Raw genomic sequence first — 144,179 nt, forward strand, 5'->3', positions numbered from 1 at the left:
GTAGGTAATACTGAGGGGGGGTGGGGTGGGGTTGGGGGCAGGGGATCATTGCTTTTTTTCTTCTGGGTGGATGAACTAAAATGGCTCCATTCAACTGAATGTATCGTGTCTTGTGTGATGAGTAAATTTTATAACATTGCAAGAAGTGCTCTCCTCTGTGTTATGTGGGAACAGTGTTAGCACCAAGGAACCCACAAGACACACATCTGGAACTCAATAAGTCCCTGCTTTCTTTTCTGTATTTCACTACCTTCTACTTTCTACGTTAAGCTAGTTTTCAATCCTGCTCGCTAATTTGCCATACAATAATTGCAGTGTTTGTCAAGATAGTTTGTGTTTGAATCAGAATTATACTAGATCAGCATTTGTATAATGTCCTGGAAAAATTGTTGAATAGCAAATTTTTGCACCAGTGCTCATTGTTTAGCAGTTGAGTCCAAATGAAAATTTCAGAAAAGTTTTGGCTTTTGCTTACACAGAATGATTTATTATTTTTGATGTGTTGCTATCTGAGGGTGAATTTTGGCAGGAATCATACCATAAGTAATTTGCTTGATATTAGAACACAGTTAATTGGAGACTATTTTGTGTTCGGATCAAGAGTCTGTACTGCAGTGTTTTGTTTGGATCAGGGACCTTGTAGAATGAGAGAGAGTGTAGGAAGAGTTTTGCTGTTGTGGAATTTGGTGCTTGGTTCAAGAATGTGCCTATCTAGGATCGACTGTACAAATCGCACAATGCTTGCTTAAATTTGGCTCAGAGAATTACTAAAAATTGTCAGACACACTTGGAAACCATCAAGTTCCTCGCAATAACCTTCCAAAAAAATGTCTTCCATGCACTTTAACAATGGTACAGTAACCATCTTACTAAGTGCAGACGCAAAGTTGAATTCCATGTGATTTTCAAAGTCACCTTTAAAGAGAAAGAAAAAGATGTTGGATCCTGGTCACCAGTTTGTTGGGACTTACGGATCCGGGTTGCATGCTTGTTGTGGGGTGGCCGAGTTGGTACAATAGACAGAGTAGGTCAGTAGACACTTCTTAGGTGGAACACATTCTATTTATTTACAAAGGTAATCAGCAGCTACGCTTGTGGGCACTATTAAGCTCAATCTCGTCTTGGAACGGCGTTTCATCAATAATTCCACAGGTGTGACACCTGTCCTTGTGTGAGGGGTGGTCCTATAATGGAAAAGAAAGCGTGCTAGGTTGCTATGGAATCTCCAGTTAATTTCTTCATTCCTGCCTTGAATGTTTGAACCACCCTTTTGGCCAATCCATTTGAGGAAGGGTGGTAAGGTGAAGTTTTTACATGAGTGATACTGTTGAGGCTGATAAAACGTTGAAAGTCAGCACTCGTAAGTGCTGTGCCGTTATCAGATACGACCACTTCTGGTCCGTGAATGGTAAAACTTTGATGTAGCTTCTCAATTGTAGCAGAAGACGTTGCTGACTTCACCTCATATATGTCCATCCATTTTGAGTGGGCATCAACAATAAGCAGAAACATTGTTCCCATGAAAGACCCCATGTAGTCAATACGTAATCATACCCATGGCCTTCCTGGCCATTCCCAAGGGTGTATTGGAGCTGTTGAAGGTAACTTCTGCTCTTGCTGACACTGCATACAATTCTTCACAAAGCTCTCTATTTCTCCATCCATCCCAGGCCACCATAGATAGCTATGTGCTATGGTCTTAATTCAACAAGTTCCTGGATGTGCACTATGTAGTTCAATTAACAATTCTTCCTTTTGGAGGAACAATCACTCATGCTCCCCACAATAGATAGTCATAAATAACCTGGCTGGTTATTTCATGTCTTCTGTTAAAATACGGTTTCGTTTTATCAGATACCATGAAGAACTCGTTCTCGTACTTTGGATAAGGCTAGGTCTCGACTTGTCCAGTCTCTGATGTGTCTAGCACATACTGGTGATGAATCTAAGGAGTTCAACAATAAAACAAATTCTTGAGGAACTGGGACGTCCTCATCTTTTTCTTGTAAGGGTAAACGACTCAGTGCATCAGCGCTTGCAATTTGACTTCCAGGCCTGTGGATGAAAGTCATACCCTGCCAGGATCAATGGTATTATTTGTGTTTCTGTGACTTTTTTCGATGGGCATTCTTCTTTCTGACACTGACTTTATTTTCGGCCTTCTTTTCAGCTTCCATATTGGCCAGACTACTCTTCGATGCAAGCTCACCTTGAGTGAGCTCAGTGGTTGAGTTTCCCAGAATTTCATCATTTGTCTGTTTCTTGGAAAATTCTGCAACTTTTGTCCCCAAAGCCTCTTTAGCTTCATGCAGCTGTTTCTTCAACTCTCCATCAATTTTTTGCATTGGTGTACTGCCTCCTGGAAAAGTAAGCATTGTAGTGTCTTCTCTGCCAACTCATCCTTCATTTTACTCAGAGAAGTGCAGAACTCTTCCTGTTTCTTCTCATACTTTTCCAAAGGTACATACTTAGACAGGATGAGAACTGGTTGTGTGTGAAGGACTTTTGACAGGTTTTCACTTTTCTTTTGGGGGTTGTTCATCATGATTCAGATATTTGAAGGTGTGTTCACCAATCATTGTAGTGGAAGCTCCTGTGTCCACTTCTATTCTAATAGGTCTGTCATTTACCTTCACTGTTACATAGATTGGTTCTGTTCTGCCAACTTTCAAGTTATACAATGAATAAATATCTGAATCTGTTACTTCAGGCTCTTCTACATTGTAGATCTCATGGGGTTTTTTCTTTTGTTTGAAAGTCTGCCTGATTCTTTCCTTGCACTGTCTCATCAGGTGTCCATTTCGATGACAATAAAAACATTCAATTTTTTTAAACTGCCAATCATTGTACGGTTGTTTCCATCTCTGTTGCCATTATTCCATGTTTTCACTGCTAAGTAACTTATTTTTATTTTTCTGTTAGCGGTGGCTGTTTCCCACTTCTCTGCAGAGCTTGGCATTTTTGCCTCCTTTTTGGCTGGGGCTTCCCACCCAACATGGAAGATGGCGCCATTTTGCGCTCCCTATATGGCTTCCGAATCCCTTACTGCACTTTCCACGGCCAGTGCTATCTAAAGGTGCACCAAATTCACAACGTCCGGTTAACTGTTTCAATCTTGCCACATAACAAGCAACTGTCTCCCCCAGGGCTCTATTTTTTCAGTTAAATTTGAACCGTTGCATTGTTACTGAGGGTTTTGCTGATAATGACCTTTTACAAGATCCACCAGTTCATCAAAACTTTTTGAATCTGAGGCACTGGATGCCATCAGACTTTGAATCAATCCATAGGTTTTACTCACACATGTGGGTTAGAGGATCGCTCGCCTCTTCTCTTTCCCCGCAATGTCGTTCACTTGGAAAAAGAATGTGAGTCATTCAATGTAACGAGACCAATTGTCTGGGGCTGGATTGAGAGGATTAATTCTTCTGAAATACGGCATTTTCTGAGGGGATTGCTTCAACGATTAGGATGGGTATTCTACTTACAATTACCATGCGAGGTACATCCCGATTTCATTTCTCTTGATTTCTTTTGTTAGCTTGTTTTATTCTTGAAGGCAGTTTATTGTATCTTTGCTGTTTCCTCACTTTTTTCTTGCTTATTTTTCTTGCTTTTACCTCCTCGTCGATTTGTTGGATCCTGGTCACCAGTTTGTTGGGACTTATGGATTCGGGTTGCACGCTTGTTGTGGGGTGGCCGAGTTGGCACAATAGACAGAGTAGGTCAGTAGACACTTCTTAGGTGGAACGCATTCAGTTTATTCAGCAGCTACACTTGTGTGCTTTCAACTCAAACCCTGTCTCTACACTACTGACTCTAACTATAGACTGCTAACTACTGAGGTAGCCTGCGCTACTCCTCTATTGGATACTAAGATCATGCGATCTTCTTCCATTATAACATTGTTCTTAAAGGTATATTACACATCAGATTACCACACTTGACAGAGCTGGGCACTTGTTTCATCACAATTCAATGATATTTCTTTCTAACTTGTGGTGTGGTAACATCATTGTGACCTAAATTACATCATTGCATCTTATGATTGCAAACCAACTTTCAATCCAGTACAACTTGATAAGGAGCCATATTCCAGATTAAGAACTTCAAGAACCATTGCCTGAGAATAAGGGAATGTGATGCACGTTCTGTAGGTATGAATTACTATAATTTTCATTCTATTGTAGGAATCTATTTGCTGACCCAGGGATAGAATTTGACATGGGATGCCAAATCAGCAACAAATGGGTGAGTGCATTTGGGCTGCCCACTCCATAAAATGTCTAAAAGTCCTGATCCATTATTTGGGATTAGAGCAGGGAAGTTTAAGTGAGACTGAATTGAGGTGTTCAAATTTACAAAGGGTTTTCAATAGGTAGATAGGGAGAAACTGTTTCTACTCACAGGGAGGTCAGTAACCAGAGGACACAGGTTTAATATAATTGGCAAAAAACTAGAGGGAAGATGAAGAGGAATAATTTTATGCAGCGAGTTATGATCTGGAATGAATTGCCTGAAAGGATGGCAGAAGCAGATTCAGCAGTGACTTTCAAAAGGAAATTAGACAAATACTTGACAGGGAAAAAAATTGTAGGCCTTAAGGGGAAAGAACAGAACAGTGGGAATAACCAAATTTTAATTAGCCATGACAGGAAAGCTGCTCTCGAGTTTGTGAGCATTAACAGACAGATCGCTGATGAGAGTTGGGAGGACTTCCAGTGGACAGAGTGTTAATAAAAAGAGAAACCATATCTCTTAAAGCAAGCTGCAACCTCTTAAAGTGAGGACATCCTTATAATTGATTGCAGGTTGGGAGGAGAAAGTGAAGTGTTGCTTTGGCACAGACAAGGCGCAAATATTTTCTGACGCTGCTTGGAGATTTTATTGGAGCAAGCACAGAGATATCATCTTCCACTCCAGAACCAACTAGGTTGCAGGTGAAACACTATAGCAGAGTTGGAGGCTGATATCCAAAAAAGTGAATGCAGTCAGCCTCACCCAAGGACATAGTTGCAATGATTTAAGCTATTTAATAAGATGGCATAATAGAGATCTGAGAGGCTTGAAGCAAAAGCAAAACTGTTTTAATGGGAGACTTTCATTTCCATTGAGATTGGGAAGAATGGAGTAGCTGAAATCAGAAAGGTAATGAATTTATAGAGTCCATTCAGGATAGTTTATTGGTGTAATGTGTTCTGGAACCAGCAAGAGGACAAGCCATACTAGATTTAATATTGAGCAATGAGTCAAACTTAGTTAATAATCTGTAGTAAGGGAATATTTATCTAACAATGATCATAACCTGATCAAATTCAATGTTAGCTTTGAAAATGAGAAGTTAAGTTTGGTTCTAGATTTTAGTGCAAACATTAAAAGGATGAGGCAGAGGGGGGTAAATTCCCTTGTTTGAAATGCAGGTAGAAAGCCAACTTCATGCTGCATGCTCATTAGAATGAATGCTCTATGCACCTACTACTAACTGTGCTGTTCATTGGCTGTGAGAATCAGCAGCCAGCCCACAGTCAAAACCTCCTAGTATTTCTTAAAGCTAACCTGCACCTTTCAAATGGGAGCTGCATTTTGGCTGGAGAGGTGCTGGGAGTAGACAGGGAGTAGATCTAACCTGGGAGACAGTGAAGAATGGCACAGCTTGGGAGAGAAAATGCTCCAAAGTTTACCAATGCTGCAGTAGAAGCCTTGATGGGAGGAGGTGGTCATTAGGAGTGATGTCCTGTATCTGAAGTGATTGGGAGGCCCTCCAGACACACAGTCAAAAGGCAATGGGAGCAGAAGGTCATGGAGGTCAAAGCCAGGTGTCAATCTCCGAGAGCCTGGATACAGTGCCGCAAAAAGGTTAATGACCTCACATGTTTGGCCAAAGTCAATGAATTCATCTCCAAATGCCATATTCACTACACCCCCTATCACTCACCTACCAACAATCTTTAACAATCAGGAATCAGACCTGATATTCATGTACTCCACCTTATCCTCACATCCAAAGCACTACAGCAAGCCTCACACCCACATCTCACAGCTTGCACACACTGCCAGATATTCCACCATGACAGCCACATCAGTCAAACAGATTGCATGTACTCACTGGTGTGCTTCACTCTCTCTAGCCAGAGAAGATGATGGGCAACCAGAGACAGGAATTAACTGCAGGGGTTGCAGGTGTGCCTGCATGTCCTAACTCTCATGGAGGAGATGGTGTTAGCCATTATTGCAAAAGCCATTGCTGAAGCCATTGCCAGCGGCTGGGCTGAACATTGAAGATGATGGTATCCTTGTACTTAAACCCCATTCTCACATCCCACCTGTCCCTCATCCCACACTCTCTTTTGAATCACAAGCTGCAGTGGTGTAACGGTTCTCTTACATTCTCCCCCTTCCTCTTGCCACAAGCTTACCCTTGTGTCTTTTACCTTACAGAAACAGAACCCAAGAATTGCAGCCACACCAGGCAGTGGAGGATCAGCATTGTTACTTGATTTCACACTCGCAGCCATCAATTCTGCACATATCTTAGAGGATAGATTAGAGGGGAATCTGCACTTGCTGAGACACTAGGCATGAGCAGCCAGGACAAGGTACCAGGACGGTTGGCTGCTCACTAAAGCTGGCCAGAAAGCCTGACCAGGTGCAGGGAAGAGTCTGGCCCCAACTTGTCACAGAGTTTTGTGCAGAGCTTGGAGTCCATCCTTTGCAGCATGGAAGTGGTGGCCAACTCTTTTAGAACACTTGTGGACTTAACCATGATGCAGGGTCTGGTGGCCAATGTCTCGGCTTCCATTGCAGCACAAGGAGCTTTCACTGGAAGTCTGAGTGCTGCAGTGGACATCATGGCTGATGTCATGTAGGCTCAGGCTGCTGACATCATGGCTATGGGTACCAATTATCAGAGGGGCTTGCAGGATGTCACAAGAGTCCAGCAATCTGTCCTTCAATAGATTGTGAGGATTGATGAGGCACCAACTGGGAAAGTGGCAGTGTCTTCTTGGAGCACAAAACCGCTATTCACACTCAGGGTGACTGTATTCGCTTTCTCACTGCTGGCATTTGGCCAGTACCCTTGCTGTTGCCTCTCAGTCAGGCAACCTGGACTGCTGCTAACCGTGCCAAGATGGTGCAGTCCGCAGCCAGCCTCTTAGGCCCAGAGTTGCTTGAGGTCACCTACAAACCCATCTATAGTCGCCTTCACTGGAAGTCAGCAGCCTTCCATCAGCCATGTTGCAGACACTGGACAGTATTTCATGGGAGTTTCATGGGTTAGAGAAAGGCACACAGGTGACAGGCACTAAGGGGATGCATGAGAGTGATTATTTTAATTTGCATGGAATATGACAATTTGATTTATAATTTTTGCTTACAAGGTTTATTTTGTGATGAGTTTAATTTTTATATTGTGGCCAAGCAGACACTATGATGGTCATTGATAGAGGAAAGTTAAGGAATGTGGGAATATTGGTACATGAGAAATTGGGGTTAACCTTTTGGGCAGAATTATCTCTTCGGTGTGCTGGGCCTGCCCCCACACACCGAACTGTTAAAGGTCTGTTAATTAAGTCAATCAATTAAATTAAATTAATTCTCAATGCTGCCCGTCCAACCTTGAGGTTGGCGGGCAGGCAGAGAGCCCAAGCAGCCTTCGCGTTTTGCATGAAACCTCATCCACGGGCGGGATGAGGTTTCATGAAGGTTTTATTAAATTAATAAATATTTTTCATACAATTCATAAACTTGACACTGTCACATGAGGGGACATGTCTAAATAATTTTATTCTTTCTTTATTTGAAACTTTCAATTTGAACTTAATCTCTGTGCCTCAGGGAGATTTCTGCGCTCTTTCGCGCACATGCACAAAAGAGTGCAAGCCCCGATTGTCCTTCCTCCCCTGCCCGCACAGGTAGCGCTGAGCGTTACCGGGCGCACGTCATGCTGGGCAGGCCTTAATTGGCCCGCCCACGTAAAATGGCGGTGCACAGCCGATCACGGGCAGCGATGGGCTCCCTGCTCACCTGCGCCTGCTCCCGACCAGCCTGCCCGACAGGGAGAAAATTCTCCCCTATGGTATTGCACTTGAGTTAGTTCTTAATAGACAATCCAGGCAAAAAAAGGGCTGCCTATTTTGATTCCTCCCTTCTCCTTCCCTCTCCTCCTCCTGCTTCTCCTCCTCAGCTGCTTGCCATGATTGGCAAGGGCTGACCCCTCATGGGACAGGATTCTTAGGTTAGTGTGTGGGCACGATCAGTGGGCCCGGGAGCAGCTGGGGAATGGACTGCCGCCCGTGATCGGCCCCTGACCGCCATTTCACGCTGGCTGGCCAATTAACGATCTCCGGGGATGGCCATTTCCTGGTTCATTCTCCATGGCAATGCTTTGACCAATCAGAGTTAACCTGCCTGGTTTGAATTTGAACAAAAATTTGGCAGTTAACTGTTCCCTGCTGAATTCTCCATGACAATGCCTCTACCAACCAGAGTCCACTTGCCAACCAATCAGCACTCTCTTCTCATGCAGTATAATTTGTTGTTCCCTTTACTGTTGGTATTTCTTGTGAGCTGTCCTGATGAGTGCAAGATGAAAAGCTTCAATAGCATGTTGCCTTTTCCTGCAATACTCGAGTTCTGTACGACCAAATTACTATTTGTATTCAAATTTACAAATTTCTTTGGTGGGATTTGAACTCATTTCTCTGCATTGTTAGCCCTGGCCTCTGAATTATTGATCCATCAACATATCCAAAATACTAACGTATTCAGCAAAAACGCTTGCAAAATCCCAGGTCTGCTTGTTAACCTTCAATTTCTATATATATAATATATAATCACCAAAAGCAATGCCATCTGAGAGCCATTGTCTGTTATTGTTTATAAAGAGTTTTCGAGTTTAAGTTTTGGGATTTGGAAACATGTGATTGTGTTAGCTTTGAAGTATCATTAAATAGTCGGATTATCTTCAGCTTTTTCTTTTAAACTTTTAGTGCACCCGAAGCTTTTCTTTTAAAATCCATCTTACTCCAATGTTGTCATTCACATTGCCCAGAGAAATTCAGCAATCAAACTTAATAACTAGTTCACAAAAGGAAAGAAGTTTGGAAACAATTTTCTCATCCAAGTATGCTTGGATATAGAAATGACAGAAGCTGTGAGGAGTTTCCACAAGAAAATGACATAAAATTTAAAAAATAGAAAAACAAATTTTGTGGCATTTTAATGCACAGGTTTCTGTAAACTCCATTCTCCTAGGACGTAACTTGCAATTCCCAATTCAACGGGCTCACATGTTTTGAATATCGTGGTCACCAGACACAGAGTAACCAAAAGACAATTTAGTAATAGAAGGAAATATGGATGTCACTGCTGTTGGACAAATAGACACCGAAGAAATGTATACCCTATTCAAAGTCTGCTGGTCTTGCATAATATACATTGATTTTTTCATTCTGGCTAACTATTGCATACCTTTCAATGAGGAATTCTGTCTAGCCAGAATACAGTAGACTTTAATCATCAAGTCGTGTGTTCATTTTGAGAATTCTAGAGGCCAACTAATCAAGTGGTGATTATTATTTGTCTGATGTCATGCTTCGTACTGTTTCAGTTCTGTCAATTTATTTTAATCTTTTCCTTTTATGTGTTACAATAGAAATATAAAAAATAAAATTGAGATTGAAAGATTAAAGGAGTCAAACATTTACTCCCAAGCCCATTGACAGGTAATATCTATACAAGTAATAGTTGTGCTTGTTTAGAATTAAAACCAAAATATAACAGCAGAGAGGCTGTTGAACTCGCTGCCAAATGTCTCAATTGTACTGATTCTCTCTCCAAATTCCTTAAAAATCATAAAAATTATATTGAAAGCATTATTATATTATATTGATTTATATTATATTGATGGCCTAATCATCAGGAGAAACTTATGCCATTGGTTTCTGTAGTATTATTCTGGAACATTTAGGTTATGTAAGGAAACTGGGAGCAAAGTGAGTTATTCACCTGGAAATTTGAGTTAGCATGGGATGAAATTGTGTTTGAACATATAGATCTAAAGACCACATAATATTGGTTTCGTATTCATTGAGCCAGTGAATTGTCGACATCAAATGAGCCTCCCCTGGCAGCTGGTCACAGAAGAGGACACAAAGATTTGTGGTGTTGTAGATAAGACAAGACATTAACAGAGAGGGAGGAGCGGGCCAATTGGGAAGGAGGAAATGGGAAAGGGAGGCGGAAGGAGTGATAGAGAATTGGGGGTGTGCAATAGGGAAGTGGGGCAATTGGGAAGGGGTGCAATTGGGAAAGACGCTTAGGAAGAGTGTGATTGGGAGTAAAGGTATGGATACGTGGGAATGGAAGGGTAGAGGCTGTCATAATGAGGTGGAAAGCCTGTGTTTCAAAAGCTTGTGTTTCAATTTTAATCATTCTTTAAGCTCGATGAGCTAAAAATTGGTTTGCTCCCAATTTCAGGCATGAGTCTCAATTCAAGAAACTTGGTGCTGGCTCCTCACTTAACTGGAACCCAGCAGCATGTGTGACTAACATGCATTCCAACTAGCCTGCACTTCTTAAAGGCAGTCAGCACCTCTTAAAGAAGTGCTGCACACATTGTAAGGAAGGTGTTGCTGACTATCTCTGCAGGAATTGGCTGTAAAGAGAAGCATCCCAAATGGGGCAACAGGGAAAAGAGAGGGATCCCATGTTCTCAGATGCAGTGTTGGTGGCCTTAGTCAAGGAGGCTGACAGGATGAGAAAGGCCATGTTTCTGTGTGGGTCCAGGAGGCTCTCATTGCCAACCCTCAGGATAAAATGGGTTCAGGTGGCTAGGAAAGTCAATTTCTGGAGTCTTATACTGTGGAACTGGTAGCTGTGCCACAAAAGTGCAATCTCACAAGGGTAGTCAAGGTCAGTGAACACACCTTCACATGACATCTCCTACCTGCCACTCCAGCAGCTTCTCCCACTGCTCAATGCACCATACACCATCATTTACCCAGCACTGATCTCTCGTAGTCAGGATGCAACCTAACATTTAGATACTCCATCTCACCATTACACACCAACCAATGATACCAGCCTCACACCCACCTCTCACTGCTTCTACATACCTCCATCTATTCAGCTGTGGCAGGCATATCTTTGAAACATAGCACAATACATTCACTGACATTCCTGCATCTCTTTTGCAGGAAAAGGTGGCCCATAACTACAGGGAGCAGAGCAGAACTGGAAGAGGACAGACACACCTGCATTGCCTAAGCTTGCAGGGTGAGATGGTTCTCTGCATCATGGGCTGGCTGTTACAGAGGCCTTTGCATCCTTTTAGGACAATAGTTTGTTCCTGCCTTACTTTCATTACTTTGTAATACCTCAGCTTTCACCTTCTCTTCATCCTGCTGCCTGCCATGAAGTGAAAGCTGTAGATCATGTGACCTTTGCTTTCCACCCAACTCCTTTCCCTGACCCCAACACTCCCTTTTGATTTTCTCCTTTCAGAGACCCAATAACTGCTATTTTGCCAGCCACAGCATTCTCATGAGGAAAGACAAAAGCTGTTAAAGACCTCTGAGGAAGAAGCCCTGTCACTGGATCTGACACTCGCATCCAGTTACTGGCACAGTGTGTATTTTAGAGCAGTGCTTCCCAATTGTTTTCCAATACGAACGCATTTTAAGATTTGACATCAACAAAAAAGCAACGAAACAGCATAGTAACAGATAGTATACAATTGTTTAAGTTTTCATATTATAGATCAACATATAATACATCATATAAATATGAAAATCTGTGTTTTTAAAGTTCTTCGTAAAAATATTATTTTAAGCACTCACCAATCCATTACTTAATCTGAGCCACTCCAATTCAAGGCCAGCAAGCAGCAGAGGTGCAGACCTTGAGATGGTTGAATGTGGAGCCCAGGCTGTTCTGTAGCACCAGGGTAACAAAGTTAGGCTCAGACAGGTCACTGCTTAGCAGCAGAGGCATCACTGATAGGTTCTTGGTCAGGCTGGGCTTTGAGACTCAGTGAAGCGGCCATGGGCTGTGTGAAGTTTTTGGAAAGAAACATTAAGATTTAGCAAGATGCATTCAGGATCACAACTGCATGTGCTGTTAAAACATGAATACCTTTATTTCCTTTCTAGATTCCCTCTGTTGGTATATGTGTACGGTAGCTTTAAGTGAACAAAGTGCACAATACAATTCTCAATACAGGAACCCATGGCCTGGGGAGAGAGACTGAGAGACAAGCAGGGCAAGGGCATGGCTGAATGCTGCCTGGGCTTCAGTGCTGGAGCAGGGAGGGGGAGTCCAGCCTGGGCTTCACATCCACGCTGTTCAATCACTTTGAGGCAAAGTAGCATCACGCTCGGCTTCAGGGTTTTATCTTTTATCTTTTTGTAAAATGCGCTCTCACTTTGAATTCTTGCTTAATCCATGGCAAATTGTGCACCTTCTGCGTGAATGGCAATGTATTCACTCATGTTGTAAGAATTTTCTTCATTTGACTGCAGGCGTAACCAGAAAAATACTGGTCTCCAACAAGAGCTGCTACAGGAGACTCAGATGAAGACTTTGACTGGGCAGCCTACAGGAGAATACTAATACTTAGTGCATGACCAGTCCGCCAGGCAGCCACTTCTCACTATCTAGGAGGATGGAGGAGTCTGGTTCCAATTTGGCACAGAGCATCACAGGGAGCATCAACAGCTTGGACCCCATACTTTCTGGTGTACAAGTGGTGATCAACTCAATTTGCAGACCCAGCCGTGGTCCAGCATCTGGTGGCCACTGCTTCAGCTTCCACTGCAGCGATCCATACTTGATGCCATACAAGCTCTAACTGCTTCTATCAAGGCTGGGATCTGAATACTCAAGGGGTATGCAGGCTCTCACAGCAGTGCAGTAATCTGAGCTCCAGCAGATTGTTAGGAATTCTGAGATGCTGTCTGGGGGAGGAGGGTTCCTCTCTTAAGATGACAGTATTTGTGCTCGCAACATTGCCATTCCGCTCGTACCCTTGATGTTGCCTCTCAGACAGCCCAGACTGCTGCCACCCATGCCGAGCTGGTGCAGCCCAAAGCTGGGCCATCAAGGCCCACAGCTGCTCAAGGTCATCCTGCAAGGCCATCTGCATCACCTCAGTAAAAGCCTGCAGCCTTCCTCAGCTATGCTACAGCCACTGGGGTAGCACTGCATTGGAGCACTAGTACAGGCAAAGGCACCCACAATACAGGTGGAGCAGAGCCATCAGCCATGAGAACAGGGCACATGCCTTACCCCCAGGCAGCCAGCCTCTGGTTCATCAGGTTGCCCAAAGACGGCAGGAGTGGCTGACTGCCTCAGGATGAAAGTTTCATTGTAGCTGCAAGGGTAGTGAGCATTCACTGACACGACGTTCTGGGCATGGTCACATAGCAAATGCACTTTCAAGGAGTGGAATCCTTTGTGGTTCATACACCTCTCCTCACATGGGATCCGCAGAGTTATGTGCGTGCAGTCAATGGCTCCATGCACCACTGGGAATCTCACTACCTTAGCAAAGCCACATGCCAACTCATCCTGCTCCTCTCCTGTTAGAGAACAAATGATGAATATAGAGTTCAGTGTCTGTTACATCCGGGGTGCTGTGATGAACTGTGACCATGGGCAATGTCACCCACTGCCGCCTGAAAGGATGTGGTCGTAAAGAAGTGGAGAACCACAGTGACCTTGATGGGCACTTGCAGTGCCACCCTCACCCTGTTGAAGCTGCAGGTCCTGTTGAAGGAGCGGGCACGGCACTGTGACCATCTCTTTGGTGAATCTCAGGCATTCATCCTGGCTAGGTGGGAGAAGGAGAAATGCTGTCTGAAAACCCACATGATAGGTCAGGCCTTCTGTAGAGAGCCTTCCTCTTCTTCCTACTTCACAGAGCACCCCCGGTCTGCAGCCTCAGCTCCGTTTCCCTATCATTTAGTGGACGCTGGAACACTATAACCGCAGCCCCATACCTATTGCAGCTTTTCTGTGGTCAGATCACCAAACTCCTCTCCCCTCCCTATCAGGAAGCAGCAACCCTCCCTTCCAAATCCAGCATGTCACCAGAACTGCTCCAAACTGAACACCTAAATGTTTCCACAAACTTTGGCAGAGCAACAGTAAGTTTAAAGCACCTCATCCACAAATTGGCCTTATAAATAACTCTCGTTATGGGGTCTTCCAGGCAGCTGAATGTATGGTCAACTGGGAGTGGTGAGCACTGGGAGTTCACTGGACCTGCAAGCTCCTGACGTCATGACCAGCCCAAAATCAAAGTTTCTGACGTATGCATGGCGTGCTCACTCTCGCACCTTATGGTTCGGGATTCACAGGTTACCCGAAAAGGGGCAGTTAAACTTATAATTAATTTTAGAGTAGTTATTAAGTCGATTATTAAGAAGCAACAGTTTAAATATGATACATAAGCTACATAGGCAGGAAAAGCATACGACACGTGACAGGTGAGAGTGGTTTAGGTGGTTCTTTCTTGTCTTCTGTTTATAGCCTCCTTTTCCTTTGTTCTCTGTCCTTTCGAGCAGACTGTGGGTGATCGGGGTTTGGGGGAGGGGGAGGAGCAGTTAGGAAATTATTTTCCAGATTGCTTCTGCCGACAAGACTACAGCCAGCATGGATCATTTTAAAAAAAAACTCTTTCCTGTCTAAAGTGATTTTTTTTTCTCTCATGAGAGCCTGTTTTAACATTTTCTTCAGACAATTGGTTTACATTTTGGTCATGAGATCCAACATTATTCAGGAATATCTGTACTAGAGACATGTCCTTGGCAGAGAAAACAGGTTTGTCCTTTGTCTTTCAGACTATGGAAGTTTTCTTCATAAGATTTCTGAAATATTCAGTTCATTTCTTAGGTTCTTATAAGGTTGTTGGACAACAATTTCTTTCATTGCATGAGCCTTTTGCTGGAAGCGGCTAGAAGCTCTGAGCAACATCTTGAGGACCTCCAGCTTCAGTAGCACAGAGCCAAATTTTGTGACCAGTATTTCTCCACCTGATTTAATTAATTATACAGTAAAATGGATAAGTTGCATCTTAATTGGGTGTTCAATTGTATTCAGAAAATGGGCATTAACCGCTGATTCATCTGTGTTTGTCTATGCAGGAGCAAAATGAAACTGTGGTTCTTAAATTGGAGGGGCATGATACATATCTCATGTATCTGTAAATAAAACCTCATATGTGAGTAAAGTCTAGGCTCCAGTTCTAACCTTTGCTGTCTGGCTATCTGAGTTGTCCTTGCTCTCAAGATTCATTTTGTTATCAGTACCATTAAGGGTTAAAGACAGTGTGATGACTCTATGGAGCAGACTGGTTTAATCAAGAAACAGTTAAACTTTATTACAGAGACATTTTCAGTGCTTGCACGCTCGACCGGATCTCGCATCAGAAAAGCCCCGCCCCGCAGATTGCCCGTGCTAAGAGCTCATTGGTCAGAACCCCCACAGTACATCACACGACCCGTGATTGGCAGGAGGGAGTGACCATACATCCAGTTACCACGGATAGGCTTTTTGAGAAAACGATTAAAATCAATTCTGTCCACATGACTGTTTTATCTTCATTAGGAACAAAAGTAATGTAAAAACAATTTGATATTCTTACAGTTTGAATGCCTATTATTCTGTGAAGATGAAATGCAACTTCCATAGGGAAGTAATGGTAGGCATAGATTGGTTTCAATGGAAAGGCAAATCGGACAGGATGTCCAACAAGTATCGATCTGGTGCCACCTCCTTACACAGAACACAAAAACTCAGAAATATTACAGCGCAGAAGGAGGCCATTCAGCCCATCGAGTCTGCACCGGCTCTCCGAATGAGCGTTTCACTTAATACCATTTTCTCATCGCGTGCCCATTAAAGTTGAATTTGACTCTGCCTGTTCTTGTTTGAGTAGCTAACTGCATTTCATAAATTAGTGCAGGTGGTCCCCAGGAATGTGACAGCATTTGCAAGGGTCCCCCAGCAGTTTACCGATTCGCAAGTGGTCCATCAAACCGACAGGTTTGAAAGTGATCATTTGAAAGCCAAGCCAGCCACACTGGAGCAAAAATATTTGCTAGATTTTGTCACTAGATGTCAGCCCACTCACGGACCTTGCTGTTCAATAGCAGCATCTAACATTACTCCAGCATCTCTCAGAATATCAAAAGAAGACTAATAATTTCAAATAATTATTATTAATAAATAAATATTAGGAATGTTAGCCTAAATTCATCTTACAACAGAAGCTGGCTCCTTGTCACTTCTTGTGGGAATAGTTACTAATCCCTTTCTCAAAGATTTACACTGCAGAAGAACTATTAAAAAACTTAAAGCGTGAAAAAATTGTCTAATTGTTGGATCCTAGTCACCAGTTTGTTGGATCCTGTTCGCACGCTTGTTGTAAGGGGTGGCCAATTTGGTATTAATGGTAGAGTTGAGCAGCAGATGCTCCATAGGTAGAAACTCTGTGCTTATTTACTCAACAGCAACTAAACAGGTGTTAACACTTCAAACTCTATCTCTACACTACTCCGCTACTAACTACTGACTAGACTACTAACTACAGAGGTAGCCCGCGCTACTCTGCTATTGGATACTAAGATCATGTGATCTTCCATTATAATATTCCTCTTAAAGGTATATTACACAACAGATGACCACACTAATATTTATAAATTAAAGCTAAAGTCCTAACATGGCAAACAGGACTTATTTCTTACTTCTTGCCGGAAGTTCACTGCCCACCATATTGCTGAAGGCAGATGCCCAGGAGTCAGGAGTGTACATTCGGATTATTTAAATGGTACAATATTTAATTTATCTTCCAGACCCTGTTGTCAGATTTTGAATGTTCCAGCATTCCACTCTCCATGTGGTGAACTTACATAGCAACCGGCACTAATGGGCAGGAAGGAACAATCACCAGGAGCCCGTAGTACCTGGTTATTGGTTACTCATTTTCAACTGCTGACTTGGTTCTGACCTTTTTTTTGATGTGTTTTGTCACTCTGGACAGTTCAGTTGATGAAGCAGAGCAAGAATTTGTGAGTGTTGCGCTTGTTATGGCTGTCTCACAGTTAGTTTGGCTGTGGCCATGGGTGCTCTGGTGGGGCTGCCTTAGAGGCTGGAAGACAAGCTGGGACAGCAAGGAAGACACCTCAGAGCAGAGGGAAGAGGAAGACAGAACTGCACAAGAAGCTATATCCACACAGGTTATTCAAGAAGCATTTCTCAGATATTAACTATAGTCAGGAGCAATGTCTGAGGCACCATCATTTCACACAAGGAGCTTGTCACCGAGCTATGTTACCTGCAACAGCTACAGCTTGAGCATCACACCAGGGTATGGGCAGCACTGCCTGTGGCCATCAAGATCATTGTGGCTCTTAATTTTTATGCCGCAGGGTCCTTGCAGACTGTAACAGTTGGCATTGGTGATATCTCCCCCTGAGTTGCCACTCAGCATGACCATGGCTCTCCCTCCCCCCATGATGTCCAGTACGCAAGGGACCAATGGGAAGTAAGTGTACAGGTGAGCTCGGCCTCCTCTAGTGCCAGCCTCCTGGCACAGGTTGTGCACTACCTTCTCCTGCAGCAAAGAATTGTACCTAATAATGACAGTGTTGTGATGTGTTTAGAGAATGTGGCTTTCATGGCAGAATTGTTGGCGTGTAGTATGTAAGATGTGAAGCGTGTGGAGACGAGGGTTGCAGTAGTGGTGAGTGTGTGAGGGTGAGGATTAGGAGGTGTGGAGAGCAGTATTTTTCCTGTGTCAACTCTGGTGAGGCCACTGAACTTATTTTGGCATGCACTAATCTCCTCTGTGAACTCTTCACATTGGTGGTGGAGGTGTTTCCAGGAAGGCTTTCTGCCACCTGGGTGAAACAAGGAGCAGAATGTTATGGGGGAGCTTCCCCCCACCTCCCCACCCACCCCCCAACCTCCCCCTGAAAGAAAAGTCCACAGCCATATAGTGCTGCAGGTGGGCTAAACAGGGCCAGTGTGGGACTTTCACCCCTCACTGGGGATTAAGTCCCGCCCTTCAGCTGGATACCCACCCTATCTTACCACCCTGCTGAAAATATGTCTGAAGGGGGCCTGTAAAATGCAGCCCCAGGATTTTATTTGTCCTGTCCACTGTCTGAACCAAGGCCTCCAACACAGCATCAGGAAACCTGAGTGCCTGGCCTGGAAATTTTGTAGTTATTCTAGCCTGGGGAACAATGGGCTCGATTTCATAGATTAGGGAGACTCTGCGGAGGGGTGGAAATGGCGGCTGGGACCCAATTCCACGATTCCTTACCTTCCTTATAGGGGGTGAGTGGGGGGCATGCCTTGGCATAGGGGGGCAGGAGGGGCACGGATAGGACATGGGGAGTGAGGGGTTGTGAAGGGTGAGGTCTAGAGGGCCTTACATTTTTCACTATAATTGGGACAAAGTCCCACAGCAGCTAGACTGGCCTTTTAAACAGGCCGCCTCAGCACCTGGCAGCCCCTGTGGCTGCCTCTGAACTCTTCCTGGGTCAGCTGGCCTGTTGCAGCCTGCACCCCTCTAACAATGAAAATCCCAGCTTGCCTGGTACTTTTCCCCAACTGGGCACACCGCGCCGTGAATTTTTCCAACACTCACTACCCACCTCAAGGATGAAGATACAGCCCATTGTTTCCTCCTGTCTGCCTGGGTGCACCTCCCCTTTAAGAGGTGCTAGTTGCCTTTAATTGGTGCCAAAGACACCTGGTTTCACCCCTCCCTGCCACCACTCCACCACTCCATGACCACTACCTCACACAGGCACACAGCCGATGAGCAGTGCAGGTGTGGTTGCTACACACATTTAATAAGGAGCCAGCACGTTAAATCTGCCTGAGATTACATACGCAGCCACATATTGCAAAGCCCCACTCTATGAGGGGAATCGGTAGTGGGCAGGAGAAAAGGCATTTTACCCGCCAGCTGCAATGGTGGGTTTTCGTGTGGTAATGTCCCATTCCCGGCACCTCCTGCCTCATTAATAATGCATTCACGGTGAACACTCCAGATCGCTGGCGGGCTCAGATTTGCCCGTCACGCCATGACCAAAGTACTTCCTTGCTCCGGGCGCCATATTTAAAGCGCACCAGAGCGCATGCCTACGTCACGTCTTCAGACCAGGACTGCTCCAGGCGCAGATGGCCCCGAAAGCAAAGGTGACGGCAGCCCCCAAATTTAGATGCATCTCTGGGGTGCCTACTGGACACATTGGAAGGCCGCTGCGATGTCCTCTACCCCCCCCCATTTCTGCCTGGAGGAGGTCCACCAGAGTCACCAATCTGGCCTGGGAGGCAGTGACGGCAGTGGTCAGCACCACCGGAGCACAGAGGAGGTCAGCCATCCGCTGTAGGAAGAGGATGAATGTTCTTATCTGTTCTGCCAGGGTAAGTCACTCTTCTCATCACTCTCAACTCACGCACTCACAAACCCATCACACATCCACATTGATCTCACACCTCAAGGGACAACACCACTAACTCTCACACACACCCTCACATCACCATCAGGCTCATATCCTCTGGAGCTGATGTCCTCATCCTGTCCATGGCTTCGCTCATCACACAATCATTCCACGCAGTGTCATGCATCCTGCTCACACTCTCTCCATCTGTTTTCATACAGGAGAAGCTGGCTCACAACAGCAGGGAGAGACCGGGGGTGGAGTGGCCCACATTAGTCCCCTCACCCACTTTGAGGAGTGTGCCATTGTGCTGACTGGTCAGGACGTGGATTGTGCCTGCAGCGACAATGAGGTCGGCAGTGAACACTCACATGAGGATCCTGCACCACATCATCCCTCTCTCAACATAGCGGTGAGCGCTCTCTCTCCTGCTTTTGACTCTGCTGCCATGCTCTAATCAACTCTACTTTGGTTCACAGGGAGCTCTGCCAGGCGATTGACACTCTCAGTCAGCCAGTCCCTCAGCCCCATCCAGGTCCTCAATCTCCAGCCAAGAGGATGCCTCCTCCTTTGAAGAGCTGGAAATAAGCAGCCTGGAAGACCCATCACAGCGCTTACCCCCACCCTCCACCAGCACAGAGACACATGCCTCATTGGGACCTAGGAACGTTTGAGGACTCTGGGTCTATACTCGATGGAGTTTAGAAGGATGAGGGGGGATCTGATTGAAACTTACAGAATACTGAAAGGCCTGGATAGAGTGGACGTGGGGAAGATGTTTCCATTAGTAGGAGAGATTAGGACCCGAGGGCACAGCCTCAGAGTAAAGGGAAGACCTTTTAGAACAGAGATGAGGAGAAACTTCTTTAGCCAGAGAGTGGTGATTCTATGGAATTCATTGCCACAGAAGGCTGTGGAGGCCAAGTCATTGAGTGTATTTAAGACCGAGATAGATAGGTTCTTGATTGGTAAGGGGATCAAAGGTTACGGGGAGAAGGCAGGAGAATGAGGTTGAGAAACTTATCAGCCATGATTGAATGGCAGAGCAGACTCGATGGGCCGCATGGCCTAATTTCTGCTCCTATGTCTTATGGTCTTATAGATCTGGAGCAGGCTCGGGTTCACAATCTGGTGGTCACCGCATGGACACATGTCCACAGCAGGAGGTGGCAGGTTCAGACGAGCTCCCCGGCACTCGGAGGCCTGCTGGGGAAGAGGCATCTGTGAGGTGGGAGTCAGATGACAAGCCTCTGGATTCAGCCTTCCAACTCATCGTGGAGGGTCAGCAGAAGGTGGGGAACATCATGCAGAGCCTCAACAGAGTGGCACGCGGTTTGGGGGAATGTGTCCGCCTGCTCTCTGATGAAGTGGCGCCCACATGTGTGTGTATGGAGGTCTCTATGAGAAGGATGGCAGACGCCATGGAGACCCTGGTCCAGCAGAACACGGAGATGCACACAGACCTGCACTCCATCGCAGTAGCCATGAGCGAGTTCCTGCAGTGGCAATGCAAGAGGGAAACGAGGCACCTCGATGTCCCTCCAGGTGCTCCTTCCCCTCCAGGAGTAAGGCCAAGGCTGCTGGGCACCTGTAGGGAGGAGAAGCAGCAGCTGGACACCCCTGGGTCATCCACCCAGGAAACTCAGAGGCTGTCTGGTCCTTCCAAGTCTCCTTTGCCTGTGACCCCCTCAACCTCATCCTCAGTCACCGCAGAGGGAGCAGCTGGCCCACAGGAGGACAGCCAAAGCAAGATGGGGCTCTCAAGGCCCTGGCTCTCCAGAGGACACACGCCGAAGGTATCAGAGGCAACAGGGCCAACCGCTGCACAGACTGTCTCCACCCCTGCTGCAGATTTCAGGGCAACACCTAGAAGAAGTGGTAGACCTAGAAAAGTGAAGAAATTCTGATCACAAGTGGTTGCATGGGTGAACATATTTTGCCACTATATAATCTGAAAATATAATCACTTGCACTGAGTGTAATGGTGTCTTTCAGCTTCATTGACAAGCTTTGCGAATCCTTCCACTGCATCCCTCCCACTAGCAGTTCAGCTGCACACAGCCAGACCTGGAGGGAGAAGTGTGTGTGAGGTGGGGCCTTTCGGAGCCTCATGCAAACTCTCTCCCACATACACAGAGCCTTCATCCATCACATTCATCTCACTGTCCTGAGCATTTTCAATGCTGCCTGCTGGGGTTCTCTTTCAGGTGTCCATCTGAGCTGACCTGCATCTCCATCCACCCACTGATCGCACTCCCATGCAGCGCCTGTGCCTGTCTAACACAAGGCTCCGCTCACTTTCGATTTCAACAACAATGATCGTAATCAAGTTTTAGATCAGGTCCCCTATCTTTCCCCTCCCCCATGACCTTTCCCCATCACTGTTGACCCCCCAGCATCACCTTCCACTTCCCCACTGTTACCTACCAACCCAAACCCTTTTCTTTCCAGGATGTCCAGGTGAATGTGCACATTCACCACCTTCCTGTGAATCTCACCCCCATCCACATTGACCTCCCTGACCTCCTCCTTCCCACCCCCAGGGTCCATGCCTGCATCCAAGACCCCACTAACCACCCTCACCATCCCTTCCACTGCTACCAATGCACCACCCTCACCCTCCCACCCTTCTGGCTCCCTCTGCCCCCTCTCATACTCACCATTCCCTCCTACCATGCCCACCCTCAGTTCACTCCCCAGGAAGTAGTCATTGACTCCACAGACCCCCTCCCTTGCACATTCACCTGGACAACGCCCACCCCCTAACTGTCTCCTCCACCTTTACTCCATCCTCGTCCAAACTCCTTTGCCCCTCTGAACTCTCTCCTCCTCTCAGACACCTTCCTCCCTTTGGACTCCTTCCCCACCCCACCCCCCTCCGAACACCCTCCCTTACACCTTCCTCCCCCTTACACCTACTTCCCCACTTGCCGCATTCTCCCCGTTACACCCTCCTCCCCATACTCCCTCCTCCCCTCTCCCAGACATAGCGGAAATCACCCACCTTCTGTGAGCTACTTCGTGGCAGAGCCATGGTCATGAGAATCCACCCACATTGCGATGCACGTGTTCCTCCAGGGTCCGGTAGCTGTAGGCCTCCAGTACCTTCCACTCCTCAAATGTCCACGATCTGAGCAAGGCCCTAACAGTAAGTCCCGATTTCTGCATGTCACACTTTTTCAGACATGTCCTTGGCCGGCGTGTTCTCTCACCAGGGTAACAGTAAATCTGCCGTGGGGGAGACGATTCCGGTCGGGCCTTACTTTGCATCACACTAGCGGGATGCAAATCGGGTTCACGCGGCCTCCAACGGAATTGGCGTTTCACCATGGCGGACACCTTCGGATGATCCCGCTGTGCTTTTTGACCTTCTCCCCATATTGTCCTCCCTGCCCGCCATGATGCCCGACGCCAATGGAGCCAGAAAATTCCGGTCTGTGTATCCTGTTTTTCAGGCATTATCAAATTTCCATGCTGCCATTTTTTGGATGAGACATGAAAAATCTGGCCTGTCAAGTAGGCTAAAAATCCCATGGCAATATTTCGACGATCAGCAGGGGAGTTCATCTGGTGTCCTGGCCAATATTTATTCCTCAACCAATATCACTAACACTTTTACAAACATGAAGTTTATAAGGTTGTTATGTTTTGCAGCTGTCTTTAATTTAGGGTGAAACGAAGGAGGTTATGTGACCTGTTCTTAAGTCTGCCTGACCACAGGCCATGGCTGTTAAAGATTAAAGGGAGGTCCAGGTTGTTTTGCTGGAAAGATATAAGGTGTTCACACCTGGAGACAATAACAGAAGCCTCTGTGTTTACAGTGTTTAGTCTCCAAAGTCCCAGGAAGATGTTGACAACATTGGTTTTTAAACAGTTATACTTAAACTGTCCGTTTATTTACAAGATATTGTTGTGATCTAAAGAACAGCTAATCAGCATTTCTACCTTGATACAAGACCCATGTGATTCATGTTTCCATGGAGATGGGCTTTGAGAGGCAATTGAAGGATCGGGTTGCAGTCTTTCCCAAAATATCACTGAAACTCATAGACAAGAATCTGCCAGGATCCGGGAGAGAGAGAGAGAGAGTTAGAGGCTGAAAGTCTCTATAGTTCACCATGCAGAGTATGGATGGGAGCTGAAAAGACGATGGGATTGAAAAGACAAAATTCAGGAGAATTTGAACCAAGGCTGGAAGATTTGCCTAGCTTGAGCCAGAGGGAGAAATTGCAGGCAAAACCCTCACCGTGAAAGATAGTTCTGGGATTAAAAGTTACCAGACCGGGAAAGGAAATGAATGGAAGCAAATCCTTGGGAGCTAAGAATCACTTTGGACAGGTCCCAGGAGAATTGAATGTCTGCCTAATGAACAGCATAAAGTATAATTATGAAGTGGTATTGTCAATTGCATAAGTTGCTTACACAAATAGTGTTTAGTGAATGTTGCTCCTAATTTACTTGTTACAGTAGAAGTCTTAAAATGTGAAATCTTGTCACATCATTGGTTCAGCTATTAACTGTAAGCTTAAATTGCTTTTTTAGAAGTTACTGGTCTCTAAGGGGATCATAACAACACTAAAAATTATCTGGTTATTTATCTCATTACTATTTGTAGGCCACTGATCAGTGAAATTGGCTGTTTTTCCTTACATTACAACAGCAATTCATTGACTGGGACCGCCTGATGGATGACACTATATAAATGCAAGCTCCTTCTTTCTGATTTCATTTGTCACCTTTTCCAGCTATTTACATGGATTAACTTGTCTCACATGCTTGGTGGCTGGGGTTTGAATCTATGAATCTAGAAATAGTGAGTTAGCCTTTGACACATTTCTAACTGAAGACTTGCTGTGTAGCATACTAAGTGAACAGTTAACCTTGCAAATAGACATCACTGATTACATAGTGCTATTTATTCAATGCCTCTGCATTTAAGTACATTGTATGGCAGTCAAGCATGAGTATCTATTTGGTCAATTGCTATAAAATGAACTTTTGTATGCAATTATGATGCAAAATGAACTTTGTCACTATCATTAAGTAAAATGACAAGTTATATAAATACATGAGTATCATAAGTATCTGAATTTTTAAAATATATATACTGTATATATTCATAAAATTTGATCCCGTGTAAAAGTTGACCTGTGATCTTTGGCCTAAAAATACATCGTTTTTCATTTACCTCATGTAAAAGTCAACCCTAGTTTTTCAGGGGACAAAGACCAAAAATTTCAGAAATAAAGTATAACTCTGGTGATGTTCATGATTCAACCTAATTGTAAATGTTTAATACTAATTTACTTCAGTACTGGTAAATAAATGCTTAAAATTTATACATTTAAGTTTTGTTTTTATTAATTAAAATTATTAATGCATGGCAAATTAAGTTGTAATTATTAATTACTTACTGGCAATTAATGTGTATAGTTAATAATGTTATATGTAATTTTTTTTGGATTTCACTTGGGTCTAAATCAAGCACGCATATCAACCTCTTGAAAACATTACCTGTGCAATCACTGCCACAACTTTTGGCCTAAAAATTGGTCTCAAAAGTTTGGCTTTTACACTAGTATATACAATAGCTAAATCTAATGCAGCAGACTATAATAGTTATGAATTCAGACTTAAATAGGATTAAGTTGTCTTGGTTCCAGCAGATCTCCCACAATAAAAGAGGATTTATTTAATTGCTGTCACCATTCTGCAGGTTACAACACAGTGGGAATTTAAAAATACCATCATATTATATACGTTCCCTTGTTCAAACTCTTGGACTAGCACTTCACATATTTAGAAACATATACATGTATTTATGACAAATATCAGAAACATTCAAACAATACAGTTCTTAACAAAATGCTAGAATATGCCCTAACAATTATAAATGTTCTTAAATAGTACAATACAATAGAGGTATATTTGATTTACAAAATAAGATTCAGATAGATGTATAGTTTTTTCCATAGTTTGTCAATTTATTCACATTTGGAAATATAATTTTGACTGAAAGGTCTTCGTTTTTATCTTGGAGAAGATGCTTTTTCTGTTTCCAGAGGAGATGCCTATATTTAGCATTTGCCAGCCATATTTCACACTTGGAGAAGAAGATAATCCCTGTAGTGCCCAGGATCACAAGGCATGTCAATAATCCAAGCACAGTAAAGCAGATCACTTGACTACTATTGAGCAGTGTGTTGGATTTGTGGATAGTTTCTTTGACTGTGATCTTGAGCATCCCATTACCTTGTTGATGTGTTGATCTAGGAGAGGCATGCAATGGTGGATGGAAAGACTTGTCATGCCTGACCCAACCTGTTCTTGCATGCACATTTTGCTTTGCACCATGATTAACACTCTCAAATGTTTGGTGTTGGCAGGTTTCTCCTCCATATTCAGGCAAGCACGCACAATCAAAGCCTCCCCTAGGATGATCATGGCAAGTGCCTCCATTTCGACATGGATGGCTAAGGCAAGATGTGATTGAATAATCACAGGACTTGCCAGTGAATCCAACAGGGCAAAAACAGCTGAATCCAGAAACCAGATCTGTGCATGTTCCACTGTTTGCACAAGGGTTTGGGTTGCAGTTATTGATGCTTATTTCACAGAAGTCCCCCGTAAAACCGGGCATGCATAAGCAGTAATCCTTGACTGCAAACCCATTATCATCCAAGCAACTTCCTCCATTCTGACAAAGTGACCTGCAATCAAACAGATAAATAACAGATACTGAATTGATCTATCCACATCCTTGAAAGCGTGACATCAGCCTATTTGGAATATATGGTTATGTCTGATATCCTTACTTACTTTAAAAATGGGCATTGTTATTGTAAAAAAAAAATGGCAGTGATTTTTCTGTTCCTAACCCTGAGAATTTGATCATCTGAGCATACTCAATGCAGGAAAGTTGTGCGGGGAAGAGTGCATGCCATCAACTGTGCCACTCATTTTTGTGTCCATTAATTTAAGTAAGTTTTGAAAAAGATCACTCTGGCTCTCTTATGGTCATGCATTTCTCTATGTCTTGTTTCCCATTATTAAGGGCATCAAAGTAATCCAATTGCTCCCGCTCAGAAATAAAAATCTGCTCTAAAATGACAAAAGCGTCTGCTATTCTTGCTTTCTCCAGAGGTGATGCTGCAACCTCTTTCCTCCTGTTACAACAAACTCAACTCAAATTCATCCCATTCTTTTCCAATTAACTGTGGGCTTCAATAAACTGCAAAACTCACTGATACCACATACAGTAGAGCACTGTTGCCACAAATAATTCTCACTGTGCACTCCTCACTGCAGCTCATTCATGGTAAATAACAAACTTGCACAAAGTAATTATTCCAAAAATATATACACATAATTTGCAACCTGCAAAAGAAATTCCATAAAGCCAGTTGAAAAGGGGGCTGTTTAATGGCAGCAGTTGCATATCATTTGCAATTGTGAGGCAGACCTGCAAAACACAATAACTTTATATATATGGGACTAGAAATTGGGGAGCACATCAAAATGTGCATGGTTATTGCGCAGATTACCTGAGCTTTTTGAGAGTACTTCAGGCAGCATGTAAAATCTGTGCTGCCAGCTGATTATAGTTACTTACATATGCAGCCAGCACTTCCAGTCCTGTTCATTGGCTGCATGCTGAGGGACCAGTATCAGGAGGCCATAGTGCTACATAAAAGCAGCCGTCAACTCTTAAAGGAGGAATAGATTCTGGCTGCAACACTTCTTGTGTTACATTGCCAAAATGTTTTACTTCAAATGACTTTTGAGGCACAGACTGTAACACCATTTAAGTGGGGATTAGATAGAATTTGAAAGAATGCGGAGAAAGAAAAATGGAATTGGATTAGATGACTACAGTTGAGCTAGCCCCAACGCAAGTGCAATGGGCTGAAAGGCCTCTTTCTTTGTTCCAATTTGTCACATTATTGAATACTGTTCAATGTACAGACCTGACAAAGTGATTGTCAAACCATTTGGTGTCCAGTTAAACATAGACCTTTTGCAGCTTTGGATTTATTCTTAATATGACTTTTTCAGAAGTGCAATAAAACATTTAAATTAATTCTAGTACAGCATAATGTACTTCACCTGCCACTGTCATAGGTATGAATGCTGGAATAACTAAATTGAGTATTTTGGGCTTTGGCTCTCTCTCTTAGGCATGTGAACAAGATGGAAATCAAAATGAACAAGTTGAAGTGGTCACATTTTTAAATTAGTGAAAGACAAATTTAGGATTGCTATCAGGCAATTCTCCTTCATACACAGAATGATCAAACAGAATAGGGTGAGATGGGAGCAAAAATGCTGGAATTATTTATGAATCATTCAAATGCTACAGTGGAAGACCTTAGGGTCATTCTGGGTGGATGAAGTCAGATGAGCCAAATATAGTTCACTTCTAATATCTATTATTGAATCTGTTGCATACTGCTTGAAAGCCTGTCGATTTTAACAGCATGCAGGTATTATTTACCCATTGATGTAGCAGGACCCTTTCCTGAGTTGACAATGGCTTCCTATAAACTCCTGTCCACAGATACATATGTAACCACCATCTTCACTCTCTACGCATGTAGAATTATTAGCACAGGGCTGTGCAGGTGAGCAACTGTGGGAAGCTGTAATAAAAAAGATGCAGTTAATTAAAACATAGAAAACATTCATGAATATAAATACATAAAGATAGGCGGTGTTCAGTTTTTAATGGTTATTAATTCAAATTATTTTACATGAAGGATAACTCAAAATTTACTAATGCACCTTGTTAAAGGCACCTGAACAAATACATATCAATCATTCAATATGCATGAGATTATACGCAGGTACAGTTGAGGACAGCAGAGTTTTAAAACTGTGGCTTGCCTATACTTCCCTCAGAATGCCCTTAAAAATCATAGCTCATCATAGCGCTGAAGGGAATTTCATCTTTTTAGAAAGAATACATGATATTTTAAATCAGTCTGTTATTAACATCTAACTTGAAATCTCAAAAATAATCAACCTAATAGCAAGAACTGACCATGACAGAAATTGCAGATTTTTTGGAGCTAGTTTGAATTCTTATCCTGTTGGGGGGGTTGGCAGAGGAGTGGGAATACCACCCACACATATGAATTATCCATCACTAAACCCTGGCAGTTTCCTTCCAGGGACATTTGCCATACAATGTCACTCCTGATCGACCATTGGCATCAGGGAAATACAGGATACAGCCAGACATCACTTCTTGATCAGCAGCAGCAATTTTGAGTTGAGGGGGTGAGGAACGATCGGCAGCTGGAAGAGCTCCCTGTTTCTCAGGTACATCACTGGAGGTGTAGGAAGCATAAGTGAGGCCAGAAGAGGCACACTGTTGAGAGAGAGGCAATAATCTCCGTAAGTAAGTAGTGCAGATAACTAGTGAGGGAAGTGGCAGATGGAGTAAGTCCCAAGAACTGCCACACAGAGCAGGAAGCAGCTCAATGACCACAGAAGAGTGGTCAAGGCAAGTCAAAGCCCTATTGGCAATATAATCCTCTACCACTCATAAGGGGTGATTTTGACTCCCTTTGCCTGACGTTAATGGGCTGTAATGGTCTCAAAATGGGGTCAGTGGCCAGCACCATTTTAATGGTATGTGTATGTAGCTGTTACATCACCACCCTGATTCAGGCAATAGATCCCTTTTAATATGGAACGTGGAGTCCTATGATGTAAATAGAACCACGGCACTCAGTATCCATTGCAGAGCTCTGAGTTCATTTCTGTGCGTAGTTTCTTTTCGTTGGGGTTTAGATGATTATACCACATATGCAGACTTATGTCTTATGAAGGAATTTGACAGAAGTCTTTGACAGTGATGGACTTTGTAAGGGTGTGGGAACAAAAACAGACAGTATGGAATGACTTTTTTTTGGCGAGTGAACATTTAGCAATTGAAAGTTCTGGGCAATCAGGTATGGCCTCCTTTCTCTGGCTTCCAGCTATCTGGTTACATATTCTGTTTTTCTTCAAATCTTCCTGGAAGCAGCAAGACTCTTTCCATCAATCTCAATAAGAATGAAAATTGAGATCTATGCATAATGAGTGCCTGATACGATATCGGTGTTGTACAAAATTAGTCAGTGTTAAAATTACCCCTAGCATTTTAGTTCTTCCCTCGCACCAGGGAAACCCTCCCAACATCAGCTGTCATTTGTAATGATGCACAAAAGAGTGGTGGCATGGGGATGCTGTCACTCAGGGGACATTAAATCAAGGAAAAGTCATTACTGACTGAGTGCTGTTGTGTACCAGCCTGCTCTGTCTGAATTCTGTCTGCATGTCAAACAAGGTTAATAGTATGGTACTCAGAATGGGCAGAAACCAAGTTTCAAAATTTTCATAGACTGAAAATTAGGAGTTAAATTAGGAATATGTCCTTCACAGTAGGATAATGATTAAATTGAAAATATTATACAATCACATATATTTAAGTAATAATATTAAAATTGAAAATGCTGGAAACACTCCAGGAAGTTAGGGTTAACATTTCAGGTCAATGGTCTTTCACCAGATGCATTAAGCCTATGGCCTGAATTTTTCCCATATTGGGTGGGCTTGATGGGAGCGGGTGGGGGCGATCGTGGAGCCAATCGCTGCCCGCGATGGGCTCCGCACTGCCGTTTTACGTGGGTGGGCTAATTAAGGCCCGCCTAGCGTAATGCGTGAGCGGTAGCGCTCAGTGCTACCTGTGTGGGCGGGGGAGGAGGGAGAGTCGAGTCCATCGGGAGATTGAAGCACTTTTGAAAAAAATTAATAAATGCAATAAAAATTTAATGCAACATCCCCTCATGTGTCTATGTCACATGAGATGGGGCGTGTTTTTATTTTTCAGAAAAAGTTTTTATTTAATTCGTAAAAGCTTTAGGAAACCTCATCCCGCTCATGGATGAGGTTTCCTAAAAAACGTAATGGCCGCTTGGCCTTTTCGCCTGCCTGCCAACCGTAAGGTTTGACGGGCAGCGTAAACTTGAAAATAACTACTTCATCAATGGCCTTAATAGGCGTTTCAATTATCGGCGGGCGGCAAGCCGACTCCGGCGCGTGCCCGTCGAATGAAATATCGCGAGACAGCGTGATGACGTCGGGACACGTGCCCAATGTCACTGCGTGTCATTTTACGTGCTGGCGTGTCGGGCCCGCCCCCGCACACCAACTGTAAAATCCTGGCCTATGTTTCTCTCTACACAAATGCTGCCTAACCTGCTGAGTCTCTCCAGCATTTTCTGTTTTAATTTTAGATTTCCAATGTCTGCAATCGTTTGCTTCAAATAATCATGTGAATGTTTAGGGATGTGCCTATGTTTTGAGCTACTATTTGAATACCTTCATTATGTTGATTCGCAGCTGTAAATCACACACTAAAAATGCTGATATCCTCAGGACTCCTGTAACCATGCCAACGTAAACAGCTAATACAAAAACCAAATACTGCAGATGTTTGAAATCTGAAATAAGGTTGGAGAATGCTGGGAATACTCAGCAGTTCAGGCAGCATCCCTGGGGAGAGGTTATAAGCAAATACAAGATGCCACAACTGTAACTTTTTCCACTTCTGAAAAAAGGTCATCGGCCTGAAATATTGGCCCGGATGTTCACTGAGTCAGGCTCATTAAGGAAGCTTTTAAAAATGCCAGGCAGGACCCAGTTCCAGGATTCCTGCCCCCATTCCCATTTCCAGCAATTTTCACTGGCATGGGATAACGGTGTGGGTAGCAAGCCTACACTATGGGATTAGGCAGGTGTTTCTCACGTGTTGGTGCAGACTCAATGGGCCGAAGGGCCTCTTATACACTGTGTGATTCTGTGATTCTGTGATACACACTGCAATCCTGCCCTGGCTGGCTCCATCGAGGGGGTGGGCAGCTCAACTTGCACCCCCACTTACCCACACCCCACACAATTTTGGTGGAGTTAGGCTCCTTCTACATGGTTCACTGTCTTTCAGAGGAGTCGGGGGAAGACTAGACCTGCAGGGGAAGACTAGACCTGCAGGGGAAGACTGGACCTGTGTCATCAGCCAAAAAAATCATCAATTCAACATTCTCATTGAAATACATTGGCCCCTCTACCTTCTTCAAAAGCTGTCAACTAATCACACCTATTCATAGTATCAATGTCGGAAGTTGCTTTCTACTTCACACCTTGTAATCTTGTGTAAATAATCACATAAACCACATCAAAGAAAACGTAACTTATTAGAAGGTGCTGAAAATGTCTATCAAACAAAGCTCTCACTCCCCTGCAAGCTGTATAAATATTGGCTGCTGAGCTGAGCTGAGTGCATTAGTCATTATTGGAGCTCAGCCAAGCATTCATAATGAGACTGTCTAGAAAAACAGACATATAAATCTATTGATACAGTTGCCAGGTGACCTTATCATGAATCCTTGGCCAGGCTCCAAGAATGACTAGTGCACTTAGCTCACAATGTGTATACAGCTTGCAGGGGAGTGTGAGCCTTGTTTGACATCTATAAACCCTTGTAATAAGTTAGTTATTCTTTGAACTCGATCTCAATTTTCCAAGCTCCAATAACCCAATGTCCACAGTCATTTGGTAGAGAGTTCCAGATTTATACTACTTTTTGTACGAAAAGGTGCATTCTGATTTTGTACCTGAATGGCCTGACTCTAATTTTAAGGTCATGACCCCTTGTTCCTGATTCCCCATCACAGTCATTAGTTTCTCACTATCTACCTTATCAAATCATTTTAACATTTTAAACACTTTGATCAAATCATTCCTCAATCTTCCACAACTAAAGGAAATATAAGATAAGCATACACAGCCTGTCCTCACAAATTAACCCTTTTATCCCTGGTATTATTTTGAATCTGCAATAACATCTCTCCTAGGAAAATATACCCTTCCTGAGGTGCGAGGCCTAAAACTGAATGCAGTACTCCAGATGGGGCCTGACCAAGGCATTGTACAATTGAAGTATAAAGCCCCTTTTTTTAATCTCATGGAAGCTGGAACACAGAAATTAATGAAACAAAACAATTGTTCCAAAGTCTGCCTAGAGGATTTTAGATCACGTAACTTCTACGACATTGTTGAATTGTATACAATAACATTTAATCATTTTCTAGTATGCTGTCTAAGAGTCTCCTTGTCCATGTACTATGCAAAAGTCAGAACAAATTTTCTCCCTATTAATAAAAAACATTTACATATACTGGTATTACAGTGGGGTTTGGGGGCATTAAATAATGAAAGAAGGCTGTAGCTTCATTTATGGGACCAAATAGAAATGTTTCAGGTTATTAGAAGCTAAATCATTGAATGGAACTAAAAATAGAAAGGTCATTTGATCCAGCTGGCATGAATCCCAGAATCTGAGGGAGCTTGGGGAGGACACAGTGGAAGCACAAGCCAAAAGGTTCTAAAATCTTTTAAAACAGGATTTGTCCCAAAGGACAGGAGGATGGAAAATATTACACCTCTATTAGTGAAAGAAAAGGAGTGACACAGAAAATTATTGTCCTTGGTGTAGTTAAACTTCTTCAGCCAAAAGATTCACAGGCTATTTTAAGGAGGCAGAAGGTCGTGTATGGCAGTATTTCCATCCACCATGCTGATAGGGCCTTGACTCAGTCCCAAATCGCATGAATAGGGGTCATTAACATAAAGAAGGTGGGTGACTTAAGCATGTAGAGGTACTAAAGAGGCACCTGTCCAAAAAGGAGACAGCGAGAGGGTGCAATTTGAAGGAGCAGCAAGGCTTTATTAGTCTGAAGATTAATATCCGAAACACAGTTTTATTATCCTCAGGAAATATCTGGACAATAAGCTTTAAGCAATCAATCACTTTTTCAGTGAATTGGAGATGGCTAAAGGGTGAGAAGTTTTTAAAATAAGAATAGTCTTGAGGATAAATAATTGAAAGATTGCTTCAACTGATTGATAAATTGGTGAATGGTGTATAAATTCAGCATTATAATCAGAATAATTAAAGAAGGTAGATTTTTTCACACAGAGCTATTAGAATAATTTACCAAAAGTATCTATTGGGGTAGAAGCTCAAATATATTCAAAGAAGAAAAATATAACAAAGTTAAAGGATGGAGAAATTGTATTAAAGAAGATACAGCTCCAGTTAAGGATGCACAGGGACTTCTGTCTCTAACTTCTAAAATGCTATAAAATATTAACAATATGGAACAAAATACTAGAAATGGAAAACAAAGCTCATATTAACACACTTTTGTTAAAAGGTCATGTGAATATTTCTAGGGAAGTTTCAGTCTTCAAACTTAAAAATTCCCTCAAAAATAAATTTACTGATAAGTTTTGAGAGCCCAAATCAAATTGTTGATTCTGGATATACAATTCTGGATATTTTCCGGTTGTTTTTAATTTTATGGTTTTTCTTTTACATTTGCATGACGCAGCAAGAATCAACAGACCTGTGTCGCAGAGGCTGCCTGCCCAGCCCTCCTCACATATACATTCCCAAGATTTGGTGCAGGTCCCATGTAAACAGCCAGGAAACGGAATGCACTTATCACACAGCTCTCCCTGCCAACCAGACTTACACCTGCGACAGAGAAACAGCCATTAGATTCCAGGCAAAGTGCAGCAAATGGTGCTCGGCTATGAACCAGGTTTGCAAACTTCTTCTTTTGGTACAGTTTGTTGATACAAGCAACGATTATTAGATGGCACTGAATTGAACTCATGACTTTTGGTAACTCTTGAGAAATATTGCTACAGCACTTGCCTTTTTTATTGCATTTTCTATTGCTATTTGCATTTTTGCTCTGTTCACAAGTTTCCTTCGCTTCTGTTCTCTTCTCGTATTTCTTTTCTGCTTAAAACATGCTGAATGAGTATGCCTAAAGATAGCACAACCATATTTCACTGAAATAAATGTTTTTGGCAAGCTATCTAGAAATGATGAAATTTTCAAAGTAATCGAAGCCTGGCTAGTGAAAATGGATTTAAAAAATGAATTAAGTGTTAATGCCAAAGACTTCAAACTTAGCATATTCTTTGATATGGTAATTGAAGGAAGATATTTTCTTCTCCACTTCCAACAAACCCCAAATCTTGACTGACAAGGCGGGTAGGCAAATTTCTCCCAGGTCTCTGCCAATGTTTGCCCAGTCACTATCAGTTAGTCACATAAATGATGTCCCTTTAATCCTTGCTCCTTCACAATGGCAAAGGGGCTTGGATTTCTTCTCATGATAGCATGGGAAGAAATATAGTCACTGTATAAATATAGATAGCTGAGCGTTTTATGTATAGGATACTGGCGGTCCAGTATAATACACCACTCCACCACCTTCTCACGTTCCATTTTGAAAAAGAAATATTCCATTTCGTTTTGACACTTAAGTCAACTAAAAAATTATTTTATATTATCTGTGCCTAGCCACACAATCATTCCTGTAGGTGTGGCCACCTGATATGCTTTTTAAAGCAAACTGAAGCAAAAAATAAAATGGAAGGTATTTATTGTAATTAAATTAAATGAGGCTAGTTAACAACTAACTGGAAAACTGGAAATCAAAATGAATATAATGACTCAAAGCATTAGTCAGAAATGGACAAGTATTATAAATAAACCTACAGCAGCATGATCATTAAATTATTCTCACAATCATGAAGCGCTCTGTAATTTTATGCATGGTTGTATGAATCTGCAGCAAAGGAGAAAGCATGATGTTTTAACATCCACATTTGGAAAGTAAAAAATAAAAATAGATAATTGAAACATAAGAATAGATAATATTAAAATAGAAAAAAAAAATTAGAAAAGGAATCAAAAGCTAAACATAAATTACTGAAAACATAAGAATGCAAAAGCGGGATGTTTCTACCCTACTCCAGTTGAATAATACTGGTAAAATGGGAATAGTTCAGAGGAATTTCCTGGCCATCAGCCAAAATTATTCATGGGATACTAACACATGAAAGCTTCAAAAATTTGCCTAAAACTCTATTACTTTAATTGAGGCATTATCTGTTTGAAAAATATGCTCGTACCCTCACTAAAATATTAAGAGAGCAGTATTTAAGTTAAATAATTTAAGTATTTGCACATTAAAAGCCACTGGAAATCTATGGATGCCATTACAACTTTATAAATGTAGATGAAGAAATTTAATTTAATTGGTCAATAGTTTAAAATTAGCAAGTGACAAGGGGCAGAATTTTCCCAAATTTGCAGTAAGTGCCAGCTGACGGTGATGGCGAGTTTTCACTCCATATTGTCCCAAGCCCGTCTCATTATTTATGCACTTCCGGGAAACACGCGGTCTCCATGGCAGGCGGGCTCCTCATTCGCCCACCTGTGATCACCCCGCCATTGCACCGTGCCGGGCACCCTCTTTATAGGCCAGCCACAAGCACAGCGCTCATCGCTTCCAGCTCACCACTGCTGCCCCGGAGGCATGGCCCTCAAAGGCAAGGAGACTGCAGCCCCCCGGTTTAATGATGGGTCCCTTGAATGACTGCTGGATGCCATGGAGGCCCGCCAGGATGTCCTGTACCCCCGCTCTGGCCGCAGGATGGGCAGCAATGTGACCAATCTGGCTTGGGAGGCGGTGCAAGCAGTAGTCAGCGCCAATGCCCTTCAGAAGAGGACAGCCGCCCAGTGCCGCAAGAGGATGAATGATCTCCTCCGTTCCACCAGGGTAAGTCACTCTTTTCATTACTCTCAACTCACATACTCACAAACCCAGCACACATCCATAGGACACTGACTCACTGACAGTTCAAAGGACATCACCATTCACTCTCTCACACACGCCTTCATTGTCCTCATCCCATCCATGGGACCACTCACCAGCCACACAGGTCAGGCACATCTATCATCTGGCCTGGCAGGCGTCTTGCTTACGCTTTCTCCAACTTTATCCATGCAGGACAAGCTGGAACATCACAAGAAAGAGAGAGGGCATAGACCGGTGGTGAAATGCCCGAAATCAAGGTCCTCATGGACTTTGCAAACAGAGCCATCCACCTGGCTGACGGTGAGGTCAGCAGTGCTCTACCAAGTGAGGATCCAGTAGCGCAACATCCATCAGATAACCATGCCATGAGTGATGTGTCCACTTTCACAGGCCACTGCCATGCACTAATCATCTCTCCTTGCTTTCACAGGCACATCTGCCAAACAGCTGACAGAGCCCATGACCCAGGGCTTCCAATCAAGCCTCGAAGAAACCTCTGAAGAGGAATCTGGAGGCACCCTCCCTGAAGTCCTGTCACAACGCTCACACACACCCTCCACCAGTGCAGAGACACACACCTCGGTGGGACCTAGCTTTAGAATAGCCTTGGGATCACAATCTGGTGAGCACATCGCACTGTCTGATCCACAGCAGATGGCAACAGGGACTTCCCAGTGTCCGGCACTCGGAATACTACTGGAGGCCAAAAATTTGCTGAGGTTGAGTCAGACGATGAGCCTCTGGATTCTGTCATGTCTCAGTTACTGGAACAGCAAAGGCAAGCTCAGGAACATCAGGAAGGGATGTCCACTGCATTCCTCAGATTGCAAGGCATGATGGAGGAGCCCGTCCACCTTCAGGCTGAGGTGATAGCGCCGGGATGCCAACACACCGAGGTCAACACTGGTAGGATGGCAGCCACCGTGGAGACCTTGGCCCAGGACCTCGCTCCTGCATTGCTGCGTGGGCTCAACTCCATTGCTGATGCCATAGTTGGGCTCCAAAAGTGTGTACACAAGAGGGGTGCCGAGCAGCTTGATCTCACTCCAGCTCCCTCTTCTCCTCAAGGAGTAAGCCTGGGGTTCCCGGGCACCCATAGGGAGGAGGATCAGCAAGTACAAACTCCAGGCCCATCCACCCAGGTGACCCTGAGAGCGTCCGGCCCATCCAACTCCCCTCTTCTTGTGACCTCAGCAGCTCCAGCTCTACAGGCCAAGGAGGGTGCCAATGCCACACAGCAGGACCCCGAAAGCAGGCCGGGGCCTTCCAAGTGTCGGCCGTCCAGAGGACGCCTGCTAAAGTCATCACAGACAGGGTGTCGCAGTCAGCAGGCTGCCTCCACTTCCTCTGTGGATGTCCGGGGAGCACCAAGATGTAGCGGCAGGGTTAGGACAGTTAAGGAGAATTAGTTGCACAGCCTGTCACAATCACTTGTACATTCTGTTCACTATTGTCAATAAACTCCCAAGAATGTCTCCCTGCTATGGCTCCTTGTTCTGATGAACAGTGTTCATATCAATCAGATGTAAAACCTTTCTGCACAAGATAAAGGCAGGTGTCTCAGTCCAGGGCCTCTTCCCTGTGCTATGTGCAGCCTTCAGACCACAGTGATGGTCCAGCCTCACACTCCCTGGAAACATCACTGACGCCTGCAACTCAGCGATGCTGGTCATTGCTGCCAGAATGTAGTGGGCAGGTGCCACAGAGTTCTCTCATTCTCTCAATGTGCTCTCAGCACCTATAAGGAGGGGCTGGCCCCCATCTCTTCAGCGTCTGTGACCACTGATGCTGTGCTCCGGCTCCTGAAAGGCTCAGGTGCTGAAGGCGGACAAAGCATCAGCTGCATCTCTATGATATGACCCTGATCACGGAGCACAAGTGAGCTGCCCTCGGCCAGACAGGAGTCAGACATTCTCAGAGGCTGTGTGAAGATCTATGGAGAGTCCTCACTGCATGTCGTCATCATCCTCCTGGAATCGAGTGACTATTAGGGCCTCCATCACCTCTCTATGACAGGAGCATTCTCACAGAGGGTATTCGCACTGCCATAAGCCAGACTGGAGTCAAACATTCACAAATGCGATGTGAGGAACTATGGTGTCTCCTCACTGCATGTTGTCATCATCCTTCACAAATCTAGCAGCTGTGAGGGCCTCCCAAGCGTGCCTGCCTTGTCTAGCCAGTGCGAGGGCTTCATCCCCGTCATTGTTGTCTCCGAGGACCTCCTTACCCTCATCCCCGTCAGTGTCCTCCTCATCAGAGGAGACGTGCAGCTCCTCCATCTCCTCCTTAGCCAGCTCGTCTTCCCGTTGGAGCACCAGGTTGTAAACGGCGCAGCAAACGACGATGATGCATGATCTGTGGACCATATTGCAGGGCTCCTCCAGACCAGTCCAGGCACCGGAACCTCATCTTCAGCATCCCGATGGTTTGTTCCACCAAGTTGTGAGTTGCAGCATGAGCCTCATTATACCGTCGCTCTGCTGCAGTTCGAGGCCGCCGCACCGGTGTCATCAGCTACGTCCTCTGTGGGTAGCCCTTGTCCCCGAGGAGCCAACCCTGTAGCTACTGTGGGCCATGGACAACTCCAGGGATCAGTGACCGACTGAGGATGTAGGAGTCGAGCACACTCCCCGGAAACCGTGCGCACGCCTGCAGGATGTCATTCTGGTGATCGCACACCAGCTGCACATTCAGTGAATGGAAGCCCTTATGGTTGATGTAGTCCACCGTGCGTTGCGATGGAGATCTGAGCACCACATGAGTGCAGTCGATCGCGCCCTGCACCTGTGGGAAACCCGAGACCTGGGCAAATTCAATTGCTCTTGCATCCTGGCTGTCCTGGTCCCAGGTGAAATGCACAAAGTTGTGTGCCCTCCCAAAGATGGCATCTGTGATGTTATGGAGGCATTTGTGGGTGGAGGCCCGAGAGATCCCACAGAGGTCACTTGTGGAGCCCTGAAAGGAGCCACTGGCATAGAAATTGAGTGCTACAGTCACTTTCACAGCCACTGGCAGTGGATGCCCTCATGTCCCCTTGGCGCCAGGTCCTGCAGTAACTGGCAGATGTGAGTGACTAGTTCCCTAGACATGCGCAGTCTTCGGCGATACTGGTTCTTGGTCATCTGCAGGAATGAACGGCGGCGTCTATAGACCCTGGGTGTCGCTAGGCGCCGACCAGCGATGGCTTGCTGTGGCTCTTGGGCGGCATGTGCAGGAGTCCCAGCCCCCCTTCTTCCTGAGGTTGCTGCTCCTGCACAGCCAGGAGCCTCAGTCACTCTCTTATCCGTCGTCTTCGCTCTCTGTAGGCCATCAGGCATACAGCTAGTTCACCAGGCCCCATGATCCTGATGTACTCCTCCTGCAGGATGAAAGAGAGACATGTGGTTAGCATGGATGTACTAAGAACCTGTTCTGGTTAAGTGTGATGGCCCCTTAACACTAAGAGTGCTGGCCAACACTTGGATGGCTAGAGATTAGTGCACTGCATGGCCGCACTGTTAGCTTGAACCATGGGGTAGACTGCTCCTAACCGGGATGCTGACATTGCAAGGGGGCTGTGAGCTCCTCCAGCAGTGACTGATCCATGGCCAGCTTTAGCGAGGAGATTGTACTACGTGTGCAGCCCAACTGCTCTGCAGTCCACTAAAGTGCTCACGAATTTGCAGTCTGTGCCAGGGTGGGAGGGCTGGGGGGTGGGGGGGGCGGGGTGGTGGTGATGGTGGTGGGGGGGCGGAGGGGGGGTGGGGGAGGCGGCGGGGGTGTTAGCTCTGGAGCACTTGGTGACACTTTGATGCCTCTGTGTTGCTTGAGTGGGCAGATAAGCTAGAAGCCCGACCCCAGTCATATTAACGTGGCTGTGTCTGAATTGTCTCAGTTGCAGAGGAATGGTCACTTTATACGGGTTTCCCGGACGCGTGGCCCACTTCGCTCGGCTACCCCACCCCGAATGCTTGCACATTATATTCAACAGCAAGGCTGCCCTTGTCCCCAACCCCCACCACCAAACCGATTGCGCCAGATTGTCCGCTCACGCCACCTATCATGCCCGCCCATCAGCAGGCACGGAAAACTCTGTCCGGGGGCTCTGGTTTTGAAGTTAAAATTGAAATGTTCATTTATTTGCTGTTCACTCGATGGGATAATGTGCATCATTGAAAGACAAAAGTATGTGAGGAGTGCTTTTAAATATAAAGTATTCCCCTCATCTAAAAAATGTAAACATCTCTTATTTCAGAAAAATTTTGAGTTTGCACGGTCTTCCTCCCTCTCGAACCCTGCCATTTTCAAGTTCAGCCCAGTCGTTGCCACGAGTGGTGACATGGGCACCCAAACTGTCAGCTTTCCAAAGGAAAGGGGGAAGAGACAGACTGAAATGGCAAGTCATGTATAAGGTAAGAGCTTGTATAAACGGTTATCCACCATGGCTGTTGAATGTTGTACCTCTCCAGAAAAGGGGGGCCAATACTAAAGAATGGAGTTTGAACTCACTGCAGCCTCCTACCCCATTTTTGTAATAAGTGAAAGTGTCAGCACGAATTCAAGCATAGCACAACCAGACTAAAGATAACATTCCTATTTATCAATCGGTACTGTTCACCTCAAAGTCATTTGACTCAACATTTTATTACGTTATTCTTATTGTGCATAATTACAGGTAAGGCCATTTCTAATCTTTGCCATCCTATCTTCAAGACAGCATTGATGCACAAGTGACAGTTCAGAAATGAGTGACAGCAGGAATTCTGGGACTCAAGCTTATGAGGAGGGAGCTTACATTCTAAACTTATTGTAGACAAAAGACTGAAAGAAGACAAATTTATGTCCTACATACATTCCAGGCATAGTTGACAGAATTTAAGCAGGCTATTTGGCTTAGACAGGGAATGTGGAAGAACAGGGATTAAAAATCCTCAAGCACAATCCCTCTGCCTCCCACAGAGTAGTGGATATTTTCAGCAAAAAGTAGTTGAGGCTTGCTGGTTAACTCCTTCTGGATGGGAAAGAATAGGTCTGAAGTGAAATGAATACTGAATACTGTTCTACTGAAGCTGGGGAAAGTTGGAATGCGATCAATGTGGGCAGCAGCCAGATTTGAAAAGTATAAATATGGAATGGGTATGTATTCTGGGATTTGCTTGCTTACCTTTGGAGATCTGGGTGGGTGCATTTATGCATAACTTTTGTTCAGGAGACTAAAGAGATTCAGCAGAGTTCATGATGAAGTAGATTGTACTGACTTGCTTTCCAAGTGATCTGGATCCAGACATAGTTCGACTCAGCTACAGTATTTGTTGTCAGGCAATATAAAATTAACAAGTTGACCACGACACAATGCAGAGAGGTTACACTGGGAGTCCCAGCACGGTAGAGTCAATTTGTTTACCTGCCATGGACTTGTTGGCCTTATCATCATAGTGAAGAATGGTAGGATTTTTGAATAGAGTGCCACTATGAGTATAAAACTCCCAATCTTACCAACACACGAGGGTAACATTGGTGGTGAATAGCAGACACTTAGGCCGGAATTTTCCGTCTCCGTTGGCGTCAGGCATCATGGAGGACGTGAGCAGACAATATGGTGGGAAGGCCAAAAATCGGTTTCACGATGTCATAAAACCAATTTGCAATCGTCCGCTCAGCCCATCAACGGCAGGCCACGTTTCCTGCTGCTGGACGTTAGGAGCTTCATTTTAAAACATCTGCATATCATTATAAGCCCTGCTCACTGGAATCATCCCCCCCACGTGGGATCATCCTGGCATGTGTTTCACAACTGTACATAAGTGAAGTGTACCTGGTGAGCTGCACTTCGCTTGGGGCTATGAGGTTTGTTTGCCTACCTTGCTTCGGGCAGCACTTGTAGTCATCAGCGCCAGGCTTCACAGGCAGCACCACATCACTTTTAGGGGGCTCATGGGCAGATCTCTACCATCACACCAGCCATAAAGCGGGGCTGGCTTTTCAATGTCTGCAGGGCTAAGGCTTGCTTGGGGAAGGGGGAGAAGTGGCCTCAGGCAAGGGAAGAGACTGCAGATGTCCGGAGGATGGGGGGGATGGGGAGGGGGGTGTCCAGAAGTCGGGGAGTAAGGGGGTCCGGAGGTCAGGGGGTGGGGGGGGTCCGAGGTCAGGGGTAGGGATCTGATGTCAGGCAGCAGATACATGGGAACACCACCACCTGGAAGTTCCCCTCCAAGCCACTCACCATCCTGACTTGGAAATATATCGCTGTTCCTTCTGTGTCGCTGGGTCAAAATTCTGGAACTCCCTCCCTAACAGCACTGTGGGTGTACCTACACCACCTGGACTGCAGTGGTTCAAGAAAGCAGCTCACCACCACCTTCTCAAGGGCAATTCGGGGTGGGCAATAAATGCTGGCCTAGCCAGCGAAGCCCAAATCCCTTAAATGAATAAAAAACAGTGTTCACCCGGGTAACCACTTGTGATCAGAATTTCTTAACTTTTCTAGGCCTACCACTTCTTCTAGGTGCTGCCTTGACCCCTGCAGCAGGGGTGGAGATAGCCTGGCCCTGTTGCCTCCGCTTACTTTGGCGTGCATTCTCTGGAGAGCCAAGGACTTGAGGGCCCCGGCTTGCTTTGGCTGTCCTCCAGTGGGCCAGCTGCTCCCTCTGCAGTGACAGAGGATCAGGTTGAGGGGGTCGCAGGCAAAGGGGACTCAGAGAGAGCGGACAGCCTCTGAGATTCCTGAGTGGATGACCCAAGGGTGTCCAGCTGGCGTTCCTCCTCCCTTCGTGTGCCCAAGAGCCCCGGCCTGGCTCCTTGATGGAAAGGAGCAGCTGGAAGGATGTTGAGGTGCCCCATTTCCCTCTCACATTGTCACTGCAAGAACTTGCCCATGGCTACCATGATGAAGTGCAGGTCTGCGCGCATCTCTGCGTTCTTCTAGGCCAGGGTCTCCATGGCATCTGCCATCCTTCCCATGCAGACCTCCATTTGTGCACTTGTAGGCTTCACGTCATCAGAGAGCAGGCAGATGCGCTTCACCAACTCGTGTGCCACTCTGTTGAGGGCTTCCAACAGCTCAGCCTGATATTGCCCCACCTTCTGCTGACTCTTCACAATGATTTGGAAAGCCAAATCCAGAGGCTCGTCATCTGACATGGCCTAACAGATGCCTCTTCCCCAGCAGCCCTCTGAGTGCCCGGGAGCTTGGCTGAACCTGCCTCCTCTCGCTGTTGACACATGTCTGTGCGGTGACCACCAAATTGTGAACCCAAGCCTGCTCTAGATCTAGGTCCCACTGAACTGTGCGTCTCTGCGCTGGTGGAGGGTTTGGGTAAGCGTTGTGACAGGGTTTCCAGGCTGCTTATTTCCAGCTCTTCAATTGAGGAGGTGTCCTCTTGGCTGGCGATGAGGACCTGGATGGGGCTGAGGGACTGGCTGGCTGAGGGCATCGGTTGCTTGGCAGAGCTCCCTGTGAACCAAAGTAGCGATAATTAGTGCATGGCCGCAGGGTCAAAAACACGAGAGACAGCACTCACAGTTGTGTTGAGAGATAGATGAAGTGATTCAGGATCCTCACGAGGGTGTTCGCCATCGACCTCACCGTCGCCACGGGCACGGTCCACGTCATCACCAGTCAGCGCGATGGCACACTCCTCAAAGTAAGTGAGGGGTCTAATGTGGGCCACTCCACCCCCAGTATGGGACCTCTCCTTGCTGTTGTGAGCCAGCTTCTCCTGCATGAAAACAGATGGGGAGAGTGTGAGCAGGACACGTGGCTCTGTGTGGAACGTGTGTGTGGTGAGTGGAGCCACGGACAGGATGTGGGACATTCGCGCCAGAGGGTATGGGCCTGATGGAGATGTGAGGGTGTGCGTTAGAGTTAGTGGGGTTGTCCCTGGAGGTGCAAGATCCCTGTGTGATGGGTTTGTGAGTGTGTGAGTTGAGAGAGATGAGGTGGTTGACTTACCCTGGTGGAATGGATGAGATCATTCATCCTCTTCCTGCACTGGATGGCTGGCCACATCTGTGCTCTGGTGGTCCTGACCACCGCCGCCACTGCCCCCCCAGGCCGGACTGGTGACTCTGGTGGACCTCCTGTGGCTAGAGTGGGGGTAGAGGACATCGCAGTGACCTTCCGCTGCATCCAGCAGGCTCCCCAGAGAGGCATGACTATATTTGGGGGCTGCCGCCTTCTTTGCTTTTGGGGCCATCAGTCGCCTGGAGCAGTCCCGGTCAGTAGGCATGAAGTAGGCAGGTGCTCTGGTGCACTTTAAATGTGGTGTCCGTAGTGAGGAAGAGCTGGTGTCATGGCTGGGCGGGCAAATCCAAGTCCACCTGCTAGCGATCCGGCATATTTTCCGCAAATAAATTATTAATGCGATAGGACACACCAGGAATGGGACAATATGGCACGACACCCCGCCATTGCGGCCAGCAGCTAGAATATCTTTTCTCCCGCCCACTACCACAATTTGTACAAATCTGGGTCAACTCCACCCTATGAGGTCCCCACATCACAGATGCCTGTCTTCAGCCAATTCAATTCACTCCACATGATACCAAGAAATGGCTGAAGGCACTGGACACTGCAAAGGCTATGGGCCCTGACAATACTCTGTCGACAGTACTGAAGACTTGTGTTCCAGAACTAGCCACACCTCTAGCCAAGCTGTTCCAGTACAGCTACAATGCTGGCATCTACCCAGCAATGTGGAAAATTGCCCAGGTGTGTCCTGTACACAAATAGCAGGACAAATCCAAACCAGCCAATTACTGCAACATCTGTGTACTCTCGATCATCAGCAAGGTGTCGTCAACAGTGCTATCGAGTGGCACAGGAATAACCTACTCAATGATGCTCAGTTTGGGTTCCGTCAGGGCCACTCAGCTCCTGACCTCATTACAGCCTTGGTTCAAACATGGATAAAAGAGCTGAACTTCAGAAGTGACGTGAGAGTGACTACCCTTAACATCAAGACAGCATGTGACTGAGCGTGGCATCAAGGAGGTCTAGTAAAACTGGAGTCAATGGGAATCAGGGAAAAATGGAGTCATACTTAGCACAAAGGAAGATGGTTGTGGTTGTTAGAGGTCAGTCATCTCAGTCCCAGGACCTCAGGGTAGTGTCCTAGGCCCAACCATCTTCAGCTGCTTCATCAATGGCCTTCCCTCCATCATAAGGTCAGAAGTGGGGATGTTTGCTGACGATTGCACAATGTTCACATCATTAGCGACTCCACAAATACTGAAGCAGTCTGTGTCCATATGCAGCAAGACCTGGACAACATTCAGGCTTGGAATGATAAGTGGGAAGTAACATTCACATCACACAAGTGCCAGATAATGACCATCTCCAACAAGAGTGAATTTAACCATTGCCTCTTGACGTTCAATAGCACTGCCATCACTGAATCCCACACTATCAATATTTTAGGGGTTACCATTGACAAGAAAATGAACTGGACCAGACTTATAAATACTGTGGCTACAAAAGTTGGGAATTCTGTAGTGAGTAACTCACCTCCTGATTCTCTCTAGCCTATCCGCCAAGTCAAGAGTGTGATGGCATACTCTCCACTTGCTTGGATGAGCTCAACTCCAACAACACTCAAGAACCTAACACCATCCAGGACAAAGCAGCCCACTTTATTGGCACCACATTCACTACCTTTAATGTTCTTTTCCTCCTCCACTGACGAACAGTGGCAGCAATTTGTACTATCTACAAGATGCACTCCAGCAACTCACCAAGGCAACTTCAACAGCACCTTCCAAACCTGTGATTTCTACCCCCTAGAAGGACAAGGGCAGCAGATACATGGAAACACCACCAGGATTCCCCTTCAAGCCACACACCATCCTGATTTGGAATCACAGTTCCTTCATTGGCGCTGGATCAAAATCCTGGAACTCACTTCCTAACAGCACTCTGTATGTACCTATACCATATGGATTGCAGCAGTTCAGGAAAGCAGCTCACCATCACCTTCTCAAGGGCAACTAGGGATGGGCAATAAATGCTGGCCTAGCCAGTGACGCCCACATCCTGTGAACGAATAAATAAAAAAACTTCCTTTGCCTAGAGTACAAAAATCTATCAATCGCAGCCTTGGATATAGTGAACAACTGAGCACCACAGCCCTTTAGGGTAGAGAGTTCCAAAGATTCACATCCCCCAGTGAAGAAATTACTCATCTCATCTGAAATGACCAACCCTGAGACTCTGTGCCCTCCTAGTTCAAGTCTCTCCAGCCAAGGGAAACAGTGGGCTGTATTTTACCCTGGGGATGGTGGTTCCACCCTCTCCTGTAAAAGTCAGGCGCAGGTTTGCCTCTGCTTGGCCAGCTTGCTCCGCAGCCACTAAACAGCTGCCGACCCTTCAGTTGGGTTCACCTCTCACCAGGAGGAAGCCCCACTTCAGAGAACTCCCAGCCAAGCAGGGGGCCGGCAGCTCTCATGTCCCAGCTGCTCTTTCGGGAACAGTGCCACTGCTGGGCTGCAGTGAGGTTGATGGGAAGGCATCCAGCATTGAAGCCTGGATGTAGGGTGAGTCTGGGGTCTCACTGGTGGCATACTGGCAGGTGCCAGTGAGGGGGTGGGGGGCATGATTGCAAAGGGGGGGAAGGGAGTTTCATACCTTGGGAAGGATCTTTGATGGGCATGGGTAAAATTCCTACAGTGGCAGGAGAAGGCCCTTAAGTGTCCATTGTTGGCCACAAAGGTCTCAATTGGCCCATGGGCAGATGGGTAACAGGCATGGCATCACTGGCCTGACATCCAATTTTACATACCCCTCCACCCAACATCTATATCATCTGATATCTGAGGCATAAAATTCAGCCCAGCCTCTCTGCAGCTACCATGTCAAGCTCCCTCAGAATCCTATATGTTTCAGTGAGACCACCTTTCATTCTTCTAAACTCCAGACAAAACAGGTCCAAGTTACTCAGCCTTTCATCATAGGACATTCTCTCATCCCACGGACCAATCTAGTGATCAGTCATTGTACCTCCTCCAAAGCTGGTATGTCCTTCCTTGGATAAGAAGAAGAAACCTATGCAAAGGGCTCCAAGTGTAATCGCACCAAAGCCTTGGGCAATTGTAGCAAGGCTTTCCTATTCTGGTACTCCAACCCCATTGCAATAAAGGCCAACATTCTAGTTACCTCCTTAGCTGCTTGATGTACCTGCATGCTAACTCTGTGTTTCTTCTACAAGGAAATATATCCTCATTCCTTCACTGTCACTGGGTCAAAATCCTGGAACTCTGTCCCTAACAGCATCGTGGGCACACTTTCACAACATGGACTGCAGTGGTTCAAGAAGGCAACTCACCACCACTTTCTTAAGGGCAATTAGGAATGGGCAATAAACGTTGGCCTTGCCAGCGATGCCCACATCCCATGAACACCTGAAAGTACTGATAAACATCAATCACTTCAAGATTACAATAGTTAGGTCGTAAATGCTTCTATTGTTGACAGATCTATTCCCCAAAAAGCAAGATAATCCTTTAATTGTTGAATTCCACCTTCTCTACAGTTGGGATATTATCAGAATTACTTTTGAAAGATGATCGCAGCAGGGGTTCTGAATCATTTTGCTTTTGAAGCCCCCTCCCATGTTATAAAAATTCCATGGATCCCCTGTAACACAACGTGTTTTTTCTGCATAAACATTAGTTAAACTGTTTAACAAAGAGCCATGAAAGACACGTTAGGCACATTGTCCTTCTGTACTCTATGAAAGTTGATCCACCACTTTTATACAGTTTGAGTACAAATGGTATCATCTTTCAAACTGTTCTCCTGGAAGAATGACTCCATCAGGGCTTCATTTAAAAATATCATGAACCCATTTAAAAAGAGCAAATATAAATGCAGAGATTCCACCTCAGGCCAGAAGCTCTCTCAATAACATAGAAATATGTGACCAAAAACACGACCAGAATATTGACATTATTTACTGACAGTTCTGGAATATTCCCCAAACCAGGCACTAATATTTCCAGCAGTGTGAGATCTAAACAACTGACTGTGTTTATATCAAAATAATATATAACTTATGTAAAGATTTGATGAATTCTGGCATGTTAAGGTCAGGATGTGCACATTGTAGAGGGTTAACTGATCTGCTGCACCATCATATAATCAAATTGATCACCTGTACGATTTCAAATTCCTAAAACTCACAACTGTATTAGAAGCAAAAGGGTGAGTTAACATGCTTGACAGGAGCCTTACTGGTTTACTTACTGAAAACATGGCTAGCAAGCAGTTTATTTCATAAATTCATTCATTTTTGTAAACTTGACTGTGCCAGTGTTATTAAGGTAAATCAGGGATCTGAGAACTAGATGGGACAATGCAAAAGTAGGACTGATATTTGAGGAGGCGGTTTGATTCTTTAAAGCAGCAAAATTATACTTTAATGTTTTCAACCTGTCACTTATTAATCCAGGAATCAATGTTCATAATACCAAAAAATGTTATCCATTATTTCAGATGAAATATATTTTTAAATCACTTGAACCTCAAGGTTTTTTTTATTTATTCATGGATGTGGGCTTTGCTGGTTGGGCCAGCATTTGTTGTCCATCCCTAGTTGCCCTTAAGAAGGTGGTGGTGAGCTGCCTTCTTCAACCTCTGCAGTCCATGTGATGTAGGTACACCCACAGTGCAGTTATGGGGGGAGTTCCAGGATTTTGACCCAGCGAAAATGAAGGAACAGCAATATATTTCCAAGTCAGGATGGTGAGTGACTTGGAGGGGAACTTCGAGGTGGTGGTGTTCCCATCTATCTGCTGCCCTTGACCTTCGAAATGGTAGTGGTCGTGGGTTTGGAAGGTGCTGTCTAAGGAGCCTTGGCGAATTCCTGCAGTGCATCTTGTAGGTGGTACACACTGCTGCTACTGTGCGTAGGTGGTGTAGGGAGTGAATGTTTAAGGATGTGGTGCCAATCAAGCGGGCTGCAAGTCCTGGATGGTGTCAAGCTTCTTGAGAGTTGTGGGAGCTGCACTCATCCAGGCAAGTGGGAAGTATTCCATCACACTCCTGAATTGTGCCTTGTAGATGGTGGACAGGCTTTGGGGAGTCAGGAGGTGAGTTACTCATCGCAGGATTCCTAGCCTCTGACCTGCTCTTGTAGCCACAGTATTTATATGGCTAGTTCATTTCAGGTTCTAGTCAATGGTAACCCCAGGATGTTGATAATGGGAGCTTCAGTGATGGTAATGCCACTGAAAGTCAAGGGGAGATGGTTGGATTCTCTCCTGTTGGTCATTGCCTGGCACTTGTGTGGTGCAAGTGTTACTTGCCACTTGTCAGCCCAAGCCTGATTATTATCCAGGTCTTGCTACATTTGGACATGGACTGCTTCAATATCTGAGTAGTCGCAAATGTTGGTGAACATTGTGCAATCATCAACGAACATCTGACTTATGATGAAAGGAAGGTTATTGATTAAGCAGGTGAGGACACTATACTGAGGAACTCTTGCAGTGATGTCCTGGAGCTGAGATGACTGACCTCCAACAACCACAACCATCTTCTTTTGTGCTAGGTGTGGCCCCAACCATCGGAGAGTTTCCCCATGATTATCATTGACTCCAGTTTTGCTGGGGCTCCTTGGTGCCACACTCAGTCAAATGCAGCCTTGGTGTCAAGGGAAGTCACTCTCACCTCACCTCAGGAGATCAGCTCTTTTGTCCATGTTTGAACCAAGGCTGTAATGAGGTTAGGAGCTGAGTGGCCCTGGCGGAACCCAAACTGGGCATCAGTAAGCAGGTAATTGCTAAGCAAGTGACGCTTGATACCACATTTGATGACTCCTTCCATCAGTTTTCTGATGATCAACTGCAGACCGATGGGGCAGTAACTGGCCGGGTTGGATTTGATCTGCTTTTTGTGTACAGGACATATCCGGGCAATTTTCCACACAGCCGGGTAGATGTCAGTGTTGTAGCTGTACTGGAACAGTATGGTGGTGATGGAACCAACAAGAGAGATGCAGCAAGATTTGGAGCACAAGTCTTCAGTACTATTGCCAGAATTTTGTCAGGGCCCATAGCCTTTGCACTATCCGGTGCCTTCGGCTGTTTCTTGATGTCACGTGGAGTGAATCAAATTGGCTAGAGACTGGCATGTGTGATGCTGGGGACCTCTGGAGGAGGCCGAGATGGATCACCCACTCAGCACTGCTGGCTGAAGATTGTAGCAAATGCTTCAGCTTTATCTTTTGCACTGATGTGCTGGGCTCCCCCATTATTAAGGATGGGGATATTTATGGAGCCTCCTCCTCCAGTGAGTTGTTTAATTGTCTACCATTCACGACTGGATGTGTCAGGACTGCAGAGTTTAGATCTGATCCGCTGGTTGTGGGGTCACTTAGCTATGTTGATCACTTGCCGCTTATGCTGTTTGGAATGCATGTAGTCCTTTGTTATACCTTCTCCAGGTTGACACCTCGTTTTTAGGTATGCCTGGTGCTGCTCCTGGTATGCCCTCCTGGACTCTTCATTGAACCAGGGTTTATCGCCTGGCTTGATGGTAATGGTAGAGTGGGGGATATGCCGGGCCATGAGAATACAGATTGTATTCGAGTACAGTTCTCCTGCTGCTGATAGTCCACAGAGCCTCGTGGATGCCCAGTCTTGAGTTGCTAGGTCTGTTCAATATCTATCTCATTTAGTACGGCGGTAGTGCCACACAACAAGATGGAGGGTATCCTCAATGTGAAGGCGGGATTTCGTCTCCAAAACGACTGTACGGTGGTCACTCCTACCGATACTGTCATGGACAGATGCATTTGTGGCTGGCAGTTTGGTGAGGATGCGGTCAAGTATATTTTTCCCTCTTGTTGGTTCCATCACCACCTGCCACAGACCCAGTCTGGCAGCTATGTCATTTAGGACTCAGCCAGCTTGGTCAGTAGTGGTGCTACCGAGCCACTCTTGGTGCTGGATATTGAAGTCCCCCACCCAGAGTACATTCTGTACCCTTGCCACCCTCAGTGCTTCCTCCAAGTGATGTTCAACATGGAGGAGTACTGATTTATCAGCTGAGGGAGGGCAGTACGTTGTAATCAGCAGGAGTTTTCCTCGCCCATACTTGACCTAATGCCATGAGACTTCATGGGGGCTGGAGTTGATACTGAGGACTCCCAGGGCAACTCCCTCCCAGCTGTATACCACTGTGCTGCCACCTCTGCTGAGTCTGTCCTGCTGGTGGGACAGGACATACCCAGGGATGGTGATGGTGGTGTCTGGGACATGATCTGTAAGATATGATTCCATGAGGATGACTATGTCAAGCTGTTGCTTGGCTAGTTTGTGTGACAGCTCTTCCAATTTTGGTACTAGCCCCCAGATGTTAGTAAGGAGGACTTTGCAGTGTCGACAGGGCTGAGTTTGCAGTTGTCGTTTGCGGTGCCTAGGTTGATGCCGGGTGGTCCGTCCTGTTTCATTGCTTTTTTGAGACTTTGTAGTGGTTTGATACAACTGAGTGGCTTGCTAGGCCATTTCAGAGGGCATTTAAGAGTCAACCACATTGCTGTGGGTCTGGAGTCACATGTAGGCCAGACCAGGTAAGATGGCAGATTTCCTTCCCTAGAGGAGCCAGATGGGATTTTACAACAATCGACAATGGTTTCATGGTCATCATTAGACTTTTAATTCTAGATTTTTACCGAACTCACGTCCCCAGAGCATTTCCCGGGTTCTCTGGATTACTAGTCCAGCGACAATACTACTATGCCACTGCCTCCCCGCAGGTACAGGTCAAATAGATCAAATTACAATGTCTGGCAACCTGTCCTCACAAAAATCAATATTATTGGCGATGCAATCCTATTTAAAGCCAGGTAGCCCACTAGTGATCTACACGTGCTGATTGGTAAACTATGCCTTGGGCATTAGGCTAATGTGTAGAATTAAAATTAAATGTGTTGCAAAAATACACACAAAAATCATTATGGCATATGTCAGAGTTGGATGCTCAGTGATTTCTTTGAATAGCTCTAACACATTCAGGAATTAATCATTTTATTTAATAAGCTGGTTACAAGAGCATCAGTCATTGCTCCCGAAAATCGGTCTCATAGCATCATGAAGTACTGAAAGGCAAAGTCATGATTAGAGCAGCAACGTTGGATCCTTCGCCCACCCAAACAGCAGGCTGCCTCTGCACAAGTGGACATCTTCGTCTCCTCAACATACACACACTAAAATATGTCTGAGACCTTCATTCGTGACAAGCGAGGTACGGGAGGTGGGGTTGGCAATCTTTTAAATCCTACAAAAAGCTAATCAGTTCTAGGGAATTGAGTGATCAATAGTGATACCAGCAGTGATCGTTGAATATAAAGCAATAGGAAATCAAATCATTTTAGAAACCATCTAAAGATTTTGTAGACTCTTTGAAAGATTCTTATGAACCATTAGGAGGCTGCAAATCCCAGTTGAGAAGCCCCTGAGCTAGAACATTGAAAAAGTAAGAGCAGTCCTTTTATGTCTGCAGAACTGTCCACAAATGTATCAGGGTACATATCAAATGTGATGTTGCGTTTGTAAAGAAACTAAGACTGGATACAGGAATGATCTGATGGTATTATTATTCCATGCCATCCATGGGTGCTTCTTTAAATCCAATTCAGCACATATTCATGCTGGGAAAACCAGCGGTGAAATAAACAACTGAGACTAAACTCTGTCTGAGAGATGGAACATTAGGGGAATTGAACTGATGTGTGAATCGCCTACAGCTACAGAGTGGGATATTGTTTGGTGAAGTTTCTTGAAATTGGCCCTGGGCAAGTATTTAAGAGTCTTCTGAAAGAAAAAAACGAGTTTCATTTTAACACAGATCAAAAAGAGGAATGGCGTGGTGGGGGGAGACAAATTTCTGCAGGGGTTCTTCCACTCGCATGGTGTACTTTAGTCTGGGAACTCCAGAAAAATAATGAGTGGTAGAAAGCCACATGAAATTTTTCCTCTGGGCCTTCTTAAATAATTTAAAATTGGAAAGTAATTGGCTTCTATCCTAAGGAATTATAAGTAATGTTCAACTCCAAACTGGTTACATAAACTGGAATTATTCTCAATACTCTTGCAGCAAAGAACCTAAATCCGTGGTATCAATCTCAGTATGATTGAACTTAAATCCCACCAGAACATTGCACTGTTTGATACATGTTAGAATATCACAAAGGGAAAACAAGTGACCAGATGTACATTATTTTACAGGATTATATTTTGTTACTGATTAATAACCACTGCCCTATGTCTACCCTGGTTCAACCATATGCTGCTGACTATGAAGTCATTGTCATTGATGTAATTGTCCATTTTCTTTTATTCATTCATGGCATGTGGGCATCGCTGGCTAGGCCAGCATTTATTGCCCATCCCTAATTGCCCTTGAGAAGGTGGTGGTAAGCTGCCTTCGTGAACTGCTGCAGTCCATCGTGGTGGAGGTACACCCACAATGCTGTTAGGAAGGGAGTTCCAGGATTTTGACCCAGCGACAGCGAAGGAACGGCGATATATTTCCAAGTCAGGATGGTGAATGACTTGGAGGGGAACTTCCAGCCAGTGGTGTTCCCATCTATCTGCTGCCCTTGTCCTTCTAGATGGTAATGGTCGTGGGTTTGGAAGGTGCTGTCTAAGGAGCCTTGGTGAATTCCTGCTGTGCATCTTGTAGATGGTACACGCTGCTGCTACTGTGCGTCGGTGGTAGAGGGAGTGAATGTTTGTGGATGTGGTGCCAATCAGCGGACCACTTTGTCCTGGACAGTGTCAAGTTTCTTGAGTGGGAACTGCACTCATCCAGGCAAGTGGGGAGTATTCCATCACACTCCTGAATTGTGCCTTTTAGATGGTGGACAGGCTTTAGGGAGTTAGGAGGTGAGTTACTCATCACACGATTCCTAGCCTCTGACTTGGTTTTGTAGCCATAGTATTTATATGGCTAGTTCAGTTCAGTTTCTGGTCAAAAGCAAGCCCCCAGGATGCTGATAATGGGGGAATTCAGTGATGGTAATGCCATTGAACATAAAGGGGCGATGGTTGGATTCTCTCTTGTTGAAGGTGGTCATTGCCTGACACTTGTGTGGCACGAATGTTACTTGTCACTTGCCAGCACAAGCCTGGATATTGTCCAGGCCTCGCTGCACTTGGACATGGACTGCCTCAGCTTCTGAGGTGTCGTGAATGGTGCTTAACATCGTGCAACCATCAGCGAACATCTGACCTTATGATGGAAGGAAGGTCGTTGATGAGGCAGGTGAAGATGGTTGGGCCGAGGACATTACCCTGAGGAACTCCTGCATTGATGTCCTGGAGCTGAGATGACTAACCTCCAACAACCACAACCATTTTCTTTTGTGCTAGGTATGACTCCAACCAACGGAGAGTTCTTCCCCTGATTCCCATTGACTCCAGTTTTGCTATGGCTCCTTGATGCCACACTCAGTCAAATGTGGCCAATATGTCAAGGGCAGTCACTCTCACCTCACCTCAGGAGTTCAGCTCTTTTGTCCATGTTTGAACCAAGGCTGTAATGAGGTCAGGAGCTCAGTGGCCCTGACGGAACCCAAACTGGGCGTCAGTGAGCAGGTTATTGGTAATAGGTACCGCTTGATAGCACTGTTGATGACCCCTTCCATTACTTTACTGATGATCGAGAGTAGACTGATGGGGTGGTAATTGGTCAGGTTGAATTTGTCCTGCTTTTTGTGTACAGGACGTGTCCGGGCAATTTTCCACACAGCTGGGTAGATGTACTGGAACAGCTTGGCTAGGAGCACGGCAAGCTCTGGAGCACAAGTCTTCAGTACTATTGCCGGAATATTGTCAGGGCCTATAGCCTTTTCAGTAACCAGTGCCTTCAGCCGTTTCTTGATATCACGTGGAGCAAATCGAATTGGCTGAAGACTGGCATCTGTGCTGCTGGGGACCCCTGGAGGAAGCCAAGATGGATCATCCACTTCTGGCTGAAGATTGTTGCGAATGCTTCAGCCTTATCTTTTGCACTGATGTGCTGGGCTCCTCCATCATTGAGGATGGGGATATTTGTGAAGCTTCCTCCTCCAGTGAGTTGTTTAATTGTCCACCACCATTCTCAACTGGATGTGGCAGAACTGCAGAGCTTAGATCTGATCCGTTGGTTGTGGGATTGCTTAGGTCTGTCGATCACTTGCTGCTTATGCTGCTTGGAATGCATGTAGTCCTGTGTTATAGCTTCACCAAGTTGACATCTCATTTTTAGGTATGCCTGGTGCTGCTCCTGGCATGCCCTCCTGCACTCTTCATTGAACCAGTGTTCATCCCCTGGCTTGATGGTAATGGTAGAGTGGGGAATATGATGGGCCATGAGGTTACAGATTGTATTCAAGTACAATTCTGCTGCTGCTGGTGGCCCACAGTGCCTCATGGATGCCCAGTCTTGAGTTGCTAGATCTGTTCAAAATCTATCCCATTTAGTATGGTGGTAGTGCCACATAACACAATGGAGATGCAGCAAGATTTGGAGCACAAGTCTTCAGTACTATTGCCAGGATTTTGTCAGGGCCCATAGCCTTTGCACTATTTAGTGCCTTCGGCTGTTTCTTGATGTCACGTGGAGTGAATCAAATTGGCTAGAGACTGGCATGTGTGATGCTGGGGACCTCTGGAGGAGGCCGAGATGGATTACCCACTCAGCACTGCTGGCTGAAGATTGTAGCAAATGCTTCAGCCTTATCTTTTGCACTGATGTGCTGGGCTCCCCCATTATTGAGGATGGGGATATTTATGGAGCCTCCTCCTCCAGTGAGTTGTTTAATTGTCTACCACCATTCACGACTGGATGTGGCAGGACTGCAGAGTTTAGATCTGATCCGCTGGTTGTGGGGTCACTTAGCTATGTTGATCACTTGCCGCTTATGCTGTTTGGAATGCATGTAGTCCTTTGTTATACCTTCTCCAGGTTGACACCTCGTTTTTAGGTATGCCGGCTGCTGCTCCTGGCATGCCCTCCTGCACTCTTCATTGAACCAGTGTTCCTCCCCTGGCTTGATGGTAATGGTAGAGTGGGGAATATGATGGGCCATGAGGTTACAGATTGTATTCAAGTACAATTCTGCTGCTGCTGGTGGCCCACAGTGCCTCATGGATGCCCAGTCTTGAGTTGCTAGATCTGTTCAAAATCTATCCCATTTAGTATGGTGGTAGTGCCACATAACACAATGGAGATGCAGCAAGATTTGGAGCACAAGTCTTCAGTACTATTGCCAGGATTTTGTCAGGGCCCATAGCCTTTGCACTATTTAGTGCCTTCGGCTGTTTCTTGATGTCACGTGGAGTGAATCAAATTGGCTAGAGACTGGCATGTGTGATGCTGGGGACCTCTGGAGGAGGCCGAGATGGATTACCCACTCAGCACTGCTGGCTGAAGATTGTAGCAAATGCTTCAGCCTTATCTTTTGCACTGATGTGCTGGGCTCCCCCATTATTGAGGATGGGGATATTTATGGAGCCTCCTCCTCCAGTGAGTTGTTTAATTGTCTACCACCATTCACGACTGGATGTGGCAGGACTGCAGAGTTTAGATCTGATCCGCTGGTTGTGGGGTCACTTAGCTATGTTGATCACTTGCCGCTTATGCTGTTTGGAATGCATGTAGTCCTTTGTTATACCTTCTCCAGGTTGACACCTCGTTTTTAGGTATGCCGGCTGCTGCTCCTGGCATGCCCTCCTGCACTCTTCATTGAACCAGTGTTCCTCCCCTGGCTTGATGGTAATGGTAGAGTGGGGAATATGATGGGCCATGAGGTTACAGATTGTATTCAAGTACAATTCTGCTGCTGCTGGTGGCCCACAGTGCCTCATGGATGCCCAGTCTTGAGTTGCTAGATCTGTTCAAAATCTATCCCATTTAGTATGGTGGTAGTGCCACATAACACAATGGAGATGCAGCAAGATTTGGAGCACAAGTCTTCAGTACTATTGCCAGGATTTTGTCAGGGCCCATAGCCTTTGCACTATTTAGTGCCTTCGGCTGTTTCTTGATGTCACGTGGAGTGAATCAAATTGGCTAGAGACTGGCATGTGTGATGCTGGGGACCTCTGGAGGAGGCCGAGATGGATTACCCACTCAGCACTGCTGGCTGAAGATTGTAGCAAATGCTTCAGCCTTATCTTTTGCACTGATGTGCTGGGCTCCCCCATTATTGAGGATGGGGATATTTATGGAGCCTCCTCCTCCAGTGAGTTGTTTAATTGTCTACCACCATTCACGACTGGATGTGGCAGGACTGCAGAGTTTAGATCTGATCCGCTGGTTGTGGGGTCACTTAGCTATGTTGATCACTTGCCGCTTATGCTGTTTGGAATGCATGTAGTCCTTTGTTATACCTTCTCCAGGTTGACACCTCGTTTTTAGGTATGCCGGCTGCTGCTCCTGGCATGCCCTCCTGCACTCTTCATTGAACCAGTGTTCCTCCCCTGGCTTGATGGTAATGGTAGAGTGGGGAATATGCCAGGCCATGAGGTTACCGATTGTATTCAAGTACAATTCTGCTGCTGCTGATGGCCCACAGTGCGTCATGGATGCCCAGTCTTGAGTTGCTAGATCTGTTCAAAATCTATCCCATTTAGTATGGTGGTAGTGCCACATAACACAATGGAGGGTATCCTCAATGTGAAGGTGGGATTTCGTCTCCACAACGACTGTACGGTGGTCACTCCTACCGATACTGTCATGGACAGATGCATCTGTGGCTGGCAGGTTGGTGAGGATGCAGTCAAGTTTGTTTTTCCCTCTTGTTGGTTCCATCACCACCTGCCACAAACCCAGTCTGGCAGCTATGTCATTTAGGACTCAGCCAGTTCGGTCAGTAGTGGTGCTACTGAGCCACTCTTGGTGCTGGACATTGAAGTCCCCCACCCAGAGTACATTCTGCACCCTTGCCACCCTCAGTACTTTCTCCAAGTGGTGTTCAACATGGAGGAGCGCTGATTCATCAGCTGAGGGTGGGCGGTATTTGGTAATCAGCAGGAGGTTTCCTTGCCCATGTTTGACCTGATGCCATGAGACTTCATGGGGGCCGGAGTTGATACTGAGGACTCCCAGGGCAACTCCCTCCCGACTGTGCTGCCACCTCTGCTGGGTCTGTCCTGGCGGTGGGACAGGACATACACAGGGATGGTGATGGTGGTGTCTGGGACATTATCTGTAAGATATGATTCCGTGAGGATGACTACGTCAGGCTGTTGCTTGACTAGTCTGTGAGACAGCTCTCCCAATTTTCGCACTAGCCCCCAGATGTTAGTAAGGAGGACTTTGCAGGGTCGACAGGGTTGTGATTGCCATTGTCGTTTCCAATGCCTAGGTCGATGCCGTCCGGTTTTATTCCTTTTTTGTGACTTTGTAGCGGTTTAATACAACTGAGTGGCTTGCTAGGTCATTTCAGAGGGCATATAAGAGTCAACCACATTGCTGCGGGTCTGGAGTCACATGTAGGCCAGACCAGGTTAAGGACGACAGGTTTCCAGATAAGAAAAGGGAAAACAAATTTCATCATTGTTGACCCTACGGTACATGCTAACACTTCAGGTGGAAAACAGCTGTTTCAAAAGAAGAGCCGTGTCACAGTTATCTTTTTCAAGTAATTAAAATCAACATCTGTTATCCTGACTCAGATCTATTCCTTGAAAAATAACATTCAGCAGATGCACAAGGTATTTCTTGTACATTTAATTAGCTTTAAAAACAACACTGATGTAAAATTATTTAGCATAACTTTAATTTCGATGAGACAATAATGACATTATGACATAATGAAATGTCCTAAGGTGCATCACAGGAATATTATAAAACATAATAGAACACCAAGCCACAAAGGGGAGGTATTAGGGCAGATGACCAAAAGCTTAGTCAAATACGTAAGTTTAAAGGAGTGTCTTAAAGAGGAAAGTGAGGTAGAGGGGCAGAGAGGCTCACACAGTCTCAGAACTAGGCAGCTGAAGGCAAGACCACCAATGGTGGAGTGATTAAAATCAGGACTGCTCAAGAGGCCAGAATACAACAAATACAAAATTGACCGAGTACTGCTATCTTGGAGGGCTGTAGGGGATGAAAGAGATAGGGAGGGGCCAGGCCACGGAGGGATTTGAAAAACAAGGATGAGTATTTTGAAATCAAGGCGTTGTTTAACTGAGAGCCAGTATAGTTCAGCGAGCACAAGGGTGATGTGTGAACAGCATTTGGTGCAAGTTAGAACACAGCTACCAGAGTTTCGATAGCCTGAAGATTAGGGAGAGTAGAATGTGGGAGGCCGGCCAACAGTGCGTTACAATAGTCAAATCTAGAGATAACAAAGGTGTGAATAAGCAGCAGAAGAAGAGCTGGGGCAGGGAGAGATGGGCAATAGTACAGAGGTGAAAATAGGCTGTCTTAATTATAGGCAGACATATGGTTAAAAGCTCATCTCAGGGTCAAGTATGACATCAAAGTTGCTCTTGCAGAGTGCTGATATGGTCTCAACAGGCCAAATAGTCTCCTTCTGTGCTATGACCATTCTATGATTCTATGATAAAATGTCATTAGCCCAATGCTGGACAGTTGAGTCAAGCAATGGTACCTTGTAATTATACATTAAAAAAATTCTTCACAAATCTGGAACTTAGGTAATATTTCCCTAACTGAATGTTTAATTGAGCTTGTACCTGCATTCACCAGTGGTCTCACAGAATCCATTTAATGAGTGACAGCCAAGTTTGCATTCAGTCCCTACAGGTACAGAAGAAAAATGTAAATTAGTAAATGAGTGTCCAAGTAATGAGCAGAGTTACCATCCCTAGAAAACATTTATAAATATCACTCTGCAATTTCCAATGGACTATTTGACTCCATTATGTTTTTATTACTATCTACAATGGGCATTTAATATTATGGATAGTAAAGATTTAATTATTCCTAGTATGCTATTTGTATCTCAGAGGTATGGTTTAATTGCTTACCCAATGATCTACTTTTTGTTTTAATTTCAGGTCAATTTCATATTTAAATCCGTAGAGCTTAATTCAAAGAATGGACTGAATTAATAATGGGATTGTCAGGCACTTGAGGACTGATGTTCTTCTGCTGGTGAATGTTAAAGGAAAGTAAATATGAATAAAAAGTTGTGGAATGTCAGTTAATCATCTGTGTTTAGTTCTCTGCTGAGCATTCATATTCTTCAAGAACAGAAGTAAAAACATTGATGAAAAGTTTTACAAAGTCAATTTAACTTATTGAAAGTTGTTCATGAGGAACTCTAAGAAAATTCTATTTGTGCAAGTACATCAAAAGCTGAGTATTTAACTCCAGCTTAAACGTGGCATTAGTGAGAGTAACAAAGGTGAGGGTGTGGAAAGGAGGAGAGCTGTCAGTACTGTAGGAATTTTATGAGCTGGGGCATGAATGAAGTACAATGAATGACTACACATGTTATGTTACAGGAGAATAAAGAGATCCAGGAGTGCAAGGAGTATTGAACGTTTATTTGTAGGTACCATCCCTGTCAGCCTGTCTTCTGCAATAGAGTCAACTACCTGTGAACAGTGGAGCAATGCTTCAGATTGCTCGTGCTCACCTGAGAGGTGGCAGGTGAAATATGCCACTTGGTCCATGAAACCTGTAAGAATAGTCAACTATCTGCACCAAATTAAATGTGATATTGAAAATCACCACTGTCAGCAACACTCATGCCGTAGAAGCCCAACATAGCTGGTGTGACATTATTAATGTGCCAATTTGGCTACTACATTATTATTACATACACTACTGTGTCCTTGGTAATGTTTATTAATATGCTTGTGCAATATTGTGTATGTCATAGAATAATGATAAATATGGTATTTCCCACTAGTTCTGTTTCCCCTTCTAACTGCACAATCCAATCCCTTCTAAACTCTAACCGAATAAAAGAAAGTTGTTTGCTTAGATGACATGAGTACCTTCAACTCCTTGGTTACCCCAGCTGTTGTGTGATGAAGCTTTTATTACATGTGATTTTTGCCTTGAAACTTATGGCGAGTCTGTTATTATTGTTGTGGGTCTCAGATGTGGTAGTCATGGGTCTGGACTCATAGACAATGCTGGAGGCAAAGCTGTTGATAAACTCTGCCTTCTATTGAATATATTAACTGTGTACAAGACAGACTCAGCATGAGGCTCTACACAGAACTCTCTCCATGCTCTGGTGTCATGTGATCTTATGTCACTGATGATGTTGATTATATATTTACATATTTAACATTAACCCTTTATAATAATCTCCCCCCAATCTCTGACTTCAATAAATACGACTTATATTATCCTGCATCTTCCCTGAAGTCTCTGTCTTCATCTCATCCCAAGACATTCCATGGTCTCGATGGAAATCAGGATACCCTCAGTGGTTCTTTTTGTTCTTGGCAATGGTTGTAGTTTCTGGTCTGATTTGCATGATACTCATTCTTTTTGTTCTCCAGGTTGCATTGGAGTTCAAGAATTTCATTGCCTTTCTCATGACGAAGTTGCAACAGTTCATCAGTCTTGGTTTTTAATTCGGCATTCAGCTAACTGTTCTGAGTTGACAGCAATTCCTTTTCCTGTTCAAGGCATTTTTCATGATATTTAGAGACTTCTGATACACAAAGTTCATCAAGTTTTAATTGAAGATCTGTCTTCGTTGAATTTGCTTCTACAAGTTTATCATTCAGACATTTTCAAGTCCTCATTCAAAAAATGTTCTGCTTCTTGTGGCTGACAGTCCAGCATTCTCACCAGTTCTTGTTTTTCATTAGCAAACTCATCTTTCATGCGTAAAAGTTAGTTCCCTTCACTGATCAGTTTTTCCTTAGCAAAGCCTAATTCCTCACACAGCCTTTGACATTTGTGCATTTCTGTACTAACTTTTCTTGGTTCTGGGCTAGTTGCTTTCCTTGCTCAAGTTTGTCCAGTTCCTTCATCTGCTGTTCCTGGGAAATGTTCTGTGTGGTCTTCTCAAGGTTTTTCAATTCGTCAACTTTGTAGCTGAGTTGTAGACCTGTGCAAGCTTTTCGACTTAACACCGAACGTACTTGATGGTGGATCACATACAAAGTTTCTGTGACTTCTCTTCCTTTGCACTGAAGTTTTACGGTCAACTGTCCCTTGACTTTCAGCTGAAAGCCTCCTGGACTGTGGAGTGTTATTGTCAATAGCTGGAGGGAGTCTGGTTTTAACCACTGTTCTGTGTTGAAAGAATTGAAGCTCCTGCTATAGTATCTAGTTTGATGTTTTATGTCGTTAACCATAATGCCTGCATTCCAATAGTTCCCATTTGATCCTGTAATTTCTCCCAAGAATGATACTTCTGGTTCTTTTTCTTTTTCAACTTCTTGAATGCCTTCAATTTATTGAATGGTCCTTGATCTTGGCTGTTTCTCCATCAATGGTTTTGTTAAGAGCTGTTTGCTGTGGAAAACTGATTTAAAATGGCCTCTCTTCTTGCAGGAATGGTACTCTGCATTCTTGGGGCGGGAGGGCATCCTTCACGCTGATGCAGCCTTTTCCTGCCACAATGAGAACACTGAATAATGGCGGCTAGCATGTCCTCTTCCCTTTTTCTCTGTCTGGGATTAGGTGTCCTGCAATTTCTATGTGCTATGAACTGGACTGTATCAGCCTGTTTATCTCCATGAGATTTCTTTTTCACCTTGAATAAAAATGTAGCTTTGCTTTCACTTTTCTGCCTGTCTCGTTATCTGTACGGCCTTTAATAGGGTCAAATCCTTCCTTGACTGCAGAAAATCCAATACTGTCTCTTCTATGACTCCCAACACATTGCGATCCTGAATTAATTCATCTTTCAGGACTCCATATTCACAATTTTCAGCTAATCGATATAACTGATTAATAAAGGAATTTATGCTCTCTCCCAGTCTTTGGGTGTGCCTATTGAGTTTTGCATGCTCTATAATGGTGTTTTCTGAATACTGAAATAAGTATCAAAGGCTTTGATAACTTCTTCATATGTCGCCATATCTTCATTTATGTCCATGTCTGACCATTACATCCTCTGCACTACTCCCAAGGCATAGGGTAAATACTGACCTGCTCCTTGCTAGTCGTTTCTGCTAGCCCCAGTGTTCTTCTGTACCTGGTAAACCTGTGAAGCCAATTCTGCCACTTCTCAGCCTGATCCAGGCTTCCAAAGTGGTTGAAGCACTCTGGTAAAGATAGGATTTTTTTTTCCAGGTCTTTGTTTTACTGTTAGCTTCTTTGGAGCTCAGTTGACAATTTTTCTGTCCCTGTCCTGCAGTCGTTTCTCTTGCTGCTTCATCCAGTCACTGGGCTCTTCACTTGTTGCTCCTTATTTATGTTTTTCGGCTGTCACCATCTGTTATTATTGTTGTGTAGTCATGGGTCTGGACTCACAGACAATACTGCAGGCAAGGCTGTTGGTAAACTCTACCTCTTATTGAACATTGTATTAGCTATGTACAAAACAGACTCAGCATGAGGTTCTACATAGAACTCTCTCTCCATGTTTTAGTATCATGTGATCTTATGTCACTGATAACATAGACTATATATTTATGTATTTTAGAGTAACCCTTGATACTTCAGTAGGGATTGAGACATGACAATTTGGCCTGGGAAATTCCTTCTTGCTGTGAATTCACTGTCCCACCATAGCATATATAATGTAATTTGGATAACGCTATTTATTTTTAATGTTTTACTTCATTATGGTTAATATTTGTTGCATCAGCAAGGCCTTTTGTTCTAAATATCTTTGATAAGCACAATTTATGTTATGTGCAGATTGCATCCTCTGCTCTGCCTTTGCGTTAATTTTCATTCTTCATTGTGTTTCTCTAATCCTGCAATTCCCCCATTCCCTCCTTATCACCTGTCAGGAAGGCATCTTTAATGCCTACTTTCACTTCCAACCATTTTTTTCAGCCATATTACTATGCTGATTCCTTTCCAATCTCCCAGTTACTCTGCCAAATTTGTTCTGATGATGCACCTTTCCATACCAGTGCTTCCAATAGTCCCTCTTTTTCTGAAGTGAGGATTCTCCTCCACTATGGTCCTCGACTGTATCTGTTCCATTTCCAGCACTTCTACTCTCACCCCTTCTCCTCCCTCCCAAAATCATGATAGGGGTCCTGTCGTCCTCAGCTTCCACCAGCTTCCATATTCAATTGATCATCCTCCACCATTTCTGCCACTTATAGCATGATGCCACCACCAAATACATCATCCAATCCCCTACCCTTTCAGCATGCCATCAGGACTATTGCCTCCAAGACATCCCAGTCCTCTCCTCAATCACCGCAAACATTCTCTCCCCTTCTCATGGCATTTTCCCATGTAAGTGCAGGAAATACAACACCTGCCCTTTTACCTCTCCTTTTCTCATCACCCAGGGCTCCAAACACTCCTTCAAGGTGAAACAACGATTTACTCTCACTTGTTTCAGCTGCTCATGTTGTGGTCTCCTCTACACTGGGGAAACCAGGGCCGCTTTCAGGAACACTCTTGATCAGCCCACAAGAGTGACTCCGAGCTACAGTCACCTATCATTTTAATTCACCACCCCACTCCCACTGTTATCTCTCTTTTCCTGGTCTCCTATAGTGAAGCTCAGCATAAGTTTGAGCAACAGCACCTCATCTTTCAGTTAAGCACTTTACAGAGTTCTTGTCTCAACATTGAGTTCAACAATTTCAGACCATAACCTCTGCTCCCATTTTCTCCAACTGCAGCTGTTGGTAGTCATTCTGCTCTTCCCATTTACACCTCCTCTAGACCCAGATTTTCTTTCTTTGCTCATTCTATTACCATCTCCTTTTGCATTGCACTATCATTGTTTTCGATCTATAATCTCTCCTGCCTTCCACCCTATTACAGAACTATAATTTTGTCCTTCAAAGACTCTGCTTCCATTGCCTTTTGAGGAACAGAGTTCCAAAGACTCACGATCCACAGAGAGAAAAAAATTCTCCTCATCTCAGTCTTAAATGGATCACCCCTTATTTTTAAACCGTGACCCCTAGTTCTAGATTCTCCCAAAAGAGAGAAACATCCTCTCCACAACCACTCTGTCAAGACCCGTCAGGATCTCAAAGGTTTCAATCAAGTTGCCTTTTACTCTTCTAAACTCCAGTGGATAGGAGCCTAAACTGTCCAACCTTTCCTCATAAGACAACCCGCCCATTCCTGGTATTAGTCTAGTAAACCTTCTCTGAACTGCTTCGAATGCATTTACATCCTTCCTTAAATAAGGAGACCAATACTGCACACAGTACTCCAGATGTGGTCTCACCAGTGCCCTGTATAACTGAAGCATAACCTCCCTCCTTTTGTAATCAATTCCCCTCACAATAAATCCCTCATGGTGAGATTGTCGTGCATAGCCTGTCAGTTCAGTCAGTGGGACAACGCGTCGAGAGGAAGCACCGGGTTAGCTCAGTCAGGAAAGGTGAATGACCAGGGTGTGGACTGGAGTGATAGTGAGCGAGGAAGAGACAAACAAAAAAAAAAAGCAAAACCATCCTAAAAATTGGGCCAGAGAAGATTGTAATTATAGCCAGTGGCTTTTGGAGTTGCTAACTTGAATAAAACAAAGAGGAAAGTTAAAGGGATTTTGTCAAAATATCCACAAAATTCCCCAATTTGAATTGGGATGCAGCTGACCTACTATCCGAATTCAAAATGTTTAAAAAGCGTACAAAGCTATGGTTTCTTGATTCAGTTGTGTCTGCACCACACAAGCAAGCCATAAAAATTTTCATAGCAATTGGGAATCAAAGTCTACACAGGCTGAACATGTCAGGATTAACTGCAGAAAAGCTAAAGGATCCCCAAAAGACCTGGACAACATTGGAAGACTGGTTCAGAATCAGGTTAAACTTCTATATTCATCCCCCTTCCCTGTCTTTGTTGCTTCAAACTGGGCATATTTCTAACCTCCTCCAGTTCAGACCAAAGGTCATTGACCTGAAAGGTTGACTCTGTTTCTCGCTCCAAGAGCCTGATATGACAGCATTCTCTTGTTTTTATTTCAGACTTCCAGTATCTTGAGCTTTTGTGTTAGCATGGTGGGTGCCTGCTGCTACTTCCATGGTAGTGTGCTCACAGAGCTGTATACAATCACATATAGAGTCTGGCTATGAAAAAAACACAGCTTTTGTATATTGATACTGACCTATTTCCCTTTAGATAGCACACCTGGATTCTAGGACGTTGATGTTGATGTAGCTCCTTTCAGAAGTCGTGAAAAGATCATTATTGTGATGAGCAATATTATCCCAGAACTACATATCTTTAAAATGGATGAGAAACATGCTTTATCCGGGTTTAGTTTTGTTACAGCAATGAATGTCGACCGTTACGTTACTGCCCTCAAACTGCTTCAGAGATGACCATAAGCAGATGGAAAAGGTACAAAGCTAAGCGAGCGGGTGAACATTTGAAAAGTCTTAATGCTAGCAATGGAATGACACAAAATATACAAAATTTACATCGTGGGGTTGGTGTAACTGCAGCAAGGCGTCTCCACATTCACTTGCAAGGACACAAGGGGGCAGGTTATTGTGTCTCCACAATGGGGCTGAGCAACATCTCACCATCTTAAAGTTCAATACACTGTCCATCTTCTTAACTATTTTATATTAAAAAAAAGATTGCTAATAAACCACCGCGTATTAACATTATCCTCACATTTCGTACAACAAAGTTATGTTCCTGTCTTTTTTTCTATAGGGGGCGGGATGATCAGTGGATGTGTATTCCGCAAGATCTGAGGGACAGGGGGGTGGGTTAGTGAAAGCTCGTTGTGTCGGTCTTCCTCTGTTTAAAACTCCACACACAATACTGAGTGCAATTTGGATTATAATTCTTAAAGTAATGCTAGTTTGACTGGATTTGCCTCCACTAGGAATGAATTTATACAGGTAAGATTAACTGTATGCATTTGCTTTAATAACGGGTTGTTCGAATACTAGATCTCACCAATGATAAAATCCTTGGAAGTGTCACCTCTTTCAATCTTGATGTGCTCGGCATCCTAATATGTAGGTCTGAACGATCTGGTCTAAGAAGGTCCATTCGAATGTTAGTCCCGTTTTACTGTGCTTTATAACCAACCTTTTCTCAGAGAAACGTCTATGATCGATTGGTTCTGTCAGAGATCTAAACACGTCCAGGCACAAAATAAGGTCTGATTCCATCGTGGCAACAATAATTTGAAACTAAGTCTGATGAACTCTGCATCCAGTGTTTGATATTAACCTGATCGAGTTTCTACATTCTGACTTCAGTTTGTTTCGGACCTGTGTGAATCAATCCCATTTCTAAAAGTTGCTCAGTAAACTGATCCCAGTGATTTCCATACGCAGAAATCTAGTCTCATGATTACGGTGAGACCGTCTCGCCGTCGCGGTCACCGTGAATATCTTTATCACAAACATAAAGCAAATCAGTCCGGATAGGGTCAACAGCGGGGCTAATGAAACTGTCCTTGTGGCTGTCTATCTACCGACCAGAATTTGAGCCTGGCCCCCCCCACATTTCCACGGGACATGGGTAAAATAAATCTCAATTTACCTTGAGCAAAACCACCAGCAGCGAGGGTCAGAATGCAGCAGGCTAACACCGAGGGAGCCGAGCGATGATCCATGGCTGCTTCCCCAGCCGAGAGCTCTCACTCTCCTAACAGCCTAAAGAGTGGTTAAGAAAGATTTACAATTCAGATCGAAATGAATTAGCGACAATTCACCCATCCCAGCATCCTGACATCTCGCACTGGCTTCCCGGGACTAGTTTCATTGGAAGGGCAAAGTTAGAGGGATTAGAGGGAGCAGCGAGTTGCCATCACATATTCCCGGCACAATTCACGCTTGAAGCCAGGTTGAGGTCCGCAGACACAATGATGCTCGACTGCCAATGAGATGGAAAAGTGAGACTCTTTGTTCTCAGGTGCGGTAGACCCAACGGGACAGCTACCCCCATTCAATACGCTCCGTTGTTCGCTAAATTTGGGGCTGGAGGAGGAGGAGGAGGAGATGCATCACTTTTGACATTAACTTTGGTGGAAAGGGCGCTTTACCTGAGGCTCTCCAGCCTTGGCCGGCAGCAGCTGTTGCTCTTGACTTTCAGTTAAGCTTTTGTGATCCGACCTCGAGTAGCTGTGGTCGGAGATGCGCTTGAGTTTGCTGCGCTAGATTGATGGTGTTTTACGTCCCAAGCCCCATACCAGACCCGAGAGCACGAACACGGATCAAATGTTGAGGAGATCGCTGTCCAGCCCGAAGTGAGCGAGCTGAAGGACGCATGCGTCCAATTCAACACAAACTCTGCAGAGAAGCGCAATTCTTAAAGGGCTTTGTGGATGAAATCGCTTCTCCTTACCACAAAAATAATAATCCTTCCAAGATGATTGGTTTATATACCACGGAGAATCTTACAGCAAAGAAGGAGGCCATTCGGCCCCTCGTCTTTTCCAGCTGTCCCACTGGACTGCTTTTTCCTCACAGCTCTACAGATGTTTCTTTTCCAAGTATAGGCCCTTCTGAAAGTTACTATTGACTCTGCTTCCACCTCTCTCTCTCAGGCAGTACATTCCAGGTCATTGCAAGACCCCGAGCATAGGCCTTTTTTCCCCTCATCTCCCTTCTGGTCTCTTTACCAATCATCTGAAACCCATGACCTGAATTTGAGCCTGCCCCCCACATTTCCACGGGACATGGGTAAAATAAATCTCAATTTACCTTGAGCAAAACCGCCAGCAGCGAGGGTCAGAATGCAGCAGGCTAACACCGAGGGAGCCGAGCGATGATCCATGGCTGCTTCCCCAGCCGAGAGCCTTCACTCTCCTAACAGCCTAAAGAGTGGTTAAGAAAGATTTACAATTCAGATCGAAATGAATTAGCAACAATACACCCATCCCAGCATCCTGACATCTCGCACGGTGTTCTCTACTTATTGACCTAAATAATGGACTTCAACAAATAACTACATAAGGAAATGCCGATGTGCTCAAACTTCTCATCATTCAGCGACATTTTAGATATGTCCAATGTTGTTAGCTCTATTCCCCTTTTGGCAGATTGAGTAAATAGGTTCTTCCAGCTATCACATTTAAATTTCCTTTCTGTTTACTTAATCTAGATTAATTTTCCTCAGCTGATGGGTTTACTTTTTATCATTTTCTATATCTTAACTTCTCTACATCCCCCCAAGCATCTTTCTGGATTAGAACATTTGACCTTTTCTAATTCTCCCTTTGCCCTTCCCCGCTTTGGATTATTATTTTCCTCTTCTATGCATCTTTTCGTGGCATGGTGCCCAAAACTGACACAAATGTGGTCAAATAATGCCTTTTAAAACTTTACCATAGCCCTCTGTAGACTTACACTTCATTATCTTGACTATATATCCCATTATTCTGTTATCCTAGTTGCTTTGCAACATTGTCTAAGCATTGGAGGGTGAGGACTCTGCTGCCGATCTGAGCTCCGTTTTCCTGACCGCCCTGTGCTAATTCAGTTCCATTCATTGCATGATAACTAGGGCATTTTTTTCAGCCAACGTGCACTACTTTACAGTCCTTATTGTTAAGTTGGATTTTCCACTTGACTGCTTAGTTTCACAGCTGATCTAAATCCTGCAGCAAGTATTTAGCTGCATCCCCTATCTCTACTGCTCGCTTTTGAGTCATCAGCAAATTTCATAAAGTAAGATTTGCTTTTAGAATTCAGGCCTTTTTTTTGCAGATTATGAGGCAGAGGGGTGCAAGCACTGAGCTCTGCAGATTTCCACTTAGTCTATCATTCCATGTGGTGCGAATTAAAAAAAAAAACTACTTATGTAGTGTCTAGCCTGGAGTTTAGTTTAATTAGAAGTTTTTTTTTCATTTGAAACGCCACCTAAAGCTTTTTAAGCATTAAACTGTCCTACTTTCTTCTTGATGTCCTCAATCAAGAAAGTTTGACTGGTAGGACCTTAGCCTTCTAGTTCTGTGTTTAAGTTATTGCTGTATGTGTATAGGTATTCCTCCAACCCATGCTTTTAAACAGTTTCCCATGTTTACCTGTTAAATGTCCTGTATTTGCATTGCTCACATTTGTCATTTTTTTAAAACACAGAGACTGCTTTTGTTTGCTCTCCAAACCACAGTGTTTCCTTCACTCGTGTCAGCCATGGCTCAATTGGTAGAACTCTTACTTGCTGAAGGTTATGGTTTCAAGTCACACACCAGATACTTGAGCACAGCATTTTAAGTTGATACTCCAATGCAGTATTACGGGAGTGTTGCAATGTTGCAGATACTGTATTTCGATGGGGACATTAAATCAATAACCCATCTGCACTCTCAGATGGACATAAAAGGACTTACTTCAAAAAAGATCAGCAGAGTTATCCTTTTCAATAATTATTCATAAAATATAATTACTAAAAAATATTGTTTGTTTGGTCATTGTGGGAGCTTGTCTGGTGCAAATTGGCCTCTGCATTTCCTACGTTACATCAGTGACGGTATTTCAATGGGTGTAAAGTGCGTTGGGACATCTGCGGTCATGAAAGGTGCCGTGTAAATGGAAGACTTTCTTTCTTAATGCAATATCCAGTATTTCACAAATGACACCCCTAATCTCTTTCGGTATCCGAGGTAATATGCTGTCTGGCCGAGCAGATTTGTTGATCTTGAGTCTCTCGAACGTCTTTTTTTTATCACACTGACTTCAAAATCCTTTCAGATACCTTACATATGACAAAACGGACAAGTTAATATTATTCTTACTAGCGAATGCTTGTGAAAAACAGGCTTTAATATTATAAAACAAAAACAGAATTACCTGGAAAAACTCAGCAGGTCTGGCAGCATCGGCGGAGAAGAAAAAAGTTGACGTTTCGAGTCCTCATGACCCTTCAACAGAACTGAGTAAAATTAGGAGAGGGGAGAAATATAAGCTGGTTTAAGGGGGGGGGGGGGGGGGTGGTTGTAGGGACAAGCAAGCAGTGATAGGAGCAGATAATCAAAAGATGTCACAGACAAAAGGAACAAAGAGGTGTTGAAGGTGGTGATATTATCCAAGAGAATGTGCTAATTAAGAATGGATGGCAGGACACTCAAGGTACAGCTCTAGTGGGGATGGGGTGGAAAGACTGACAGGGCATTACAGGTATAGATTTAAAAATAATGGAAATAGGTGGAAAAGAAAAATCTATATAAATTATTGGAAAAAAAAAGGAAGGGGGAAGAAACGGAAAGGGGGTGGGGATGGAGGAGGGAGTTCAAGATCTAAAGTTGTTGAATTCAATATTTAGTCCAGAAGGCTGTAAAGTGCCTAGTTGGAAGATGAGGTGCTGTTCCTCCAGTTTGCGTTGAGCTTCACTGGAACAATGCAGCAAGCCAAGGACAGACATGTGGGCAAGACAGCAGGGTGGAGTGTTAAAATGGCAAGTGACAGGGAGATTTGGGTCATTCTTCCGGACAGACCGCAGGTGTTCTGCAAAGCGGTCGCCCAGTTTGCGTTTGGTCTCTCCAATGTAGAGGAGACCACATTGGGAGCAACGAATGCAGTAGACTAAGTTGGGGGAAATGCAAGTAAAATGCTGCTTCACTTGAAAAGAGTGTTTGGGCCCTTGGACGGTGAGGAGAGAGGAAGTGAAGGGGCAGGTGTTGCATCTTTTGCGTATGCATGGGGAGGTGCCGTAGGTGGGGGTTGAGGAGTAGGGGGTGATGGAGGTGTGGACCAGGGTGTCCCAGAGGGAACGATCCCTATGGAATGCCACCGGGGGGGGGTGAAGGGAAGATGTGTTTGGTGGTGGCATCATGCTGGAGTTGGCGGAAATGGCGGAGGATGATCTTTGAATGCGGAGGCTGGTGGGGTGATAAGTAAGGACAAGGGGGACCCTATCATGTTTCTGGGAGGGAGGAGAAGGCGTGAGGGCGGATGCACGGGAGATGGGCCGGACACGGTTGAGGGCCCTGTCAACCACCGTGGGTGGAAAACCTCGGTTAAGGAAGAAGGAGGACATCTCAGAGGAACTGTTTTTGAAGGTAGCATCATCAGAACAGATGCGACGGAGGCGAAGGAACTGAGAGAATGGGATGGAGTCCTTACAGGAAGCAGGGTGTGAGGAGCTGTAGTCGAGGTAGCTGTGGGAGTCGGTAGGCTTGTAATGGATATTGGTGGACAGTCTATCACCAGAAATTGAGACAGAGAGGTCAAGGAAGGGAAGGGAAGTGTCAGAGATGGACCATGTGAAAATGATGGAGGGGTGGAGATTGGAAGCAAAATTAATAAATTTTTCCAGGTCCCGACGAGAGCATGAAGCAGCACCAAAGTAATCATCGATGTACCGGAGAAAGAGTTGTGGGAGGGGGCTGGAGTAGGACTGGAACAAGGAATGTTCCACATACCCCATAAAGAGACAGGCATAGCTGGGGCCCATGCGGGTACCCACAGCCACACCTTTTATTTGGAGGAAGTGAGAGGAGTTAAAGGAGAAATTGTTCAGTGTGAGAACAAGTTCAGCCAGACGGAGGAGAGTAGTGGTGGATGGGGATTGTTTGGGCCTCTGTTCGAGGAAGAAGCTAAGGGCCCTCAGACCATCCTGGTGGGGGATGGAGGTGTAGAGGGATTGGACGTCCATGGTGAAGAGGAAGCGGTTGGGGCCAGGGAACTGGAAATTGTTGATGTAACGTAAGGTGTCAGAGGAATCACAGATGTAGGTGGGAAGGGACTTGACAAGGGGAGAGAGAAGGGAGTCAAGATAACGAGAAATGAGTTCCGTGGGGCAGGAACAGGCTGACACGATCGGTCTGCCGGGACAGTCCTGTTTGTGGATTTTGGGTAGGAGGTAGAAGCGGGCCATCCGAGCTTGGGCGACTATCAGGTTGGAAGCTGTGGGAGGAAGATCTCCAGAGGAGATGAGGTCAGTGACAGTCCTGGAAACAATGGCTTGATGTTCAGTGGTGGAGTCATGGTCCAGGGAGAGGTAGGAGGAAGTGTCTGCGAGTTGACGCTCAGCCTCCGCGAGGTAGAGGTCAGTGTGCCAGACAACAACAGCACCACCCTTGTCAGCGGGTTTGATGACAATGTTAGGGTTGGACCTGAGAGAACGGTCTAATATTGAGTTCAACTTTAATATCGAGTTCCGAAGAGCCATTTTGGACTCGAAAGTTAACTGTTTCTCTCTCAGCAGATACTGCCAGACCTGCTGGGTTTTTCCAGCACTTTCTGTTTTTATTTCAGATTTCCAGCATTTTGATTTTATTTTAATATTCCAACTACTTTTTCTTCTTTTGTAGTTCCAACTTCCTAACTATTCTGTTATTTATATGATACGGGAAACCTCAGCATTTACATTCCAAATGCTTCATGTACTCAGGTTACGACATTTCATTGCAATCTTAATTTTAATGGTGACTGCAGAGGGTCGCCGCGAGAACGTCCTGTCATCATTTAAGTTTGAGCACATGAAGTATGTTTACAGGGTGTTCGGGCCCTTCACTTATACACAACGTACTCAAGATTTTATTTCATGCCCGCGTGATAACACATACACCGCCCTCCTTCTTGTATTTCATGGTGCCCATCCGACTAGTTAACCACATAATTGCTGCCTTAAAATCAATTGTTCCTCTTTTTTAAAGTGATATTTTCCAGAAGGATGGATCACAACAAGCCCGAAGTACACAGGGAGTAAACGATTCTGATGTAACCAAGTTTCTCTCAGTTCAACACTGGAAAATAAATTAAAAATATTAATTGCACTGTAAATCCACAGCAGCGAATTATTTCTTTGAAATGATTCACAGCCTTTCCAGGGGATTGCAAAGGCGCATTGCTTTCTCAAATGATAAATGTCTTGCAGATTTTTAATACACTAATATTTTTAAGGTTTGGACGTTTTGATTTAAATATGATATTCAATACATCAGAAATGACAAAGACTCTGCAGCGGCAGCAGCATTTAGAAACTGCGTGTTCCATCATCCTGTTTATACAAACAGCAGCAAAAACCACATATAGAACGGACGCGACTATCCTCGTTTTCCTTTGGATACAGCATTAAGGTGGGGTGTCAAAATTCAGCTCTCACCTTGTTTAATCAGACCACTGGGTAGGCAGACATCAATTATCTTCCTTTTATTTGCCTCTTTTTGCTTCTTATCCATTAAGTTGATTAAATCTTTAATCTGACAATAGCCAGGGGCGCCTCTGTAACTCAATGAATCTCGCTGTAGCGAGAGCTAGTCTGTTCTCCTCAGGGTCAATTTATATCTGATAACGTTCCTGTGAGGCGCTTTTGGGGTTTTTTTCCCCCAAGGTTAAAGGCACTATATAAATGCAGATTGCTGACGGGAATTTGTCTGATTGTTTCTTGAAATTCATTAAGGTTTTCAATTTCACCACCAGTGTGGGAAATCTGTTTCAAGTATTTGGTAGAATAGTTCCTCCTGCATTTTCTGTGTTCTTTTGCTTTCCCGTTTGCGAATATGATCCCTTAAGCCTGAATAGCAGAAAAGTTTACTTGGATCCAATTTTTCCAAACCTTTCATCATATTAAATATGTATATAATATCTCCTCTCAATCTCTTTTGAAGAGAAAAATTACCCATGATAGTCAATCTTTCCTCATATGTCATTTCATTATATTCTGGGACCAACTAGGTCCCCTTCTCTTGTGGTCTCACTAAGGCCAAACGTGTACTCAAAATTATCCCTCTGGATGTATGCGCTCTATCCATCCATATTATTAGAACATTCTGTTTGCTTTAACAGCCTAAGTATGTTATTGTCTTTAATGACCTATTTACAGAAACTGCAAGTTCTCTCTCCTGCTCCAATACCTCAAACGCATCCCCATTTAGCATATGATTCACATCAACGTTCTCTCTGCCAAATCTTATAACCATCCATTTCCCTGTATCAAGCTGCATCTGTCATTACCCTTGTCAAGATCTTTCCTATTTCTGCACATTGTGATTTATGCTGTGCAGGGTTGGTATGGAGCTACGATGGATTTTAAGTGCCAATGTTTACCTCTTGCACAGCTGTTTTGCATAGCCTGACTTGGTTGAAAACCATGACTGAAACCCTAGCAACATCTGTTACCTTCTCAAAGAAGCCATGAAGTTTGCCAGTTATGCTAACTGATCTGTAATTATCCAGATGAGCTCAGGCTCCCTTGTTGAAAATGGGTGCAGTTCCCATCACTTATAGTGGTGTGTCTGTGTGAACACAATTTTCCTGGCTGATATAACACATACACAGTCTGTGGAGGATGTTAGTGATCACACCACACCACACTGCAGCCTCAAGTTCATTGTTTTTATCAAACATACAACAACTGGTTAACATGACCCCACTTCCCTCTTCACTCACCTGCAGCATATCCACAGCTCTACCTGTGCCATTCAATTACAGAGGGCTGAATATTCCTGGCAAAATGTGTTGAAATATGCTTTTAAGGGGTAATCCATCACTGTGTCATGTGATCCAGTCTTAGTTTCACTTTGGCCTGTGAGCAGAACATAGCACACACAGCTCTGCTGCTGATGTCTTCAAGCTTTCTATCCATCTATGCATGTTTTTTTGTGCCTAGTCTAAATAAGTGAACCCATAACGTGTTTATCTAATTCTTTATGAGTTATTGGTGCATTTCTATTATTATAAGATAACAACATGATGTTCAGCAGTGATCAAACAGCGTGGCAGCAAGATTAAGTACAGGTACAAGATGGTGAACAGGCTTAGGTCATGCTACTTGGCATGAGACGATCCTTGACATTTTGGTCAGACCACAACAAGCTCACAGCTTTGGAGAGTGCTGAAACTGCAGCTAACTGCAAAGAAAGTTTTGACAACACAAGGCCAAAATAGTGCTCAAATAAAGAGCTGGTAAGCAGACTGATCATACAAACATACATATGAACATATAAATTAGGAGCAGGAGTAGGCCACTTGGCCCCTCAAGCCTGCTCTGCCATTCAACAAGATCATGGCTGATCTGATTGTTACCTCCACTCCACATTCCTGCCTACCTCCAATAACCTTTCACCCCCTTGTTTATCAATAATCTATCTAGCTCTGCCTTAAAAATATTCAAAGACTCTGCTTCCACTGCCATTTGAGGAACAGAGTTCTAAAGACTCACGATCCACAGAGAGAAAAAAATTCTCCTCATCTCAGTCTCAAATGGATCACCCCTTATTTTTAAACCGTGACCCCTAGTTCTAGATTCTCCCAAAAGAGAGAAACATCCTCTCCACAACCACTCTGTCAAGACCCCTCAGGATCTCAAAGGTTTCAATCAAGTTGCCTTTTACTCTTCTAAACTCCAGTGGATAGGAGCCTAAACTGTCCAACCTTTCCTCATAAGACAACCCGCCCATTCCTGGTATTAGTCTAGTAAACCTTCTCTAAACTGCTTCGAATGCATTTACATCCTTCCTTAAATAAGGAGACCAATACTGCACGCAGTACTCCAGATGTGGTCTCACCAGTGCCCTGTATAACTGAAGCATAAACTCCCTCCTTTTGTAATCAATTCCCCTCACAATAAATCCCTCATGGTGAGATTGTCGTGCATAGCCTGTCAGTTCAGTCAGTGGGACAGCGCGTCGAGAGGAAGCACCGGGTTAGCTCAGTCAGGAAAGGTGAATGACCAGGGTGTGGACTGGAGTGATAGTGAGCGAGGAAGAGACAAACAAAAAAAAAGCAAAACCGTCCTAAAAATTGGGCCAGAGAAGATTGTAATTATAGCCAGTGGCTTTTGGAGTTGCTAACTTGAATAAAACAAAGAGGAAAGTTAAAGGGATTTTGTCAAAATATCCACAAAATTCCCCAACTTGAATTGGGATGCAGCTGACCTACTATCTGAATTCAAAATGTTTAAGAAGCGTACAAAGCTATGGTTTCTTGATTCAGGTGTGTCTGGGCCACACAAGCAAGCCATAAAAATTTTCATAGCAATTGGGAATTAAAGTCTACACAAGCTGAACATGTCAGGATTAACTGCAGAAAAGCTAAAGGATCCCCAAAAGACCTGGACAACATTGGAAGACTGGTTCAGAATCAGATTAAACTTCTATATTCATCAACTAGAATTCACATCATTTCAACAACAGGCTACAGACCCAAAGACCACTTCTTCAGCAGATGCAGAGAAAAGGTACGTACGTACTCTGATTTTCAACCAGGTAGCTAGCAGATAGAATGGTAGAATTGGTGATCACATCCACTGCCATGGAAGAATTCCAGAAAGGTCTGCTAGACAAGTCCAAAACATATTGCATCGAAGAATTACTCAGGAATGGACGAAAGGATGAAGCGCCCTCACAGGTTGTCGAAGTTTACAGGTACGACCAAGTACGATCCTAATTATTGACGTACTCACGAGAACACTCAAACCTAGCAAGACATGTGGAGGGTGTGGCCTTCTGCATGCACTAAGGAAATGCCCAGTTTTCCACCAATTCTGTAAGGAATGTGGTAGAAAGGGCCATTGGCTGCGGCAGTGCACTAGAGCAAAGGCTAATGCAGCTACAGTGAGCCGTGCACTGATCCAAACAGTCTGTACACAACCGGTACCTTCAAGCAGTAAGAATGACCATCTGGTATCCTGTCAGAAACATACATATGAGGCGACTGACAAACTAGAAAATGATGATGATGTGCAAAAGGAGACAAAGAGTGATGAATAGAGGTTTCACACCATCAACCTTGTGGAAAATATAGGGGTAATTTTCCAATACCCCCTGCGGCGGGTTTAATGGTGGGCAGGGGGTGACAATGCAACGGGAGCTGAAAAGTTTCCCGCTGGTGTTTAATGACGGCCTTTGCTCCAGTGCACTGCCCCTGCCAATGGCCCTTTCTACCACATTCCTTACAGAATTGATGGAAAGCTGGGCACATTCCTGCCTGTCATGGCAGGTCGCCATTCCCGAAAGGGGCCAGCGTCATTTTGCATCCCGTTAATGGGATACAGATGAAGGCCCGACCAGAATCGTTGCCTCCCTGCCCAATCATCCATGTTTTTCAGACTGATCCAGAACACGTCTGGACCAACGCGACATGCAAATGTCAGCAATTAACCTGAAGAAGACCTGGGGTAACCTACGGAGATCAGGATGGAGGCCTTCAGCTACAGTGGACCCTGGAACACCGCGTGCAGTGGAGCTTCAACCATGCGGATTCTCTAGCTGCAGCTTCTCCCAGGAGGTGGATCTTCAAGCAGTAGGTGGATGGCTGCAGGAGGTACTGTTGGGCAGTGATGGTCTGTGCTGGGTGGGGAGATTAGACAGGGAGGAGATGAATGAAGAGGCGGGACGGGTGCAGAAGCTGAGAGGGCAGAGGGGAAGGTTAGGGTTGTTAGGAGAAAGAGGGAAAAGCTGTGTGGGTGGTGGAATGGGTGAGTTGGTATGGAGCGGAGGGTGGGAAGGAAAGTGCTGGAGTGCGGGGGGGGCGGGTGGAGGGGGGGATGTTGTGCAAATGTGACCAGGCATGAGGCGGTATGCAGGTGTGAATGGGCATGGGGGGGGGGGGGGGGGAATGGTGTTCAGATAGGGGGGGGTCTATACTGTCAATTGATGAGTCCTAGGGGGGCATACTCAGGGAATCAATGATAGGAAGGGATGCTGATGGTCATAGGGGGCAGTGGGAGCCAGTAGGTTTGGAGGGTAAGGGTTCAGCAATGGCAGGTGAAGGGGTGCTGAGGGTTGTTGGAGGGGATGTGGAAGGAGAGGCGGATTCTAGGAGTTGAGAGGAGGAGGGGAAGGCAGATCAATGGTCATGAGGGTGGGCTTCTCGAAAAGGTAGGGGACATGGACATTCACCTGCATTGGACAGAGGGTAATGGGGGTGGGTTGAAGGATAACTGTATTAAGGTTTAATGTTGCACCAGGGAGGGGCTCTACGGTTATAAGGGAGGATGCAGATGATGATGGGAGGGGTAAAGGTATTGGATAAAAGCAAAATACAGCGGATGATGGAAATCTGAAACAAAAACAGAAAATGCTGGAAAAACTCGGCAGGTCTAACAGCATCTGTGGAGAGAAAGACAGAGTTAATGTTTCAAGTCCTTATGACTCTTCTTCAGAGCTCTGAAGAGTCATAAGGACTCGAAACATTAACTCTGTTTTTTTTCTCCACAGATGCTGTTAGACCTGCTGAGTTTTTCCAGCATTTTCTGTTTTGGTAAAGGTATTGGAATTGACTATGAAGGACATGAGAACCATGGCTGCTCCAAACTGTGCAGAGCCTCATGGTGGAGATCTCGAGATGCAGCTTGGGAGTTGGGTCATTGGGGGGGAACGGAGATGAGGGTCAGCTCAGCTGGACAACTGAAGGGAAACCCGAGCATGTCGCATTTCCAATGCTAGGGCATCGGACAGATGAGCTTGTGAAGGGCACAGGAAAATTCTTGCGCATGAGCTTGTGAGGGGCACGCAAAGGCTTATGGACTAGATCGCCAATAAATCGCATCAGACCTCATTAAAGTACAAGTGGACTATATTTACAAAAGTGTCATAAGATTCATAATCATAGTGCACCCATGCAACCACATGTGAAATCAAAACTTCTGAATCTTGCATTCCCTACCACTTCTTCTAGGTGCACCCCTGACATCCATAGAACCATAAAAAAGTTACAGCACAGAAGGAGGCCATTCGGCCCATCTTGTCCATGCCAGCCCGAGGACACCCAGGTGCCCTTTCTAATCCCACCTTCCTGCACCCGGCCCAAAGCCCTGCAGCTTACAGCACTTTTGGTGCAGATCCAGGTACTTGTTAAGAGTTTAAAGTTTCTGCCTCTACCACCAACTTGGGCAGCGAATTCCAGACATCCACTACCCTCTGCGTAAAAAAAGTTCTTCCTCATGTCCCCCCTACACCTTCTGCCACTTATCTTGAATCTATGTCCCCTGGTTCTAGAATTATCCATCAAGGGAAACAATTTTATCCTGTCCACTCTATCTATTCCCCTCATAATTTTCTACACCTCAATCAAGTCACCTCTCAGCCTTCTTTGTTCTAAGGAAAATAACCCCAACCTATCCAATCTCTCCTCTTAGCCACACTTTTCTAACCCTGGCAACATTCTTGTAAACCTCCTCTGCACACTCTCCAGAGCTATTACGTCCTTCCTGTAATGTGGTGACCAGAACTGCACACAATACTCCAGTTGTGGCCTCACCAGTGTTTTATACAATTCCAACATTATATCCTTACTTTTATATTCTATACCAGCAGCCAGGGTGGAGGCAGCCTGCTGACCAGTTTCCCTTGTTGTGCTGGATGACCTTGGCAGGTGTCCTCTGGGGATCCTATGCCTGGAGGGCCCCGTCTAACTTTGGCTGTCCTGCTTTGGGGCAGCTGGTCCCTCTGTGGTCACAGAGGACGAAGCTGAAGGGATCTTAGGCATGGGGGATTCGGAAGGGCTGGTCACCCTCAGAGAGTCCTGCGTGGAGGTCCCAGGAATGTCAAAAATCTGCTCCTCCTCCTTTTGGGTATCCGAGGGCCCCTGACTCCTTGAAGGGAAGGGGCACCTGGAGGGAAGTTGAGGTGCTCCGTTCCCCCTCTCATGTAGCCACTGCTCTCCGGCAGAAACTGGGCATTTGGCTGGACCAGGTTCTCCATGGCATCCACCACCCTCTCCATTGAGACCTCGGCACCACTTCATCAGGGAGCAGGCGGATGGACTCCTCTGCCTTACGTGCCACTCTGTTGAGGGCCTCCGACATCTCTGCCTGATGTTCCCCCGCCTCTTGCAGCTTTCCCAGCATCTCGTGGATGGCACATCCCAGAATCTCATCATCCAACTTGGACGTTGCAGATACCTCTTTCCCAGCAGTCCTCTGAGTGCCGGTGAGCTTGGCTGACCCTGCCTCTTCCTGCTGGGGACACATGCCCATGTAGTGACCGCCAGAGTGTGAGACCCAGCCTGAGCTACATCCAGTACCCCCGAGGTGTGTGTCTCTGGCCTGGTGGAGGGTGCAGCTGACTGCTGTGACAGCTGTATGTGTGCACTTTCTTCCTCCTCCCCAATGTCCTCAGTCCTCTGTGCTGGAGGAATGGCTGGACAGGGTCTCCTCTTGTTCCCTTGCCCTCTTCCTGCTGGTACCTGGAAGTGAGAGAGCAGAGGGTGAGCAACTGCATGAGTTGCCTCCAAGATGGAGGAATGCAGGACGCTTAGGTTTTTAATGTGACATGCATGGATTCTCACTTAATGGAGGCCATCCGCTGACCTCTCCATCTCCTCTCCAGCCAGCTACCCGCTCCTTGAATTTGGTCAGGTTCTTGATGTCAGGCTAGCCCCCTCCCATCTTCTCTCTCTCCCTCCCTCCTATTGTGCCTCAACTTTTCCTGTGCAAAGAGTGAAGATGGGGTTGAGAGCAATTGGGTTTCAGGTATCTTTCTCATGCTTCCAGTCTTACAAATAGCCCACTGGATTGTGTGCCATGTGATTGTCATGCTGCAGGTTACCCAGAAGGGTTCTGGGTCAGCACCCTCCAGAGGATGCCCCTCCTGGCCTCCACTGCATGGAGAATGAACCCCAGAGATGCACCATTGAGTCTGGTGGTCGGAGGTCCCCGTGATCAGCAAACCATCTCCTCCTTCAACGGTGGGCAAGTGCATTGCCAGGGCACCTTTTAAATATGGTGCCTGGATATGATGGCGGGCACACGCCATCCAGCCTGCCCCACCACAAACAATTTTAGGAAACCCCAGACTGCAAAATTAAGCGGCCGGTATCATGTAATTTGGCGCTAATTCGCACTGGTTTCCGCAATGGGAAACGCTCCTAGTTCCCGCCCTTACCATATGATTAAGTCCCAGAATGAAAAATTCCACCCATAGGTACTATCGCACCATCCGGAGTATGTTCTATAAGCAAGGGGGTGATAGGTTCTCAGGGGTATGTTGGGATGCAGAATCGAGGTTACTATCGGATCAGCCATGATCCTATTAACTGGTGGAGCAAGTTTGAGGGGCCGAATGGTCTACTGCTGCTCCTTGTTCATATGTTCGTATGTTTGCTAGGATTCAAATTATCTGCCCTAAAAAAGTTGGTAACTACTCATTATTGGCCAGTAGTGACACAGGGGCAATTCCCAACATCCTACCTCTGTGGATTCTAAAAGACATTATCCACAGACATGGAAGGTCATGGCGAAACTCACCACTGCACAAATTTCAGTGTACAATGTTTCACTAAGTCCATGTGCAGGATCTGTAGCCCTGGAGTGCAAGTACAACCAATATCCTTGGGTGGCACAGATATTCTACATCATGCCGACTAAATGCTCAGTGACTGCAGGTCTACCAGCATGCCGTGAACTCACATTCGTAATAATCCATGGAATCAGTAAGACCTCACACAGCAGATCAACCTCACAAACTACTCCTATCACCACAGTTCATGACCTAACTTCAAAATATCCTGAATGTTTCGACAAAATTGGCAGTTTCAACGAAGCCACAAGATTACACCTGCAGGAGAATGTAAGTCCATCAATAAATGCAGCATCCACTTATAAGACAAATTGACTGTCGAACTAGACAAAATGGAGATAGATGGAATCATTAGAAGAGTACAAGAGCATACAGATTGTTATAGCTCAGTTACATGTCTCATAAAGAAGGACGGATCATTGAGAGTATGCCTCGGTCCATGACATTTAAATGCAGCTACGAAATGTTATCCTTACAAAATACCCATATTAGAACAGTTAAATCCAAGATTTGCAAGTGCAAAATTCTTCGCAAAGCTTGATGCTAATCATGGCTACTGGTCAGTACCATTTCATGGAGAAGTCCCAAGAGCATACTGCATTTCGTACCTCATTTAGACAATACTGTTTTCAATGACTTCCTTTCAGGTTGTTAGCCAGAATCTCTTTCAAGCTCACATAGACCACATTACATACACTGTGCCAGAATGCATCAGTATCGCTGATGACATTGCTGCTGTGGGAAGAACAAAGCAAGAACATGACCATAATCTGCATCTATTGATGCAAGTTGTTTCATGTTTAAGGACAGCAGTGCTTCATCAGTGTCTTCTCAGCGAGAGGCTTTATTGATCTGACATTAAGATGTCTACCTCCAGAGAGACAGCCACATGGCATAGTCACATTACTATGGAAAGCCAGATGTGACATCAGACTGATACATTTCAAAATCCAAAATTCCTCCTTTTCATACCAAACAAAAGATGCATACATACCCCTTTTCCTCATGAACAGAAGACATATTTGCATGCACTATCATGTATAACTGTGTTACCCAAGTTACCCACTATACACCAATTGTTCTCATGCATTAACAACTGTTTGTTCTACTAATCAGTAACTCTGCACATGATTGCATATATAGTCTTTAAATTGTGCAGGTCTCTTAATGGTACATGTGCACATTGACATTGGCTGTTCATCGGATGATGTTCCTTCTCATTCCTTCTCAAGAGGAGAAGGACTCTTGCACTCAACAGGAGGAAGAGCATCCAACAGAGGGTGCTGGTGAGAAGTGACTGAAGCATTCTGGGAGAAGTCACCGCAGCCACTGCGACTCAGGAGGAAATTGAGGAGAAGGACTCTTGCACTCAACAGGAGGAAGAGCATCCAACAGAGGGCGCTGGTGAGAAGTGACTGAAGCGTTCTGGGAGAAGTCACCGCAGCCACTGTGACTCAGGAGGGAATTGAGGAGGACCCACTGTCAAAGAACGGAATAGCCCCAAACATTACATCGCTATAGTGTTTCCATCCCTCCCTTCTCCTCAAACCTAAAAAAAAGAGAGGAAGAGGCAGTGCCTTCAGGAGTGCATCAGACCTGCGAGGGACACTCTTCTGAAAGTGGATTTTAAAGAGAAAGCAGCTGATTGGTGAGTAAATCCTGGGAGCAGACTCGGAGGGAGGAGGACCGGAGCAGTGAGTATAAATCTAGCTTACTTCGGGGATTCGCGACCTTGTCTCCAGGGAGCAGACTCGGAGGGAGGAGCACCGGAGCAGTAACCTCGGGGCACAGAGTAACTGAAGCCAAAACTGAAAAAGTGACATCATAGGAAAGCTGTGACCTGATTGGTTGGTAGGAAATCTGCACCAAATTTGAAGAAAAAAAACACTGCAAAGCTAATTAATAAATTAATTATCTAAGTCAAGATGGCTGGGCAGGTGATGTGCTGTAGCTGTATGATGTAGGAGCAGGCAGATCCCATTGCGAGCCGTAGTGACCACATCTGCAGCAAGTGTTGGTTGCTGGATAAACTCCGGCTCAGAATTGATGAGCTGGAGTCAGAGCTCCAGATGCTGCAGCACATCCTGGAGGAGGAGAGTTACCCGGACGCTTTGTTTCAGGAGGCGGTCACACCCGGTAGATTAAGTACCTCAAGTGCGGTCAGTGGTCAGGGTCAGCAGGGTGTGACTGCAAGTGAGGCAGGCAGAGGGATCCTGTGTTCAGGAACAGCGGAGCCTCAGCTCTTGACCTTGTCCAACAAGTACGAGGTACTTGCTCCCTGTGTGGATGAGGAACAGGGCTGTAGGGAGGATGAGCCAGCTGACCACAGCACCTTGGCACAGGAGGCCATTCAAGAGAGGGGAGCAAAAAGACAAGTGGTAGTTGTAGGGGATTCTATAATTAAGGGAATTGATAGCATCCTTTGTAAGTAGGATCGAGAGTTCCGCATGGTATGTTGCCTGCCCGGTGCCAGGGTGAGGGACATCTCTGACCGGCTTGAAAGGATATTGGAGAGGGAGGGGGAGGATCCAGTTGTGGTCCATGTCGGGACAAATAACATAGGTAAGACTAGGAAAGAGGACCTGTTTGGGGAATATCAGGAACTAGGAACTAAATTAAAGAACAGGTCCTCAAGGGTTATAATCTCCAGATTACTACCCGAGCCACGTGCAAATTGGCATAGGGACGCGAGAATAAGGGAAGTAAACATGTGGCTAAAGGAGTGGTGCGGGAAAGAGGGGTTCCATTTCGTGGGGCACTGGCATCAGTATTGGAACAGGACGGATCGGTACCGTTGGGACGGTCTCTAACTGAATTGATCTGGGACCAATGTTCTAGTGAAAAGGGTAAATAGGGTGGTCAACAGGACTTTAAACTAGAAAGTGGGGAGGGAGGGAAGGGTAAAACTCCAAGAAGTATGACTAATGGGAAACAAAGCAGGTTAGCGTGTGGGGGGTGGGGGTGTGGATTCAACTTCATGGAAAATTATGAAAAAACTGAAAAGAAAGGAGAGCCCAGGAGAGGCTATTAAAGTCCCCAGAACAAAATAGGACAGAGTGTTTGGAAAGGGCTAGGAATCTAACTTCAAGCACATCAGATAAAGGGACGACAATGAGAAAGGGGACGGGAAATACAGGACTGAAGGTGTTGCATCTGAATGCATGCAGTATATGAAATAAGGTAAATGAGCTTGTGGCGCAGATTGAAATTGGCAGGTATGATGTGGTGGGCATCATGGAGACATGGCTGCAAGGGGATCAGGACTGGGAGCTAAATATACAAGGATATACATCCTATCAAAAAGATAGGCAGGTTGGCAGAGGGGATGGGGTTGCTTTGTTAGTAAGAAATGAAATTAAATTGATAGCAAGAAATGACATAGGGTCAGATGATGTAGAATCTGTGTAGGTAGAGTTGAGGAACCGCAAAGGTAAAAAAACCATAATGGGAGTTATGTACAGGCCTCCGAACAGTAGTCAGGATGTGGGGCACAAGATACACCAGGAGATAGAAAAGACATGTAAGAAAGGCAAGGTTACAGTGATCATGGGGGATTTCAATATACAGGTAGACAGGGAAAATCAGGTTGGTAGTGGATCCCAAGAAAAGGAATTTGTAGAATGTCTACGAGATGGCTTTTTGGAGCAGCTTGTGGTGGAGCCCACTAGGGAACAGGCAATTCTAGATTTAGTGATGTGTAATGAGGCAGATTTGATAAGGGAGCTTAAGGTGAAGGAACCCTTAGGAGGAAGTGACCATAATATGATAGAATTTACCCTGCAATTTGAGAGGAAAAAGCTGGAATCCGATGTAACGGTATTACAGTTGAATAAAGCCGACTACAGAGGCATGAGGGAGGAGCTGGCCAGAATTGACTGGGAGATGAGCCTAGCAGGAAAGACAGTGGAACAGCAATGGCAGGAGTTTTTGGGAGTAATTTGGGAGACACAGCAAAAATTCATCCCTAGGAAGAAGCAGCATACTAAAGGGAGGACGAGGCAACCATGGCTGACAAGGAAAGTCAGGGACAGCATAAAAGCTAAAGAGAAAGCATACAATGCGGTGAAGAGCAGTGGGAAACCAGGGGATTGGGAAGCCTACAAAGACCAACAACTAAAGGACAACTAAAAAAGAAATAAGCAGGGAGAAGATTAAATATGAGGGTAAACTAGCCAGTAATATAAAAGAATATTGCAAGAGTTTTTTCTAGACATATAAAGGGTAAGAGAGAGGCAAAAGTGGACATTGGGCCGCTGGAAAATGACGCTGGAGAAGTAGTAGTGGGGAACAAAGAAATGGCGGAGGAACTGAATAGGTACTTTGCGTCAGTCTTCACAGTGGGAGACACGAACAACATCCCCAAAGTTCAAGAGAGTCGGGGGACAGAGGTGAGTATGGTGGCCATTACCAAGGAGAAGGTGCTAGGAAAACTGAAAGGTCTGAAGGTGGATAAATCACCTGGACCAGATGGATTACACCCCAGAGTTCTGAAGGAGATAGCTGAAGAGATAGTGGAGGCGTTAGTGGTGATCTTTCAGGAATCACTGGAGTCAGGGAGGGTCCCAGAGGACTGGAAAATCGCTAATGTAACCCCCCTGTTTAAGAAGGGAGTGAGGCAAAAGATGGGAAATTACAGGCCGATTAGCCTGACCTCGGTTGTTGGTAAGATTTTAGGGTCCATTATGAAGAATGAGATTTCAGAATACTTGGAAGTGCATAATAAAATAGGGCAAAGTCAGCATGGTTTCATCAAGGGGAGGTCATGCCTGACAAATCTGTTAGAATTCTTTGAGGAGGTAACGAGTAGGTTAGACAAAGGAGAGCCAATGGATGTTATCTACTTGGACTTCCAGAAGGCCTTTGACAAGGTGCCGCATAGGAGGCTGCTCAGTAAGATAAGAGCCCATGATGTTAGAGGCAAGGTACTAGCATGGATAGAAGATTGACTGTCTGGCAGGAGGCAGAGAGTGGGGATAAGGGAGTCCTTCTCAGGATGGCGGCCGGTGACTAGTGGAGTTCCGCAGGGGTCAGTGTTGGGACCACAACTTTTCACTTTATACATTAATGATCTAGATGAAGGAACGGAGGGCATCCTGGCTAAGTTTTCAGATGATACAAAGATAGGTGGAGGGACAGGTAGTATTGAGGAGGCGGGGAGGCTGCAGAAGGATTTGGACAGGTAAGGAGAATGGGCAAAGAAGTGGCAGATGGAATACAACGTGGGCAAGTGTGAGGTCATGCACTTTGGTAGGAAGAATAGAGGCATAGACTATTTTCTAAATGGGGAGAGAATTCAGAAGTCTGGAGTGCAAAGGGACTTGGGAGTCCTAGTCCAGGATTCTCTTAAGGTTAACTTGCATATTGAGTCGGTAATGAGGAAGGCAAATGCAATGTTGGCATTTATTTCAAGAGGACTAGAATATAAAAGCAGGGATGTGCTGCTGAGGCTTTATAAGGCTCTGGTCAGACCACATTTAGAATAGAATATTGTGAGCAATTTTGGGCCCCGTATCTCAGGAAGGATGTGCTGGCCCTGGAGAGGGTCCAGAGGAGGTTCACGAGAACGATCCCAGGAATGAAAGGCTTAACATATGAGGAATGTTTGAGGACTCTGGGTCTATACTCGATGGAGTTTAGAAGGCTGAGGGGGGATCTGATTGAAACTTACAGAATACTGAAAGGCCTGGATAGAGTGGACGTGGGGAAGATGTTTCCATTAGTAGGAGAGACTAGGACCCGAGGGCACAGCCTCAGAGTAAAGGGAAGGCCTTTTAGAACAGAGATGAGGAGAAACTTCTTTAGCCAGAGAGTGGTGAATCTATGGAATTCATTGCCACAGAAGGCTGTAGAGGCCAGGTCATTGAGTGTATTTAAGACCGAGATAGATAGGTTCTTGATTGGTATTGGGATCAAAGGTTACGGGGAGAAGGCGAGAGAATGGGGTTGAGAAACTTATCAGCCATGATTGAATGGCGGAGCAGACTTGATGGGCCGAATGGCCTAATTTCTGCTCCTATGTCTTATGGTCTCTGGGGAGTGTCGTTCATGTGGCACTTGTTGCCGTGGTAACTTGTTTATCCATTGTGGTTGTTGGGGACACATGGACTTCTGGATTGATGGTAGTTCTGTACTTGGTACAGCTGGTGAGACCCTTTCTTCCTGACCGGCCGATTGCTATGAAGGAACAGCTTCGTGCTGTGAAGGAGCAGCTTCACTAGTTGTTTGTATGTCCCTGCTGTTGCGCCAGTAGATTTGGTCATTCACTTCCATTGCGTGTAATTGAGGTGACAATTTCTCTACGCATGTGCCAAGTCTCCACTTCGGCTGACTTCTGTTGAGAGCGTTGAAGTTTTGTTCCCTGACTGGCTCTCCAATGCTCAACTCTGGCAATGGTTTGGCAGTCTTGTCAAACTGAAATTTGGCTTTCTGCTGTTTCACCTTGAGCTTTTCACTCATGTCTGTTACTACTTCTGGTTTCAGTAGCTTTTTTGCTGCCAGAAGAGTAGTTTGTGTGTGGTGTGACATTAGTCTTTTGACAGGACTACTTTCCATGTGTTACGTTGGTGTGTTTCTCCACTCAAAGATTGTCTTGTATACGTCTGTGCAAGATTTTCTTGATTTCTTAACAATTCTTTGGCGATTTTCACTGCCACCTCGGCCTTTCCATTCGACTGGGAATAGCGCAGAGATTGTGTTCTGCTGAATTTCCCAATCCTTCATGAAATGGCTGAATTCTTCACTCGTGAACTGAGGGCCATTGTCACTCATCACAATGTCTGGAATGCTGTACCGACTGAAGTGGGCTTTCAGGCATTCTATTATTTCTCCTGTTGCCATTGAAGGCAGCTGGTCTAACTCCCAACAGTCAGAATAGTAGCAACAGTGACAAGATAATCAGTTCCTGCTAGACAGAAGAGGTCTACTCTCAGCTTCATCAATGGTCTGTCTGGAATGTCATGCGTCATCAATGGCTCTGTAGCTTGTTTAGCTTGGTACTCATTACAAACACTGCATTGGCCAATGTGGTCATTAATTTCATTGCTCATGTTTGGCCAGTAAAGCACTTCTTTTGCCTTTCTCAGAGTCGATTCAATTCCTTGATGGTTTGCGTGGATGCACTTCAGAATCTCTCCTCTCATCTCCTTAGGGATGATGACTCTATTTCCTTTGTACAAGATATCATAATGGGCTATCAGTTCATCTTGGTATGCCCAATATGCTCTTGTGACCACAGCTGTGTCCTTGATGCTCTTAGGCCATCCTTTCATCATAGAGCCATAGAAAAGTTACAGCACAGAAGGAGGCCATTTGGCCCATCTTGTCCATGCCAGCCCAAGGACACCCAGGTGCCCTTTCTAATCCCACCTTCCTGCACCCGGCCCATAGCCCTGCAGCTTACAGCACTTTAGGTGCAGATCCAGGTACTTTTTTAAAGAGTTTAAAGTTTCTGCCTCTACCACCAACTTGGGCAGCAAATTCCAGACACCCACTACCCTCTGCGTAAAAAAGTTCTTCCTCATGTCCCCTCATTACTTCTTGTAGCACTTGTAGAGATGCATTGTGTTGGGCAGTTTGCTTGATTCGAACAAGGCACTTGTCTGCCAGATTCAATGTCTCTGCTGGGTTGATGACTTCCAGACCATGTCTAACTGCTGCTTCACATTGAACCTGGAAGGTTTCGCATTCTGTTGCAACATTATCAACTTTCTTCATGGGGAGTGCTGCTTTCAACAGCACGTCTGTGGTGTACATTGCTTTTCCTTGCTTGTATGTCACGTTCATATGATATCTTTGTAAACCAAGCAACATTTTTGCAGATGCTTTGGAGCAGATAGTGGTGATTTGAAAAAGATGTTTTGAAATGCCTTGTGGTCGGACTCCACTGTAACTTTGTCTCTCCCAAGCAGGTACTGATGATAATGCTCACAAGCAAAATCAATAGCCAGGCACTCTTTCTCAACCTGAGTATAGTGTCATTCCATTTGCATTGGTGCTCTGGGTGCAAATGCGACCGGTTGTATTGCTGCAATAGGGTTACTCCCAGACCTGTCTCACTGCCGTCACACTGCAAGGTGTCTTCATCATTGACATCATAGTACTTCAGCACTGGTGTTGTCACCACTAGCTATTTAATTTTAGTGAATGCTGCTTCTTGTTCTGTCCACCAATACCAATGCACATCCTTGGCAGTGAGTTTGCATAATGGTTCACACTCTGATGACAAATTAAGCAAAACTTTTGCTAAATAGTTCATGAATCCAACAAATTATTGCACTGCTTTCATGTCTGTTTGTGGCTGCATCACTGCCACAGCTCTCACCTTGTCAGGATCTGGGCAAAGACCTTTTGCTGTCATTACATGACCTATGTACTTGACTTCAGGCATCTTCAGTTGCGATTTTTTCTCATTCAGCTTCAGGTTCATCTAGCGAGCTCTCTTCTATTGTCATATTAAATCCTGATCGTGGTCAACTATGGCTTCTTCCATTGTGTCTCCACATCCATAGACTAGTAGATCATCGACTATGGCTTCCATTCCGGGAAGATCACTGACTATCTCCTGCTGCCTGTGTTGATATTCTTCTGGAGCCGTGGAAATGCCAAATGGCATGTGCAACCATTTGTATCTCCCGAATGCGTGCAGAATGTAATTAGAAAGCTGTTGCTTTCATCCATCTTCACTTGCGAGTAACCATCTTCACATCTAGGGTAGTAAAGATCTTTGCCTTCGCAAGTTGCGGCAAAATTCCTTCGATGGTTGGCATAGGGTAGTCGGATCTCTACAGCGCTTTATTTAGATCCTTTGGGCCCAAGCACACTCTCACCTTTCCAGATTGTTTCACTGTTACTATGCTACTAATCAGTCTGTGGGCATTGTCACTTTTTTGATTACTCTCCTCTTTTCCAGCTCCTCTATCTTGTCATTTAGGCTTGACTTGAGGGCAGCTGGAACTCTTCTTGGCCGATGCTGAATTGGTCTTACATTCTCATCTACTTCTAATGATAGTCTCCTGACAGACAACCCAACCCTGTAATCACATCTTTGTACTCCTCTCGGATCTGTTCTGCTGTCAATGGTTTTGTGTGCTGTGACACAATGTAAATCTCTGTTGGCATGTTCAGGGTTACTAGTCCAGGCTTGAGACTTGCTTCAGCTGAAATGAGTAGCTGTTGTGTCCCACCTATGATCTGGAATTCTAGATCTTCCTTCTTGCCATTGCATTGCTAATTTGTCCTCTTGGGACAAGTATCGTGCCGTCATATAGCCTTAACCTTACTTTCGAAGGTTTCATTTTCAGATCACCATGTTAAGCCACTTTGCACAGGTCTGTGAAGGTCAATATGTTGCGTGATGCACCACTGTCTATTTGGCATTTCTTGTTCGCTTGATACTTTCCCTCTGCGGTCATCATTGTAACAGTTACAAACCATTTGTTGCCTATGGACTTGATGGAACCAACTTTTTGTATTGTGTATAGTTCTTCATCAGACTCTTCTGCTGATATCTCTCCATCTGTTTAGGCTTGTTTTGCTTCTTTCACGCCAAACACATGTGCAAACTGATTCTGCTTCTTGCAGTTAAAACACTGTTTTCCCCATGCTGGGCAATCCTTCCTTTCCTTTGTGTGATGTCCACCACAGTATTTGCATCCTGCCCTTTGTCTGTGATTGCTCTGCTCTTTTGACATGGAATGTCTCTCAGCATAAAGTATCTCCTGGTCTGCTCTGCCATACATACACTCCAGCTGATGTTTCACAACTTCTGCATTTCTACACACGTCTATCACTTTCTTTAGTGTCAGTTTCTCATCTTTCAGTAGACTTAATCTCACCCCTAAGACTAATCTATCTTTAATCAGGTCATCTTTTAGCTGTCCGAATTCACACGATTCTGCAAACTGCATCACTGCCATCACATACTTTTCAATAGTTTTGTTTTCATGCTGAGTTCTAGTGTTGAAGACATAGCGTTTATATGTAACATTCACTCGGGGCTCAAAATGTTCATCCAAGGCTTTCAAAATCTCTGCCGTCTTTTTTCTTTGTCCGTCGGTTCGATTTAGAGTGGTATACAATCTGTAGCAGTCCCTCCCCAGCAGTTTTAGGAGTGTAGCTACTCTTATCAGTTCAGGCTTATTAATTAACTCTGTTGCTAGCTCATAGTTTTGCCATTGCAAGTGGAAAAACTGCCAATTTTTCCACATATCTCCTTGCATTTCTACCGGAGAAGGGACTGGAAAATTTACTGCAGCCATGTTACTCACGTGCAGCCTTTTGTTTGTTTGCTTTTCCTTAACACCTTTTCTTTCCTTGTCCTTTTCAGCAGCTTTGTACTTATTCAGTGCTGTATCCTTAACTCCTTTTTAGCAGCTTTTTGCAGATTTGAACATTTCTGTGTGCCTTTCTGAGCGGTAGCTTCTTTGCAATATTTCCATGCTCTAAAATCTATTTTTTCTCCACTTTCATGCCATGTTTCATGTTTAAGGACAGCAGTGCTTCATCAGTGTCTTTTCAGTGAGAGGCTTTATTGAACTGACTGTTAAGATGTCTGCCGACAAAAAGACAGCCTCATGGCATAGTCACATGACTACAGAAAGCCAGGTGTGACATCAAAGTGATTACATTTCAAAACCCAAGCTCAAGTGACACGTAATTAAGGATTGGTGTTCAACACCATGAAATGTGCCATCATTATGCTAGAGATCAATTTCTTCAGTTCCTCTTATTCCAGTGCTGGCATACATCCTGATCCAAGTGAAATAGAGAGTTTAAAGCCATGCCAACTCCTCAAGATAAGGACAATCTTCAAAGATGTCTCGGTTTCTTCAATTTCTTGTCACCATTATCACAACTGACTGGGGATAGTGCGCTGTAATATAAAGCTCCACTGTTCCCTGTGCTGCAACAAATGTGAAAAGTTTGACCAAAAACCACCAAATTGCCCCAGAATGCGAGCACCAGGTTTGTAAACTTAATAAGTAAATAACTGTTTATTGAACAAATTGTCTTTAACTAGTGACAAAAGAAAGAAATATGAACTACTAACTTCTAACTCAATAACTTAAACTCCACCCCTTCTTAAACCACTATACACAAACATACATGCAAGACGCACAAAACATGGATTTTAAGGGTGAGATAAAAGAGTTCAACAGCACCAATCCGGAATCCAGGATTAGATGGGTTGATTTTGATTGATGTCTTCCAAATTCCTTGCAGTTTATTGTTGATGACACGAGGTGGTCTCCCAGCACTGTCAGTCTGCAGTTCACCGATTGAAAAACTTGCTTTTCAATGTCTCTACTGGTGATTTTTCCCCTTTTCCTCTTGACAGGGGTTTTCAGAGAAAGCCGATTACAGAGATATGAAGGATAGCCAGCTAGCTGTTATGGCAGAATTGTTGGAATCTTACAAACAAGAGAAAGAGGTTTCATGTCTCCCTCTTTGCAGGCTAAGAGCTGTTCTGTCTGCACTGTTATCACACAAAACCCTGGTCACCTGGTCAAGAGTCAATTAAAATGCTGTCGTTAGGCAGTCCCCCCTAGTCCAGAACTCCTTTCTGGCACCATTCTGTTCTCTTATGGCACACTATGTTCCAGGATAGCAACATTGTAGATATTCCTCATTCTGCTCTAGCAAGCACGTGTTTCAACTGCAGCCATGGTAGTTTTTTAAAGCCCCAGTCCAAGAAAAATAAAAAATATGTTCCTTACACCCATTCTCAATTTTACTCAAAAATTGTCCTTGTTAAGGGAAATGTTGAGACAGGATGTGCTTTTCCTGGGGCATGAAGACCACCAATACCTCTTCGAAGCACTGGGACAGTCAGTATCGGAATTATCGACATTGCAATTTTGCGATCCTAGGGAGACAACTACCCTGGAGATTGATGCTATACAGGAAGGTCTGGGAGCATGTATACTACAAAAAGGCAAACTGATTGCATCTGCTTCAAAATCTTTGTCTGAAATGCTAACCAACTACTCCAACATCAAGTGGAAAACATTAGCTTTAGTGTTTGGAATCATGCGTTTTCATACCTATCTATTTGGCAAAAGATTTGTGGTAAAGACTGACCACGAACCACTGGAGATGGTTTGGTGAAAACCATTGACCAATGCAGCGCCAAGATTGCAACATCTCTTGATAAAGATTCAAGCTTATGACTGCAACTTTAGGTACAAGCCAGGTAACTTGATGTTCACATCGGATACACGTAACAGAATGCCTAACCCAGCGAAAACAGAAGATATATCCTTGGATCTACACGTTGACTTGTTCGCGAACTAGATCTGGTACATTTTGTGCAATGGAAATGCCAGCAGCTACAAGAAGAAACGGTAAAGATTCCACACTACAGAAACTGTGAAAAACCATCATTGAAGGATGGCCTGATTCAATTCAGCATGTCCACGAACATGTAAGACTATTTTGGCTTTATTGGGATGAGCTAGGCATCTCCTGGGAAGTCATTTTTAAAGGCAGGCAGGTCATCATACTGGAATCTTTACAACCTGATATTCTTCAAAACTTCATTACTCACACATGGGCATAGATCAGACAAGGAGGCTTGCAAGAGGGATGGTCTATTGGCCGGGTATGAACAGTGACATTGGGCAGAATTTTGCTGTTGGCAAGCAGGGGGTGGGGCCTGCTCGGTGACACGTAAAATGACGCAGGATGATGTCAGGTGGAACCCCCGACGTCACCGCACCCCATTTAAATTTTCAGGAAGGCGGGGGCACAGCAAAATCAGCTGCAGGCCCACCGACCTGTCAATGGCCAATTGAGGCCATTGACAGAATCATTCAGCTAATTAAAGGACCTGCCCCTCCAACCTTAAGGTTGGCGGGCAGGCCAGGAGCCCCAGCGGCAAATAGAGAAAACATGAAACCTCATCCAGCGGCGGGATGCTGCAGCAATTCAAAAGCATGCTAGAAACTCTTTAAAGAAGGCACCAGCACTCCTAGTAATGTGACAACATGCCGCCATCGGTGTTCTACTGAAAGCCTCCTCCACCTGCCAGCAGTTAATTGGCCAGCTGTCACACGATCCCGCTGCGCAGCCCAAATAGCAGGGCCAAGGACATCACCAAAGAATTCAACTAGTTGTGAATGTCAAATCCATCCCATTGAATTCTTTCTTCATTCTTGGTTGAAGTTTGATTAGAAAACTCTGGAAACTGGCAGCAGATTGCATGAGTCTGCAAGAATTTCTTCTTGAGATATCACGCTGCCGAATTTGTCCTTCAGTTTTTGGGATTTAGTTTAGCTTCTCCCAATGAACTGTTTAAAAGCCAAATTGTACTGTGCCTGGAGTTATTTTTGTTAAATAGAAATATATTTCAAAAAGCACGTCAGTTTTTTCACATGCATTTCACTCATACAATATGAGAGGCAAGTAAGAATAGCTTTCTGCCCAAAGTAAATAAGGCACTTAAGATATGGCAACTCTGAATTTAACATTGATTATTAACGTTTATCATGTTTTGGCCATGTTTGGTTGCCTGTTTTAAATGTAGACTTTTTAAGTCTGCAATTTACTATTCATAATGCCAGAATGTTTGCTGATGATTGCCCAGTGTTCAGTTCCATTCATAACTCCTTAGATACTGAAGCAGTTCGTGCCAGCATGCAGCAAGACTTGGACAATATTCAGACTTCAACTGATTGGTGGCAAGTAACATTCGCACCACACATGTGCCGAGTAATGACTATCTCCAACAAGAGAGAATCTAACCACCTCCCCTTGATGTTCAACAGCATTGCCATTGTCAAATCCTCTACCATCAACATCCTGTGGGGTAACTATTGACCTGAAACTGAACTGGACCAGCCACATAAATTCTGTGGCTACAAGAACGAGATAGAGATTGGGAATTTGCAGCGACTAACTCACCTCTTGAATCCCCAAAGCTTTTCAATCATCTACAAGGCACAAGTCAGGAGTGTGAAGGAATACTCTCCACTTGCCTAGATGAGTGCAGCGCTAACAATACTCAAGAAGCTCAACGCCATCCAAGATAAAGCAGCCCACTTGATCGGCACCCAATTCATCAAGTTAAATATTCAATCCCTCCACCACCCAGTGTACCATGATTGCAGTGTTTACCATCTACATGATGCACTACAACATCTTGTCAAGGGTCCTTTGACAACACTTTCCAAACCCATGACCTTTACCACCATCTGCAATCCCCCCTCCAAGTCAAACACCATCCTGGCTTGGAAATATATCCACTGGATCAAAAACCTGAAATCCATGTCTAACTGTAGGTGAGCCTACATCACATGGATGGAAGCAGTTCAAGAAAGTGGTTTACCACCCCTTTTTCAAGGGCAATTGGAATGGGTAATAAATGCTGCTGCTGGCTTGCCAGCAACATCCCCATGCCATGAAACTGAAACTGGGGCAGTCAGGCAATGTTACAGAGGTGATAATAGACAGCCTTAGTGATGGTGTGGATATTGGTCGGAAGCTCTTCTTAGGGTCAAAGATTGCAAACAGTTTAGTTCAATGTCAGACAGTTGCTAGGGAGACTGATAGAGTTGATGGCTAAGGAACAGAGCATGTGGCAGGGACCTAAGACAATAGATTCAGTTTTCTTACTATTTAGTTGGAGGAAATCTTTGCTTACCCAGTGCTGGATGTGAGACAAGCAGTTAGACAATTTAAAGACAGTGGAGGTGTTGTGAGAGGTGATAGTGAGGTAGAGCTGGGTGACATCAGTGTACATTGGAAAAGGATGCTGTTTTGGATGAAGTTGCTGAGGGACAGTACATAGATGAGAAATAAGAGGAGATCTTCAGTACCACCAGAGTTACTGGTGCAGGAGCAGGAAGAGAAGCCATTGCAATGGATTCACTGATTACGACTGGATAGATAAGAATGGAACCAAGCGAGTGCAGTCCCACCCATCTGGGCAACAGTGAAGAGGCATTGAAGAAGGATAGTGTGGTCAACCATGTCAAAGGCTGCAGATTCAGGAGGATGTGGAGGAATAATTTACCACTGTCACCGTCACACAGGGGATGTCGCTTGTAATCAGAGCCATTTTGCTACTATGGCAGGAGAGGAAACCTGGCTGGAGGGATTCAAACATGGAGTTCTGGGAAAGATGGGCATGGACTTAGAAGGAGACATCATGAACAGGGAATTTGGAGATGAAAGAGAGATCAAAGATGGGGCTGTTGTTTGTGAAATCAAAGAGATCAATTTTGTTTGAGGAGAGAGCAATGACAGCAGATTTAAAGGAGAGGGGTCAGTAACTGAGGAGAGAAAGTCATTAACGTGAGCTAACACGGGGGTTACAATGGGAAGCTGGGTGGTCAGCAGTATAGGGGAATAGGGTTGAGGAAGCAGGAGATGGACAATTAACTCAGGGAGGGAATGAGGGAAGATAGGAGGGAAACCGGAGAAATATGTGAGTTCAGGGTTAGGACAGGGTGGAATTTAGAAGAAGTTTGACCTGGTGGACTAGGGGAAGAGAGGGAAGGGGCAAAGGCTGCTGAACAGATGGTCTGGATTTTAGTGACAAAGAATTCCATGAGTTCCTTGCACTTGTTGGAGGTGAGGGTGGAGGGGATGGAGAGAGGGGTTTAAGAAGAAGATGATTTGCAGCACAGAAAAGAAGTTGGGGATTATCTTTGCTTTCGACAGGACCAGCCAAGCTTTCTCGCTGTTAACCACATTAGCCCTAACACCCCATCATCCCACCTTTGCAAGAGCAACAAATGCTTGCCTTGCCAGTGGCACTCATATCCCATGAAACGGTAAAAATATTCAGGTGATTTCCAAACTTTAAATATAGTGTGAGCAAAGGCACCTCCACTTCTTTTGCCTCCCATTACAAGTGACGTACTGTTGTACTTTTAGAGAACAAAAATGAGGAAATTATTAAAGAATTCTGTATTTTTTCTCTTTCATTCCCTGAATGCACAATAACAAGTATTTAGCCTAAAAAAAATAAGGAGTGGACTTTGTGGGAAAGGTCACTACCTCTGTAAAATGAGCCCTTAGAGCATTGTATCTCGTGAAAATCTCTGCCAGGTAACTAAAACCTTTCAAGTAGCATAATTGTTTACACACTTAGCAGTTGTTTAAAAAATGTGATCATTTTATTTTATAACTGGATGGCCGAATTTTTCTCTCTCAAGGGCTTGAAACTCATTTAGGTCTCATTTCCCAGGTGATATGCAAAGGAAAAAGGAGCAAAAACCCATTATGTCCAGTTCTAATTTGATGTTACACCCATGTCAAACAGACCAGCATCTCCTCAGCACTGCACTGAAGTTTAGCCCACCCACATTCTCAAACGCTGAACGGGGTTTGAACTGACAACTTCCTGACTCAGAGGTACAAGTACCATTAACTGAGCCAAACTGATGTTTTCCAATCACCCTGTAAGCATATTTTGATGAAAATAATTCTAAATTAAGAATTATATGCGATAATTTCACTAGCAGGGATATTAAGCAAAATTAAATATTTAAATACATTTGAGAAAGATTATTATTTTAAGAGATGACAGAAAACATAATTACTGGTTAAACGAAAGGCAGAAAATTGCAGATGCTCGAGATCTGAAACCAAAACAGAAAATGCCGGGAACATTTAGCAGCTCAGGCAGCATCTTTGGAGAGAAGAGTTAATATCGTGGTTATGGAACCTTTGGGCTTGATGAGCCATCCTGAAACATCTCTCCACATGATTACTGGTTAACTGCATTCTTTTCCTGCTACAAGAAACCAAAAATATAATTCCTGTATTATTTTTATATGCTCAAACAATGCATGCTCATGACTAATGGTGTGTTTTTTTGTGGTTTTGTAAAAACAGTGCGAAGAAATGATCCAATGAAATGTCAGTGGTGAATAGAAACAGAACGCTTCAAGGTCAGATTATCAGTACTTCCTATAACAGCAATGGATTTTTTATTGTATCTGAAATCCAGTTGTTGTCCTGCATCATTCTTCATTTAAGTTTCCTTCCATATTTTGCTGCAGTGATTAGTCTGCAGTGCAAAAACACTGTTAAAGCAAATAAAACTGAAAATGTTAAAGAAGGCAACAGAAGGTTAATAATAGGTAATGCATTTTTAAAATGCAGTTATTATAATATATACATAAACAGCTTGCTCATTAACCAAAATATAAATTATCCACAATAATATATCCTGTTGCACACTCTAATGCTGTACTAAGGAATTCAGCAAGCTCAATGCTTTTAGAAAGCCTAGAGAATATAGCCAATGATTCTTGATACACTTTCTTAAGCATCCTCATCACTGTTGTTAATTTCAATGCCGATTGCAACAAGTGACGTGACTTTGGCTTCAAAATATGATACTATCCACCTATTTTAACATTTGAATGGCCATGAAGTAGCAGAGCATCTTAGAGATAAAAATCTTTAAAACTGCATACATTACACAAGGTAGATAACTTTTTAACCTTACCCCTGAGTTACTGTGTCACTTGTTTGCTTGTAAAATTGGAAAACACCTCCATTCAGCTACTAAAATGGTAATGAGGAGATTGAGGACATTCCAAAGTGCTTTACAGCTGTTGAAGTAATTTTGGAGTACTTCCAACAAGAGGGAATCTATAACCATCTCCCCTTGATTCAATAGCATTACCATTGCTGAATCCCCTGCTATCAACATCCTGGGGGTTGCCATTGACCAGAAACTGAACTGGAGTAGCCATATAAATACTGTGGTTATAAGGGCAGGTCAGAGGCTGGGAATTCTGAGGCAAGTAATTCACCTCCTGACACCCCAAAGCCTGTCCACTGTCTATAAGGCACAAGTCAGGAGTGTGATGGAACACTCTCCAATTGCCTCAATGAGTGGGGCTCCAACAACACTCAAGAATCTCAACACCATCCAAAACAAAGCAGCCCGCTTGATTAGCACCCCATCCACATTGCGTTGGTGATGGAAGAAGTGAACCAATCAGCACCCTTTGCTCCTATAGTGTTGTTGGAGACACGTTGCTGAAGCTTTTTGTCTTACACTCATCAGCACAAACACAAGAATGCTAAATTTCAAATGATCAAAACAATTTATACTAAAGGAGCAAAGGGTGCTGGTTGTTCACTTCCTCCACCACTGACACACAGTGGCAACAATGTATGCCAGATACACTGCAGCAACTCAACAAGACTCCTTTAACAGCACCTTCTGAACCCGTGACCTCTAACATCTAGAAAGACAAAGGCAGCAGATGCATGAGAACAGCACCATCTGGAAGTTCCCCTGCAAGTCACTCACCATCCTGACTTGAAACTGTATCACCATTCCTTCACAGTCCCTTGGTCAAAATCCTGGAACTCTCTCCCTAACAGCACTGTGGGTGTACCTACACCACATGGACTGCAGCGGTTCAGGAAGGCAGCTCACCACCACCTTCTCAAGGGCAACTAGGGATGGGCAATAAATGCTGGCCTAGCCAGCGACACCCACATCCTGTGAAATAATTTTAAAAAGTCACTGTTATAATGTATGAAAAGCAGCAGCAAATTTGCGCAGAACAAACTCCCACAAACGGCAATATTATAATGACCATATAATATGCTCAATTGAAAAACAGTGTCATAGGATCTTATACATCCACCTCACTGATAGCCTCTGATTAACATTTCATCCAAAAAGTAGCACTTGGACAGTGCCGGCTTTGATTTTTGTGCTAAAGTACTGCTCCAAGATCCTATAGCATGGTAATACAGAATTTGAACATTGCTGAAGCTTTTTGTTTTACACTCATCAGCACAAATGCAAGAATGCTAAATTTCAAATGATCAAAACAATTTATACTACTGGAGCAAAGGGTGCTGATTGGTTGGCAAGTTAACTCTGATTGGCTGAGGTGTTGCCGTGGAGAAAGGGAACTATAGGCTCCACAAGATCCTCAGTGTATTTCTAGCAAGTTGAAATGAGCCACGCTACTAGCTCGACTGATTAGTTTAAATTGGTTAATACATTCATACATGCATTATTATTATATTATTATATGTGATTATACATACATACACAGCAACCCATTCTCTGCAAACAAAAGGAATATGTTCAAGTCTTTCACCTTTTTTGAATTACCCGGAAGCTTGGGGAGCCTATAGTTCCCTGTTGCTTTTTCCATGGGAACACCTCAGCCAACCAATCCACATCCTCTTCTCCTTTGTATAAATTGTTTTGATTGTTTGAAATCTGGCATTCCTGTGGTTGTCCTGATGAGTGCATGACAAAAAGCTTTGGCAGCATGTCTCTCTTTTTAGCAAAGCCCACACCTTCTGAGTCACAGTAAGAGCCATGGCTGACACCAACAGACCCCATCTGTTATGAAAAGTTTTGAAACCTTATGAGACCCAAATGTTCATCATCTATCAATCAGTAATAATAACCTCCATTTATATTGTGTTTTAAAGCAGTAAAACATTGAAATAAACTGTAATAAAAACAGAAAATGCTGGAAAAACTCAGCAGGTCTGGCAGCATCTGTGGAGAGAGAAACTGAGTTAATGTTTAGAAGTAGCTCTGAGGAAGAGTCATATGGGCTCGAAATGTTAACTCTGGCTGGGATTTTCTGTGCCTGCCAAAATCAGGCGCGATCGGTGGCGTGAACAGACAATATGGTGCAATCGGTTTCACGATGGCGGGAAACCAGTTCACAATCATCAGCTCCGCCCGCCAATGGCGGTAAACACGGCCCACCATTGGCGGGCTCAGCGGACAATCATGAACTGGTTTCCCGCCATCATGAAACCGATCCTGCCACATTGTCCGCACATGGACCGTGTTTCCCGCCATCGGACATCGGGAACCTCATTGTAATGCATGAGCATATCATTATCAAGCCAGCCCGCTGGAATCATCCCCCCCAACCCCCAGCACTGGATTGTGCATCCACATCGGTGGGAAAGCATACCGACGTGTTTCACAACAGCACATAAAAGGCGTGCACTTGGCAGCCTGCACTTTGAGGGGAACTCGGAGGTGAGTGCACAGTAACACTGTGCAGTGCTCGCCAGGGTCGCCTGTTGGGCTTCAAGCTTGAGGGGCATCGAGGGTCGGGGTTAAGGGCAGCCCTGCCATTGAGGTGACTTGTGGCGCTGGTGGGAGTGAAGGCCAGCCTTGCTATTGAGGCGACCCATGGTGGGGTTGGGAGGTTAAGGGCAGCCCTGCCATTGAATATAGCACACAAGCATTCGGATTGCACCCATGCTAATCACATGCCTCTCTCTTTCATGCTGCAGGAGGAGTACATCAGGATCATGGAGCCTGGTGAACTAGCCGTATGCTGATGGCCTACAGAGCATAAAGACGACAGAGAAGAGAGCGACGGGGGCGCCTGGCTGGGTAGAGGGAAGAGCAGCAACCTCAGGAAGAAGGGGTGGTTGGGCACATGCTGCCCAAGACCCACAGCGAGTCATCACGGGCCGGTGCCTAGCAACACCCAGGGTCTATAGACACCGCCTTTCATTCCTGCAGATGACCAAGAACCAGTGTCGCTGAAGACTGTACATGTCTAGGGAACTGGTCGGTCACATCTGCCAGCTGCTGCAGGATTTGGCACCATCGGGACACGAGGGTATCCACTGCCAGTGGCTGTGAAAGTGATGCAGCGCTCAATTTCTATGCCAGTGGCTCCTTTCAGGGCTCCACAGGTGACCCCTGTGGGATCTCACAAACTTCCACCCACAAGTGCATCCATAACATCACGGATGCCATCTTTGGGAGGGCACACAACTTTGTGCATTTCACTTGGGATGAGGGCAGCTTGGATGCAAAAGCGATTGAATTCACCCAGATCTCGGGTATCCCACAGGTGCAGGGTGCAATTGACTGCACTCGCATGGCGCTCAGATCTCCATTGCAATACACAGTGGACCACATCAACTGCAAGGGGTTCCATTCACTGAATGTGCAGCTGGTGTGCGACCACCAGAAACGCATCCTGCAGGTCTGCGCACGGTTTCCGGGGAGTGTGCACGACTCCTACATCCTCAGTTGGTCACTGATCCCTGGAGTCTTCCAGGGTCCACAGAAGCTGCAGGGATGGCTCCTCGGGGACAAGGGCTACCCGCAGAGGCCGTGGCTGATGATACCCGTGCGGCGGCCGCGAACTGCAACTGAGCGAAGGTACAATGAGGCTCATGCTGCAGCTGGCAAGCTGGTGGAGCAGAAGATGAGGTTCTGGTGCCTGGACTGGTCTGCTGGAGCCCTGCAATACAGTCTGCAGAAGGTGTCACGCATCATCATTGTCTGCTGCGCTCTTTACAACCTGGCACTCCAACGGGGAGACGAGCTGGCTAAGGAGGAGATGGAGGAGCTGCATGCCTCCTCTGATGAGGAGGACGTTAACGGGGATGAGGGTGAGGAGGTCCTCGGAGGCAATGATGACAGGATCAGGCCCTCGCACTGGGTAGACAAGGAAGGCGCACTCAGGAGGCTCTCATAGCTGCTAAATTTGTGGAGGATGATGATGACATGCAGTGAGGCAACTCCATAGTTGCTCACATCTCATCTGTGAATGTTTGATTCCAGTCTGGCTTATGGCAGTGCGAGTACAGTCTTTGAAAATGCTCCTATCATGGAGATGCAGTGGAGGCCCTAATAGTCGCTCGATTGCAGGAGGATGATGACGAACTGCAGTAAGGCCACTCCATAAATCTTTACACAGCCTCTGATGCTTGACTCCTGTCTGGCCAAGGGCAGGGTCATATCATGGAGACACAGCCATGAAACTTTAGGAGCATCTATCATTTGTCCACCTTCAGCACCTGAGTCCTACAGGGGCACAGCGTCACCGGTCACAGATGCTCCTTAAAGGTGCTGAGAGCACACAGAGAGAACGATGGAACCCTGTGGCACCTGCCCCCTACATCCTGGAAGCAATGACAAGCACTGTTGGGGTGCAGGCATCAGTAATGTGTCCAGGGAGTGTGAGGCCTGACCATGACTTTGATCTGGAGGCTGCACAGAGCACAGGGAAGAGGCCCTGGACTGTGCAGAAAGATTTCACTGCTCATCAAAACAAGGAGCCATAGGAAGGGAGACTTTCTATGGAGTTTATTGACAATAGTGAACAGTATGTACAAGTTTTTAATATCCTTGCCCAGGCTGTGCTACTAATTCTCCTTAACTTTCCTAACCCTGCTGCTACATCTTGGTGCTCCCTGGACATCCACAACTGATTTGGAGGCAGCCTGCTTAATGTGACGCCCTGTCTGTGATGGCATTGGCGGGCATCCTCTAGAGGGCCGAGAGTTGGCGGGCCCCGGCCTGCTTTCAGGCTCCTGCCCTGTGGCATCGACACCTTCCTCGGCCTGTGGAGCTGGAGCTGCTGAGGTCAAAGGAAGAGGAGAGTCGGATGGGCCAGACATTCTTGGAGTCACCTGGATGGATGGGCCCGGAGTGTGCACCTGCTGATCCTCTTCCCTATGGGTGCCTGGGGGGCCCCAGGCTGACTCCTTGTGGAGCAGAGGTAGCTAGAGTGAGGCCGAGCTGCCTGGCACCCCTCCCACATACCCACTGTTGGAGTACAACTATGGCATCAGCGATGGAGCTGAGCCCACGCAGCAGTTCAGGAGTGAAGTCCTGGACCAAGGTCTCCTTGGGGGCTGCCATCCTACCAGTGTGGACCTCAGTGCGTTGGCATGCCGGTGCTATCACCTCAGCCTGAAGACAGACGGACTCCATCATGCCTTGTAATCTGAGGAGTGCAGTGGACATCCCTTCCTGATGTTCCCGAGCTTGCCTTTGCAGCTCCAGCAACTGTGACATGACCGAGTCCAGAGGCTCGTCATCTGACTTGGACTCAGCAAAGGTCTGGCCTCCAGCAGTCCTCCGAGTGCCGGAAACCTGGGAAGACCCTGCTGCCGTCTGCTGTGGATCAGATGGTGCAATGTGCTCACCAGATTGTGATCCCGGAGCTATTCTAAAGCTAGGTCCGACCGAGGTGTGTAACTCTATGCTGGTGGAGGGTGTGGGTGAATGCTGTGACAGGACTTCAGGGAGGGTGCCTTCAGATTCATCTTCAGAGGTTTCTTTGGGCTTGATTGGAGGCCCTGGGGCATGGATTCTGTTGGCTGTTTGGCAGATGTGCCTGTGAAAGCAAGGAGAGATAATCAGTGCATGGCAGTGACCTGTGAAACAGGACACATCAGTCACAGCATGGTTGTCTGATGGATGTTGCTCTGCTGGACCCTCATTTGGTAGAGCACTGCCGACCTCACTGTCAGCACAGGAACGGTCCAGATCCTCACCAGCCAGCTGGATGGCTTTATTTACAAATTCCGTAAAGGACTTTGATTTTGGGTATTCCACCACTGGTCAGCGACCTCTCCCTTTTGTTGTGTGCCAGCATGTCCTGCATGAATAGAGTTGGAGAATGTGTAACAAGGATGCCTGCCAAGCCATTTGATAAGTATGCCTGGCATGTCTGGGTGGTGAGTGGTCCCATGGACAAGATGATGGTGAGTGTGAGAGAGTGAACGGTGATGTCCCTTGAACCAACAGTGAATGAGGGCCCTGTGGATGTGTGATGGGTTTGTGAGTGTAAGTTGAGAGTGATGAGGAGTATGACTTACCCTGGTGGAATGGAGGAGATCATTCCTCCTCTTGCAGCGCTGGGTGGCTGTCTTCTTTTGAAGGGTGTTGGCGCTGACCACCACTGCCGCCGCCTCCTAAGGCAGGTTAGTGCTGTTGCTGCCCATCCTGCGGTCAGGGCGGGGGTAGAGAACATCCTAGCAGTCCCCCACAACATCCAAAAGACCTTTGAGGGACATGTTGCTGAACCTGGGGGCTGCAGTCTTCTTCAGTTTCAGGGCCATGTCTTCCGTGCAGCAGTGGTGGTCTGGAAGCACTGAGAAGTGTGCTTGCGCCTGGACTTTAAATATGGTACCCGGCGTGATGCAGTGGTGATGTGATGGCAGGCAGGCGAATGAGAGCCCGTCCGCCATGGAAACTATGTTTCCCGAGAGTGCATAAATAAGGTGGCGGGTTTGGGACGATATGGCATGAAAACCTGCCATCAAGGCTGGCGGTTAAAACATCATTTTACCGCCCACTACCACTTAGTGCAAATCTGGGATGATTCTGTCCTCTGTTTCTCCACAGATACTGCCAGATCTGCTGAGTTTTCCCAACATTTTCCATTTTTATTTCAGATTTCCAACATCCGTAGTAGTTTGCCTTTATCTTGAAACAAACTGTATTGCATTAACAATATGTTATGTCTTGCAGCCTTACTACAGGAAATGAATTACAGTCAATTGGCTGAGTCTTCTGAGGAGAGGCAATCATTGTCGGTCTGCCACTCCATTCCTATTTACTTACCCTGGAGCTCCACATTTCTTGCCCAGACCTCTGACCTGGGCTTCCTGAGAAATGAGCAGTGTACCAGTGTCTTTCCCTTGGAGTGTAGGAGCGTCAGGGAAGCCAAGCCACGCCCTCTTTTTACGGCACTAGCTGCCATATTCCGGTAAGTTTAAGGGTCCCAGCCCCTTTGATAAGTATTATGACACAGCTGATGGTGAAAGCTGAGTTGTTCAAATACCAGAGGGAAACTTGAAACAACTGTCATAACCCATTTTTGCAATTTTTATGTTTTGAGATGTAGGATTTGAATTCAGTAGTAATAAGACCACCGAGTCTCAAGAGGTTTTTTTTTTATAAAACTAAATTAAACATTTATTAATACAAGAAAGATTGTAAGCACATACATATATCTATAAAATTACTACCATAATAATTACAAAAATCCCCTAATTAATCTGACTCTCAGTTACACCCCTGGTAAGGCAACACTAAAACACATAGATTTAAACAGACCCCTGTCAAAGCACACCCCGGACAATCACATTCAAAATGAGTTTCTTTCTGCTCTGGATCCTTGCAGACAGACTTGAAGCTTGCAGGCTGAAAGTTTTAGATCTTAGAATCTTTTACCAACAGCCTTTTCTTCCTGTATACATATTTTCCTCTTTGAATGCAAATTCTCATTGTCACTAGGTTTTTTTAACTTTAAATCTTCTAACAATAAAAACCTCTCATAATAGCCACTTTATTAGTAAGCTTTAAAAAAAAACACATTTTTTCTGAGCTTCACCAAATTAGGTGTAATATTTTACCCGCTCTTTTGAATGGCCTGATTAAAGATGTAAATTGCCCCATTTACACCTCACCTTCTATTTCTCTATGTTTCTCTAATTACCATTCCAACTTACTTCTCTTCTATACATCAAAGCCTCTAGACCAGCTGGCTTCAATCCAATTAAGACACACACACATGCACACACATAAAATGTCCAATTTTCCCGTTAAGCTTCAAACTCTTGGTAACGTACCTGCAGTCAGATTCACTCATCCGTTAGTCCGTATTATCCGTACAGCGGGATTTTCTGCAGCCGCCCGCTGCCATGATCTTCCAGTCCTGCCGCAAGTCAATGGACTTCTGGCTGGGGTTTCATGATGGGGCTGGAAAATCCCAGCTGTAGATTAAATGGTTGCATTAGTAAACACCACCTGAATAGCCTTGCACTTTTGTCTAGAAATTTGCCCAGAAACTTTAAAGGATAGTGGTCTGTATAAACAATTGTTTCTGACAAATTGTTTACCACTTAGATTTCAAAATGCTGCAATGCTAACCCTTTTCAATCGTTGAATATCTTCTCTGTTGTGCATTCAACTTCCATGAAAAATACCCTATCAGTTTTTCAATTCCAGTGTCATCTTCTTACGGCCCCAATGCCTATATTGCTTGCATCAACGGCCAACTTAAATTGCTTGGCCTAATTGAGTACTGCCAAAACTGGTGTCGCAGTTAATGCAGTTTTCAAACTATCAAATGCCTTCTGACATTCCAGTGTCCATTGAAGCTTCTTGCTCTTTTTTCATAATTCAGTCAATGGAGCAACTACACTGCCAAAATTTGGTACAAATTTGGTAAAACCCACTCATGCCCAGAAATCTCAAAACTGCTTGTTTTGTTGTGGACACTGGGAAATCCATGGTAGCTTTGAGTTTTGCATCTCTTGGAGCCACCTTACTATGTCCAATGGTATGGCCTAGATACCTAACTTTTGATTTTGCAAATTCACTTTTAGCCAATTTCATCACCAAGTTAGCTTCTTGTAATAGAGTAAATAATTCTTCCAGATGTTGTAAATGTTCCTCCCACCTCTGACTGAAAACTATTAAGTCATCAATATAAATAATACAATTGCTTAGGCCTGCAATTACTTTGTCAATCTTTGAAATGTCACAGATGCACTCTTCCTACCAAATGGCATGATTTTAAACTGATATAGTCCATTTGGCATCACAAAATCCGATATCTCCTTTGCTCTGTCTGATTATGGTACTTGCCAATACCCTTTTAGCAAGTCAATCTTTGTGATGAATTTTGATTGTCCTACTTTCTCAATACAATTCTCCAACCGTGGTATAGGATATGAATCCGCTTTTGTCACCACATTCACCTTTCGATAGACCACACACAGTCTTTGTGTTTCATCCGGTTTTGGTACCAGAACGATAGGCAAACTCTAGTTACAGTAACTAGACTCAATGATATCATTTTGAAGCATGAAATCAATTTCTTTTTGTACTTGTGATAACTTTTGCCGGATTTAATCTATAAGGATGTTGCCTTATCAAAGATGAAGCTTCTATAGAGACATCATGACCAGAATATTGCGCTCGTTGAGCAGGCACATGCCCCAACCCAAACGAGCGCAACATAAGGCACGATGACATCAGGCGAGCGACCCGACGTCATCACGCACTTGTGCGATATTTCGGTCAGCGGGCGCGCAGGGGAGTCGGCAGTGTGCCCGCCAACAATTAACAGACCTATTAAGGCCATTACAGGTCTAACTGAATTAAATTTGTCATCATCCATCCAACCTTACGGTTAGTGGGCAGGCGAAAAGCACAAGTGGCCTTTGGACTTTTTACGAAACCTCATCCACAGGCAGGATGTGGTTTTGATCCATCGTTAAAAAAAATACATTTTCAAACTAATTTCTAACATGTCCCTGCTCATGTAACAGAATCACATGAGGGGAAATGTTGTTAACATTTTTACAATCTTTCTTTTTTTATTTTCATCAAGCTTCATCTCTTTAAGGCAGCTGTGCCCCAGCTAGCTTTAATCCAATTAAGCCACACACATAGACGCAGACACCACAAAACTCTATTTTTAAATAATTTCTAATGACATTATAGACATTATTATATCTTCTTGGCACAAGCTAGGAGAGAAAGTAAGTGTGTAAAGTAAGTGGCTGAGGGGGTAGGATGGGTCAGGGGTTGTGTGGGGGTAGTCGGGGGTGTAGTAGTCGGGGGTGGGCCTGAGGAGTGATGAGGGGTGGGGTGGTTAGGAGGGTGGGGTGTACTCAGGGGTTCAGGGTGGTAGTTGAGGGGGTTGTTGAGTGGAGGGTGGGGTAGTTGGGTGGTCGGTGGGTTAGTCAGTTGTTGGGAGGTGTCTGGGGAGGGTTGGGTTGGGAAGGTAAGGGAGGGGGCTCCAGTGGGGGTGGGGAGGGTAGTTAGGGGATGGGTTGGTCAGGGTTTCAAGAGTGTAGTTGAGGGGTGGGGGTGTATTCAAGTGTTGGGGCGGTAGACAGGGGGTCCAGCGGGTGTTCTGTGGGGGTCAGTACTTTGGTTACCGAGGAGTTAAAGTTGGTTTTAACCCTTACAATTTTTTCTGGGTAACCATTCTGCTAAGTCAGGACCATCCAAAGTCTCCAACTTTAAATCAGAGTTTCAGAGGGTCCCAAATGCAGGGTTTTGCCCATTGGAATTTGGAACTTCCCTGGTAATTCCCATGTAGTCAGTGTATAGGGACTTCCAAGTGGCCCCCCAGCACATTTTCCAGGGTATCTCCTGGGTATGATCATCTGGAGAGCAGAAGCACTGCCCATATAATCCATACCTCTCCCAGTGTTTTCAAGTTAAAGCAAACTTGAGCTTTGTGCATTTCTATGTGGTGACTACTGTTAGGCTAATCCAATGATACAGCATCCTATCATATAAAAGTGATTGTCAGTATGTTATGCTGCCAGAAGCTGAAGGCCAAAAAACGTGAAAAATATAAATGAAATAGTAATGAGCCATCCATGTGGTGGCATTAATTTTCAGACCAGGGAAAGTGAAACTGCTTTGGAATGTAATTTCTCAGCAGATAACGAAATCTAACCAAACTAATCTCTGAGATACTTTAGTATTTAAGCAGAGCTAATACCTTAATATTAATACTGGATAATAGGTCATCAACCTAAAACGTTAGGTCTAGGAGGAATCGTCTGCTCCCATTTGCGGCGGGCGCCATGGCCAGCGGGAGGGAAGAATTTGGCGGGAGAGGCAGAAATCAGTTTCACGCCAGCGTGAAATCACGGCGGATCATCTAATGGTGTCCATCATGGTGGAACGCGAATTCTGCTGGAGGCCGGCGTGAACCTAATTTGCATCTCACTAACGAGATGCAAAGTAAGGCTCAACTGGAATCGTACCCCCATGTCTGATTTACTGTTACACCAGCGGGAAAACACACTGGCCGAGAACACATCTGGATAAGACTGACGTGCAGAAGTCGGGACTTACCGTTAGAGTCTTGCCCAGGTCGTGGACATCGGAAGAGAAGAAGATGCTGGAGGTACTGCAGGTAACTAGGAAAGCTAATAGAATGTTATCATTTATTGTGAGGGGAATTGATTACAAAAGTAGGGAGGTTATGCTTCAGTTGACAGGGCATTGGTAAGACCACATTTGGAGTATTGTGTACAGTAAAGAAAGATGTAAATGTGTTAGAAGCAGTTCAGAGAAGGTTTACTAGACAAATACCAGGAATGGGCGAGTTGTCTTATGAGGAAAGGTTGGACAGGTTAGGCTTGTATCCACTGGAATTTAGAAGAGTAAAAGGCAACTCAGTTGAAATCTTTGAGATCCTGAGGGGTCTTGACAGAGTGGTTGTGGAGAGGATGTTTCTCTCTTTCGGGAGAATCTAGAACTAGGGGTCACGGTTTAAAAATAAGGGGTTGCTCATTTAAGGCAGAGATGAGGAAATTTTTTTTTCTCTTAGAGGGTAGTAAGTCTTTGGAACTCTCTTCCTCAAAAGACGGTGGAAGCAGAGCCTTTGAATAATTTTAAGGCAGAGCTAGATAGGTTCTTGATAAGCAAGGGGGTGAAAGGATATCGGGGTAGGCAGGAATGTGGGGTTGAGGTTACATTCAGATCAGCCATGATCTTATTCAATGGCAGAGCAGGCTTGAGGGGCTGAGTGGCCTACTCCTGCTCCTAATTCATATGTTCGTATGCCTATAGCTACAGGACCCTGGAAGAACATATGTATCGCATAGTGGATACTCATGCACATGGCTCCGCTGTGAAGCAGCCCTCGGGAGGTGGGAGGTCTCCACGCAGCAGCTTCGACATCGCTGAGGCTTTGGAACTCCACAGACTTCGCCATGGGCTCACGCCATCTTCCATGGTCTCCGATGATGCTTTGGACCTGCTACGGAAATTCATGGACTTCACCATGGGTTGGTATGGATGATCAGTGAAGTGTCGGGGGTGGGGGCGGAGGAAGGTGTATCGGGTTGGGAATAAAGTTGAGAGTGGGGTGGGGGGTGCAAAGGTTTTAAGAAGGGTGTGGTGAGGTTGGGGGAGTGAAGGAGGGTATCAGGGAGGGTGAGATTGGAAGGGGCAAGGAGGGTGTCTGGGGGGAGGAGGGAGTACAGGGGGAGGAAGGAGTCCAAAGAGGGGAAGGCATAAGGGGGAGGAAGAAGTAAGGGTGGAGGAAAGAGTAAGTGGTGGAGGAAGATGTAAGTGGGGAGGAAGGTGTAAGGGGGGAGGAAGGTGTTGTGGGGGGGGTGGAATGTCCAGGTGAATGTGCAAGGGAGATGTCTGTGGAGTCAGTGACTGCCTCCTGGAGAGTGAACTCCAGGTGGGAGGGTAGGACAGGATGATTAGAGTAGCGGGGGGAGAGGGAGCCGGTAGGGTGGGAGGGAAAGGGTGAGATGGCATAAGTAGAAGGGGCAGCGAGGGTGGTTGGTGGGGACACGAAGGTAAACACGGATCCGGGGTGTGGTTGGGAAGGAGGAGCTCGGGTAGGTCAATGAGGACGGGGGTGGGACTTTCAGGAAGATGGGGAATGTGTACATTTACCTTGACTCCTGGAATGACAAGGATTCAGACTGGAAGGTTACGGTGGGGAGCTTGAATATTATGCCAGAGGGATCTATGGTTATGGGGGAAGGACGTGGGTGATTTGGGGAGGGAAATGGCAGGGGAGCTCAGGAGGAATTTGACCACTACCACCTATTTGATATCGAAAGTGAGCAGAGCCTTGTGTTGGGCGGGCTCAGGTTCTGCATGGCAGTGGGTGGGTGGAGATGTAGGTCAGCTCAGATGGACAACTGAAAGAGAATCCCAGCAGGCAGCATGGAAAATGCTCAGGACAATGAAATGAGTGTGATGGATGAAAGCTCCGCGTGCGTGGGAGAGTGCTTGCCCGAGGTTCCGAAAGGCCCTGCCACAGAGGGGAGCACTCACAAAGCCTGTAAATGAAGCTGAAAGACAAAATTACAAATTATTCCGTGAAAGTAAATATATTTTCAAATTATAAAGTGACAAAATGTGTTCACCTGTACAACTTGTGATCAGAATTTCTTAACTTTTCTAGGCCTGCCACTTCTTCTAGGTGCTGCCCTGACATCCGCAGCAGGGGTGGAGACAGCCTGTGTAATGGTTGGCCCTGTTGCCTCTGATGGCTTTGGCATGCATCCTCTGGAGAGTTGAGGCCTTGAGGGCCCCGGCTTGCTTTGGCTGTCCTCCTGTGGGCCAGCTGCTCCCTCTGCAGTGACAGAGGATCAGGTTGATGGGGTCACAGGCAAAGGGGACTCAGAGGGAGCAGACAGCCTCTGAGATTCCTGAGTGGATGACCCAGGGGTGTCCAGCTGCCACTCCTCCTCCCTTCGGCTGCCCAAGGGCCCCAGCCTGACTCCTTGAGGGGAAGGAGCACCTGGAGGGATATCAAGGTGTCCGGTTTCCCCCTCGTGTGGCCATTGCAGGAACTCACCCATGGCTAATGGGTTGCAGTGCAGGTCTGAGAGCATCTCCACGTTCTGCTGGACCAGGGACTCCATGGCGTCTGCCATCCTCCCCAGTGAGACCTCAATACATGCACAAGTGGGCACCACTTCCTCAGAAGGCTGGCAGACACACTCCTCTGACTTGCGCGCCAGGCTTCTTATGTCCTGGCTGCTTATTTCCAGCTCTTCCATGGAGGAGGTGTCCTCTTGGCTGGAGGTGAGAAGCTGGATAGAGCTGAGGGACTGGCTGGCTGAGGGTTTCGGTCGCCTGGCAGAGCTCCCTGTGAACCAAAGTAGAGATAATTGGTGCATGGCAGCAGAGTCAAAAACAGGAATGAGCACTCACATTTGAGTTGAGAGAGGGATGATCTGGTGCAGGGTCCTCATTTGGGTGTTCGTTGCCGACCAGCTGCTGCTTCTCCTCCCTTCAGGTGCCCAGGGGCCTCGGCCTTACTCCTTAAGGGGAAGGAGCACCTAGAGGGATTTCGAGGTGCTCCGTTTCCCTCTCGTGTAGCCACTGCAGGAACTCGCTCATGGCTACTGCGATGGAGTGCAGGTCTGCGTGCATCTCCACGTTCTGCTGGACCAGGGTCTCCATGGCATCCACCATCCTCCCCATGGAGACCTCCATTCACGCACATGAGCACCACTTCACCAGAGAGCAAACGGACGCACTCCTCTGACTCACGTGCCACTCTGTTGAGGGCTTCCAAGAGCTCTCCGTGATGTTCCCCACTGTCTGCTGACTCTTCATGACGAGTTGAAAGGACAAATCCAGAGGCTCAACATCTCACAGGTGCCTCTTCCCCAGCAGTCCTCCAGTGGGGAATGGCTGAACCTGCTCCACCTACTGCAGGCACATGTCTGAGGGGTGACCACCAGATTTTAAACCCGAGCCTGCTCTAGATCTAGGTCCCACTGAGGTGTGTGTCTCTGCGCTGATGGAGAGTGTGGGTAAGCACTGTGATGGGTCTTCCAGGCTGCTTATTTCCAGCTCCTCAATGGAGGAGGTGTCCTCTTGGCTGGAGGTGAGGACCTGGATGGAGCTGAGGGACTGGCTAGCTGAGAGTGTCAGTCGCTTGGCAGAGCTCCCTGTGAACCAAAGTAGAGATAATTAGTGCATGGCAGCAGAGTCAAAAGCAGGAGAGAGAGCCCTCACATTTGCGTCAAGAGAGGGATGATGTGGTGCAGGGTGTTTGCCGCTGACCTCAATCTCGCTGCAGGCACGGTCTACGTCCTCACCAGTCAGCACAATGGCACGCTCCTTAAAATGAGTGAGGGGCCTAATGTGGGCCACTCCACCCCCCTCTGTGACCTCTACCTGTTGTTGTGAGCCAGCTTCTCTCACATGAAAACAGATGGAGAGAGTGTGAGCAGGGCACATGGCACTGTGGGGAAGGTGTGTGTGGTGAATGGAGCCATGGACAGGATGAGGACACGAGATTTTGAGGATATGAGCCTGATGGAGATGTGAGGGTGTGTGAGAGTTAGTGGTGTTGTCCCTTGAGGTGTGAGATCCCTGTGGGTGTGTGATGGGTTTGGGATACGTGCTGAGAGTGATGAGGTGGTTGACTTACCCTGACAGAATGGATGAGATCATTCATCCTCTTCTTGCACTGGATGGCTAACCGCCTCTGTGCTCCGTTGGCACTGACCGACTGCTGCCACTGCCTCTCAGGCCAAATTGGTGACCCTCATGGACCTCAAGCAGCCAGAGTGGAGGTACAGGACATTGCGGTGGCCTTTCACTGTGTCCAGCAGGCGCCCCAGAGAGATGTCACTAAATTTTGAGGCCATCTGCCACCTGGGATATTCCTGGCCTGTAGACATGAAGTAGGCTGCACTCTGGTGAGCTTTAAACATGGCACCTGGGGTGGGGAAGCACTGAGGTCATGACATGGCGGCAAACCCGAGAACCCGCCAGTAATCCAGCATGTTTCCCGTGAATGCATTATTAACGAGGTGGGAATGCTGGGAAGTGGACAACACGGCACAAAAACCCACCATTGGGGCCGCTGGGTAAAACGTGTTTTTTCGCACCCGCTACCGAACTTAGTGCAATTCGGCGACGATTTCGCCTTCTGTTTCTCGCTCCACAGCTGCATCCTGGCCTGATGTGTATTTCCACCATTTTCTGTTTTTATTTCAGATTTCCAGCATCTGCCGTTCTTTGCTTTTCTGACATTTGAATATATTGCCCACATCGTGCTTAATACAAACATTATGAGACATTAATAGTAAAATATAAAATATGAGGGCACAGCTAATATTCATGCATGTGCTACAAGTTATGACAACAATGTGAGAAGTAATTATTATGCGATGGGGTAAAACTGAGTCGGCAGTAGCAGCAGCTGAGGATGTCCACCATCACAATGTACACACAGCATTAGCCCTTATATTTACCTCTAATTCCCATTTGTGCATTTCTATAGTGCCTCATAGAATCTGAAAATCTGACAGCCGCACTGCATTTTATGTTTCAGGATTAACTGGCTGAGAATTATCAGAGGAGAATGTATTTTTGAATTATTTTAAAATGTGCTTTGAGTTATTGCATGCTTTGAATGAATTTCTTTCTCTTGAGAGCCCTTTGTGTATATAAAGCCAGATGAAAAGTGACTAATGTGTGAATTGGAATGTTCTGCCCCTCAAAGGTCAAATAATGGACTGTTTAATAATTGTCTGGATATTCAGAAGGACACATTGTACCCTGGTCTTGGGAAACTTTTATCCCTATTGGTCTGTAAGAGTGGTTCTCAAAAATCAAAACACAAACACAAAATAATCAGCAGCAAATTGCTGTGTGAAGCTTGAAAAAGCACAAGATTTCAAGGAGAAATTTTTAAGTGTGAGCTGTGTTTTGCAAATAGAAGTTGTATTGTTTGAATTATGCAACTCTGGTTATGTGTATTGCTCTGCACTTTCCACCTTGCCGCAGATTAAAGCACCTTACATCATAAAAGTAAAACACTGCAAATGCTGGAACTCAGAAACAAAAACAGAAAATGCTGGAAAAACTTAGCAGGTCTGGCAGCATCTGTGGAGAGAGAAACAGAGTTAATGTTTCGAGTCCATATGACTCTTCTTCAGAGTTATCCTCATCTGGTGTTGGTCTCTTTTAGAGAGATTGATCAAGAACATGCACTCTAGGTACAGAGACCCTGTGCAGTTCACAAAGGAGTTTCACTGTTACTTGGGTCCCTCAACATTATAAATAGATATAGTTAGTTATCTTCAGGAAAGAAGATGGTCAGACCATTACGGGAAGCAACAGATGCCGTTGAACACAGGAATGTATGCATAGTAGACTCAAATTTGTAAGTAAAGACAAAAGTGTCACTTTAAAACATAAAAATTAGCATGTCAATAGTTGAAATGGTTTCTCCCGCACCCCCCCTTTTCCCCTGGGATCATTGAGGTTTCTTATCACCAGCTCAGGCCTATACCTGGCAGGGAATAGTGCCAGCAGAGGGTAGAATAAAGTGCAGCTGCAGAGCACTCAGGCCTACGGGTGCACATGGGAACTTTCTGGCTGTCAATAGCAACCAGATGATCCTGGGCAGCTGTTCCATTTGTGAACGCCAGCCTTGCCTTCTTCACTTGGTGCTGGGATCCTCAAATTGTTGGAAGCCTAAAGGCAGGCCATAGCAATGTGTTCCTCAGGCGCCTTGCATTGGTACATTCAGCTGATGTTGATATTGAAGAACGAGGTGCATGGCTAGGAAGGTCACCTCTATGTCTCATGTACATGCTTCAGAAAGACCTGCACCTACTGCAGGTGCAGACAAAGCTCTGCCTCCCCTGAAATAAAGCCTTAGAAATCCCAGCACAAAGCCTAAAAGGCTACAACCCTGCAATTTGGGTCAGTCCCTTTTTTGACTTTTGCACCTGAGGGAACTGGAAATACCCTGGTGTAAAATATCAAGAAAATCCATGGTATGGAATTTTACAGCACAGAAAAAACAATGGTTCAGCACACTTGTAACAGCTCCGTGAAAGAGCTATCCACTTAGTCCTGCTCTTCCCCCATATCTTTTAATTTTATTTTCTTTTCTGTTCCATTTTGACAACTATTTTTGATTCTGCTTTGACACTGTTTCTGGTTTGGCATTCTACAATCTGAAAATCGTCTGTGTGTTTTAAATTTTGATAACTCTCCCTTCAATTTTTTAAAATCTGTGACCTTAAATATATGCCCTATATTTACTGGCTCACTTACTGGTGAATTTTTAAAATCAATTTATCTTAGCAAAACTTGGTTATTATTTTCAACAACTCAATCAAATTTCCCCCAATGCCCTTTGTTCTAATGAAAAAAGAATTTTTTTTCCAGAATTGTCTATCATCTTCTTTCATACGCCGCACCTTAATTTTATGAACAAGTTTCCTGTGTGTTATCTTATGGGGTGAATTTTCTCCCCGTCTGGCAGGCCAGTCGGGAGCGGGCGTGGGTGGACGCGCAGCCAATCGCCGCCCACAATCGGCTGCGCGCCACCATTTTATGTGGGCAGGCCAATTAAGGCCCGCCCAGCGTGACATGCGCCTGGTAGTGCTCAGCACTACCTGTGTGGGCCAGGGGAGGAGGGAGAGTCAGGGCCTGTGCTCTTCCGCGCATGTGCACGAAAGAGCGCAGAAATCTCCCTGAGGCAGCTCTGTGGCTCAGGGAGATTAAATTCAGTGTTAAAGATGGAAAAAAATAGAATAAAAAATTATTTAGACATATCCCCTCATGTGACACTGTCACATGAACTGGGGCATGTTTATGAATTTTCATAAAAATTTTAATTTTTAATTAATAAACCCTTCATGAAACCTCATCCCGCCCGTGGATGAGGCTTCATGAAAAATGCAAAGGCCGCCTGGGCTCTTCGCCTGCCCGCCAAGCTTAAGGTTGGACGGGCAGCCCTGTCAATTACTTTAATTAGTTAATTAATGGCCTTAACAGGCCTTTGACAGTTCGGCGGGCAGGCAGCTGACTCTGGTGCGCGCCCGCCAAACGGAAGGTCAGAACAACGCACGGTGATGTTGGGACGCACGCCCGACGTTATCACGTGTCATTTTACGTCCGCACGCTGAACAGAAGATTCGGTCCTATGAAACATCTTTAAAAAATCGATGTATACAACAGTTACTGTATTTTCTCAACAAGTTTTATTAAATTTGTCCAACTGAATTTTTTTTGAAATGTTGACAATACTTGACAATTTTGTACCAGCATCACATCCTTTGTGCCATCTTGTATATCTGAACTCTGACAGATATTAGCTGAAACCCACCTGTCCAACTCCTCCTACGTCATCTCTCCGGCTATGCATTTTATTTCCTTACCTTATACTGACCAGCATGCGACACAGGGAGCAGCCTGAGATTACACCCTTGGACCTCCTGTTCTTTGATCTATCTGCTAATTACAACAGGATCGTAATTCTGTTTATCAGTCATTGGTTCCAACATGAACCACAATTTTTGGATGCTTTCGCTGCTCTCTCAAAGATCTTTTACGACCCCACCCCATCCCCCATCCCACCACTGCTCTGTGATATCCTAGGGCAGAATTTTACGCCCCGTGGGCAGGCATGTGCCCGACCCGATCTGATGTGAAATTGCGCGCAATGACGTCAGGCGAGCGTCCCGACATCATCATGCCCTCGCACATATTTCGGTCGGCGGGCGTGCGCGAGAGTCGCCTGCGCGCCCACCAACAATTAAGAAGCCTATTAAGGCCATTAATTTATTAACTAAGGGAGATTTTCCGCTGCCTGTCCAACATTACGGCTGGTAGGCGGGTGAATCGGCCAGGCTGTCTTTGCCTTTTTGAGGAAACTTCATCTGCAGGTGGGATGAGGTTTCCAACATTAATTTTAAAAAAATGTTTTGACATAATTTTTATTATGTAAATGTTCATTTAAGTGAGTCCTGTGTGGGGACATTTTTTTTCAGAATTTCCAAATCTTTATTTTTGATTTTAAAATTCTTCAGCTCCCTGAGGCAGCTCTCTGCCTTCAGGGAGCTTTCTGTGAGTGCTCCCCCGGCACCTGCGCTGACTTCAGCACTCGCCCCCCTCCTGCTCCCACCCCGGCAGCGCTGAGCCTTTCAGCGCGTGTTTAACGTTGACTGGCCGGGTAATTGGCCAGCCTGTGTGAAATCGCGGTCGGGGGCCGATCACGGACAGCTGACCATTTTCCGGTCACTCCTGGCCGATGACCCGAATCTCCTGCCCCTAATCTTGAAACCTAGGGCAACACAGTATTCAGGGCCCTTGATTAGAATCATGGAATTGTTGTAGCACAGAAGGAGGCCATTCAGTCTCGTGTTCATGCCAATTCTTTGCAAGAGCAACACAGCTAGTCCAACTCCCCTACACTTTCCTGGTAGTCCTGTAAATTGATTCTCCTGAGGTGCTTATTCAATTCCCTTTTGAAAGCCATAATTGAATCTGCCGCCACCACACATGCAGGCAGTGAATTCCAGATCCTATCCACATAAAATAGCTTTCCCTCATGTTGCCTTTGATTCTTTTGCCATTCGCCCTCTATCGGTGTTCTCTGGTTCTCGCCCCTTGCAACAGTTTATCTTTATCCGCTCTGTTTTGACCCCTCATGATTTTGAACACTTCTATCAAATCTCCTCTCAACCTTCTCTATAGAGAATAACCACAGTTTCTCCAGTCTATCCTCATAGCTGGTTCTAGGACTGTAGGACTTCATTCCTGCAAATCATTTTTGCATTCTCTCTAAAGCCTTCACATCCTTCCTAAAGTGCAGTGGCCAGAATTAGACACGATACTCCAGTTGAGGCCAAGCCAGTGTTTTAAAAATGTTCATCATAACCTGTTTGCTTTTGTACATCCATGCCTCTATTTATAAAGCCCAAAATCCTGTATACCTTTTTAATCACTTTCTTAGACCTCCCCACCACATTCAACAATTTGTGCACATTTACCCCCAAGTCTTCTGTTCCTGCAGCCCCTTTAGAATTGCACCTTTTATTTCATGTCACCTCTCCTTGTTCTTCCTACTAAAATGTATCACTTCACACTTCTCTGCATTAAATTTCACCTGCCATGTGTCTGCCAACTTTACCAGCCTGTCTATGTTTATTATTATTGTCCTCACAGATCACAATACTTCCAAGTTTTGTGTCATCTGAAAATTTTGAAATTGTGGCCTGTAAACCCAAGTATAGGTCATTAATATATATCAAGGAAAAGCAGTGGTTGTAGTACTGACCCCTGAGGATCCTGACTGAGTAACTTCCACTATGCTCTGTTTCTTGTCACTCAGCCAATTTAATTTCCATGCTGCCACTGTCCCTTTCATTTCAAGGGCTTCAACTTTGCTGACAAGCCTATTATGTGGCACTTTATAAAAAGTCTTTTGGAAGGCTGCATACACCATATCAGCCACCTCTGACACCTCATCAAAAAACTCAATCAAGTTAGTTGAACACAATTTTCCTTTAACAAATCAGCACCAGCTTTCCCTAATTAATCAGCACTTATCCAATTGACTCTAAATTTTGTTTGGATTATCATTTCTGAAAGTTTTCCCATCACTGGGTTTAAACTATCTGTCTTGTACTTGATGGGTTTATCCTTACAAGGTATAATATTTTCAATTCTCCAGTTCTGGTTTGGAAGATTAAGGCTTCCACAATTTCCTCCCTTACTTATCTTAGTATCCGTGAATGCATCCTATCCAGTCCTGATAACTTATCAACTGCAAGTACAGCCAGACTTTCTAATACCTCCTCTTTATCAATTTTTAGTACATCCAGTGTCTCAACTTCCTCCAATTTCGCTGTGATTTCAACAACATCATCCTCCTTGATAAAGACAGATGCAAAATATTCATTTAGTATCTCAACCATGCCCTCCACCTCCCTGCATGGATCATTTTGGGCCCTAATCAACCCCACCCCACTCTTACTGCCGTTTTACTATTTATAAGCCTATAGAAGACTTTGGGTTCCCTATTATGTTAGCTGCTAGCCTTTTTTCATACCATTCTTTGTCTCTCTATTTCCTTTTTCACTTCCCCTCTGAACTTCCTGTAATTAACCTGGTTCTCACTTGTATTGTCTGTAATACATCTGTAATACACACATTTTTTCTGCTTCATCTTACTCTCTATCTCTTGCATCATTCAGCGAGCTCTGGTTTTTCTTGCTATACCTTTGCCCCTTGTGGGAATGTATCGCAATGGCACTTGAATCATCTCCTCTTTAAAGTCAGCCCATTATCCGGTTGGGGGTTACAGCTTTGCCTGCCAGCCTTTGATTCCAATTTAGTTGGACCAGGTCTGTTCTCAACCTACTGAAATTGGTAGTCCTCCAATTAAGTACTTTTAATTCTAGATTGCTCCTTGTCCCTTTCCATAACTAAGCTAAACCTTATGATATTATGAACACTGTTGTTTCTAAATCTAACCAATTAGATTCTGTCCATGACCCCTTTAGTACACCCTCTCTCCAGCACTGTAATATTCTCCTTAATCAGCATTGCTACCTCTCCTGCTTTCTTTCCTTCCCCAATCTTTCCTGAATGCCTTGTATCTTTTTTGAAACAGGCCTCTGTTATCACTATGACAACATATTACCATATGGTTATCTGTGCCCACAGCTCACCAACCTTCTTCACAATGTGTTAAAATACATGCACTGTAAACTTAATTTCAATCTTACTGCATTCCCTCTTACTCTGAAACTACCTAATACCTTACTATTTCCTACTGTAATGCTATCTGTCACTCCCAATCCTTTGTGCACTTTGTTTTCCTCTCTAGTGTTACCGCCTGGTTCTCATCCCCCCCACCATGTTAGTTTAAAACCTCTCTGAAAACCACTAACAAACCATCCTGCAAGGTCATTGGCCCAGTTCCATTCAGGTGAAATCTCTCAGGCCTGTACAAGTACCACCTCTTCCAGAGCCAGTTCCAGTATCCCAGGAATTTAAAGCCTTCCCTCCTGCACTATCTCTCCTGCTATGCATTCATCTGATTTATCCTCCTATTTCTATACTCTCTAGTGCATGGCCGGGAGTGACCCAGAGATTACCAACTTTGAGGTCCTGCCTGCTACTCTCCTTCCTAGCTCTTTAAAATTTACCTGTAGGACATCATCCCTCTTTCTACCTATGTCATTGGCACCAATATGGACCAATATGAAACTCGGAGCTCATGTTGCTCCAGGTGACCACACTTGCTGCAGTTACAATTGTTCAGGGCATGAAAACCATCTTAGAGTTCCACATGAAACAGGATGTACATTCCACAGGACCGAGGTGCCCTGCCATGGCTCTATTTATTAGATTACTTAAACTTAACTGAAATAAACTAAAGATTTATTAAAAAATTAAAAAACCTCACCAATCAGAACCTTCCCTTAAGCTGATATCACTTTTAGTTATTTTTACTTCACTCCCTGAGGCTCACGCTCACTCCGTTCTACTGCTTTGGCCCTGAACTCCTTCAGGTACACTTTACTTATCTCAAGGTTCTCCAAACTTGTTCAAAAAAGAAATAAGTTACTTCCTGTACACTCAAGCGATTTGCTCGCCCTCAGAGCACCACTTGCTTCCTCGCTATAATGTTAATGTTGGTGTTGCTCTTTCAGAATTCTAGGAATACTCTGGTATTGTGCTAGACAGCTCTTTGCACAGTGTTTGGCACTATTACGAATGCACCTGTCTACTTTTCCATCTATGGAATCTCCTCTTACTACCTCATTTACATTATTACTTTCAATCACATCTCCCATTAACCAACATAGAAAATATTCCTAGAAATTTACTAAGGAATGGAAGAGATAAAAGCATTTGGAACCCCATAGAAATGCTAATAAAAGAGGAAAATCAGAGCAGGTGTTAATATCAGTTTAAAATTGCTGCCATGATATCTTGACATTTATCATCTACTAGCTGGTAGAAGTAGGGAAAATCCCAAGATATTCTATAAGTATATCAATGGGAAGAGGATAACCAGGGAAAGAGTAGGGCCCATTAGGGACCAAAGGGTCAAACTATGGGTGGAGCCAGAGGATATCGGTGGAGTGTTGAACAAATACTTCACATCCGTCTTCACCCAAGAGAATGAGGATGAAGGTATGGAACTCGGGGAGAGAGACTGTAAGGTTGTTGAGCAAATTGATATAGGGAGCGACAAGGTATTGGAGGTTTTGGCAGGCTTAAAAGTGGACAAATCTCCAGGTCCGGATGATTTGTGTCCCAGAATGCTGAGGGAGGCAAGAGAGGAGATTGCAGGGTGCCAGAGGACTGGAGAACAGCTAATGTGGTTCCGCTATTTAAGAAGGGTTGTAAAGATAAGCCAGGGATAGGCCAGTGAGTCTCACGTCAGTGGTAGGGAGACTATTGGAGAAAATTCTGAAGGAGAGAATCTATCTCCACTTGAAGAGGCAAGGTTTGATCAAGGAAAGTCAGCATGGCTTTGTCAGAGGGAGGTCATGCTAACAAATTTGATTGAATTTTTTGAGGAGGTGACCAGGTGTATAGATGAGGGTAGTGTAGTTGATGTAGTTTATATGGATTTCAGCAAAGCCTTTGACAAGGTCCCAAATGGGAGACTTATAAAGAAGGCAAATGCTCATGGGATACAGGGTAATTTGATAAGGTGGATTCAAAATTGGCTTAGTTGTAGGAGACAGAGGGTGATGACAGAAGGCTGCTTTAGTGACTAGAAGTCCGTGTCCAGTGGCGTACCACAGGGATCTGTGCTGGATCCCCTATTATTCGTAATTTATATAAACGACATAGATGACTATGTGGGGGGTAGGATTAGTAAGTTTGCGGATGACACAAAGATTGGCCGGGTGGTTAACAGTGAGGTTGAGTGTCTTGGGCTACAGGAAGATATAGACGGGATGGTCAAAAGGGAAGATAAGTGGCAGATGGAATTTAACCCTGAAAAGTGTGAGGTTATACACTTTGGAAGGAGTAATTTGACAAGAAAGTATTCAATGAACGGCATTACACTAGGAAGTTCTGAGGAACAAAGGGACCTTGGCGTGTGTGTCCATAGATCTCTGAAGGCAGAGGGGCATGTTAGTGGGGTGCTGAAAAAGGCATTTGGGACAATTGCCTTTATCAATCGAGGCATAGATCACAAAAGTAGGGAGGTCATGTCGGAGTTATATAGAACCTTGGTGAGGCCACAGCTGGAGTACTGTGCGCAGTTCTGGTTGCCACATTATAGGTAGGATGTGATTGCACTGGAGGGGGTGCAGAGGAGATTCACCAGGATGTTGCCTGGGATGAAACATTTAAGTTATGAAGAGAAGTTGGATGGACTTGGGTTGTTTTCGTTGGAGCAGAGAAGACTGAGGGGCAACCTGATCGAGGTGTACAAGATTATGAGGGGCATGGACAGGGTGGACAGGGAGCAGCTGTTCCCCTTAGTTGAAGAGTCAGTCATGAGGGGACACAAGTTGAAGGTGGGGGGCAGGAGGTTTAGGGGGGATGTGAGGAAAAACTTTTTTACCCAGAGGGTGGTGACGGTTTGGAATGCACTGCCTGGGAGGGTGATGGAGGCAGGTTGCCTCACATCCTTTAAAAAGTACCTGGATGAGCACTTGGCACGTGATGGCATTCAAGGCTATGGGCCAAGTGCTGGTAAATGGGATTAGGTAGGTAGGTCAGGTATTTCTCACGTGTAGCAGACTCGATGGGCCGAAGGGCCTCTTCTGCACTGTTTGATTCTGTGACATGAAGTTTACAATAATAAATGAAATTGTATGTGTTGCAAAGATTTCATTAAGAATTGAAGCTATTTAATGCATTCATTTTCTTACTCTTCCAGTTTCAGACTGTCAAAAACTATTAGCTGAGGGCAAACTAATATTTTGTCTATTAGTATTCAGATAAATAAAACAGCAAAATGGATACTATACCAGTATAAAAATTGTCAGGCAGGCGCTGTTAAGGTCCCAGAAAGAAGAACACAATATGCCTGAAGTGTGATTGAAGTTGAATGATTTTACTGGACCTCTGACAGGACTCTCTGTCTGCGTACATGCATATCTAACATATACTGTACATGTGTCGTGAAAACATGGTGAAATCTATTAATTGTAGTCAAATTAATTTCAGCAAGGCTTTAATTTTCTTGTGTGTTAAATAATGGACCATAAGCCTCTATCATAATAAGGATTTCATTTATGCCATTCATATACAAGACAAAGCTAAGATTGTTTTATTTCACTTTGTCTTATATGTGCAATTAAGGCACAGAAACTTGGATTCTTCCATAAAATATTGCTCAGTCCCTGTAAGTTACCACTCACAGTTTCAAAAATATATTCTAATACTGTTCCAAAGTTGATCAGAAGCTCCTAGTCCTGTGACTGCAGTCATTATGTGTTCTACAGTTCCTAAGGGTGGTATTGTCCAAGATTTGCACGAAGTGCGGTAGTGGGTGGTAAAAAGGACATTTTACCCACCGGCCTCAATGGCGGCTTTTCACGCCGTATGGTCCCATTCCTGGTGTGTCCACATCATTAATAATTCATTCCCAGGAAACACGCTGGATCGCTGGTGGGGCATCCCCTGATTTGCCTGTCCTGCTGGCACCTCAGGTCTTCAGTAAACTGGGAGCCATATTTAAAGGACACCCCTGCACAGAGTGAGCACTCTTCAAGCGATAGGAAGCTGCTGGGAACTGATGTCTGCTGAAGGGAGGAAACTTGCTGCCCTCAGATTTAGCAACACCTCCCTCGAGCGCCTTCAGGACATAGTGGAGCCCCGCCGTGATATCCTGTACCCTGGCTCTGAGCGAAGACCAGCAAGTAAGGTCACCAATCCAGCATGGGAGGCGGTGGAAGTGACAGTCAATGCCAACGCCCTGCAAAAGAGGACAGCCACCCAGTGCCAAAAATAGATGAATGATCTCCTCCGTTCCACCAGGGTAAGTCACTCTTCTCATCACTCTCAACTCAGACACTCACAAACCCATCACAATCCACAGGGATCTCACTCACTGCCAGTTCAAGGGGCATCACCATTCACTCTCTCACACACATCTTCATCTGCCTTGCAGATCTTGTCTTCATCCCAACCATGGCACCACTCACCACCCACACATATGCCAGGCATCCTTGTTATCTGGCCTGGCAGGCATCCTGCTTATACTCTCTCCAGCTGGCACACAACAAAAAGGAGGTCACAGACCAGTGGAGGAATGCCCGACATCAAGACCCTCATGGACTTTGAAAATAGAGTCATCCCATCCAGCTGGCCAGTGGCGGTGAGTCGGCAGTGCTCACCCAATTGATGATCCAGCAGTGCAACATCCATCAGGCAACCATGCTATGGGCCAGATCCCCTGTTCCGCAGTCAACTGCCATGCTCTCCTTGCTTTTGCAGGCACATCAGGGAAGCAGCCAAGGTGCTCCATGACCCAGGTCCTTGACTCAAGCCCCAAAGACACCTCAGAAGAAGAATCTGATGACACTCTCATTGAAGACCCGTCACAGCGCTCACCCACACCCTCCAGCAGTGTAGTGACACACAGCTCAGTGGGACCTAGCTCTAGAGTAGCCTCAGGATCACAATCTGGTGAGCACATCGCACTGTCTGATCCACAGCAGGCAGCGGCAGGGACTTCCCAGGTGTCCGGCACTTAGAGGACTGCTGGAGGCCAGAAATTTGCTGAGTCCAAGTCAGATGACGAGCCTCTGGACTCGGTCATACCTCAGTTGCTGGAGCTGCAAAGGCAAGCTTGGGAACATCAGGAAGGAATGTCTGCTGCACGCCTCAGATTGCAAGGCATGATGCAGGAGTCCATCTGCATTCAGCCTGAGGTGATAGCGCCAGCATGCCAATGCACCGAGGTCAACACTGGCAGGATGGCGGCTGCCATGGAGACCTTGGTCCAGGACGTTAGTCCTGCACTGCTGTGGGGATGAACGCCCACTGACGCCATTGTTGGCCTCCAGCACTGTCAATGCAAAAGGGGTTGGGGGGGGGGCAGCTCGATCTCACTCCAGCTTCTCCTTCTCTTCAAGGAGTCAGCCAGGGGCCCTTCAGCAGCCATAGGGAGGGTGTTCAGCAGGTGCACACCCCGGGAGTGTCCAGCCCATCCGAATCCTCTCTTCCTGTGACTCCAGCAACTCCAGCTCCACAGGCTGAGGAGGGTGCCACTGCCAAACAGCATGACGCCAATAGCAGGCTGGGGCCCTCCAGGTCTCGGCTCTCTATAGGATGCCTGTCAAGGTCACCATAGACAGGGCGTAGCAGTCAGCAGTTGCCTCTACCTCCGCTGTGGATGTCGGGGGAGCACCAAGACGTAGCAGCCCGGTAGGAAGGAAAGAAGATGTAGATGCACAGCCTGGGCACTGATGTTAATCACTTGTACATAATGTTCACTATTGTCAATAAACTCCCAAGAATGTTTCCCTGCCTATGGCTCCTTGTTCTGATGAGCAGTGTCCATGTCGCTCAGATGTGAAACCTTGGTTCCTGCAGAAGATAAAGGCAGGTGTCTCAGTCCAGGGCCTCTTACCTGTGCTTTGTGCAACCTTCCCAGCACATTGATGGTGCACCTTCACTGTCACTGGACACATCAGTCATGCCTGCACCTCAATGGGGCTTATCATTGCTGCCGGAATGTCCTGGGCTGGCGGCACAGAGTTCCCCCATTCTCTCGGTATGCTCTCAGCACCTTTGAGGTGCAGCTGGCCTCTCCTGTCAGCAGCATCTTTCTCCAGTGACAGTGTGGTCCTGAAGGGTTCAGCTCACGAGGGATGCCATAGGATCAGGACAAGTTAAAGTTTCCCCTCTGCATCTCAATGACATGACCCTGTTCACAGAGCACAAACAAGCTGCCATCCAGACAGGAGTCAGAAAATCACAGAGGCAATGTGAGGATATAAGGAGTGTCCCCACTACAGGTCATCATCATCTTCCTGGAATGTAGGGACTATGGGCATCCACTGCATTTCCATGACAGGAGCCTTGTCACAGAGACCAGGCAGGAGTCAAACATTCACAGATGCAATGTGAGGATCTATGGAGTCTCCTCACTGCATTTCGCCATCATCCCCCACCAATCTAGCAGCTATGTGGGCCTCCCAAGCACACCTGCCTCTTCTAGACAAAGCGATGGCCGCATCGCTGTCATCCTCGCCTTCGAGGACCTCATCACCCTCATCCCGTCGGTGTCCTCCTCATCAGAGGAGCCATGCAGCTCCTCCATCATCTCCTCAGCCAGCTTATCCCCCCATTGCAGTGCCAGGTTGTAAAGAGCGCAGAGGTGAGGACGATGCATGAGAGCCTCTGTGGACTGTATTGCAGGACTCCACCAGACCAGTAGGCACCAGAACCCCATTTTCAACACCCCAATGGTTTCCTCCACCAAAGTGCGAGTTGCAGCATGAGCCTCATTACACCTTCGCTCTGCTGCAGCCTGAGGCCGCCGCACTGGCGTTATCAGCCACATGCCCTGCGGGTAGCCCTCATCCCCAAGGAGCCAACATTGCAGCTTCTGTGGACCCTGGAAGGTGTCAGAGATCTGTGACCAACTGGGAATGTAGGGGCCATGGACACTCCCTGGGAATGTGCGCTACCTGTAGGATGCATTTCTGGTGGTCGCACACCAGCTGAACATTCAGTGAGTGGAAGCCCTTGCAATTAACGTAGTTGACCACTTATTAGCATGGAGATCTGAGCGCTACGTGAATGCAGTCGATGACACCCTGCACCTGTGGGAAGCCTGAGATCTGCGCTTATCCCAGCTGTCTTGCTACCTGGCTTTCCTAATCCCGGGCAAAATGCGCAAAGTTGTGTGCCTTCGCGAAGATGGCGTCCGTGACCTCATGGATGCATTTGTTTGTGGAGGCTTGTGAGATCCCACAGGGGTCACCTGTGGAGCCCTGAAAGAAGCAACTGGTGTAGAAATTTAGCACTGGCACTTTCACTTTCACGGCCACTGGCATGTCCCCTTCATGTCCCCGTAGCACCAAATCCTGTAGTAAGTGGCAGATTTAACCAGCCAGTTCCCTGGACATGCGCAGTCTTCGGCAATACTGATTCTCGGTCATCTGCAGGAATGACAAGCGCCGTCTGTAGACTCTGTATCAAGCTAGGTGGTGACCAGCCATGGCTTGCTGTGGCTCATCAACAGGACCTCAGCTGCCCCTTCTTCTTGAGGGTGCTGCTCTTCCCTCTGCCCAGCCAGGCGCCTCCATCACTCTCTTTTCCTTCATCTCTGCTCTCCCTGTAAGCCATGAGGAATACAGCTAGATCACCAGGTCCCATACTCCTGATGTACTCCTCCTGCAGGATGAAAGAGAGAGATGTGTAGGTTAGCATGGATGTTCTAAGAACCTCTCTTGGTTAAGTCTGAAATCCCCATAACACATCCCGTAGAGTGCTGGCCACCGCTTGGATGGCCAGAGGTTAGTGCGCTGCATGGCTGTCCGAAACCTCACCTTCCTCTGCCTCACTTTGTCTGACCAGTTGGCAGCATCTTTGCCCACTGGACTGCATGCTGTGCTCTCAGCTCAGGTGCAGGCATTCTCCTAACTAACCCACACTGCAAGGCTGCCCTGTTAGCTTGAACCAAGGAGGAGACTGGTCCAAACCGGGATCCTGACATTGCAAGGGGCTGTGAGCGCCTTCACCAGTGACTGCTCCATGGCTAGCTTTAGCAAGGAGATTGTACAACGTGTGCAGTCGTACAACTGTTGTGCAGTCCACTAAAACACTCATTAGTTTGCAGTCTGTGTCCGAGGGGTGAAAAGCTCTGGAGCACTTGGCAGCACTTTGATGCCTCTGCATTGCTTGGGTGGGCAGATAAGCTAGAATCCCGACTCCAATCATATCAATGTGGTTGCGCCTGAACTGTCTCAGCTGCGGAGGAATGGTCACTTCTCCAAGGTTTCCCTAATGTGTGGCTGCTCCCCTCCAGCCCACTCCCCGCATGTGCTTGTGCACTACCATCAGACCGGGCTGCCTTGACCCCGCAACTCGCCCCAAACGCAGGGCAGCCCTTGCCCTGACACCGCACTGTCAACCAGCTAGGAAAAAGCAACTTGCCTGTGCCCTTGCCTGAATGCACAGCGCCTCTTCCTTGAAGTCGAACCAGTAAACCTTGCAAGCGTTGCACAACCTTAGTGTGCACTCATCGCCGAGTTCCACTCAAAGTTTAGCTTGCCAGGTGCACACCTTTTAAATGCTATTGTGAAACACGTTGGCGTGCAATCATGTCGACGTGTCTGGATGATCCAGCATGGGGGGGTGATTCTGGCAAGCAGGGCTTATATTATCATGCAGATATGTTAAAATGAAGTCTGCAGTGTGCAGCGGTGGGAAATGTGGCATGGGTGGAGCGGACGATCTCAAACTGGTTTCATGACATTGTGAAACTAATTTTTGGCCTTCTCGCCGTATTGTCTGCTCATGCCCGCCAGGACACCCGATGGCAACAGGGACGGAAAATTCCAGCCTCAGTCTATGTTTGTAAATACATTTTATATAATAATTTTGCTCACAGATTTTCTATTTATTTCAGTTTACTTCATAATTTAGAGCTCATTCAGAACTCTGCAGCTCAAACTCTATGCTGCATCAAGGCTTACCCAGTTTTCACTGGCTGCACGCGCTGGCTGACAAAATTGGCTTCTGGTGTGCCAACAGCTCAAGTTTAAAATTCTCATCCTCATTTTCAAATCCTTCCACGACCTTGCCTCTCCCTATCTTTGCAACCTCCTGCAGCCCCACAACCCTCCGAGAACTCTGCATTCCTCCAACTCTGACTTCTTGTGCACATTAAACTCCCTTTGCCCCGCTATTGGCACTCATGCCCCCAGTCATCTGGGTCTTACGCTCTGCATTTCATTCACTGAACCTCTTTGCCTCTCCACCTTTTGCTCCTGCTTTAAGACAGTACTTAAAATCTATAAACCTTAAAACCTATAAACCTTAAAATCTATAAACCTTTGGTCAAGCTTTCATGTCACCTGTCAAACTGTCTACTTTTCTGACTTGATGTCTATTTTTCTTTTATGACATCTATGTGTTAAGGGTGTTATATAAATCTATGTTGTTGTTCCCCTTTAAAAAAATAGAGATAATTTGAGCTTTATAAGTCTAATTTATCAAGTAGAGATTGGTGCTATTAATATGCTAGGCACGCAGTATCTACCTTAGCTTAAACAGTGGTTTCAGTAAGTAAATCTTCATAAATGTACCAATAACCCTATGAAAATAGATCGCTTTAAAGGCATTCTTTAGAATGTGAAAATAGCTCCATGTATGAATTGTATTTTAAAGTCAAATAGAAACAGAAATTTTGGTCTCATCTGTAATATATGTTACAGAATAAAAACTTATATCCAGAAAACCATGAAGGTTAATTGACCTGGGAGTCTCTGTGCTGAAGACCTTGCATAGAAAGTTGTTACCATGGTTAAGAGAGCATCATTGCCTAGCAACTGGTTATTGATACATCTCTTTTGTCTTTTTAAATTCATGTCTTAAACACTAAAAAATCAAATCATTCCCACATATGGCTCATTTGCATTTCAAACAATGCAAGCCTGCTTTTGATATCACCATCCTTAGTGTTTAGAAATTATTCTGCTTTATTTGAAGGGCATGTGTATCATTTGCCTCCCATATTAAGCACAAAAAGAGTTCAGTGTTTTGGTGCATTAAGAAAGAACATTTGTAGCCAAAAAGGGGATAGTTTTAACCTACCCGTCTCACCAGGAAACTAGCGGGATTGGGTCAGATATCCATTTTATATCCTTGACTTTATTGGAAAGTAAAATTGGACAGGGTGCAAAATGGACCATTAAATGTTTGGAGTATTTTACAATCAACCCTGCAGTTACATGAAAATAAAGACTTCAGATTTGCTCCTAAAGTTAGAGTTTAGAATCAAGATGCATTGGTTTCCGATGAATCCCCTTCTTTACCAGCATAGGCATGGTAAAAACTATTCAGATGTATGAATGTTGGCAGCTAATTGTGAAAGTTCCAATTGATGAACCCCATCCATGTAGTATCAGGGTGTTCAGGACTGTAAGGGTTAATGTGGAACTGGGGAAACAGTACTGCCAACATTATGATGTAGGGAGTCACATGGGAGCAGTAGAATGTGTAGAGAGTCTGGTAGGAGTCGGCATGAAGATAGCACCTAGTCAGAATTGTATCCTATATATACGTATATAGTTGTACATTATTAATAAGCGGTATTGTTCAACCATTCAAGCCTGTAGACCTCTTCATGAGACAACATACAGCCTTCTAAGAACCCAGTAACTGTATTATATTTTTATAGATTCAAATAGGCAGAGTAAATGCATGGCACAAATATTGGCCCAGAAATTCTGATCCCAATTACAATGAAAGCTAAGATAATCATTGTTATTGGGGGTCGCAATGGCATCAGAAGTTCCACGGAGCCAATTTGCACTGGAATCCTGAATTTGTGGTTTACCAGAAATGGCTCTGTGGATGCTCTCAATGATGAATCCCTGGGGCCTGTAAGGATGTAAACTTGGCCTGTTTGCCTGATTCTTGCCTAATTTATAGCTCTGATTTATTAGCTCTGGAGTGCAGCCCTTTAAATCAGGAGCAGTGTCAAAGCATCCCCCAGTGACACTGCTCAATCCCCATCCTCCAACACTGCTCACACTTCTAGTGATATTGCTCAACCCCCTCCAAACATTTCTCACCCCCCACCCCCTGACATCATTCCCACTTGTCCCGACCCTGCTCACCCTCCTCCCGATACTGCTCACCCTCCTCCTGACACTGCTCACCAGCACCCCCCACTCCCCCCGATACTGCTCACCAACCCCCCACACCCACACCACCCTCCCCCACACCACCCCCCGACACTGCTCACTCTCCTCCTGCACCTCTGATACTGCTCACCACCCCCCCACACCCACACCAGCCTCCCCACCTCCCCACCGATACCGCTCACTCTCCTCCTGCACCTCTGATACTGCTCATCACCATCCCCCCAGCACTGTTCATCCCCTTGATATGTCTCACACCACCCTCCTTCTCACACATGCCACCCCCCAATCCCCCGCCGACACTGCTCAGCACCTTTGAAGATGTTGGTGAGCAGTATTGGGTGGTAGAGTAAATGGCATCTGGAAGGGTGTGAGCAGTATCGGGATGGGGCTGAACAGTATTGGGAGGTGGTGTGGGAAGCGTCAGGGGTGACGGGATTGACCGAGGGGAGTCCTAGAATTAAAAACAGTTAACAGGTCCACTTAAGAACAGTGAAGCTCACTGAACTGAATGTTGACTTCAAGGGGTGTGTCTTCATGTTTGTGACATGAAAGAGGGTATGGCATCGCTGGAATTGGGCTGGAATTGGGCCTCCCCATGAGGCCTCCCAACTCACCTCACCGACGGATTCAAGCTGGAGCCAGGACTGTCCTAAGGCTCCAGTGTAAAAAGGTAAGGCCACAGTTTCAAACGTGGTCAGTACCATGTGCTCCCTCTCCACCGCTGACAGAAAGATCCAGGCCATAATCTTGCCACCTTTGCCGACTGTCAGGGATTTCGGACGATCCTCCTCCAAATTTGCGACCAAAGATCAGGAGGCCTCGCCTGTGTAACTGTACCTCGTTATGGTTATGGTGATAATAATACATACTGACCAAAGAAGTCTTCCCATGAAAATTTAACTTTCTTCGTGCAGGAAGGCTAACCCAAACACAAGTTTTTGTTTTCTAGCGGGCTTAAGTTTAAGACTCACATTACAAGAGCAAATGAGAAGATGAGGAAAATTTCCATTCCTTGATGTTGATTGAAGAATATTGACCAGGATACTGAAAAGAATCCCGCAGCTCTTCTTCAAATACTTCCACCTGAGGGAACACAGTTTAACATCTGACAGTGGGGCTGACAGGCCTTCAGAATTCCACTGCAGTGCCAGATTAGATTGACCTGTCTGCTCAAGGTTTTGAAGTAGGACTTGAAACCACATCCTTTCTGCCTCTAGGGTAAGTCTGCTACCACTGAGCCATAGCTGACCCCTAACTGCTGATATACTGAAGGTCACAGGACTGTGGAAATTTACATTCAGTCTGCTAAGAGCATGAAATGAATTTTACATCTCATAATTCAGGACAAAATTAGTAGTCCCTTGGGAAAATGCAGATTAATTAAAGAAATCCAGCATGGATTTGTTAAGGGCAAATCATGTTGAACTGACTTGCTGGAGTTTTTTGATGAGGTAACAGAGAAGATTGATGAGGGCAATGTTGTTGATGTGGAGTATATGGATTTCCAAAAGGCATTTGATAAAGTTTTGCACAACAGACTTGAGGGCAAACTTATAGCTCATGGAATAAAAGGGACAGTTGCAATATGGATGCAAAATTCTGTGAGCAACACGAAAGAGAGAGTAGTGTTTAATGGATGTTTTTTGGGTTAGAGGAAGGTTTGTAGTGGAGTTCCCCAGGGGTCGATATTGGGACCTTTGCTCTACCTGATATATATTAATGACCTAGACCTTGGCGTATATTTGTGGATGGTATGTGTTGTATGTTGTATATTCAGTAAGTCTTCACAAAGAGATTCTGAGGCTTGTAAGGTTGAACATGAACTATTTATTGATAACAAATAACTATATACACATATACAGAGTACAGTCGAAGCTAGGAGCTAACTCCATCCTTATTTCTACACAGGTCTATGTCCAATCTACAACTTTCTCTCTAGTCTCAGGTCATGTGTCTCTTTAATCACACTGTGGGTGGTACTGTACCTAGTACCATATTAACCCTTGCTATGCCAGATACCCTTATACTACACTTCCACCAAGTCTTTACCCAACGTATTTACATTACCATCATGCTGCCACCCTTCCACCCCCTCCCCCCACTCTCCCCCCACTCCCCCCAAACACCCCCTCCCGGTCCTCAAGTCTCTGACTTTACAGATTCAGGCAGTCTGGAGGCTGAATGATTCTTCCAGATCTTGGCTCTGGTTACATTTAGAGGAGTGGTAGGCTCTGTTGATTTGGGTAAGTTTTGTTGAATCGGACTTTGAGTTGTAGTCTGTCTTTCTACTTGGTTGTCTTCTTCTGATTCTCTCTTTCCACTCCTTGTCAACTCCCCCTCTGGTCTACTCAAGTGCCGCCAACTTGTTCCGTTCTCTTTGGAGAGAATATTCACTCCATTTGTTCTTGTTATGAACCCAGTGTTTCTGTGATCCACTGTGATCCTTGTGGGGGTTGAAGGTGTCTCTCCCCTGTCATGTGGATTTGCCTTATCGATTGGTTCACCTTACCATTTGGCCTTTTTTGTGACACCTTGTTCCTTCATATGCTTCTGTGCCTCTCTGAGGTGTGTTTTGGTGAGTTAATGGCTGCTCCCTTGTTCCAGCAAAGTCTTGCATTTGGTTGTGTTGGCTGGAAGTTGCAGTATTTGTGCTGTGGTGTTTGAGATATTGAGACAGCAACAGGCTTGAGGTTGGAGCTCATTTTGATGTTGCTGGTCATCCTCTTGTTTGCCTTCCACCCAGGTCACCGTGGTAACTATCTGAGTGTTTGGCTGGTCTGAGTGAAGAGGAGCTTCTGCAGTCTACAAAGAAATTGGGCAAACAGCTCGGCAAAGAGTGAAGACAGTTCAAAGCTGAAGTTCCAGTCGAGAGTATCCTTACTGCTGAGCCTCTCAGGAACTTGCAGTTCATGTAATTGATGACAGAGGTTGTTTTGACAACTTCTGCCATTTTAAGAAGGTTAAAGGCAACACAGGCATCTCTGCTCAGAAGAGAAAAAGATTGATTACAGATGATGTACATGACTTCAAATATCTGCTTGTTGCCATACCTTAATGGTTCCAGAATCATGCCTATAACCAGAAGTTGGACTCCTTCAGGCCAATCAAGTGGTGTGTCTGTCATTCGTAGCTGGAGGTTACTCAGCCATGGTTCCTCATCCAAGAGGACCGTAACACTGGCTCCCATGTCTAATTTGAAGCTGGCGAAGTAGGCATTTACTAAGATGTGCACATTGCAAAAAGGAAATCTGGGACCCTTGACTTCACCCAAGAAGCACGGTTGAGTCTCTTCCTGTGTAGTCCCTCAATCTCATGTATTGTCTTGAGATCCCCTGCCGTCTGAGTGTTTTAGCTTCACATGACTTTCCAAAGTGTCCCAGGTGGATGCAATTAAAACATTGTAATGAGGTTGTCAGACAATGGTCTTGCCTGTGGGGTCATTTGGCTCCACTGTGCTGAAATGGTCACCCATCCCCTGGTGGTCAATGTGGGTATTGCTTCCCATGGCTTGGATCTTATGGAGCCCTCAGCTGTAGAGCAACAGTAGAGTTTTTTGTCTAATGCCTTTTGCTTCCAAATCATTGGAGGTGATAGGACAGATTGAGAGAGTGGTTAATAAAGCATCCTAGGCTTTATTAATAGGGATATTGAGTATAAAAACAAGGAAGTTATGTTAAACTTGTATAGAACACTGGTTTTGGCCTCAGCTGGATTATTGCCTCCAGTTCTGGGTGCCACACTTTAGGAAAGATGTGAAGGCATTAGAGGCGGTGCAGAAAAGATGCATGAGAATGGTTCAGGGATGAAGAACTTCAGTTATGTAGATTGATTGCAGAAGTTGGGACTGTTTTCCTTGGAGAAGAAAAGGTTGGGAGGACATTTGATAAAGGTATTCAAAATCATGAGGGATCTCGACAGAGTAGACTGGGAAAAAATGTTCCTATTGGTGGAAGGATCGAGAGCAAGAGAGCACAGGTTTAAGGTAATTGGCAAAGGAAGCAATGGCAACCTGAGCAAAAACTTTTTTCACGCAGCAAGTAGCTAGGATCCGGAATGCACTGCCTGAGAGTGTGCTGGAGGCTGGGTCAAGTGAGGCATTCAAGAGGGAATTGGATTGTTGTGGAAAAATAAGAATATGCAGGGCTTCAGGGAGAAGGCAGGGGAGCGCCATTAGGTAAATTGGTCCTACAGAGTGCTGGCACAGACATGATGGGCTGAATGACCTCCTTCTGTGCTGTAACCATTATGTGATTCTATGATTCTGTGATTTCATGGAAACATCAAACACATTGAAATTTGAATCCAGAGAGGCTGCCTAAGTGACAAACATATTTATAGCTTGTGAAATGTCTAGAGGACTCTTCTGCGTTGAGCATTAGAATTGTTTACGACCAAAATATTCATCATTATTAAGTAACACATGGACAAATATTATTAATTTGTACCTGGGTTATAAGAAGTCTCCATAATGTTATGAACAATTTAATTGGATTAAAAGTGAAAGCAGAAGATGCTTTAAAGAAATTGTAGTTCAAACATCATCTGAAAACAAAAATGCAGTGTTTTGCTTTGGAAAGAGATTCTTTATTGGAACCAATCAAAGATTATTATCTGAAATATGAATCTATGCTTAAAAGAAAAAAGCTATGAATCAGTGGCATTATTTTGTCAGCAACAAGCAAAACTCACAATCGTGATGACAAGCTACTCTTTATGAATAAGTGAGATTGTTTTATTCATGCACGTTATTGCAAATTGGATTTTTCCCAGCATTTATGGCCCAGTGAACACAGTTGGCAAACAGTGCGAAAATGCATCATGGTGTTTGTTATTGCTTCTCGATCTATTTCCCAGCCTTGCTGCCACTTAAGACAGTACATTAATGTTTCATCAGCAAATTCTTACACTGTTTTGAAAATTGCATTCCAATGCCTTGACTTTCAAACAGATTTTGGCCTTCTACACAGTTTGATCAGCTGGTGTTGGTCTATTTTGTGCAATACGTTCCAAATTTTAGATTCTCCCTTTTCTGGAATTAAGAACAAAATATATTTAGGAGATTTATGCAAATTAGATGTCAACACAAATTATACAAATTTAAGAAATCTGTCAGTCATTACCACTGATATGAAACTAAACTTCTTGTGTATCCCCAGACTTATCAATACATCAATGTTAACTGGCATCTTAATTGTCATTTCTGACCTTGTTTGTTAGTCCTTTGGTACCCAACAAAAGAACGAAAAAGAACTGGTATTTACATAGCAGCTTTCACAACCTCAGCATATCTCAAAGCATTTCACAACCAATGAAGTGCTTTTGAAATGTAGTCACTGTTGAAATGTTGAAAAATGCAGCAGCCAAATTGCACACAGCAAGTTTCCACAGATAGCAATGAGATTAATGACCAGATAATCTGTTTTATTTTGGTTGAAGGATAAATGTTGGACAGGACACTGGGAGAACCTTCTGCTCTTCTTCAAAATAGTGCCATGGAATCTTTCATGCCCATATTGGTTTACTATCTCATCTGAAAGATGGGACCTCTGACAGTGTTACACTCCCTCAGTTCTGCACTGAAGTATCATCCTGTAGTATGTGTCTTTCTGGAGTCCAGCCTCTGGAGTAGGACTTTAATCCACAAGCTTCTGACTTAGAGGCAAGCGTGCCAACACTGAGCCAAAACTGGCACCATCTGTATCACTTCCTGTTAAGATATCAACTGTCACAGACAAATAGACTCCAACTTTGGTCATCTCTGCACGACTGCAATATTTCACCCAAATTCTGGCCATAGGTCATTGGCATTGCACACTAGGACACATTAATGGACTGAAAGCTTATCCTATTCATGAAGTAGAGGGGTTTCTTATGTTAGCCTTTGAATGTATTCCATCAATGAAACAAAAATAAGGCAGTTTGAATAAAAGACAGGAGATCTGCTCTAGCAGGTTGTCACTCAGATGGTGAAGTTTGAAATGAGCACCTCCCTTTCCCGCCTCCATCTCTTCCCTGATGTCAGGGATTGTGGTAATTACATTGAGATCTGACAGCCTCACTTAATTAATAATTAGTGGTTTAAGGAAGAGACTAGCTTGAGAAAGTATTGCCTGAAACAAGTGATGGTAGGAGTCTGTCAGGCATAATGAATATTCTGATTCCAAAGGGAATGACATAGCAAGTAAATTGATGCTAAGGGATTGAGCCTGTCAATAAACTATAATATGAATGCACAGCCTTAGGATGTAATGAAGTTTCTGTTTTGCAGATATAGCCACAGATAAATCTGTCTGGCCTAAAAGTCAAAAACGATTAATGTGAACCAAATTAACCAAAAAATACAAAGTCATGTGCTCAGGAACCAAAAGAATATTTCTTTTTCTGCAGTACTGTTTTAATTGGTCCCTTTGAGTCAGTTCATTTTTGCTGGTAGTGTGATTAAGTTGTATTCTCTCCTCACATTTTTTTCTGTAATACAAATACCTCAAGGGAAATGGATGTTGTGTCTTCAGTGCGGTGGATATTTTAGCAACAGGGCATAAAATCAGAGCACAGGTATCGTAGTGTAGTGGTTAAATTACCAGACTAATCTTCCAGAAGCCTGGATTGAGTAATTCAGAAGATGTAAATTCAAACCTCACTACCTTTGCTTGAGAATTTGAATTAAGTTTTTTTTAAAGTCTGTACCAGTAGAAGTGAATCGGTGTTGTGCAAGATCAAGGCTACCACCATCTTTCGAGGGCCATAGGGAATGGTCAATAAATGCAAGCCTTTCCCACATTCCAAGAATGATTTTTTTTAAATTGGAACCTGTCTAGTCTTTTTAGATGTTGTGTCTTCAGTGCGGTGGATATTTTAGCAACAGGGCATAAAATCAGAGCACAGGTATCGTAGTGTAGTGGTTAAATTACCAGACTAATCTTCCAGAAGCCTGGATTGAGTAATTCAGAAGATGTAAATTCAAACCTCACTACCTTTGCTTGAGAATTTGAATTAAGTTTTTTTTAAAGTCTGTACCAGTAGAAGTGAATCGGTGTTGTGCAAGATCAAGGCTACCACCATCTTTCGAGGGCCATAGGGAATGGTCAATAAATGCAAGCCTTTCCCACATTCCAAGAATGATTTTTTTTAAATTGGAACCTGTCTAGTCTTTTTAGTTCCGTTCTGCACTGGGTGATCATTCAATCACCAAGCTCCTCTCCCTACCTAGAATTATAATTTTGGTTGTCTCTTTTAATTCATGTTACAAATATAATCTAAATTATTTTAAATGTTCATTTGCTGGACCCCTCAACTATTCCACAAAGGTCATACCTCCTACTTTCTGTGAATCTGAATGCAAGTTTTTCATTAGAGTTCACACTTGAGAAAACAACAATCTTTATATTCCATTATTTATAATGTATTAATATCTCTTACATCAATGGGGGAAATGTTCACTTGGAGGATAAGAGATGACAACTTTTATTACAAATCTGTAATATTCCTAATGATTGCAAATATCAATGCAAAATGCATAACATTAAAGGCTGATTGGAAATGTTACCCTCAAGGAGCTATCTTCAGCTTCATCGATGGCCTTCTCTCCATCATAAGATTAGAAGATGGGGCTGATCTCTGATGCTTACACAGCGATTAGTTCCATTCACAGTTCCTCAAATAATGAAGCAACCCATGCCCGCATGTAGCAAGACCTAGGCAATATTCAGGCTTGGGCTGAAAGGTGGCAAACAATATTCTCATTGGGCAATGACCATCTCCAAAAAGAAACAGGATAAACACCACCCTTTTTCACATTCAAGTCACAAATTCAACATTGTGAAGGACAAATTTAGGACAGATATCAGGAAGTATTTCTTTACACAGGGTATGATCAACAGCTGCAATATTGACAAGAAGGGTTCACTCAGCAGGTCTGGCAGCATCTGCGGAGAGGAGCACAGTTAACGTTTCGAGTCCGCGTGACTCTTCAACAGAACTAAGAAAAAATAGAAAAGGGGTGAAATATAAGCTGGTTTAAGGGGGGTGGGAGAAGAAGAGCTGGATAGAGGGCCAGTGATAGGTGGAGATAACCAAAAGATGTCACAGACAAAAGGGCAAAGAGGTGTTGAAGGTGGTGATATTATCTAAAGGAATGTGCTAATTAAGGGTAGAAAACAGGACAAGCAAGGTACAGATAGCCCTAATGGGGGTGGGGTGGGGTGAAGGAATCGAAAAAGGCTAAAAGGTAGAGATAAAACAATGGATGGAAATACATTTAAAAATAATGGAAATAGGTGGGAAAAGAAAAATCTATATAAATTATTGGAAAAAACAAAAAGAAGGGGGAAATTCGGAAAGGGGTTGGGGATGGAGGAGAGAGTTCATGATCTAAAATTGTTGAACTCAATACTCAGTCCAGAAGGCTGTAAAGTGCCTAGTCGGAAGATGAGGTGCTGTTCCTCCAGTTTGCGTTGAGCTGGAACATTGCAGAAGGCCAAGGACGGACATGTGGGCATGAGAGCAGGGTGGTGTTGAAATGGCAAGTGACAGGGAGGTCTGGGTAATGCTTTGCGGACAGACTGAAGGTGTTCTGCAAAGCAGTCACCCAGTCTGCGTTTGGTCTCTCCAATGTAGAGGAAACTGCATTGAGAGCAACGAATGCAGTAGACTAAGTTGAGGGAAGTGCAAGTGAATTGCTGCTTCACTTGAAAGGAGTGTTTGGGCCCTTGGACGATGAGGAGAGGGGAAGTAAAGGGGCAGGTGTTGCATCTTCTGCGTGGGCATGGGAAGGTGCCGTGGGAGGGGGTTGAAGAGTAGGGGGTGATGAAGGAGTGGACCAGGGTGTCACGGAGGGAACAATCCCTATGTAATGTCTGCCGGGGGGGTGAAGGGAAGATGTGTTTGGTGGTGGCATCATGCAGGATTTGGCAGAAATGGCGAAGGATGATCCTTTGAATACGGAGGCTAGTGGAGTGATAAGTGAGGACAAGGGGTACCCTATCATGTTTCTGGGAGGGAGAAGAAGGTGTGAGGGCGGATGTGCGGGAGATGGGCCGGACATGGTTGAGGGCCCTGTCAACCACCGTGGATGGAAAACCTCGGTTAAGGAAGAAGGAAGACATGTCAGAGGAACTGTTTTTGAAAGTGGCATCATCAGAACAGATGTGACGGAGGCGAAGGAACTGAGAGAATGGGATGGAGTCCTTACAGGAAGCGGGGTGTGAGGAGCTATAGTCGAGGTAGCTGTGGGAGTCAGTAAACTTGTAATGGATATTGGTGGGCAGTCTATCACCAGAAATTGAGACAGAGGTCAAGGAAGGGAAGGGAAGTGTCAGAGATGGTCCATGTGAAAATGATGGAGGGGTGGAAATTGGAAGCAAAATTAATAAATTTTTCCAGGTCCAGACGAGAGCATGAAGCAGCACCGAAGTAATCATCGATGTACCGGAGAAAGAGTTGTGGGAGGGGGCCGGAGTAGGACCGGAACAAGGAATGTTCCACATACCCCATAAAGAGACAGGCATAGCTGGGGCCCATGTGGGTGCCCATAGCCACACCTTTTATTTGGAGGAAGTGAGAGGAGTTTAAGGAGAAATTGTTCAGTGTGAGAACAAGTTCAGCCAGACGGAGGAGAGTAGTGGTGGATGGGGATTGTTCGGGCCTCTGTTCGAGGAAGAAGCGGAGAGCCATCAGACCATCCTGGTGGGGGATGGAGGTGTAGAGGGATTGGACGTCCATGCTCCCTCCCAACCTTTAGCACCGGGCGTCCTAGTGTTAGGGCAGGAGATTCTCCTGAGCTCGCCGGACGACCTGGTGCCTGGGGGGGAGCGGGTATCCGAAATGCCGCCGCCCTCTGACCCAAAACCTACAGCAGAGACCAGAGAAGACCCCTCTGGCTTTGATCCTGGGGGTGGGATCGAGGTGGAGGTGGAGCCGACTGACAGCTCCGAACCAGCCCCCGTACTCAATACGGGGGAGGGGTTAGAAGTTGGAGGCATTGACCTGTAGGAGGACGGAGTTTTGGTGGTCAGCACCGGGGACAACTTAGAGTCATTGTTGGGTGAGGTGGTGGATCCCCTGGTGCCCCCAGCAACTGCACCCTCGAGGCCCGGGACCGTCACGGTACCCAGCACCACACGCTAGGTGTGAGTAAGTTGCGGGTCCTGGTCAGGTCCTTCAACTTGGTGGACATCTGGCGACATCTCCATCCTGATTCCAGCGTTTTCACCTTTGTGTTACCTGGAGTCGGAGTGTCCAGACTCGACCGTCTTTGCGTTTCGAAGGCGTACGTGTCCTGCGTTCCGGCGGCTTCTGTGCAGTGGGTGCCGTGCACGGACCACTGTCTGGTGTGGGCGGAGCTCGCTCCGTTTTGCGCTTGGACGGGGTCCACGCACTGGCACTTTAACAACCTGCTGCTGGAGGACGAGTGGTTCCTGGACTCATTCCATCGTTTCTGGGCCGGCTGGAGAAGGAAGCGGGGAGGCTTCCCCTCCTTGAGGCTATGGTGGGACGTGGGCAAGACTCATGTCCGCGTTTTCTGTCAGGAGTACACGAGGGGGTCAACAAAGAGGCGGAAATCCAGGGTCAAGGAGTTGGAGAAGGAGGTGCTCGACCTGGAGGCAGGTCTCCGTCAGCCCAATGCGGACCCGGCCTTGCGGTCGGTGTACGATGAGAAGAAGGGCGCGCTGCGGGACCTGGAGAAACGTCTCCGTCAGCCCGAGGTGGACCCGGCCCTGCGGTCAGTGTACGATGAGAAGAAGGGCGCGCTGCGGGACCTGGAGAAACGTCTCCGTCAGCCCAATGCGGACCCGGCCTTGCGGTTGGTGTACGATGAGAAGAAGGGCGCGCTGCGGGACCTGCAACTCACTGGGTCCCGGGGCGCGTTCGTGAGGTCACGGATCCGGTTCCTCAAGGACCTGGACCGTGGCTCCCCCTTCTTCTAC

At 45.2% G+C, this 144,179-nt stretch overlaps 1 protein-coding gene across 2 annotated transcripts; it reads right to left on the reverse strand.

The window, feature by feature from the left end:
• Positions 1 to 25,008: 25,008 nt before the first annotated feature.
• On the reverse strand, positions 25,009 to 69,026 carry dlk1 (delta like non-canonical Notch ligand 1). Of its 2 annotated transcripts, none has more exons than XM_078563333.1 (5): positions 68,918 to 69,026; positions 59,855 to 59,918; positions 33,914 to 34,044; positions 27,955 to 28,099; positions 25,009 to 26,170 (listed from the first exon to the last, which is right to left on the reverse strand). In XM_078563333.1, exons 1-5 carry the CDS (start codon positions 68,988 to 68,990, stop codon positions 25,408 to 25,410), a joined length of 1,176 nt encoding a protein of 391 aa, XP_078419459.1. In that variant the 5' UTR covers positions 68,991 to 69,026; the 3' UTR covers positions 25,009 to 25,407. The 2 variants fall into 2 exon arrangements, with proteins under 2 accessions (XP_078419459.1, XP_078419458.1); XM_078563332.1 differs by lacking the exon at positions 68,918 to 69,026 and adding an exon at positions 67,755 to 67,869.
• Between the last annotated feature and the right edge of the window lie 75,153 nt (positions 69,027 to 144,179).

The sequence above is a fragment of the Cetorhinus maximus genome, chromosome 18, assembly GCF_964194155.1.
Source record: "Cetorhinus maximus chromosome 18, sCetMax3.hap1.1, whole genome shotgun sequence".
NCBI classification, from domain to species: Eukaryota; Metazoa; Chordata; class Chondrichthyes; order Lamniformes; family Cetorhinidae; genus Cetorhinus; species Cetorhinus maximus.

Excerpts from the sequence above, each read along its gene's own strand:
- dlk1 (XM_078563333.1), bottom strand. The coding sequence starts at position 68,990 with ATGGATCATCGCTCGGCTCCCTCGGTGTTAGCCTGCTGCATTCTGACC. Across the intron at positions 34,045-59,854 it reads GAGACCACTGGTGAATGCAG|GTGTAAGTCTGGTTGGCAGG; the intron begins GTACAAGCTCAA and ends TCTCTGTCGCAG. Across the intron at positions 26,171-27,954 it reads GGGTCCTGCTACATCAATGG|GTCACTTTGTCAGAATGGAG; the intron begins GTAAATAATACC and ends GTTTGATTGCAG.